At 37.7% G+C, this 144,179-nt stretch overlaps 2 protein-coding genes across 8 annotated transcripts; one reads left to right on the top strand and one right to left on the bottom strand.

The window, feature by feature from the left end:
• Positions 1–55,446: 55,446 nt before the first annotated feature.
• Positions 55,447–108,041, bottom strand: LOC131069144 (uncharacterized). 7 transcript variants are annotated; one of them, XM_058004487.2, is made up of 22 exons: positions 107,792–108,041; positions 104,724–104,853; positions 102,983–104,581; positions 102,843–102,911; positions 102,532–102,736; positions 102,279–102,387; positions 102,110–102,172; positions 101,951–102,019; positions 101,648–101,729; positions 101,483–101,542; positions 101,344–101,396; positions 101,103–101,263; positions 99,283–99,448; positions 58,440–58,497; positions 58,287–58,343; positions 57,866–58,096; positions 57,727–57,791; positions 57,460–57,516; positions 57,249–57,342; positions 56,709–56,849; positions 56,157–56,618; positions 55,447–55,975 (listed from the first exon to the last, which is right to left on the bottom strand). In XM_058004487.2, the coding sequence occupies exons 3-21, from the start codon at positions 104,501–104,503 to the stop codon at positions 56,505–56,507; spliced, it is 3,375 nt and encodes a 1,124-aa protein (XP_057860470.2). In that variant the 5' UTR covers positions 104,504–104,581; positions 104,724–104,853; positions 107,792–108,041; the 3' UTR covers positions 55,447–55,975; positions 56,157–56,504. The 7 variants fall into 7 exon arrangements, with proteins under 7 accessions (XP_057860470.2, XP_057860472.2, XP_057860471.2 ...); XM_058004489.2 differs by having other exon boundaries at positions 102,983–104,573; XM_058004488.2 differs by having other exon boundaries at positions 104,724–104,842.
• Positions 108,042–129,496: 21,455 nt separating this feature from the next.
• Positions 129,497–130,111, top strand: LOC131857430 (uncharacterized). The gene has a single exon (XM_059210003.1). It carries the CDS (start codon positions 129,497–129,499, stop codon positions 130,109–130,111), a length of 615 nt encoding a protein of 204 aa, XP_059065986.1.
• Positions 130,112–144,179: the final 14,068 nt, after the last annotated feature.

Below are 144,179 nucleotides of genomic sequence, written 5' to 3'. Positions count from 1 at the left end.
ATGATGTCTCAATTTGTTCCACTAACTCTTGAGAGTCCTACAAATCATCAGATAATCTTCTTCTCACTTTTAGAGATTTTTGCATTTGCCTTTGCATGTCTACAATCACTTGATTAGCATGATCCATCTCTTCTTGCAGATACACAATCCTCCGAGATTGTTTATATACTTCCATTGATAAGATCTTTCTCTTTAGGTAGTTAAACCATTTTCCAAGATTGAAGCTCTGATACCAATTGTTAGGCCCAATATGCAAAGCTAATGTACTGAGAGGGGAGGGGTGAATCAGTACTCCAAAACCTTTCTTCAATAATAACTTTACTGTTATGCATAAATTGAATAGTGCAGTAACACAAAATAAAGCTAAAACAAATAGATAACAATCATACATGATTCACTCCATAACACATATTTTGGTTACGCAAAAACTCTTGTTTAGAGAGAAAAATTATGGTAGGGATGGCACCCACAACTTCACTACTGCAATAATAAAGAGTGCTCGGTTAGAGCTACATGTTTAGCTATTTCTGATAGCTTACCCTATTAGGAGTAACAAGATTTGTTAGATCTACCTTGCTAAAGGATTTTACAACACTTCATCTAAAATGTTGCACCTGGTTAGAGGCTTTACAATTTATAGACTTGATTAGAGTCTTTTACCCTGTTAAAGGTTTCTCTTACAACTTCAAAATATTACAATAAAATTATTACAAATATCTACAACTTTACATCTGGAATGTTATAGCAGATTCTATGTGCTCAGAATAGATTACCTTGCTTATAGCATACCTCGGTAACCCATATAGTAACTCGGTAAACCCTTCTGTTTAGTCTGTTCTTCGACTATTCTCTGAAAACCTTCTCAGTGACCTCTGTGTCTCTGTAATAGTCTTCTTATACTCATGCACACACACTCCTATTAATTCTTAACTCATGTTGTATAAATAGATATCTTATGTTGGTGATCCTTTCATTGCTTCGATCTTACAAACATGTTTTATAAAATGAATAACCATGCAAATTATTCATTGGTTAGATGACCTCAAAATCATAAACAATCTTTAAGTGCAATTTCCAATGTGATAACAGTTAGATGTTCCTCGATCTTGTCACATTTTCATATGTATGTCCAAGTTCAATGAATCTGGTAACACATTTCACTCAGTGTGTCATCTTTGTTGCTCGGTAGACATGGAATGATACTCGGTAGATAGCTCGGTGTATACTACGTTCTGAGACTACTTTCTTCAATAACCAACTGGACTGTGCATACCGACTAAATATCTCAGTAGAGATAACCGACTAGAGTATATAGAATAACTTTGAACATAAAACTAATGGCAACTTGATAAGTAGTAACAGACCTGCCAAAGGTAGGAAGGAAAGAAGTAAAAGCAACAATGCACAAGTACAACTCTGAAAAAAATCAGGAGGTGAGAAGACTGAAGATATTAAGGTTGTTGCATATGAAAAAATCGAAACCTGTGGTAAGTTGTAAACACATCATTTTTGTGATTGTTTTTGTTTTTTTTTGTTTTTTTTTCCTTTTTTCATTTTTTGGTTATATTTAGTAATTCCATTTGAATTGATATTGGTGAATGACTTCATACTCTACTTCAGAATGACCCTGGTGAATCTAGAGGGGAAGTCAGTTGTGACCATAGAAAACCATATGAGGACCATGTGGGGCAGTCGTGTGATGAGGAGCCCATTTTGGAGCAAAGGAAGAAGAAAAGAGTAAAGGTAAATTGATTTAATTCTATAACATGGATAGATAACATCTATATGAATCCCACAACTGAATTATAATGCTCGTATTCACATGGATTGGTTCTGCAGTAGTCGATAGTTCGTACAAGCATGCCAGCATTGTATTGGGTTGCAATGAGTAGCATAGGGAGGAGGGTAGGAAGAATAAAAAAGAGAAGGTAAATGGTTGCATTACATTCACATCTCGTATGGCTAATCAATCGATAGCTTACATTGTTGCTTGTATTTTGATAGGCTACTCTTGAAACACTATTTGGTTCGCATGAGCATGGTGCTCTTCAATCGAGAGGTGAAAATTGCAATAAGGAGGGGAAAATGATAAAAAAAAATTGAAGGTATATTGTTGCACATCATTCATATTTAGCATGAGTAAACAATGGTTGCTTACATTCATTTTCCCTATTGTCAGGTTTCATCTGAAGCAGTGTATTTCTTGCATGAGCATGGCACTGTTCATACAGAAGGTGATGAGAAACATAAGGAGGAAAAAAGGAAGAAGAAAAAGAAGAAGGTATATTGTTACATTAGATCCATATATTGTGTGTGTAATCAACTAATAGCTTACATTCATCCTCCCATTTTGCAGGCTGCATCTAAAGCGTCTGGCTTGCATGAGGATGGCATTGTTAAATTGGGAGGTCACAAGCACCACAAGGAGGAAGAAAGGAAGAAGAAAAAGGAGAAGGCATATTCTTTCTTTACATCCATATCTAGTGTGCGTAATCAATTGATAGCCAACATTGATTCTGCCACTTGACAAGCTACATTTGAAGCTCCTTTCTTGGATGGGGATGGTGTTATTCAATTGGGAGGTCACAAGAAGCACAAGGAGGAATAAAGGAATAATAAAAAAGGAGAAGGTATATTCTTTCCATCCTCCCCTTTTGCAAGTTGTATCTGAAGCATCTGGCCCACACAAGGATGACATTGTTCAATTGGGAGGTCACAAGAAACACAAGGAGGAAGAAAGAAAGAAGAAAAAGGAGAAAGTATATTATTTCTTTACATCCATATCTAGTGTGTGTAATCAATTGATAGCCAACCTTGATTCACCCACTTGACAGGTTGCATCTGAAGCTCCATGCTTGGATGGGGATGGCGTTGTTCAATTGGGAGGTCATAAGTAGCACAAGGAGGAAGAAAGGAAGAATAAAAAGGAGAAGGTATATTCTTTCATTACATCCATCTCTCATGTGGAAAATCAATTCACAGCTTAAATTCACACTCCCATGTGACAGGCTTCATCTCAAGCAGTACATTTCTTGAATGGGGAAGGTGTTGATCAGTCAGTAGGTGATAAGAAGCAAACGAGGCAAGGCAGGAAGAAGAAAAAGGAGAAGGTATATTCTTGGGTTACACCCATATATCATTTGTCTAATAAATTGATAGCTTATATTCACCCTCCCATGTGACAGGCTTCATTGGGAGCAATACATTTTTCACACTAGGATGGTGCTCATCACTCGGGAGGTGAAAAGAAGCACAAGGTGGAAGAAAGGAAGAATAAAAAGGAGAAGGTATATTCTTGGGTTATACCCATATCTTGTGTGTCTAATCAATTGATATCTTATATTCATGCTCACATGTGACAGGCTTCATCAAAAGTAGTACATTTCTTGCACATGGATGGAGTTGATCAGTCTGGAGGTGACAAGAAACACAAGGTGGAAGAAAGGAAGAAGAAATAGGAGAAGGTATATTCATGGGTTACAACCATATCTTGTGTGTCTAATAAATTTGATAGCTTACATTCACACTCCCATGTGACAGGCTTCATCTAAAGTAGTACATTTCTCGCATGAGGATGGCACTGATCAGTCGTGAAGTGATTGTTAGACAGTTCAAATAACCGAAAGACAACTAAGAAGGGGGTGAATCAGTTGTCATGGATTATTTGAATTGTCTAACAATTGGTATCAAAACTTTGGTCCTCTCTACAAAAAGCTTAACTGCTTAAGGAAGATCCTATGGCGACTAATAGTTCAAGTTCATCCAATTCTTCTAGATCTATCTTTCAGAGGGATATTCTGAGGCTTGATGGAAAAAATCATATAGTATGGAAGATTCGGATGGAGACTCATCTAAGATATCTTGGAAAGGAGATTTTGGAGATCACACATAATGGTGTCACACCCTATAATACAGGATCTAGCAATCCTCCTCCAGCAAACTTGGACAAGGAGCTTGATAATGATTGTAGAGAAAGAGAAGCCCTCTTGTGTGCACTTTCTGATCAGCAAATAATGGGATTAACCGACAAATCATCTGGAAAGGCTATATGGGATAAGTTGGAGACTCTTAATGAATGTGACCCTATAGTGAAGATTACTAAACTTGATGGTTACCAGGTAAGATATGAAAACTTGAAGATGGAAGAATATGAAAGGATTACTGCATTCATAGAAAGGGTAAATGAGATTGTTATGGGAATTCAATGTTGTGGTGGAACTTTGAGCGAAGATGAAATTGTTTCTAAAGTTCTGAGAGCCCTACCACTGGCTTACAAAATGAAGGCTACTACTATCAATTAATTAAGAACAATGGCTAATACATCTATCAACAGAGACACTTTGGTTGGGAAACTATCTTCTTTCAAGCTTGAAGAATTCGGACCTTCTGGAGCTATGAAGACTAAACCTGCTTTTCATGCATCTACATCTACAACTGGTAAGCAAGATTGGAAATCTTTGTATGCAAAGGAAATAGAAGATATGAAGAGAGAAGATGATGAGTTTGAGCAACTTGAAGCACTATTTTCTAGAAGAGTATCTAAAGGACCGATAGGAAGTAACTATGAAGGAAAAACACCTTTTAAATGTTTTGCATGTAATAAGATTCATCGTTTTGCATCTAGATTCCCTGAAAGGAATTCAATATTTGAAGAAATAGTTAGAAGATCATTTAATCCTAACCCTGGATATCAAAACAAGTATAAGTACAAGAAAAACATAGACAAATCATGCTACATAGCGGATGAGGAAGGCATTACTAATTCAAATGATGAACCGGCAGAAGACTCTGCTAGTGGTTCTAGTAATCGGAAGGAATGGGTGTTCCTGGCTATCAAAGAGTATGATCTGGCACTGGAAGAGAATGTACCTGTAGAGAAGGCACTTGCTGCTAAAATTGAAGACAAGGATGAATTGGTAATTGATAGCAGTTGTTCACATCATATGACTAGAGATAAGGAGAAGTTTTTGTCCTTGCAAGAATTTGATGGTGGTCTAGTTAGATTTGCAGATGACAAAGCATGTATGATCAAAGGAAAAGGAACTATATCACTAGATGCTAAGAAAAATACTAACAATGTTTATTATGTTGAAGGTTTGAGGCATAATATTTTGAGTGTAGGACAAATGGTAGATAAGGGACTTCAATTAAAGTTAAAGGATGGAAAATGCAAAATCATTAATAGACCTGGTTTGGAGATTGCAACCGGTACACAGACAAAAGGTAATATATTTCTATAGATAAGGAAATTGAAAATCATCAAAGCAATAGCAATTACGACAACCACAAAACCTAAAGTTGTTATGAAAGCAATCCCAATCCAATCAATGAAGACATAAAGACAAGATATTCAAATCAAATGAAATCGAAGCAAACCGACGCAGATATCTCCTTCATGTGGCTCCATTGTTCTTCTTTCACCTTCAAATTTGATGTGGATCTCACCTAAAAGTGTAAAATGCAAGTAGAAAGCAAGTTGTTGATGAAATTTGCAGTATAAGGTTACTCAAAAATGTGATTGATTGATTCATTGAAGAAAATCATCCAATTTATAGACAAATTGGAGAGAGGACAAGATTAGCATGAAGAGATTTGAAAGGAAATTTAAATCAAGAATGGCAAAATTATGACAAATGTATGACAATTTGCTATGCAAGGTGTATGACAAATTATGACAAATTATGACAAGATTGAAATGCCATTCCCATGAAAAAAGGGAAGAGAGAAAATAGCTTCCATGATTGCAACAAATGGAAGCATAAACATAGGAGAAAATGAGGGAATCAATTTAGAGGAAATATTAGAAAAGTTAAAGAAAATAGGAGAAATAGAAATTAGAAATTAGGAGAAATTAGAAAATTAGAAGATTGAGGAAAAAAAAATGAAATAGAAATTAGGTGAATTAATTAATAGGTTTTCATCCATTAATTAATTTGTGAAAGAGACCTAGGACTAAATAAATAGATTTATTTAACCCATAAAGAAGAAGAAAAGGATTAAATGACCAAATCAAAAAACCCTAGAAATAAGAGGACAAGGAATTAGGTCAAGACAACAAGAAATTAATGTAGGTACGATCATGATTCTGATTGACAAAGGACCAATGTTGATAAATGATTGAGATTAGTTGACAAAAATCAATGACAAATTGACCAATATTGACAAGGAGATCAAATTGATAGGCGCCAATTGACGAGGAACAATGACTAATCGATCCAAATTGACATGATTGAAAAGGACAAGGATTGATGATGAATCAATCGCAAAATGACAAGATTGACAAGGACAAGGATCGATGACGAATCAATCGCAAAATGATGAGATTGACGAGGACAAGGATCAATGACGAATTGATCACAAAATGATGAGATTGACAAGGACAAGGATCGATGACGAATCAATCACAAAATGATGAGATTGAAAAGTTGATAATCGCAAATGATTACTAACAAGCTAAAGATGATTGAAAGATTGACAAGAGGACAAAACCCTAATTCTATCATCGATTGGGATTGACGATGTCCAAAATGATGATAAATGAGCATGCACCATGATGTGAAAGATAAGATCGACCAAAATCATGACTGAAGATTGCTATCAACAAGACCTAATTCGAAAGTGAGAAAAATGAGGAATGCAGAAGAAGGACTCGATGCTCGCAAATGATAAAGACCAAGTGCGCAACATAGAAGAAATGTTAATGCAACGCAAGAACCCTAAAATAAGGCAATGCACAAATGTTAAAGTATGACTCCACAAGTGTTGACCATTTTTATACATCTACAATTTCATTTGAACTCTGGTGAGAAGACATGTTTGATTACACAAATTGATGACAGTTGGCTATGGCATAAAAGGCTATGTCATGTGAATTTTGATTGCATTGTGAAGACCGGTTCAACTAAGGCAGTTAGGGATATACCTAAGATTATGAAGCCCTATAATCCAGTATGTAAAGAATTTCAAATGGGTAAATAGGTCAGAAACTCTTTTAGAAGTATACAAGATAAATCAAATGATATTCTTGATCTTATTCATACTGATTTGTGTGGCCCTACTAGAGTTAATAGTTTTCAAGGTGATAGATATTTCGTGCTAATCATTGATGATTATTCTAGAATGATGTGGGTTACTTTTCTGATTATTCTAGAATGATGATTGGTGCATGAAACAAGGAAATGTAGCCCTTAGGAGAAAACCCTAAAATTGACAAATTGTGCCCCAATTGTGATGCAAAGTTGATAGTATCCATTGATCGCGCGGGAGAACATACCCGACTGTTTCATGTTGTGATACAAACTCAGGAGTACTAATAAAGACACATTAGCAGGACTTGGATTATACTACATTACGTACATGCCTGAGATTAGGGCAAACATAGGACTTCTCACCGCATTGGCCAAGCGATGGCATTCAGAGACTTCCTCTTTCCATCTTCTGACTGGAGAGGTGACTGTGACATTAGAGGACATGTGGTGTATCCTCTACATTCTGATTCATGGGGAGATGGTGGTGTATGACCCAGTGACAGGGAGAGACTCTTTGTGTAGATTATTCGAGTGTGACGCAGATGACCTTGATATCATAGAGAGGGAAATCCACTGGGAGACCATGGCAGCAGAGTATGATCAGCAATATGTGGTGATAGCAGTGGTTATGGCATGCCTATTAGTAGGTGACAGATAAGGACATGGATTCCCTATTGGATGGGGAAGAGTGCTAGAGCGGATGGCAACAGAGGGGACTGTATACGCATGGGGACCATGTGTGCTTGCCATGCTATATTTTTAGTTGCATCAGATAGCATATCAGAGGGTACAGACTTTGAGTTGTGGGGTCACACTTTTACAGGTATGGGCATTTGAGCACATAGCCATATGTCAGCTGATTGCAGAGAGACAAGTAGTACCACATCAACCATATGTGTACTGCTATGGGGGAGCGCTGAAATAGGGTCCATTCGAATACATATTGTATTGGTGACATGAGCTAGACAGGTTGAGAGATTTCACATGGAGGCCATATCATGATTTCCCTGGATGGTCAGATGATGGCGATGAGCTACCGTATTGCAGACAGGAGAGATACCTGATTGGGAGACTAGTGAATTGCCAGAGAGAGTCAGATGACAGTTTGGAGAGAGGCAGGATGTACCGATAGGGACTGCACACTTTGCCCGATCCCACAAAGAAACGAGTTAGTGGGGGAGGATGATTCAGCCACACATAGCATATATCAACTTCACACAACTACAGCGGAGATAGTGGGATTGGAGATCAGATGTTGTAGATGTTGGGATGACAGAGAGGTATGAGCGATGGTTTGCACGACAGCGGCCAGTGCCATTGATAGATCCTGATATTCCAGTACCTAGGAGACAGGAGGACTTCCCACTCACTAGAGAGGAGGAGGGAGATGATGAGGAGGAAGATGATGAGGAGGGAGATGATGATGAGGGAGATGATGAGGATGAGGAGGATGAGGACAAGGGGGATGAGGATGAGGGGGATGAGGATGAGGGGGATGAGGATGAGGAGGCTAAGGAGGAGGATGAAGGAGAGGAGAGTCCTAGGTTCACACAGAGAGATGAGCCAGATCCAGCAGATCATGAGTCATTGCAGGATATACCCATAGGGCAGGAGAGAGCTAGCATAGAGGAGATGCATATATGTAGGGCTGCCATAGCGAGTCAACATGATTACATTGCTACATTGGAGAGACAGAATGCTATCTTGAGGACAAAGCAGGATCAGTGGTCAACTGAGAGGGATAGGTACAGAATAGAGATAGCCAGGCTGACAGTGGCTCGAGATACAGCGATAGCCTAGGCATAGCAAGTAGAGCTGAGAGTGACTGAGTATGTTGGGTTGATTAGGGATGCTAGTGCGCGTCAGATGGCACAAATGTTATTAGAGGCAAGAGATGAGATGCGCCATTTGAGGACTCTATATGAGAGTGTAGTTCCACTAGAGTAGAGAGAAGCATCATATCGGTCACGATCAAGGACAGAGAGCAAGCCACTCTCTCGAAGGTCAGTGAGCAGCATGGGGGTGAGTGGACCTATGAGACCACCACAACCAGGACCAGGGACAGGAGGGGCTTCATCCTCGAGACATGGCAGGGATGAGGAGGACAAAGGGAGCACCCAATGACAGAGGCATGTGCTCCTTATGACAAAGACATATATAGTTTGACATTATGTACTCAGCCTGTGGGCCATACATAGGACAGACAGTCCAATTTCGTACTCCGATATTTTTCTCTTTGTTTTGATATATGATATGATATGCAACGATATGATGGGATGCAATGTGTTATGGCTTATGTGTACTTTCCATGTATGGATGTCTTATGCACCATCTATGTACTATCTTTGTAACATGCATGAATGTTGTTTATGTTTGTTTGGTTTTTTTTATGCATTTATAAGATGAAATGGATAAAATAATTGTATGGGCTGGATATAATGCAAATGTACTAACCAATGAATGCAGGATGCAGATTATTTTTATTATTATTTGTGAGCTCGGAGAACTAGACCGAACTGATTGCCAAGACTGATGGAAGAAATGTTAGTAAGAAGAAATTAGACAGAGGACAGTTAGAGATGAAGGAAAACTTGCTTTCACAAATTCACATAAGTAGGTGAGAACCTTTATTTATTGTAGCAAAGCGGATGCAGAGCATCATGGCATTGAAAGCCAGAGCTGGAACGTAACCCCTTTTGCAAAAGACAGACACAGACACAAGGAAGCATCCGTGACATTCACAAAGCAACCGTACTTATCACAGACACCCAATGATATAGTTGCCCCCAGTTTGTGACAAACATTCCACAAACAACAAACACAACAAAAAGGAAAGGGACCATGAACCATCCCAGTCACTCTAAATCACTCAGTGACATCATCAAGCAACATAGGAACATGATCGAAACGAAAGATAAATCACTAAAAAGATAAGACGCACAAATTCAACCGAGTCAAACAAACAGTCTAATTGTCATTGTCAAAAGTGGAAAACAAGAATGATCATGTTGTATGGTTTCAGGGAATGCAGTACCCTGTTGAAGATAGGACATAATATGGTTTTGAGTATACCACACCCTGTATAAGACCCATGATAATGTTGACAAGGACCAATGGTAATGTTGATGCTATTTTGATTGATGTGACAACTGTGATCAAGTTGAATGCTTGCTTGGTAGAACAGTTCATCTGTTAATGCGTGATTTCATTAAAGCACAATGTTTGATTGATTGTCGTTGGATGTATGCTCAGCAATCTGTCTATGCACAAAGGGGACTATTTATTGACAAAATGCAAAATGCCAAAGAATTTGTTTTTGGATTTTTATGTTTTTCACTTTGTAGGAATTTCAAGTTTTTTACAATTTTTTTGTTCATTTTTCAGGACTTTATTTGACTTTTTAGGGATTTTTTCATGACATTATTTGATTTTTAGGTATTTTTTCAGGACATTATTTGATTTTTAGGGATTTTTTCAGGACATTATTTGATTTTTAGGGATTTTTTCAGGACATTATTTGATTTTTTAGGGATTTTTTTCAGGACATTATTTGATTTTTAGGGATTTTGCCCCCAGTGTCTAGCAAGGCAAGGAATATGACAGGTGAATAAATAGGCTTGTTGAAATGTTGGTGGATAGAGGGAAGACAAAGGCCTTTTATCATGGAGACAATACAGATACAATTTTCAAGGGCTATTGCATGATGGGACAAAAGATTGGATATGACAATGTAAAGCAGGAACATGGCATAAGGGACATGTCAAGAGGTTTTTGAAACCATGTTTAAATTTTGCGTCCTTATGTCAGATCAAGAGCAAGGAATGAAAAAGAGTGTATGGATAGTGATAAGATATGGATAGGATAAGCAAGACCAAGAATGGATAAAGGATATGAATAGGATAAGGATATAATATACTAAGGGACAATGACAAAAGGTTACAATAAGCCAAAGAATATGAACGAAGGGTTGGTGATAAGCCAATGAAATATGGATGAAAAGTTGTAATAATCAAATGGATAAATACAAAAAGCTATGATAGACTAAAAGCTACAAACAAGATGCATGATGCTCATGACGATCCTCAGCCTTGTCAAGATCAAAGGTGGAAAGGGAAACTGGACATGAGGGACAATAGGATATGAAGGGTAATGACAGGGGTTCGATAGGATAATGGAACAATGAAGGACAAAAGGATATGATAGGATAAAACTTGTCCCCAAGTACAGTATGCAAGAAGTTCATAGATTACACATGACACCTGTTTGCCAGGTTTTCATCATAGTACTTGCCCAAGGTGCCTGTTTGCCAGGTTTTCACCAGTGGACGAATTATTTGTGCTTTACTTTTTTTTTTCTTTTTTTTCTCACTTTTTTTTTTTTGTATTTTGACTTTTTCAATAGAAGATGGACACATGATAGGGGATGGAAGACGGACTCAAGCATCCTTTTTTTTTTTTTTGGATAGTAGCCTTAAAAAAAAAAAATGGACCATGACCTTTAAAAGTATGCTCAAAGATGTTGGTAGGATAAGGACATGGAAAAAGAGATGAAATTAAGGCAAGGATTTATGCAAAGGATGGGATCAAAGGGATCGAAGGATGGAAAATATGCACTGGATAATGGATAGGGTATTGGAAGAATTGGGCTTCACTGGATGGAAATGAAGGCAAGATCAACATTGGAACACACCTTGATGGGTGGTGGATTGATGGAGGAAAAATGGATCTCAGATTGTGAGATTTGGATGGAGGAATAGCTTGGGATTTTGGGACATAAGGGCCCAAAATGGATGAAGAAGGTGATGGAGGAACAAATTTGAGAGGGTTGGATGGAGGAATAGCAACTTTGGATGCCAAGTTGGATGTTTCTTTAGGCTTTTGTGCTTCAAGGAGCCGCTTAGGGATCCACATGGTTTTTTATTTTTCATGCTTTTGTGGTTCCTTGGAGTGCATTGCCAACACAAGGGATTTAGGAACCCATATATATTTGGTCTTTTGTTTTTGAGCAATGGGCCTTTGTGACCTTTTGGATTTTTCCTTTTCTTTATAGATCAATTTTTTCTTTGTTTTGACATGTTGATTATATTGGACATGTTGATCCTTGAATACATGTGGATTGCTAGACTTATGACTTTTATACTTGGCATCCAAATTGCTTGGAGGGGGAAATGAATGCATGGATGGATATGAATGCAATGGAGTTCTTTTGGATGGATGAAATTTACTCAAGGATGTGTGCCTTTGCTAACCTTGCATAGAGGAGGAAGGGATATAAGGACCTAAGATGGATGGAAGGTATGATGGGGAAGGTGTATGTTTTGATTTTGATGGAGGGATACCAACGTCTTGAGAGTGAGTTGTGTAGACATGACCCTTAAGATCTTCTTTGATATGGAGGGGTTCTTTCTCATGAATGTCTACCCCTTTGCCTTTATGAATATTTTGACATGTAGGATACTTTGTGCTTTTAGAGGAAGATGCAAGTCCATTATTAGGTGGATATGATATGAGAGAAATAATGAGATCTTGAAGTGGATTGGATTGCACCAAAGTGGAAGAACCCATTATGCATGTCGAGGGTTCATGAACATCTTTCATTGACATGTTAGAATCATGAGGGGGACTAGGATTTTGTAGTGGACATGGTTCAATGACAGGCTCTTCAAGAGATGGAATGGGAAAAATAATGGGATCATCAAAAGAAATACGATCTTGGAGTGTATATGGAGCATTAAGACAAGGAGATTGAGGAACAAAAGGATCTTGTGGAGGATTTAAAGGAATAATTTGATCTTGACAAGGAGGAAGATCATTGGAATCCTCTTTAAAGGTGCTTTGCTCTTGACTTTTAATGGGATCATCATAAATGATGGAAAGGATATCTTGATCTTTCTTAGGAAGTGGAATGTCAATGGGATTTGAAAGGACATTATTTTCATGAAATGGAAGGGGATAGTTTGGGATTGGATGGACTGGGATATCTTGATCTTGCTCAGAGAATGGAGTGTCAATAGGAATTTGGATAGGATGGACAAGAATAGGGGAATCGTCATGAGTTTCTAGGAAGATGGGGTCCTGGTCAACAATTGGATGGGATGATAAGGTTTCAAGATCTTGATCTGTTTTAAGACATGTTTTTTCATGCTCTAAATTATCCTCTTGACAGGAGGTTGGACTTTGGATATGCATGGAAGATTCTGACAAGGAATCAATGTTTTGGCATGAATGAAATGCACTTTGAATATTTGTGATGGATTCTGGCAAGGAATCAATGCTTGAACATGAGGAAGAGGGACTTCGAATGGGGTCCTCTAAAATAGGTAATGGCAATAAAGTGCATGGTGGCATTGGGTCTAGTATTTCTGAAACATGACAAGGATGTGCATCATGAATTGGATTATCTTGGCAATCAATTATGGATAGCCCTTGGATAATTTCATCCTTGGGTGTATTGTTTGATGAGGACAATATGGAAGGTTCTTGTGAAACTTCTAAAGGTGTAGGGATAGATGCCATTGGAGAGTCAATTTGTTTATGGGGGGATGAGGCATTGCTAGACATAAGTGTATTATCTTGATCTTCCTCAAAGAACTCACTTTGTAATTTCCTTAAGATCCTTGCAATAAGGCCACCTTTCTTTTGAGGTTTTCACATAGTTGTATTTGGAATTTGAACTTGTTTTTGGTTTGATGTCATGTTTTGATTTTGAACTAGATGTTGATCAAATTGGTTTGACATGTTCAAAACTTGGCTTGGTGCATATTGCAAGTTTTGTTTTTGAATTTGTGATTGTAGTTGTTGATACTAAGTTTGTTGTCGATAATTAACATTTGGCTAGATATATTGTTGAAATTGGACCAGTAGTTGTGTTGGTTGTATATGTTTGAACTGTTGAACAATTGGTTGTGATGGTTGAAAATCTAATTGATAGTAAACACCTTGTTGTTCTTGTTGTGAAGGCACATAATGTTGTTGTCTCTTTTCTTGAAATTGTTTCATCATCTCTATTTGTGAGAGGAGATCTAGTATGTTTGATTGTTCAATAAGAGATCTTACATCAATTGGCTCAATATTTGGATTTCGACCTGGAAATTTTTGAAACATTTTGGACATTTGTGATCTATTCTTCTCAATGTTTTTCACTTTTTGTTCCAAAATCTCCTTTTCTTGAGCTAGTTTCTCCTCTAGTTTTTGTATTTGGACATTTACATCATCATGATAAGTTTGATCCAAGTTCTGAGACATGTAGAGATTGGATTGACATGATTGATTTCTCAATTGTGATGACATGGCTTCATAAGAAGGTTGAGACCTCATTTCAACAAACATGTCACTATGCAAATGCAATATTTTTGGGATTTTTTTTATTTTAAAAGGATGATGTATGATATGCAACTAAATGCAACTTAAATCGATGAAAATGCAATCTATGGCAAGAATGCAACCTATGTTTTTGTTGTTTTTCAAGATTTGGACAAACTTTTTGGAATGCAAACCTAAAGACTCAACCTTGGGAAGTTGAAATGAAGCCAAGACCTTAAAGGACAAAGGACCAAATGACAATAGGACAAATTGACAATGTCTCACCTATATGCTTGGATACTAAGCTAGGTTTGACAAAAATGATATTAATGAAAGGAAAAATTTTAGACAAGGTCAAGACTCCCTAACAACAACTTAGGGTATCATCCAAAGTTTTGATTTTTTTAAGTTTGACAAACCAAATTTTTGAGACTAAATGCAAGAAGGCAATGATGACTTAGGATATGACATGAAAATGATCTAAGGATATGATATGACAAGATGAAGCCAAGACAAGATGACAATAAAATGATAAGGATATGCAAAGACCAATGACTTGGAATATGCAAAATGCAGCCTAGGCAAGACCTAATTTTAGCATGACAAGGATAATGCATGAATGTCACCTAAATGGAAATCTAGCTTGGATATGACAATGAAATGCAAACTTAAGGAAATAATTTTGAACCTAAGTGCAAAATGAGGACGCTTGCAATGAAAAGGACTAAAATGAAGGGAGATGACAATATGTCCTAGGACCTAACTTGGACTATGCAAAACCTAGCCTAAAGTGACATGAATTTTGAAACAAAGATATTCAATGTTTTGACAAGCCATGTTCAAATGTTGGATGAATACTTGGACAAATTTGGACTTTTGTTTGGATTTTGTTTTGAATTGAAGGTTGTTGATTTTGAAAACCCAAGTTGATTATGAGCACTTTTGAAAGTTTGTTTTTGATTTAACTTTTGACAATCATGGAAGACAAAATGTTTGTTTGACTTTGACTCAAGACAATCAAGCACATTCACAACAAATCATATGGCTAGCAAGGGCAATATCTGTTGAATCCTCTAACCATAAAATACAACACTCAGTCGGATAGCTAAACGCTTGGTAGCACAGGCTCCCCCTTACAGTGCACTCACTTCTCAAGCATACCAAGCTTCGAGTTCAAGGGGCATCACTTCCCAAGAACTTGCTATCTCTAACTGAGGAGTACATGAGAGGTGTCTTCAGCACGTGCGTATCACAACGCCTAGGCCAACAGATAGAAGGATTTTGGCATCTAAAAACAAGAGATTCTAGTAAGGGCATCCGTTCAGGTGGGTATTGATCCGGCGAATAAATCATCACAATACCATTCCAGCACCCGTTGTCTACAACTTTTGTTGCATCCACAATTATTTAGAGTGGTTCAGAAGAGCTTGGCTTTAGCCCGTCACCACTTTGGGTCGTTCCCTTTCACCAATGCCTGTGTGAAGTGCCAGGCCCAGTTCTAAGGGTTAAAACATGCAATCAAATTAAAAACAGACAAAGCATGTGTGGTATTCATTAACCTTTAAGAAATGAAATGTGCAACTACTTTAAAAATCGCAAGCAAGATGTTTTAATGAGAGTCTTTGACCACGTCCTGCATAAGATTCATTAGTAGTTGCATTTTTAGTCTTCATCACATGTAACGCCAAGATGTTGCACAGAGAATTAGTACCAATGAAAAACTAGAATGCAAGAAACAGAATGAAGATGAACAAATTTGCAAGTAAAAACAACTAATTTCACCTCTGTTTCTGGCCTTGTACAGGCGCAGAATGCCTCAACACAGGTGCAGAACCCATCAAGATGCACCTGTGTACCTTACACAGGCGCAGAATATCTCTACATAGGTGCAGAACCAATCAAGATGCGCCTGTGTACCTTACACAGGCGCAAAACATCTCTACATAGGCACAGAAGTGTCCAGAGAGCTCCGAGTCACCCTATTTCTTGAGTTTTTCACCTGAAAACAGCTCAAAAGCACTCAAAACATAGTTAAGGGGTTAGTTCACGTCGGGTTCACCAAAAAATGTAGATCAGGAAATTGAAAATCATCAAAGCAATAGCAATTAGGACAACCATAAAACATAAAGTTGTTATGAAAGAAATCCCAATCCAATCAATGAAGACATAAAGACAAGATATTCAAATCAAATGAAATCGAAGCAAACCGACGCAGATATCTCCTTCATGTGGCTCCATTGTTCTTCTTTCACCTTCAAATTTGATGTGGATCTCACCTACAAGTGTAAAATGCAAGTAGAAAGCAAGTTGTTGATGAAATTTGCAGTATAAGGTTACTCGAAAATGTGATTGATTGATTCATTGAAGAAAATCATCCAATTTATAGACAAATTGGAGAGAGGACAAGATTAGCATGATGAGATTTCAAAGGAAATTCAAATCAAGAATGGCAAAATTATGACAAATGTATGACAATTTGCTATGCAAGGTATATGACAAATTATGACAAGATTGAAACGCCATTCCCATGACAAAAGGGAAGAGAGAAAATAGCTTCCATGATTGCAACAAATGGAAGCATAAACATAGGAGAAAATGAGGGAATGAATTTAGAGGAAATATTAGAAAAGTTAAAGAAAATAGGAGAAATAGAAATTAGAAATTAGGAGAAATTAGCAAATTAGAAGATTGAGGAAAAAAAATGAAATAGAAATTAGGTGAATTAATTAATAGGTTTTCATCCATTAATTAATTCATGAAAGAGACCTAGGACTAAATAAATAGATTTATTTAACCCATAAAGAAGAAGAAAAGGATTAAATGAACAAATCATAAAACCCTAGAAATAAGAGGACAAGGAATTAGGTCAAGACAACAAGAAATTAATTTAGGTTCGATCATGATTCTGATTGACAAAGGACCAATGTTGATAAATGATTGAGATTAGTTGACAAAAATCAATGACAAATTGACCAAGATTAACAAGGAGATCAAATTGATAGGCGCCAATTAACGAGGAACAATGACTAATTGATCTAAATTGACATGATTGAAAAGGACAAGGATCGATGATGAATCGATCGCAAAATGACAAGATTGACAAGGACAAGGATCAATGATGAATTGATCACAAAATGATGAGATTGACAAGGACAAGGATCGATGACGAATCGATCGCAAAATGACGAGATTGACAAGTTGATAATCACAAATGATTACTAACAAGATAAAGATGATTGAAAGATTGACAAGAGGACAAAACCCTAATTCTATCATCGATTAGGATTGACGATGTCCAAAATGATGATAAATGAGCACGCACCATGATGCGATAGGATAAGATCGACCAAAATCATGACTGGAGATTGCTATCGACAAGACCTAATTCGAAAGTGAGAAAAATGAGGAATGCAGAAGAAGGACTCAATGCTCGCAAATGATAAAGACCAAGTGCGCAACATAGATGAAATATTAATGCAATGCAAGAACCCTAAAATAAGGCAATGTGCAAATGTTAAAGTATGACTCCACAAGCGTTGACCATTTTTAGACGTCTACAATTTCATTTGAACTCCGGTGAGAAGACATATTTGATTACATAGATTGATGAGAGTTGGCTATGGCATAAAAGGCTATGTCATGTGAATTTTGATTGCATTGTGAAGACCGGTTCAACTAAGGCAGTTAGGGATATACCTAAGATTATGAAGCCCTATAATCCAGTATGTAAAGAATGTCAAATGGGTAAACAAGTCAGAAACTCTTTTAGAAGTATACAAGATAAATCAAATGATATTCTTGATCTTATTCATACTAATTTGTGTGGCCCTACTAGAGTTAATAGTTTTCAAGGTGATAGATATTTCATGCTAATCATTGATGATTATTCTAGAATGATGTGGGTTACTTTTCTGAAAGAAAAATTTGAAGCATTGAGAAGTTTAAGATCTTTAAGGATAAAGTGGAAAATAAGACAGTATTGAAGATTAAATGTTTGAGGTCGGATCATGGTAGATAATTCACATCCGGTGAGTTTACTAACTTTTGTGAGAACCATGGTATAAGAAGGCAATTTGCGGCTCCCCAGACACCTCGACAGAATGGAGTTGTGGAAAGGAAGAACAGAACTATCTTGGATGTTGCTAGAACAATGATGATGGAAGCTAGTCTACCTTATATCTAATGGACAGAAGCAGTGAGCACAGCGGTTTATAAATTCAACAGGGTAAATATCAAAGGAGAAACCGGTAAGACACCTTATGAATTATGGTTTGGTAATACACCTACAGTTAAGTATTTCAAAAATTTTGGTAGTAAATGTTTTATCAAGAGAGATGATATTATTGGGAAATTTGATCCTATATGTGATGAAGGCATATTTCTTGGCTATTCTAATGAAAGCAAAGCATATAGATGTTATGACAAGAGATTGTAGAGAATTGTGGAGTGCTAATGTCAAAGTAGATGAGCTAAACAGAAGTCAATTTAGAGTTTATGAGAAGGAATCGGCAGTGGAAATGACTAAATCTGAACCGGTAGCACATTTACCGAAATAGAGTGTTGAACTAGTTACTCCAAAAATATCAAAGAATTCTATAGTAACTAAAGAACAGGGAAGAGGAACAAAAAATCAGAAGACTCATAGGTATGTGAGATTGAATCATTCAGAAGATCAGATCATTGGGGATAAGAGCAATGAAGTGATGACAAGAAGAAGACTGGAAACTAATGAGGTATGTTTAATTTCACAAGTTAAATTGTTGTCAGTAATTGAGGCATGTAAAGATGAATATTGGTTGAAAGATATGGAAGAAGAATTAGATTAGATTGAGAAAAATAATACATGGACCTTGGTTCCCCAGCCTAAAAATAAAAATGTTATTGGAACTAAATGGGCTTTAAGGATTAAATTGAATGAGGATGTTCAAGTTATAAGGAATAAGGCTAGATTGCTTTGTAAAGTATATTCTCAGAAGGAAGGAATTGATTATGGAGAAACTTTTGCAATTATAGCTAGGATTGAAGTTGTAAGATTATTTCTTGCCTATGTTACTTATAAAACTACAAGGTTTATCATATGGATGTTAAAAGTACATTTTTGAATGGGGATCTTGATGAGGAAGTTTATATTGAGCAACCTGATGGTTTTTCACTATCAGATGATACAAATATGGTTTGCGGGTTAAGGAAATCTTTATGTGGATTGAAACAAGCACCTAGAGCTTGGTATGCAAGGTTCGATAAATATCACAGTGTTGACAGTAATTTATATTATAAGATCATTGATGATGTTATACTAATTATTGAAGTATTTGTTGATGACATTATTTTTGGAGGTGAAGATTGATGAATAATGATGAACAGTTAGTACCAAACCGGTACTGAGAGCGGTGGGGATGAATCAGTACAGACAAAAACTTTCCTTGAGCTAGTTTGACTGCAAAAGACTGCACTTAACTAAGAAACAATAACACCGGTCTAAATCAAGGCAAAACTGGTAAAACACAGTGAGAGTATGAAAGACATAAATCGGTAAACACTTAGATCTCCACACAATCTAATATCTCATTTCCACTTCACCCGTATGTATAAACAAGTAATATATCATCAGAAATATAATGATTGTCGGTTCAACATGCTTTACCACTTGACAGAAAATATTAAAGCATCACACATGACACAATGATTTTTCACGTGGAAACCCAATTGGAAAAAACCACAGTGGGGATGAATACCCACAAGTTGTTCTTTGAACTCTTTTGAAGTCCACTCTTTTAGGAGCCTAGTCCAGTTAAAGACTTTTTACAATAGGTTCTATTAGGAACCGATCCTGCTAGGGATCACCCGGTTAAGGGATGGCTAAATACTCGGTTAAAGGTTAGAACCCTATTAAAGGTTACCTCGCAAGAGGATTTGAAGAACTCATTGAATTGAGTCACCCTGTTAAAGGATTTACACAAAATCCTGTTAAAGCTACCCGGTTAAGGAATTTTCCAACTGCTGAAATGGTTGGAAGTCAACAGGTAATACACTGATCTGATAACTACACAAAATGCCAAGGCAGATCCACTTTAGCTCCTTTGCTTCTGCAATCACACTCTATGGGTATCAACACACTTCTCCGGTCTAGCAAGAATCAAGTATCTCTTCACTTGGATACACCCATAACATTTGCCAACAACTTCAAAAAGAAAAACATCATCAACCTTATAGAAAATAGATAGGTCGGTAGCATAAACCCTAAACCCTAAACATTTAGGTTTAACAATTCAATCGGTTCAATCCTAACCGTTAATCATACTACATTGAATACAACAGACTTGAATAGATCTCAAGATATTCTCCAATGTTCATTCTTTTCCGCTTCAGGAAGTTGATAACCCATCATGCGCTCTCCACCATTTATAGAGACTTTGCACATTCCCAAGGTAGATAGGATCAATCTTCATGCAAGATCCTCAAGGAAAACCTTCACGCACACAAGGCTGACGTGGCAACACTATTTGATATTCATTTTAATGCTAACTCATCACAAGATGTCATCGGTTGAATCACACAAGCTTAGAATGCATCAACCGGAAACCCTAAAGTTGAGACTACCAACCGGTAGTCATGCCAAATGAAACCCCGATACAAAACTTCCCATATACCGGTTCTCATTCCAACATACCGCTTCACTTTTTCACATATACCTGTTCACAATATCATACCGGTTCTCACATATACCAGTTTTCTTACTTCAATATACCGGTTCATACTTCAGCATATTGACATTAATGACAACATACAATATCATCATGTCATCAAGCTCTACACATATGCCAACAATCTCCCCCTTTGGCATTGATGGCAATATACAAAGATATCTCTTTGCTTCACATCTTCTCCCCAATATTGTAGATATCTTCACCACTTCACATCTTCTCCCCCTTTGACAACAATGCCAAAGTGGAGGCACAAACAGTTATGTTCCACTATGTTGCTCCCCCTAAGGAGTAGCATCCTTCAACACACCAATCCTAAAAAAGATTTATCAATGCAATACCTGACTGGTTGGAGCACACACCTTTATTTCATCTCTTGAAGGGGCACCACCCATAATTCACCTCTTAGATAGGTAAATGTAGCCTTCGATAGAGGCTTGGTGAATATGTTTGCTAACTGCTCCTTACTAGAAACATGTTCCAATACAACTTCTTTGTTCTGAACCTTCTCCCTCAAGAAATGATACTTGAGCTTGAAGTGCTTGGTTCTAGCATGTAGAACCAAATTCTTGGAAATATTAATTGCACTTGTGTTGTCACAAAATATACTTATCGGTTTAGATACAGGAACTTTGAAGCCACTTAATACATGCTTCATCCAAATTGTCTAGGTGCAGTTCATAAATGTTGCAACATATTCCGCTTTTGGTGTAGACTGAGAGATACAACTCTGCTTCTTACTCATCCATGAGACCAGTCTACCACCAAGAAAGAATGCACCACCGGTTGTGCTCTTTCGGTCGTCCACATTACCAGCCCAATTAGCATCTATAAACACTTTGAGGTTGAAATCATTACTGTATGGATACCATAATCCATAGTCAATAGTTCCCTTCAAATATCTAAGAATCCGCTTGACTGCTACCAAGTGGGATTCTCTTGGACTTTTATGGAACTGTGTAGTAATGCCCACTGCATGTGCAATGTCTGGTCTGCTATGTACTACATAGTGCAACTTACCAATCATTGATGAATATTCCTTCTCATTTACCAATGTTGAGTCATCCTCTTTTGACAATTGACAACCGATCTCCACTGGGGTATTAACCAGTTTGTTGTCTTTCATGGAAAAGGTCTTCAATACCTCTTTGACATATTTGGACTGAGTGATAAAGATATCATCTTTCATTTGTTGAATTTGTAGTCCAATGAATAACTTAATCTCCCCTATAAGTGACATCTCAAATTCCTTCTTCATCTCATCTGCAAAATCATGACTCGTCTTGTCATCTCCACCAAAAATTATGTCATCAACAAATACTTCACAAATCAGAATCTGGTCTCCTTTTGACTTCAAATATATATTGCTATCTTCACTTGTTCTTTCAAATCCAATCTTCACAAGATGGGAGTGTAAGTATTCATATCATGCTCTAGGTGCCTGCTTCAATCCATACAAGGCTTTATGTATCCTACACACCATGTCACTATCTTCTGATAGTGCAAACCCATCTGGTTTCTCTATATACACCTCCTCTTCAAGTATTCCATTTAGAAATGCAAATTTTACATCCATTTGATATACTTTGAATCCCTTGAAGGCTGCATATGCAAGAAGCATACGAAATCCTTCTAATCTAGCTACTGGAGCAAAGGTTTCTCCATAGTCTTCTCCTTCTTCTTGTGTATATCCCTTACACACTAGTTTGGCTTTGTTTCTTACCACTATGCCATCTTCTTTTAGCTTATTTCTGAAAACTCGTTTGGTGCCAATGACATTTTTATGCTCAGGTCTGGGTACCAAAGACCATGTACCATTCTTTTCTATCTAGTCAAGTTCCTCTTCCATTTCCTTGATCCAGTCTTCATCTTTATGTGCCTCTTTAAATATTTTACGCTCAAATTCAGAGATCATGCAATAATTTTCTCTGACCTTTCTTCTTGTAAGAATTCCTGCATCCTTATCTCCTATTATCTACTTTGGATCATGATTCAGCTTTACATACCTAGGAATGATCTTAGTTGTTTCCTCTTTCTTTTCTTCTTCATCCTCATCTTCATCAGCATCAGCATCTACCAGTGTAGAAGCATTGTTACTAGTACTAGGTTGTTTTGCAATCGGTTCCCAGAAGGTTACAACTGGTTCATCTACCACCCGCTCACTGCCAGTTTCCTCAGGTTTCTCAGAGGTTTCATCCACTCTGACATTAATACTTTCAACAATTCTTTGAGTCCTATTGTTGAAACACTTGAGAGCTTTGCTCTTGGTGGAATATCCTAAGAATATTCCCTCATCATATTTTGCATCAAACTTTCTCTGATGTTCACTCCTCTTGATATAACATTTTCTACCAAACACTCTAAAGTAGCTTACTACAAGAGTCTTACCAATCCAATACTCATAAGGTATTTTATCCTTACCTTTCTTGATGAGTACATGGTTCATAGTGTAGACTGCAGTGCTCACCGCTTCTCTCCAGAAGGTGTGAGCAACCTTCCCTTGAATCAGCATCATTCTGGCTGCTTCAACTATAGTCTGGTTGTTCCTCTCTGCTAGGCCATTTTGTTGTGGAGTCTGGGGGGCAGATAATTGCCTCTTGATGTCGTTCTCTTCATAGTACTTGTTGAATTCACCGGAAGTGAATTCTCCCCCTTGATCAGTTCTTAGGCACTTAATCCTCTTACCACTTTCCTTTTTGACTGGTGCTCTGAAAGCTTTGAACTTTCCAAAAGCTTCAGACTTATCTTTCAAGAATGTGACCCACATCATTCTTGAGTAGTCATCAGTGAGAATCATAAAGTACCTATCTCCTTGCACACTCCAAGTTTTCATAGGACCACACAAATCAGTAAGCACAAGATCAAGTAAATTGTCTGCAGTGAAAGATTTACCTTTGAAGGTTGAGGAAGACATTTTCCCCAGTTGACACTCTCTGTACAAAGGATTCTCCAGTTTTCTCATCACAAGCAATCCTCTAACTTCCTTGATCTTACTGGCCTTCACAATATTATCAAAGTTTACATGGTAGAGTCTCCTATGTCATATCCAGCTATCATCAAACTTAGCCATTAGAAATGTACTGATATTTGCATTCAGCTGAAATAAGTTACCTCTGGTCTGCATACCAGTGGCCATTAGTTCACCACTCTTTCCTTTTATTTTGCACACTCCATCTTTGAATTCTAGAGTGAGTCCATTATCATTCAACTAGGAAACACTCAAAAGGTTGTGCCTGAGACCTTCTACCCAATACACATTATCAGCACTGCTTTTTCCATTTAAAAAGATGGACCCTCTACCTTTTGCCATACATGGTGCATCGTTACCAAATCAGACCACACCACCATCATACTCTTCCAAAGACAGAAACTTACTCCGATCACCAATCATGTGGTGAGAACAAACACTGTCAATAATCCACTCATTGGAATTATCAAAGTGGGACACAAGAGCCTTCTTGTTTGACACATCTTCCTTAATTGCTACAAACACAATGTCTTCACTTTCTTCATCTTCTGATTCCTCATCAATGACACCTTCATCAACTGCTACAAAACAGTTTCTCCTGTTTCATCCTTTGAACTTCTTGAACTTTTCTGGTTTGACCTTATTATCACCATTAGGATAGTTTACAGCAATGTGTCTTATCCTATTGCAAGAAAAGCATTTCAAAGGGAGCTTACCTCTGTATTTACCAGTTCCCTTAGGAAGTCTCTTGGGGAGGAGAGCCTCAAATTCCATCAAGATCTCCTCATCATCCATTTCTCTGCTTTGTCTTGGTTCACAACTGGTACTAGCTTCTTTTCCCTTTCTAGATGGTGCAATAGATGCTCTAAAACATGATTCATTCTTCTGAATACTGCCATCATAATTATTTAGCTCATATGTGGTCAACTTAGCAATGATGGATTCTAGGGATACCTTTGTCTTGTCTATAGACCTCAACTCCTGAATAGCAACAACCCTTATTGCATAGACTGGTAACAAGGATCTCAAGACTTTTCTAACAACAGTCGAATGATCTATTTTACCTCCTGCACTCTTGATGTCTCCAACAACAGTTTTGATTCTTATTCCATAGTGTTGAATGATCTCTCCTTCAACCATCCACATGTCTTCAAACTCTCCCCTAAGGCTCTCTTCCTTAGCTTGTTTCACATGCTCATCACTGCCATAGATATTCTCCAGAGCAACCCATACTTCTTTGGGATTATCTTTATCTTGAACATCAATAAACTCAATGTCCAATAGACTGGTGATTAAGGCTTCCATGACTTGCCCATTCTCCTGAATCTCTCTTTTTTGATCATCGATGAGAGTACCGATAGGAATAAGATAAGCATTCTCAACATAGCTCCAGTGTTGAGCACCCATGCTTATAATGTAGATCTTCATTTTGTCCTTCCATATCTTAAAGTTATCTCTGTTGAACTTTGGACCTTCCCTCTTCATCATTAGAGTAGGATCTTTTCCTCAAGCGGTTAAGCTTATAACAGAAAGGACCTGGAAGATGCTCTGATACCAATTGATGAATAATGATGAACAGTTAGTACCAAACGGGTACTGAGAGGGGGGGTGAATCAGTACAGACAAAAACTTTCCCTGAGCCAATTTGATTGCAAAAAATTGCACTTAATTGGTAAATAGTAACACCGGTCTAAATCATGGCACTACCGATAAAACACAGTGAGAGTATGAAAGACATAAACCGATAAACACTTAGATCTCCACACAATCTAATATCTCATTTCCACTTCACCCGTATGCATAAACAAGTAATATATCATTGAAATATAATGACTGTCGGTTCAACATGCTTTACCACTTGACAGAAAATACTAAAGCATCACACATGACACACTGATTTTTCACGTGGAAACCCAACTGGGAAAAACCACTGTGGGGATGACTACCCACAAGTTGTTCTTTGAACTCTTTTGAAGCTCGCTCTGTTAGGAGCCTAGTTCGGTTAAAGACTTTTTACAATAGGTTCTGCTAGTAACCGATCTTGCTAGGGATCACCCGGTTAAGGGATGGCTAAATACCCAGTTAAAGATTAGAACCCTGTTAAAGGTTACCTCACAAGAGGATTTGAAGAACTCATTGAATTGAGTCACCCTGTTAAAGGATTTACACAAAATCCTATTAAAGCTACTTGGTTAAGGGATTTTCCAACTGCTGAAATGGTTAGAAGTCAATAGGTAATACACTGATTTGATAACAGTACACAATGTCAAGGCAAATCCACTTTAGCTCCTTTGCTTCTACAATCACACTCTGCAGTATCAACACACTTCTCCGGTCTAGCAAGAATCATGTATCTCTTCACTTGGATACACACATAACATTTACCAACAACTTCAAAAAGAAAAATATCATCGACCTTATAGAAAATAGATAGGTCGGTAGCATAAACCCTAAACCCTAAACATTTAGGTTTAACAATTCAACCCATTCAATCCTGACCGTTAATCATACTGCATTGAATACAACAGTCTTGAATAGATCTCAAGACATTCTCCAACGTTCATTCTTTGTCACTTCAGGAAGTTGATAACCCATCACACGCTATCCATCGTTTACAAAGACTTCACACATTCCCGAGGTAGATAGGATCAATCTTCATGCAAGATCCTCAAGGAAATCCTTCACGCGCATAAGGCTAATGTGGAAACACTATCTGATCTTCATTAAAATGCTAACTCATCACAAGATGTCATCGGTTGAATCACACAGGCTTGGAATGCATCAATCGGAAACCCTGAAGTTGATACTACCAACCGATAGTCATGCCAAATGAAACCCCCATACAAAACTTCCCATATACCGGTTCTCATTCCAACATACCGCTTCACTTTTTCACATATACCAGTAAACAATATCATACCAGTTCTCACATATACCGGTTTGCTTACTTCAATATACCAGTTCATACTTCAGCATATTGACATCAATGACAACATACAATATCATCATGTCATCAAGCTCTACACATATGCCAACAAAGATAAGTTATGCATAGAATTTTCTAAGAATATGGAGATGTATATGATTGATGAGATGAAATTTTTCTTAGGTTTGCAGATTACTCAAACTAACAAAGATATTTTCATCTATCAAACTAAATATGCTAAGGAATTGTTGAAGAAATTTGGTATGGGAGATTCCAAACCGGTAAGTACTCATATGGTTACAACTGAGAAATTGACAAGAAAAGATGTTTCAGTACTGGTAAATCCTACAAGATACAAATCTATGATTGGAGGTCTACTTTATTTGACTCAGACTAGGCCTGACATTATGAATGTTGTTTGTATTGTTTCAAGATTTTAGAGTGATCCTGGAGAAAATCATGAGATGGCAGTGAAAAGGATTTTTAGATACTTGTAAGGTAAATCAGAATATAGCTTGCGGTACCCTAAGGATGATAACTTTACTTTATGTGCATATACAAATGTCGATTGGGCTAGAGATGTTGATAACCGGAAAAGTACTTCCGGTGGAGCTTTCTTTCTTGGAAAGAAGTTGGTTTCATGGATCAGCAAGAAACAGTCATGTACTTCTTTATCTGCTATTGAAGTTGAGTATGTTGTTGTTGCTACTAACTGTACACAAGTTTTAAGAATGAAGCAAATGTTGAAGGATATAAAAGTACATTGTGATGCACCGATAGTTATTCACTGTGATAACTTTTCTGCTATTGATATATCAAAGAATCTGGTATTTCATTCTAAAACAAAGCACATATCTATCAAGTATAACTTTTTGAAGGAGAAGGTAGAAGCAAATGAAGTTAGACTGGTTTATGTGAGTACCTGAGAGACAGATTGGGAGTTTTTGCCCCTCTGGTAGAGACTTTATTGATGTGGTTTGGCATCAGTCCAGCATGCATTATTAGAGATACTATTCATTATGGCACTGATGTGGGATGCTATTGCTCAAGGGGAGTAGTCAGCTTTGTGATTCAGTGATTTATGTTCTTGCTTTGATATTTCGGTCAAATTTTTGGCATTGATGTCAAAGGGCCCGAGTAATATTGATGTGAAAAAGAAAAAGAAAGAGAAAAATTAAAAGAAAGGGGGAGAGGTACTGATATTCAGAGTTGTATGCGGGAGATTTTTGGTTGTCTTTCATTGGGGGAGACTTGTTTGGCATTTCTTGGTACTTAGATGTTTTTCACATCTAGTGTTGCCATCAATTCCAAAGGGGGAGATTGTTGGCCATTTAGTCGAATTAATTATGTGTTGCATTGATGTTTTGTCATTGATAGCAATACTAGCTATTTGGATGCCTTACCCACACCCTTCTGGTCCCAGTAGGTTGAGTGGTTTCTGGTTAACTTGGATCCGGCATGATCCGGTAGGCTCTGGTATAGTTTGGTGATGGAATTGGCTTGTTCACGATACTCATGCTCATATTTGGTCAGTTGGTTTTGGTTTTATTATTGGATGCTATCCTGCTTGTTTAGAAGCTCCGGCAAGGGTTTCACCAGCAGAGCTTTTGGTAAAGATCTTTGATGAATTGCATAAGTGATGTTGGTGCAACTTCTGGTGGAGTTTTAGGATGTTGTTGGTGATCATGTTCAAAAATTGGCGGATGGAGATCATTGTTGAAGTGTGTGGACCTATATTGGGTCCCGATTGATCTAGGTTATGGGCCAGGTTTAATGTAACATGTGGATTGGACCTATCGATGTATTTTTGGAATGTCTTATATGTTGAATATTATTTTATTGGTCTAAGGCTGACATGGTTTGTAATTATGTAATTGGTTTATTGTTTGGTGGCTAACCTGATTGTTTATGGTCGAGGGTTTCTATATATAGATTTAAGATCTCATTGTAGATCATCATGGTTATTATTAGAGGTCATGGTCAAGGAATGTAATGTGCAAATAATGTAATATCATTCAGGTAGAGGAGTTGGTCGATCATTGGAGATCGAATTGGGTTTATGTAGAGGATTTAGTCCTTTGTTATTAAGCTTAACCAGAACTATACTTAGGCATAGGAGATGCTATCTTTTCCAGATCAACACTTCTTCGGATTGTAGTCTGGATTTATATGTAGTCAGTGAGGCTCCTTTTGTTATGAGTAGTGTGCTCTAGGTTGTTGGCCTTCCTGCAAGTGTAGGCTCTTCAATTGTAATTCAGATACTTACTGCAAAAGTATTATCTGACTATGGGTAGGCTTCCCACCATGGTTTTTCCCTTTACTGGGTTTTTCACGTATAAATCTTGGTGTTATGTGGATGGCTTTTATTCTGTGATTATTTTTTACGCTTATTTGGATTAACTACTATTCTGGTATTAATGTTTTGGGTTCTGATATTAAAGTTTAAATTGCTAATGGTTCTGGTAATCTATGACAACTGATTCACCCCCCCCTCTCAATTGCCAACAGTGATAAGCAGCACAAGGTGGAATAAATGAAGAAGATAAAGGAGAAGGTATATTATTGGGTTACATCCATATCTTGTGTGCCTAATCAATTGATAGCTTACATTGATGCTCCCATTTGGCGGGCTGCAACTAAAGCACCTCTCTCATATGACGATGGTGTTGTTGAAGGGGGAAGTGAAAAGCAGCATAAGGCAGAAAAAAAAGAAGAAAAAGCTCAAGGTATATTATAGCTTTTTATTATTCAACATTCATATTGTATGGTGGATCTTTTTAGTTGTTATTGTTGTCAATGAGCTTTAGTGGAATGAGTTAGCTCATAACCAATGTCCATGTCACCTTTTAAAGCCCACAATCCCAACTGAAGTAATTATGTTAATTATGACTCAATTGCAGCTCGATTGTTTAGGTGTCATTTGAAATTCACATGTGCATTTAGTTTTGAGTATGTATAGGCAATGTGTTTACGTAGTCACATTCCAATGTTTTTGGCCAACTTGCTCTATGCCTTGAGTTTTACGTTTGTATGGGCAATGTTCTTATGTATATCACAGCTAGCCTCTATCTTTGCCCAACTTTATGTTATTGTCTTTGATGATTGTGGATCTATCTCTGTTCGATGGATGATTAATTACTTTCATCCTTGCATACAAAAGGATAACCTCTTCAATTACCTTTTCTACATGTAGAACCATTGTTTTCTGTAATCAATCTCAACAACCAAATCCTGGTCGTCTTCGATCATAATATCCCCAACATTATGTTACGCACCATTACTAACAACATTCCTAACTTTGTAACAAAGTGCCTCTGAAGCAGTGCATCTAAGCATTGTGCTCTGGATGAGAATAGTGAACATGATGAAGGTGGGACTTATGTTGTCGGGGATCATGTTGATCTTTTATTAAAGGGAGTGTTGGCTGGAAAAGGCATAGTGGTTGGCATGGGAAGTAGCACACTTTGCCACACTACTGCACTTCCACCAACAATTGTGAAAGTCCATGTTGTTGAGGTGCTTGACCCAGATGTCAAGCTACCTTATGCCCATCCATTCTTTGATGTATTTATCGATTTGAAAGATTCGTTCGAGATATGAAACATCTCAGACTTGGCCCGACCTGCCTCTTCGGCACAAATCAATGATGTTGAAAGTTCCTTTCAAGAGGTAAGTGTCACAATTTCCTTCACATCCCTATTATCAGCATATGCTTTGGCTAGGTTCACATAAAATGACACTGGAAAAAAATTTCAAGATGTGCAAAACATGACAATTTTTTGTCGGATTTTTCGTGTTTTTACAGCAATGGGGATGCGGCTCATGAAGATTTCATTGCTGAAAATTACATCAAAATCCATTGTGTTTTGCATATTTTAGAAATCGTACGGAGTGTCATTTTATGTGGAGATTAGACGATATTGTTCCTATTGTGATGTCGCAACTCATATGTACTATTTGTGGTTTGTTGCAGGATGTGCACCTCACCATTGACGATGTGATGGATGAACCCCTTCCATCCCCTACCACAAAACAACCGCTCGTGGAGTTGTCTGTGGTAGGTCTCATACTTTCCTTTATATCCACTGTACAAGCATATTTACTGTGCACGATGTTATTGTAATGGCGCAACTCATCTATTTTCTCTATGGTTTCATGCAGGATGAACACCTCATGAATACCAACACAATGGAATAGAACATGGAGCATCCTTTGGTATGTCTCACTCTTTTCTTTATATGAATTGTACCAGCATATTTTTTGACCAAGTTCTTCTTATGACGAGAGGCATCTACAATGACATCAAAATGTCTGCAAACAATAATCCATTTTCGAAACAATTTGATATATTTATTGCGCATGTTCCTATTGTATTGGCACCACTCATCTATACTCTATGTGGGTTCATGCAGGAAGTGACATCCACTATGTTGAGATGAAGAGAGTACCCGTGAAGCAGCCTGCCATTGTAAGACAGTCAAGTGCGAGGCTTCGATCCCTTGGTATCATGCCTCCCGAGATACACAATAATAGTAAGAAAAGAAGTAGATTCTACAAAGGCATTTCCTTAGTTGTACAAACTAGACAGCGAAGGAGATGATGAATATATTATTTTATTGTGTACCCCTCAATGCTTCATTTGACATTTCTAGACACCATTCGATTACTTATGTTGAACACTGTGTTTTAGTTCATATGTCTGATAACTTTGGTTTTCTATGTGAACATTTTTTTCACATATTGTTGGTTGGTCATTTCTGGACACCGTCTGCTTAGTTCAATTGAACATTGCATAATTTGTTGCATTGTGAGGAATGCTCTGCTTTATTTGGCCTAACTGGAGAATAATTAAAGACATGGTGTTTCCAGCTTGGGAATAATGTGATTTGTATCTCACTTGCATTCAAGTTGTTTGGTTATATGAGATTTATGTTTGTTGGTGGAGAAGTCAAAATTGCTTTTATACTGATCAAATTGTGCATGTCCATTATATGCTTTGTTTCTTTTCATAACTAGTTTTTCAAGTATTATATGTATATCAATACTGTATATCTAAAATATTTTGCATTGTTCTTGCACACAATAATTTGATGGCATTCAGATGAGAATCCTTTCAGGTGGATGCTGCTTAAGAACATATGAATGGTTGATAACAAAAAGGGAAGGGTGTTTCATCATGAGTAGTATATCACTATATTGACTTGTTGCATTAAATTGGTGTAAACATGTAACACAAGTAGTTATGCATTAAACAACACATCTAGCTTAAGCAAATTGACAATTTAATAGATCTTACACAAGTTTAATGCGGCTATGTCTAAGAATGGCTAAAGTGTATAGAGAAACCAAGATATTTTAAATTTATCATATGTTATGCGACCTTGGAATGGAATGGCAGTAAATGTGAAGGAGAAAACAATTAGAATGAAGATACATCTCATTGTGAAACAATTATTGAAATGGTCAATGATGTGTTGGTTTTATGTTATAAAGCTTATCTTCATGGTTGATAACATGATGATTGGCATCAATATGGTAGAGGATTGTTCGTTGTTACATATTTTTACATTGGAGTTTTGGGTGTTGTTCTTCTCTATTTTTGTTACTATGTTTTCCATATGGAAAGGGTCTTTCACTTCTTTCATTAGGTGGAATGGAAAAAAAAGAAAAAGAAAGTTCATTGTGTTCTTGAAAGAGATTTTTATGAGGGTTTTGTTTCTTTCAATATGTAGTGATTTGGGTATTGTGACAATCCAAGGGCTTTGCTTGTTATTCCTTGAAGAGATATTTTTTAAGTTGCTTTATGTTGAAGAAAGTATACTGGTTTGTTGGTTAATGACTCTGGTTTCTCAAATAAATGCTTGATTTTAAATAGGATATATATATTCTTCAAGGAGTTTTGATGCTTTATAGAGATACCATGTTGAATTCATAAACAAAATTTTGTAATGTTGTTTTGGAAAACAGTATGCCTATCTTGATTCAATAGAATTTGTCATGATATTAAAATATGATGCTTCATCTCAATTCAATATACGTTGTCTTGAAATCCATGTTAGTCTTGTTAAAGGTTTGAGTTTACGATTTGAGTTTATTAGGGAGGAATAAAGGGGTTCACCACAATCATCTAATCAGAGAATATATTTGAAATGTAAGTGGCTTCTCTAACCCCATCGAGCCCTGCAACAATGCCCTGGTAAAAAACACATTTTTTTAACTCTACCTCGTTTTGGTGGTATACACAGTGAATTTACAGTGGAGGTAAAAATGGTGTTTGTAACATGAGTGCAATTACAGTCTGTATTGTCATTGTCAATTGTCTTTGTCAAAGTCGTGTCTCTGCATCATATCTACCCTTATCGGTGCGATATACACAGTGTGTTTACCTTTCCTTAACCCGGTGATAAACACGATATTTTTGAACTCTACCTCCCTTTGGTGATAAACAAGGTGAATTTACAATGGAGGTAAAAACAGTGTCTGTAACCTGAGCATGAGTACACCTCATATTGTTCTTGTCTGTTGTCTTTGTCAAAGTCATGCCTCTGCAACATGTCTACCTTTACCGGTGCGATACACACGGTGTGTTTACCTCTCTTTGCGCTGGTGATAAACATGACATTTTTGAACTCTACCTCATTTTGGTGATAAACACGATGAATTTACATTGGAGGTAAAAATGGTGTCTGTAACCTGAGTGCAATTACACCTCATATTGTCCTTGTCTATTGTCTTTGTCAAAGTTCTGCCTCTGCAGCATGTCTACCTTACCGGTGTGATACAAACAGTGTGTTTACCTCTCTTTATCCCGATGATAAAAATGACATTTTTGAACTCTACCTCCTTTTGGTGATAAACACGGTGAACTTACAGTGGAGGTAAAAATGGTGTTTGTAACCTGAGCACGATTACACCTCATATTGTCCTTGTTTGTTGTCTTTGTCAAAGTCGTGCCTTTGCAACATGTCTACATTTACTAGTGTGATACACATGGTGTTTTTACCTCTCCTTACCCTAGTGATAAACACGATGTTTTTGAACTCTACCTCTTTTTGGTGATAAACACGATGAATTTATAGTGGAGGTAAAAATAGTGTCTGTAACCTGAGTGCGATTACACCTCATATTGTCCTTGTTTATTATCTTTGTCAAAGTTGTGCCTCTGCAGCATGTCTACCTTTACCAATATGCTATACACTGTGTGTTTACCTCTCCTTACCCTGGTGATAAACACGACATTTTTGAACTCTACCTCTTTTTGGTGATAAACACAGTGAATTTATAGTGGAGGTAAAAATGTGTTTGTAACCTGAGCGTGATTACACTGCATATTGTCCTTATATGTTATCTTTGTCAAAGTCATGCCTCTGTAACATGTCTACCTTTACCGATGCAATATACACAATATGTTTACCTCTCCTTGCCCTTGTGATAAAAATGACGTTTTTGAACTCTACCTCCTTTTGGTGATAAACACGGTGAATTTACAGTGGAGGTAAAAATGGTGTCTATAACCTGAGCACGATTACACCTCATATTGTCCTTGTTTGTTGTCTTTGTCAAAGTCATGCCTCTGCATCATGTTTACCTTTACTAGTGCGATATACATGGTGTGTTTACAATGGGGGTAAAAATGGTGTATGTGACCTGAGCACCATTACAGTCTGTATTGTAAGAAACACACAGTCTATTGTTTCCAGTAGGATACACGTCGGTTTTCTTTTGTGAAACATGGGGAGATGAACCACATGCGTATCAAAATTATGGAGAGGTAAGGTTGAACTGACTATAATGTACACTTTTTTCACAAGATTACCATGATATAATAGATCAAAAGCACCAACTTAAACAATATGAAAACACCATAAGAAGACTGAGACACGACCATACACAACTTTCCTTTTGGGATTTTTAAATTCCAATTTTCACTTCTTATACCCGGTTCAATACTTGGCAACTAGGACTGCAGTCAATATTGACCAATGATGAAATACAAAACTTTGAAGATTGTGAACTTGTAGGGATTGTTTTAGGGGACCCTACAGAAGGTGGACACCCTTATCTTTTGTTCAACAACAAATGAAAACCTCTACAAGCCATTGTTTGCAGTATTACAAAACTGACTTTTAAGACTATGACCATGAATAGAGTGGCACAGTCATATGCATATGAGGAACCCCCCTTGCTTAACGTCCTGATGTGGAGGTAAGGGAAAAAGGGTTTAGAAAGTTAAGAAAAACTTGTTTGATCGCACTTCTCAATTAGGAGGTGAGGTGAGGACAAAAATATCAATATGGTCTTCCAACCACTTTTTGGAATGAAAACATTGTTTGAAACTTACAAGGACAAGAAAAATGAAAAGCATCCCTCTAGAAATGACCTCAAAAGAATGCCTCAAACTCAAACTCCTTGACATCTCCAGATTCACTTCAAATCTTGTTCCAATCCGTACAAATGGGGCCCAAAAGGCTTATTTAAGTCAAAAATGATCAAAAGTAACTGATCCATGCCCACTTGTGCCTTTTCACCATCTTTTCTTAATTTTCCCCTCTTTTCTTAATTTTCCCCTCTTTTACCAAATTTTGACAAAACAATGCATAACAACTTTTTAGAATTTTAGAGCAACTTTTGCATCTTTTTTCCCATAGTACTACAAATTGACATAATGAACAAAAATGGTCTAAAACAACCTAACAAGACCTTATTGGACAACTTTGAGATAAAATTAATCAAAAATCCTATTTTGCCTATATGATGCCTAATAGGACCTAGACGTGCCTTGCACCACATCATGACCCCAAGTGGGTCCACATTGAATTGTTAACCCCAATTCTACCCTCACTATTTCTATAAGTATTATACGTGATCATTATAAGACCAACAGTCCCCATGCCACAAAGGGCTTCAAAACGCCTCAAACATTGTCCAAAGTTGATGGATTGAGCCCAAATCAGTTGGAAATGAAATTTGACTCTCTCCCCTTTACACTGATGTTAGATTTAGACCATGGGATCACTGTATATGATCACACAAAAGGACTGTTACTAGAAAACCGTGAGAATTTAGAGAAAAACAAATCAAGTTTATTGATTTCTTCACCAAAACAACATCAACAAACCCCCTTCAAACAGAGGAAGGCAAATTTATATCCCTTACATCCATCCCAATTGGTTGTAATTGTATTTTGAATCAGTTGGCATTGGGAATATTAGTGGACACAATTAACACCAAAAAAATGCAAAAGTTGCACTAGCAACTTTTGACAAAGTTGACAACTTTTGTCCCCTTATACAAAATAACTCTAAATCCCTCTAATACACTGTCCATATGCCACAAAGGGATTCAAAACATGAATTAGATACATCCCACTCCATTTTTACATGTTTGGAGGGTTGGAACATCATTGACCATTATAGGGCTTGATGGCGTACAAAACACAAGAATGGCACCAGGTCCATCTCCAATTACGACTTCTAATTGTCGAAGGACACAACCCTCAATGACAGGTAGGTATGCATCAACCCAAGGTATCACATGAAAACTCTAAGGAGACTCTCTTTCATAGCCAAAATGTCATGCTTCACCCTTCCAACCACCCTACAAGACATAAGGCACCCTACTGTGGTAATATTGGTTTGGACAGTCATACACTTCAACAAGAACAGTCAAGTTTTCATGGACCATACCCTCTTACTAGTACTCCAAATGTTTGGCACAATAATGGTGAACCCCTCTACTCCCATATCAACCATCAGACTGAACAACAATTCACTTCGAAGCCTTACCAAACACAGAAACTTAACTCGTTGTCATACAATGATAGTCATAAGGATTAGAGGACAATCATAGTCATAAGGATTAGAGGACTGTGAAATTCAATGAAACCAAAAACCAAATACATTGGACTCACACCACTTTTATTTCGAGTAGATTTTCAATTGGAACAAGACAATCCTCAAAAGGAAAAATGAGAATTTCCAGACTGTACATTCAAAATTTGCAGTGACAGTTAGGAAAATTTGAAATTTTAATATTTTGATTTCCTTTTCAATACATGTCATCCAACCCCAATACTGAATGAGGACAGGATTATTTAAATGTCCTTTGAACCTCCTCCAATGGTTATAACCAACATTTAAACTTGTATTATCAACTAACACCTAATCACCCATATAATGCAAAAATTGCTTTTGTCAACTTTGGACAATATGGCAATTTTATCCCACAACTGAACATAGACTTAATCTAAGACCCTATTTATTCCCATACAAGTGGGTTACAACATCAAAACCATTCAAAACTAAATTTAAACCATATTTCAAAAGTTGCTTTCAAAGTTGGAAAAATTGGCATGACAATAATGACTACTAGTTTTTTGCAACTTTAACATTTTTATAACATATAGACCCCAAACATTCCATATTGTATCTGAATACATCAAAGTGGCCTCAAATATCCTCATTTGGAGAAAAGAAAACAAAACAAACATGAAATTAAAAATTTTACTTCTTGCACCAAACCCCAAGTCTTCTAGGGTGATGTTCACAATGCATAGTATACAATGCAACCATTAGCAGGAATGATCATTTGAGTGGGATAGTCAATGAAGAAAAGAACAATGGATGTTGTGATCATGATAGTGTCACTCATAGGAATGGAACTCTAAGCATTAGCATCATAGATATGAACAACATCATAAAGCATCAACAATTAAGGGTATTGATCAACCAAATGAATAGAGATAGAGGAAGATGTTGCTAAGTATAGGCTTAAAGATAGAGACTAAGATCTACTCCTACAGTCATATCATAGTGGTCACGTACTAGGATCTCAAAAGGAGGAATCATTATCAAGTACAGTAAGGAGTAGAGCCTTAAGGCAGTCATTGTCTTTTCACAGTGCAACAGACTTAATGAGAGAGTGAGCCATGAAACAGCATAAAGCATATACAGAGACAGAGGTATTGCGCTCATGATTGGTACATATGGTATCAAATACCCCATAACAGCAGAAGGACAGTTTGAGAAGTATTGAATAACCCTCATCTAGGGTTTTGAGAAAATAAATCATAATATTGTCTTAGTGGTAAAATTTTGTTGCATAAAGAATGCAGGTAATAGCATAAGTTTCAAGCCCGAGATTAGGGTTATATATTAGCCCTCTCATGCATAATGAAATTAAAGATATGAGTGATATGAGTTAAGACATGTATTTAAAGGTCTCTCAAATCATAAGGGCATCCAATTAAAGACAAACATAATGTCCAAGCAAGCAACCAGAAAACTATAACAGACTTGAAGCTGATCAAAACCAAGGGGGCAGTCACCCAATACACCAAAAGATAACTATGAACACAATTTGGAACACAATGTAAACATGTAAACTATGAAAAACATAAAACTTATTGCAGCTACGTATTTAAAGTTGAAAAGTTGTTTCATCTAAAGTGTATTGTAAAGATATAATAGAGCTCAAACACGCAAATTTTAAATTGCAGGCATTGAGAAAAAAAATTACATATATGCATCATTATTTAAAATCAATTGCAAAAAGCAAAGTATGTAATTTGTGATAATAATTATGAAGTTCTTACTAGCACAACCATCGAGTAATGTACACACATCTTTGCATTTGGGACATTGAATACCATAGCACAGCATAAGAGGGAAGAGTATATGAAGTTTTGTATTATCTTTAAAGATGCATATTCAAATAGTGAAATGATATTTATGTTCAAGGTCTTGAGCAGTTCGCATAACATTCAGCAGAGTATAGTGACATGAGTCACCAAATTGCATTCCGTCCATAACAGCATCTTACAAAATATCAGGAACCAAAATAAATGATACAAAACAATTAGATTCAAGCAAATCTTGCTTGGATCCTCAAAAATCTATTACGTATACACAGTGTAGGACCCATACGGAACAAGTCACTGTAGTCTAGGACCAAGACCAAGCTTGGAAAATGGTGAGAGACAAACTATCTAGTGATCCGACAACATCTCTTTGACCCATCTTGTTGTGTTCGTGTAAGTCATCGTACAGGCAAGAATGACACTAACCGGTCCCCGCCAAAACTGAGTACACAATCTCATCTCAACAATGTAAAGTTGTGCGTCCCTCGTGATAAACCATTGACACACAACAATGTTAAATTGAAGGCATCATTGTCTCGTGCCAAGATCTACCACATTTATCTACAAAGCTGGAAAATTATGCCCGATAAGGGCACACAACCTGCAGAAGAAGACAACGGCAGTGTGAATTCACTATGTTATCGTAATAAAAAAGCATAACATTTCAGTGTTGTCAACACAAAATTAAATTCAGAACATGCCAAAATATATCTGAAAACTTGTATGTTCGTGCAAATGCTCGGAATTCCATTTGTCACCTCCTCGTGGAAAACAAAAAATGTGCCACATAAACCTACATGGAAAGAAACACAATGTTATAAAATGCATAAGGCATGTGAAAAACACATTGTGTACTGATTTGAAAAACAGGATTGCAAAACACACCATGTTCTAAATTACGTGACAATTGAACATTTACAGATTTGGATATGCAATAAATAATACATGCATAAATGAATGTGACTACCTGCACACATATATTATTGTTATCAGTAATGGCAAAGTAAAGCTAAATAAATAAGGCAAACAAAAAATTGTACGTACTAGCCACTATTCTCCATAAACCATGCAGTGTGAACCCATATTGTTGTCAAAAGTTAGACGCCAATGAGGACTTCTTGGGCTAGAAGTTGACGATGCTTTGTAAACATTGGACAGAAATGGAGGACACATCGAGCAAGTGTAAGTCATATTAAAATTATGCACATGAATTTTCAAAAATTGGAGTGCCTAGCAAACTAGTGTCGTGGAAAAGAGGCAATACCTACAACGTGTGGTCTGCCAGTTTGATGAGATTGGTTGTTGCCCTCCCTCCCCATTTTACCATTGTAAGGGAACATGAAAAACTCTGACTGAGGAACTTAGGGAACCGAAGTGTGTTTCCTGCCACCATGCCTTCAATGCCTACAAAGTCGAATACGATACCTGCTTGCACTAAACCATGGACGTAGTTGAATAGTGCTCATTGCAGCTAGATCCAAATTAGGACTAAAATCAAAAGGTAATGCATTCAATTGTTGTAGATATGTCCTTAACTTCTAGACACAAGAATAGATGGATTGCATTTGTGTTGCTGATTGTGGCCTTGTTTCTGACAGCTTCTTCAAGAAATCAAGTGCTTCATTCCACAACATCATTGGGTGCGTGGGATATGGAGGAGATCATTGAGGAGTAACAACATTACATCTATTGTCTTCAATCACGTCAGGTATGGCAATGTGTACTAGATTTGTTGCAGATTCAAAAGTTTGTGGAACATCGTCACCATTAATAATTTCAGACGCTCATTTAATACCTTTCCAAAAATAAAAATAAAATAAGAAAAAAAAATATTACAATTGAGTAATTCTCCACATACAAGATTCAGTGGGCATGGAAAAAAGAATATAAAAATATACACATACAAGAGCCAAATTCACCACCATCGCCTACATCCTTTTGCATGGCAACAACCTTCAACACGTGCTTCCAAGTATTTCCTTGCAAACTCCAAGGATAGTCACAAATGTATAGGTCATAGCCAAAAATTCTTACGACATTACCAATTTGATGAAGACTGACTTTTCACCCAAAACCATCTAGGTTGACTGTCATCAGCAACAACGTCAACATCGTGGATTTCCCTTGACCTCTTAATACTGCTCTACAAATGGTGCACCCTATAGTTGTTGATAAATCCATTTTGCTGCAAACTCTGCTTGTCTATAGGATGGCTCCATTTTATGGGCAAGGGTATAGTACAGGTGATTCATTCACTTAGTGCATTTGCCTTGATGATCACATATGTAGTGCATCTTCAATTTGCAATGATAAGACTCGATGGTAGCATTTGTGTCTTGGTTGGCATGTGGGAAATACTTGAATTTTTTTCTCCACGTCACTGCAAACCATAAAGATAACAACTATGAATCCAAATGTATGTCGTGCAACATCAGATGGTATACGAGAAAACAAAATGAAGCTATAGCTCACCTATACGTCCATTTCCTTGGCACCAAGTTCTATAGAAGTAGTCAAGGAAACGAGGTTGGTCACTAAACTCATCAAAGAAATTGTCCAAATGGCAGATAGCGCTCTCTTCACTTTCATCCATTGCCATCATGATCATCCCTAGGCGGTGAAATATGTACATCGCCCTATTCTTCAAAGCGTACATATACACATTCTTCAACCATGCGCGGCGCACATGCCAAATACAAATCAATACGTGACACTCAAATACAACCCTTGTAAAAAGACAACAAAATGACATAAGCAAGACATCTAAGCACAATGAAACATGTTATAATAATTAAGATGAAAAAATACAACAAACAAAACACGACATATTATATGGCTTGTATCTCTCCAGTGCAATCCTCGGTCAAAAAAGCGTTGATCCTCCAATCAGGTCTAGCCTACTTTCCTTGTCATTGCAACTCCGCCAACCAAGCCTGAATGTCTTGGCTCTTGTTTCGTGAGCACACTGCCCATCCAACAGGCACCCCAAATTGTTGTTCATCGAAAACTAGTAGCGAATACAATTGGTATTGTTTGGAAATCAACCAAACATAATCGTTAGCTCAAATAAGGGCACTACGCAACTAATCTCCGCACAAAATAGCACTGCATACAATTTCTAAAAATCCTCCAACCACATCGGCTTTTTGCATAATTTTGAGTACCTAAATCTTCATGCTTTGCATCCCTATAACATCACGAAAAGAGCACTGTCTTTTGCAAATCTGGGAGTTTAACTTATTTATTTTCGTGCTATTTTGTGTGGAGATTAGCCACTGCCATCAATGCATCCATGTTTTAAAAAAAACATAAATAAGAATGCATAAAAAGGATTCAGAGGATGTAACCCCATATTTATTGGTTGCAAAGATGGAATCCATGAAAATAACTGAGTTGTGGGACTGTACGACCATCATGTTCAGCATCCATGGAACTTGGATCCCCATGATGAAAGATTGGTCAACGCCTTGAGGCGTTTGGAAATTAAAAAAATAGTCGCATCCTCTAATTGTCATAGCATTATACTATTGGAATCACCGACATGCTTTTGTCAGCACTTGGACTTCACCCTCCTCCATGCATTCAAGATGTCCTTAAGTGTTAGGAATTCGTCTCTCTTCCTCAACAAGGTTCAAAAATGATGATTAGATAGGTGTCTATCCATGATAGCATCAACACTAACCTCCATTAGCAACAAGATCTCAACATAACTTCTACATTTAGTTGAAAGGTTTGGAGCAAATCGGGAATGTGGCTCGTTCATTGTATCATCAACACCGTTACAAAATTGACCATTTGCATCCACGTGAAGCCTTTGATTGAATATCAGTATAGCTACATCCGGTCTACCTTTCATCACCTCAACGATAATGTGGCACTGGCAGCCCCATTTCTTCGTAAAGTTCCTTGCTCGTTCCTTTGTGGGAGGATCATTCCTATGATCATCTGGACCATATGCACACCAATAACTGAAATGCATATTGTCATGTTGTCAACAACCAATCTGAAGACAGAGCAAATATTGCGTACATATTACATGAATGATGCAATGTACTCACCATGAATACATCATCGTCGAGTGCTCTTTTAAGGTTCCATTGTGCTTCTCATTATGATGCGTACGAATAAATGTGGCTTCTGCACTTTCAACGAAGGCTTCTCCTATAAGAAAATAATCCAATCTATGAAGAAGAATTGTTGCACAATGGTCAGTATGACCATCAACTTCAACAACAATTGGACTCCAATGGAGATTGTTGGCTAAAAAACGACCAACTCCATCCCCGACATCGTGAACTTGTAATTCCATTAACAAATGCCATTTGTGTTGTCTCCCCATCCTAATATCATACGCCACAGGACAATCTTCTCATGAAATCCAGACGTTATTGCTTCCCATAGGTGAAAGATAACATATAACAAAAAATAAATAAATTAAAAACTACGTTGGTTCGTTGTCTATAACAATTCATCATTAACACATTCAAATAGTTGTTCAGAGGTATTTCAATAATGTATTATTCTGATCATAAATGTACTCATATCCTCCATCGCTAAAGTGATTCACTCGTTCAGTTAACATTACATAACAATATCAATGTTTATATGTGTTATGAAGATGTTGCCTATGTATGTCGTTCTATTGGTTTCATGAAAATAACAACAGAATAAAAGAGAAATTGTTGCATTCTCTACATAAAATGTTGAATCAGTGATACAGAGAAATAAAGCAAGACTGTCACCGAACGACACCCTAGCAAGTGTGGGTGGAAGGCGTGCAGGTGGAAGAGCACTTACTATTCTACACATTGTATAATGACATTTGCAGTCTGGGGATATTGGCCACCCCACATCGACGTATTACGAAGAATACATTGTCCCTTGGGGTTGACGACCTTGAATTTGGCAAGGACTAAATACCTTAAATACATATATACAATTAATGCAACATCCTATCCCTGTGAACAATTTTCCCACATGAAAGATGCTGGGAAACCATGTGAATCATTTCCAGTAATGTGAAACAAGTAACATTGTTGCAACCAAACTCAAATATCAAAGAAATCATTGACATCTATTCAAAAAAAAAGATATTAACAATTCACCGAAACAAACAAAGCATAAAAAAGAATGACATCCTACAATCTGTGCATAGAATATGGCCAACAACATAAACTAAATGATTATTCTTCTAACGGGGCTGCCAAATACCAGTTTCCCAGCAACTACTAACTTCATGTTTACACATTCCGTCAATCCAACATTGTAATCATGTAGCTAATTGCATAGAGGTAATTTTTGTTTAAGGGGTGTACAAACCTCGTTTACTTGAGGAAATATTTTCACAAATAAAATGAATGGTTTCAAGAAATGTGCATCGTACGCCATCAAGTACACCTCATATCATCCATGAACTTAACTTAGTCATGTTGTAAAAAACAACGTGATATACAACCTGCAAGCCTCTATCATGAATTAGTTCAAGAACCTCCAATATGAGTCAACATACCATGTAGATGGCTAACAAAATCGAAGAGCATATAACAAGAGAATGACATTGTGTTTCGCATTTAAAAATATTACATGGAAAGGATGAAAGGCATGTACCCAAAACCCATGCGGTAACCTCCAAAACCCACATATGTCCATTGCTACCACCAACCTCAATCATAAAGCTCATTGTTTTCATCTATAGATATAAAGCTCAATCAGTAATATAAAGGAGGGAAATCTTAAAAATTTGATGCACCCTACGAACGGTGACTAGAAGTTGTGCATGTAATGAAGAGAATTCAATGATCAAACGTCACTTGTCTCATTGGTTATGTATTTTATTTTGTGTAGTGAATGGAAAGAGGTGATGATGGTATACAAAGAATACAAGAATCAGTTTTCAAAATAATGATCCAATACCGCACTACACAACTAAAGATTCCAACACCACCAGAAACAAATGGTAGTTTAGATAAGAGGTCCAGAAATGAGAATTCAGAGCCTCTCAAGAAATGCAACTACAGAAAATGCATTTTCTTTAACTACCAAATATTGTTTCTATGTTTGGCCTAAATTTAATCAAAAATATCTTAAACCCATCTCTCCTACTGGGCACTGAAATTGTGCTTGCACATCATACAAACCAAATACTTCATTTCCAAGGATTGGAAAACACGAGTGGTTATCCTACGAGAAACATTCAAATCATATTCAACTTAAAACATAACCCAACTATTGAAAAGAAATGATTATGCTGTAAGGGGAGCCAACTGGGGTTTTCAAACAACTAGAAAAAACTTTGGAACTTTTCAAATCTACTCAGTTTGTATCTCTGCTTTGTGTTTCATTTAAAATTTCGCTGCGTTTCTTGTCAAAAACAGAAATGTTGTCCACACTTAAATTAAATCACTTTACTATATTATTACGGACTCAATTAAATAACTACACAGTTTAAAAATGAAGAGAATTGATCTCAATTCAACTATGCAACTGAGACTAACACCGAAACTTAATGAGATGTGCTCCTTAATTGTTCTTGTTTAGCACTTGATTAATGACCAGGAAGATGCCTACAATTGTTGCACCGAATGCAACAATATATAATTGCACATATGCAACATGATCAACTATATGCAATGCATCGAAATGCATGTGATTAGCTATATGTAATGCCTCTATATGTTGCACTGAACCCACATATCTTTTCTTTTATCTAAAGACTATGATCACAATACAAGGTTGTCTATTATCAAATTGGCATCTACTTATGACAAAGGATGTACTAATTGAGCACCCTAAGTTTGCACTTGTCAAAATCTTACATGCAAACTTTTAAAACAGTCCCATTTTTTAATCTAAATTAAACTATCATAAATTCCATGACACACAATGTAAATTCAAAACACAATAAACAAAACTACGGACTTCCACACACAGTAATCTTTGTAGAAAACACGATGGTTTTCGGGTTAATTAGGGGAGCATAGTCAAGGTTAGGGTTTTCTATTCCCTTATCAACTCCACATATATTATGGCTCTTCATTACAAGGGCAAAATCTATTACTCCATTCATTGCATATTTTTCATCTAGATTTATCCCATGAAAATCATGTCATTAGTTAAATTAATTGGCTTAAAATTTATTCCTTGCTAATCTTATGTGAAACATGACCATTCATTTTTTTTTATGAAAACCTTCGGAATCAAAGTCCTTCGTTCACTCAAACTCAACAAACCTCCTTCCTTATCATTTTCATAACCAAGTGTTGTATGCATTAAAAGGGGCAAACAACACCAATGACCTGGGCATTTACAACTACTTCGGGTTATGTAAAAGCAAGCCACTAGGATCACGAGATTTTTTATAATGAATACCCAATTTCAACACCCAAAGGGTATGTATGAGAAACCTGAGAATTAAAAATCTCATGAGACCTTATATGACCCAGAAAAGTTCACTTAGTGTTGAAATCAAGTGTACATTTTTCAACGATGTTTGATTGTTTGTTAAATGTTATGATTTGAGATGTTTGAAAAGTTTAGTATGATATTCTCAATATATATTTTTGCATGGTAGACTTGTCTTTTGATGGTGTTCTTGAAGTGTTTATAATGCTTAAGGAACATTTTCTAGCATACTAAAGGTTGTCCTAAAATAAATTCTTATATACGTTGAAATTTTGCATATGGGAAAAACATGCAAGTTAATTTGAAGGCTTGAATTTTAATGAGATTATGAAGATTCAATGTTGGAGAGTGCAACAATGTTAAGCAATACATTTGAAGTGCATAGTTGTTTCCACAATGTTAAGAGAATACATAAGAAAAACTTAGAAGGTTGCAAACATATATTTAAGGTTGCCACAATGTGGTAAAGTACAAAAAATTGAATCTTACATACTATTTGTGTAATGTTTTATGATGTATAGCCAATGTGACTAAATTTTTTTCACACAATGCCTTTGACGTATTTCAAGGTGAATAATAATGATGTATTGTATGAAAATATCGGTTCATGTTGTAGTGATTTTCAATAAAGGAGTTCAAATCATGTATTCTAGCCAAGAGGGAATGGTCAAGCACCATTCAAATTGGTTTTTATTATAGCAATGGAAGAGTTGTTTCTATTAGATTATTGTTTGCATAAAATCTAATTTAATTTATAACATTTCAAATAATATTTACTAACAATAACAATAACTTATACTAACTACTAACTTATCTACATAATTGATAATATACTAACATAAAATATATCAAAATTCTAACCTTTCACTAAGTGTTAAAAAACAACAAGAATAGGTTAGCGTATAACCAAAGATGCCAACACTATAGAGATGTTGTCCAATGAACAAGAAATCACCTCTATATTCTTATTATGAACAACAAATCATGGTGATATTCCCAAAATAATGAGAGTAAGGATGAACGCAGTCAAAGGGAGTAAAATAAGTTAAAGTAGTGATAAATTCCATGATAAAATGTAAATTCAAAACACAGTAAACAAAACTATGGTTTTCCACACAGTAATATTTGTAGACATCATGAGGGTTTTCTAGTATATTAGGGGAGCATAGTCCGAACGCACGTTTTTGGCCGAAATTAAATATGCATACTTTGTTTCACCGAAAAAAATGCTTCGGAGGTCAAAAACCCAAACAAATTCCACAAATAACTCAAATTCCAACGTTAAAGAGATAGGTTTCTTACTCACTGGTTTTTTTTGTGTCGAATTATTCGCTAACCCTCGTCAAATCCAACCCCCTTTCCTGCGATCACAAAAACCCTGGTTCACGCCAATTTCAAATGCACAAAACCCTGTGTCTTGGGGAAGAAATTAGAAATCCATACTTTGTTTCACCATAAAAATGCCCTTTCAAAGACCTAAAACATTAAAAAAACTCCATGAATAACTGAAAATTGCAATATTAAAAGGATGCGTACCTTACTGGTTTTTTCTCTTGAATTCTTCCTTCACCCTCTCCAACTTCCTTTCGCGCAGTGAAAAAAACCATTGTTATCCCTGGTCTCTTTTTTACGACGTCCAAAAATCGTTTGCAGCCCGCATCTTAAAGAAAAAAGCCATCGTTGTTTTCCTAATCCTGTATCTTACACCGAATATCGTTCCTTGCAAGTATCCTAGTGAAAACGTTGTGTTTACCACACAGTTGTCTGCCATCATAAACCTCTCGTTGATCGTCCTGGTTACAGCCGCCAACTACGGACAAGACATTTAACACCAAAAGGAACCGCCAAAATGGGTCGCGCACCAACTTCATTGTAGGAAAGTTTCCAATCGTCGGAAAGGTCTGACATCGAAGCCCGGCATCCGTTTTTTCCGCCACCGTCTTTGTTGTACACCGTTCCCGACCGTCGCAAATCCCTGATGTCTAAACGTGTTGGCGATGAGTTTTCGGCCACGCTAGAACACGAGCGCTCCACCACAGGGCCCCCGAAAGTCGGCAATGGCTACGCAGCGGACAAAACGGCCTGCCCGTGCCATGCCTTCCCATCCCCATCCCCATCCCCATCTCCCATGCCATCACCGTCCACTCAAACTCACTCGGGAAACAAAATGCTCGTGGTACCTCGACTCCTGTGCTGACTACCCCGTGCTGCCGTGAAAAGGAAGGAGCTATTTTTTAATCTTTATTTTTTATTTATTCATTTTTATATGAAGTATTATCATTTTATTTGTTTTTTTATATGAATTTTTAAATGTCTAATTTTTTTAATAAAAACTATATAAAAGAATTTTATATGTTATTTTTTTATTGCTTTATAAACATGTATAATTTTTTTAATTTAATTATATAAAATTTTTAAAAATTTACTTAAAATTAATTTTATAAACAATTATGAAAAAATTACTATAAAAATTTACTTAAAATTAATTTTATAGATTTACTTAAAATTTAAGCATTATTATTTTAAGTAAATTTTTGTAGTAATATCATAAGTTAAAGTAAATTTTAAAATTATTTCTTTAATATATTACTAAAAAAATTTACTTAAAATTAGTTTTATAATGATACTTAAAATTTAAACATTATAATTTTATAAATTTAGTTAAAATTTAAGCATTATAATTTTAAGTAAATTTTATAGCAATAAAAATTTTATATGGTGGATGTGCATGGTGGTGTATGGCGTGTTATTTTACATGGAGAATAACCGCTTCCATTTTTTTATGGGGCTTTAGACTCATTGGTGAGAGTAAAGATGTGTTATGTCATCTACCAAGTTACAAATCTACAAAGAAACCCAATACATAGAGGAGTGGACTTGATATTAGGATGACTTTAATAGAATGGATCACCCTAGTCATGGCAATTTATTTGAAGAAGCATTCTAATATAGGTGAACTCTTATAGAATCTTCATTAATATTTTTGAAACATCAAACTCATCAAATACATTTTCGATGTGTCCAAGCATGTATCCACACATCCTATCTCATGCTTCACATATGCACTTTTCAAAGAAGACTAAATACAATGTCAATCAAACTCAATACACTAAAAGCCAACTTCAACCACTAAGCATGTGCTTGCTTTTATAGAATAAAGCTCGAACAAATGCAATCAAGTGATAAAGTAAAATCATGTGCCTCAAAACCATTAGTTCACAAAACCATTAACCCCACATTTAGTTTTTGGTACTAAGTTTCTTGAATATTAAATATTTTTCATGTGCAAACCGCATGTAAAATATATATCTCAATGTTGCATACAACTTTACAAGTTGCTCCAAATAAATATTTGATGTGGCCAAACACAACATCTAAGGATGCACACCCAAAAAATATTTTTTTTACATGATCAAAATAATCCATCTTATGCAAGGTGTACATCTATTCCTAACAAACTAACATGTTGTAACTAGATACTTAAGGGAAAAAATGTTGATATCTATATAATTGAATTATACCTTTCCAAAAAAAACTTCTATTATGAAACAAAACTACCATATATGCAACTCTACATAAGAAAGATAAGGGAGATCTAGTTAGAGTTGCACTCAAACCTTACTCTTGGGATATACACCATGTTGACCATGGAAGTGTACGTAGTCACAATTTTCTTGGAGGCATCATCATTGTCATAATTAAAGACAAATATAAACTTTGAGGAGATGGGACCCTCCTAAAAATATTTTAAGGAGATTTATATATATTCCTTTGTCACGAGGTTCCATAACTAAGATTAGTATAAATTTGTGATAATGAAGATTTGTAAGGAAAATCATGAATATGAAAGCAAAATGGAACCATGAATGATCTCTAATGATAAGAGATTAAGACATATCTAGTCTTTATAAGCCATGAGAGCTACAAAAGAAATGGGTATGTGAAGAGACGAAAAAAACATCATGTGATCTCACAATAGGGAGAGCATCTTACTACAAAAAGTTCCTCGATCTTCAACTCCAAGTAACATATATAGCAAATACAACACTCTTGAGGAATAGTTGCATGTCTAAATGTAAAGATGATGGGAGAAAACATTGAATTGTGCAAGAGGAATATTTATGCTGCAAGGTATTTGGATAGTGTACCCCATAGGGGAGATGAGCCCATCACTAAACTAAAGATTCAAATGTAAGAAGCAATAAAGTTTTAAATATAGTGGCTCTCTAGGTACAATCCATGTGTATTATAGGTATGCTCTCTAAATATCAATATTAATATTGTTATTTATCTCCCCCTTAAAGAGATCAAGAGCATTTATTAAAAATCACTGTGTTGGTGGCCTAATAATATCAAGGTCAATGAGGCACAATTGGAAGGAACCTCTCCATACCAACAAGACTCAAGTTCTTGATATGCCAATACAATAGAGGATCTAAGAACAAGACAAGAATACCTAAAATGGTCAATCTAGAAGGTGGACATTGGTCTCAACCTATGAATCATATTCACCAGATGGACTATTACTATACTAATAAGAGGAGCTACACCAAATTTTGTAAAGGTGATGATTGAAGAGACTAGGCCCTTGGCATGAATATGTTTAGATAGCATCATAAGCAATAATCTTTGTTTTCAACTTTAGCCCACAACTTGAAGGTATGGGCCTCAAACCTTGCAACCATACAAGAGGGTGGACATGACTAGTGACTAAAATAGAAGGATCTTCATTTGAATGTCATGAAACTAAAAGTGAAAATGTTGCTTTACAACTATGGTAAGAGTAGCATATCCCTTGCTTACTCAACTCAACAATTAGAGTAAAAACTAAAGTATGAATCAAAGCAAAATAACCCCTAGTAAACATATGATAAAACAAGCTCAATACCCTCATGTCTATAGGCAACAATCACCTTGTACTTTCTTTTTTGAAATTATTGGAAGTAACTTTTATTTTCCTCATATTAGCTTGAAGTTGATGGTTACCAAGAAACAAGGCTAAAATGTCAAGTTATCTTTAGAGACCCCTCACAGAGTGATGTATCAAGATAATGTCATCTACCAATAGGAGAATAGCAATAAAGATTTGGAAGAGTAAACAACCCTTTGTATCACCTAGTTTATTTGATATGATTTCTTCTAGTTTGTTAATGTAGAGCCCAAAAAGTGTAGGAGAGAGTGGACAACTTTGTTTAACACCTATTGTATTCTAAATATCCTTTGTTTCCCTATTTGTTGGCATACCTTGCCAACAAAAACTCGTAGAGTATTTGATAGGGGGTTGAAACTACAATCCCCCACCCACCACCCCAAATTAATTTATTAAGAAGCCTAACCTTTCTCTACAGACAAGCCAACTAGCCTATCAAATAAAGATCAAGGATTGACTTAAGCAAAGACAAGGGAAGAGAAATAAAAAGAACCATAGAGACTAGATAGTTCATCAAGACAAGCCCACAAATTGCAACTATAGCCATGACCAAAACTAGCATAAAGCCCTCTTTCAACAATTGAAAGGAGCTTTTGGTCTCCAAATTTACAAAAATGAAATAGGAGGTCCAAGCAGATGGGTTGTTGTGAGTGCTATGGCACTAGGACTTCTAGTTAAAAAGATTAGCAATATGGACTAGTAGGTTTTTGGGCTATGTTTGAAGAATTCAATTTTGAAGTTTCCATTTTGGATTGGAGCTTAAGGATAACATATGAGTAAGTGATCATAAAACAAATGGTCATAATTGAAATTTGGGTTGACTTGAATGCTTCATTGAAAATTTATATAGATTAGATGTGTAATGGAACCAAGTAGAGAGGTCAAGTATTGTACACATTGAATTTCTATGAAGACTGTCCAAAAGAGTTTAGTGTGAACTCAAGTTGATTACAAGAGTAAGTTCCTCTTTTCCCACCCAAGGAAAGCTTTGATTAAAAAAAAATTCCAATTGCCTTTATTTGGAGGGTCTATTAGCCTATGGATTTTTCACAATTTGCTTCATACAAAGCATTATAATGGGAAAGACCATTTCTAGGAGCAAAAGAAGTAACGATATAATGGGGGAAGGTATGTTGCACAAATGACCAAATGGCTCAAATGAAGCAAACAAAGTGCTCAATTGGTTTGTGTCATTAATTGAAAGAAGTCTTGTTTCAATGAAATGTGTATATTGATCGAGATGATGATCAAAGTGGTTAGATGGTTGATTGATGAGGTCACATAAAATTGGGTTGAACAAGGGAGCAACCAAGTGGAACCTAGAAGGATAAGACAACCATAATCAATTAGAGTTGTGGGCAATACCTTAAGACCATTGATCTCTAACAATAATGATCCATTAACAAGGACACAATTAACAATGAAATTGCTAGAAAAAAGGAAGCATGCAGTGTCACTCAATTGTGAAAAAACACTAACACAATTGAGGATGCACAATTGAGGATGACCAAGCCATGAAAATCATTCTAGCTAACCAAGTGTTTATTATGGAGTGATTGCTCTATTTAATGTACATTGTAAACATCATTCTATGACTTTATTTCTTGAGTTATCTATTTGATTAAGTATAGTGTAAAGAAAGGCCTATTAATGGGCCAAGGCAGGTTAATCCTCCTCCAAATTCAAATGAGCAAATTCAAATGAGAAGGTTGAATGGAAAACTCCAAGCATGGTTGAATAAAGATCAATTTTGACGGAGCCTCGCAAGAGAAACCTGATCCCTCTAGAGAAGTTTGTTTTGCTAAAAATTGGAAGGGTCGAATTTTAGCTTGGAGTAACCAGAGATACGGTTAGTTACAAACAACGTCATGGAAGCTAAGGCAGCCCCCTTCTAGCGGTCAACTTAGCAAACAAAACTTTTGGCCTCATTGGTTCAATTAGAAGGGTATTCGTAGATGATCACAAATGCGATCATAAAGGGAGGCTCAAAAAATTGGAAAATTGACAAGGTGGTGAAGGTTATTAAGGAGCATTTAATTTCATTTGGTGAGTTTAAAATCTCACATGTTCATCAATTGGGCAATATGGAGGCAGACGTACTATTGAAGCAGGCGGTAGAATTAAATACGGAGATTGAAGAGGAGATTCAGGAGGTCTTTCAAGACGGCAGAGAGGATGAAGAGATGGCTTCGCCGGACAATACAGAGGGAGTATCGTTAGCATTTAATGGCTCGTGATGGTTTGCCACCGTTATGTGCTTCGTGTTGTGTGTGAAGTTGGATTGATGGTTGTGTTTATGCACTGCTTTATTTGGGTTGTGGAAAAACTTCGTTTCATATTCCTTCTCTACTGCTAGTGCGCTAGGTGCAGAGCCAAAGGTTGGTGAGCAGCGATGCAAGCAAATTTTTCTTTGCAAACTCTAAAGCCCGTGGTAGCATTTTCGGGCATAATCATGGTAGATTGGCTCAAACGTGTCTTTAAGTTCAAAGATGAGGAATTCATACATTGGGTGACCATGGTGCTTGGGGAATCATTCTTGGATGCAGTTTGCAGATACAGAACTAAGACCAATATTGCCTCCATGTTGATGGCATGGTGCCTAGAGTTGTGTTTAAAGGATGAGGCATTCTGGATTGTCTCACTCTGTGTTAGGGAAGAGTGGTGTTTGGGCCTAGCGTCACTCATGACGCTTGCAAGACCAAACGAAATGTTTCGTGGCGCCTAGTGGTGATTGGCTACATGTTGACGAGACAAATCCCCCTCTGTGCCCCTTCTTTATTCAGGGCACGGATCAAGTTAAGTCTATCAAGCTGCGGCCCAAATTAGGCTAGGGGAAATCAAAAATTACTTGCGAACTCTGGAAAATCGTCTCGTTGTGAAGTGTTGGAGACCACATCACGAAGTGAAGTGAAGATTGCAAAGAGGTCTAAGATGACGAAGGTGTTGGGCGCTTCTTCTAGTGGTGGTGACAAGGTGGTGGTTTGCTCTTCGGCTATGAGGGATGCTTGAAGTTGTCTTGGCATTTTTTGGAGCGTAGTGTGTCTTGCAAGCAAGTCTTGTTAGTCTTCTATTGTGTTTCCCATCTGGTACCTCTCTTAGCTTCATTGTTGTCGGTGTCTAGGGGAAAGAGTTTTTATTTTTGTATTCTGGTTCCGGTGTATGATTCAAGAGTAGTTCTATGTTGTGTCTCTATTTCCCTGCGGGTGATCACTCTATTTTGGGTTGACATTACTGTATGGTTAGGGGCAGTTTTCTTGAAGTTTTGATGAACTTAAATTGTATTTATGATGCTTATTATATTATTAATAAAATAAATTTTACCTTGAAAAAAAGTGTAAAGAACCGATTAGTGCATTGAAATCATCTACAAGAATGATGTCTCCACTAGCCAATTATTTTGATATTTCATGTTGCAAATCTGTTCAAGGAAAACTACCAATATCGTTGATATCATAAGATGATCAATCTAGAGGAAAATACATGTGTCGAGAGCAAATTCTACTCTATGAACTAACAACCAAGAATAGCCTAACAAATAGGAAGTGTGTTTCAAAAGAGAATATTATGTGTAGTTTGTGAATCAAAACCTCTAGAAAACCTAACCAAAGAAGACCCAAACACACAATGAATGGTCAAAAAGAAAAATCTAAATGAACACGATGCCCATGTTTAATTTTATAAACCATGACAATTGATAAAAGAAGCTTGCATGTGGTAAATGCATCATCCAATAGCGAACATGGTATGAAAAAAAGAGACATCAGTTATTGCCATCAAATTCCAATCAAGATGGTCCAATGATACCCAAAAGAACCTAGCATCTACATCTAAGCCAAGTAAAACTTGTCCCGTGAACTGAACCGAGAATAGACTAAAAAATAGGTAGCAGTTCACCTTCAGCCTCGTGCTTGTAAGAAAAGAATATTAAGACTTATTTGTGAATCAAATGCTCTTAAAAACCTATGGGCACCACAATGAATGGTCGAAAAGACAAAACTAAAAGAACACGATGCTCATGCTTACATTGATTAGCCATGACAATGGGAGCATTCAAACAGAAACCATATGATGGGTACTACAAGCTTGTATGTGCTCAAGCACCGTCCAATTACTGCCTACATTGTATGAATTCAGGAAACATCAATTATTGCCCTCATGTTGCAATCAACATCGTCCAACATAAAGCAAAAAGGCTTCTTTCATGTCATTGTTAAAATTTAATATTCAATTAACAAACAATTAGAGGACGAAAACTTCTTTCGAAGCTGCAACAGCTTGCTAAAATGCAGCTATACGATGCATTAAAGAATTATAGCTACCGTTGCCAGCCCTATAGCTTAAAAGTGCATTAACTACATTAAAAAATACTAACAAACTTTCTTCTATTATTATTCCATCAATAAAAAAAGCCCTTGCAAGAGTTGAAACTTTAGTTCCACCCATTTTATAATTATCATAGACAATCGAAGAACTACAAAACTTCCACTCTAAGGAGACTGCAGTCATGAGACAATTCAATTCCCACATAGCCATACGGTTCTTTTCCTTCATTAATGATATCAGTCGATGAATTTATTTCTTGATTTTTGATAAACTCCAAAAAAGAACACATATCATCCTTGAACAGTCCTTAGGCATATGTTCAATCATGAATAGAATAATTGCAGCATAAAATATTTACAAGCAGCTCTTTCAAAAATGACTTCTCAGATTCACAATAAGCAATGACAAGCAAGATGACCAATATCTATGCATCCAGAGCTCCAAAGCTTTTGAATTGTGTTACTCCAAGGGCTATGTCACATATCATCAATATCTAGGTTCCAAAAAATCCTCATACAGGATGATTGAGAGCCAGACTGGCACTTCAACAATATTTCCTTCCCAAAACAATACCAACAACTCAAACTTCTAATCTCTCCAAATTAGGAGTAAACCACGCTGACATAGCCAACATAGAATACTACCTATACAGGGAATATATATAATGCCTAAATATTTCTGTGCAGCTTCTGTATTTCATCAGATAAACAGCATAGTTCCCGGGCTAGGTTGTCCACTGGCAGTTCCTGCAGATACCTGTTTAAACACAACACAGAAAGAGATTATTCAATTAAAACACTTGACAACATAAGTCTTATTTTACCTTTTAAGCATGCATATTATCACAAAAGGACCAAGTTGGCACAACCACAGTAACAACCTTGATCTGCATATCATAGTATCAATGCAATCTCTCTAGGCGTGATTAACCTCTTACCTTAGATCATACCACACAATCTCTTTTGTCAGATCATGGGTTGAATGCTAACTATAGGGCATCAATCAAAAAAATTCCTTCCAAAAATTGAGTTCTCAAAAACGCAGAAAGAGTGGACTGCTTCTCACGCACGCACAACTAGACACCATTCTTCCATTTGATGCTCTTTACTAAGATAATTCCCTGCACAAATCGAAGGTGTTCCCCATACAAATCATGTTTTTCAGGAAATTGGTATCTAGGACAAAACAGCACTCCATATGGTTATCCAAAGTATCCAATGGTAAACCGCACCAATAAGATGATTATGCATATCATTGAGAATGTTATTCAGCTCGATGGACCTCTCTAGAGACCATCGTTTGTACAGGCATGAGCACTGCTTAAGCTTGAAAGTGGCTTCTCTAACATGGAATTTCCTTGGAAAGACATGATCTGTAGGTCCTTTCTATACATTTGGAACTGCAAGTAAAAGCTACAGTTAGATTACAGGACAAAAGCAATTTGTAAACACAACCATGGAACAAGTCAAAATGACTGCCTGACACAAACCTGCTCTTCAGACATATTTGTGAAGCCAAATTTATTTATCCAGAGAGACTCTGCTTCTTCAGCTGCAGGTAAGACAAGGTTCTCAACATTCAAGAAGCCAAGCAGCCTCTCAATGCATGAAAATAAGGTTTGAAAGTAGCCCTGGAAAAAAAGCAATCTTCAGTCTCTGTAACATGCTTCTACTTTCCAGCACAGCACTTTCTAGATTCATATTTCATAACAAGGAAAAATCTGATAAAGAAATGAAGGAACAAGCTTTTACAACTATCATTCAAGTCAGATAACAAATGAGAACATGGATTGCAACTTTTTTATGATTAATAAACAAGTTCCAAAATAATTGGGAAAAAAGATTTACTCCCACTGGAAAGGAGACATTGAAATATATAATCCAATAACAAGATATCATAACCAGATGACAAGTTAAGCACGTGGCTTTTCCCCATTGATCGAAAAACAAAGGAAACGGCTAAAATTTAATAATATTGTTTTAAGGATTAGCACTACATTACTAAATAAACACTCAAATTAAAACATTACCAGTCCTTGACTTTTAGGGCTAGTGGCAACAAGAGGTAACTCTGCAACTTGACGTCCAAAAACTCGAAAAACTCCAGCTGAGACCACCACTGAACTACATTCACGCAAAAATTACAGATGATAAACCGTCAAGACCTAGAGATGAATGATAACCGAGAATGTCAAGAAATGAATTGTTCAATATAGAAGTACAAAACCTTTATATACTTACTCTACAGTCAAAACTGCACAATACATCCCTCCAAATTCTTGATCCCTTATACTTTGACTGAAAGAAACACCAAAACACAGTTTCAACAAATTTGTTCACAAACTTTTGAACTGCAAATCAATTACAAAAGAATACATCAAGATATCATAACCAGATGACAAGTTAAGCACGTGGTTTTTCCCCATTGAATCAGACAAAGACAGAAATTAAGAGATAGCTAATTAGAAGGATGGTAAAAGAAGTAGAGAAAAGGAGATTCTCAATCACCTGTAGACCATTGAAGGGATTAAGTCTCGACCTGTCACTCGATCTATTATAGGATCAAAGCATTCCTGCCACAATAACACCCCATTAAGCATGCAAACTGTTTCAAAACAAACTTGATCCAAAAACAAGATAATCCTACACTAAAGATAGCGGCAGCTTCTGAAAGCAATGCACTCTTGTCATTGTCGCCTGTTTTGCCGTAAAGAAGCTGCCAGCTTATATTAGTTCCCAACTGTTCTTCATCGTTATTGATCTGCTTCTTAATCAGCTCTTTAGGTATAGTTTTGGGTCCATGTTGAACCAATTTTTTTAGTGCACTGTGTATCGATTTACAATCACTGGTACAGAACCACTCTCCCTCTGGTAATTCCTGTTGCAGGATAACCAAGAAACAATTTCACTCTTTGCTGGAAACTTGGCATATTATTTCCTAAGACTTGAACATTGAAATGCAGGCCTTCGCTAAAAAAATTAAAAAATACAACAAAAAAAAACAAAGACATGCCAGAAAAAGGTCAAAATATTGCACATCTGAAATATTTCCAAGGATTAAGAAGTACTTTTAAATCAGCCATTCCATGGTCTCTTAAACAGCCAACATGAAACTCCTTCTCACACTGCACATGATAAAGAAAAATACGTAAGATTTGGACAGTTCTAAAACAAATAAAACTAAAAATACAGAAGAATATGGAATACAGATTGATCTCTACCTGGTCACAAAGCATAACTGTCCGATCCCCAAATCCAGATTTATTAAAATCTTCAATTCTGAAACAACATGGCAATAACAGAGACTGGAAAGGCTTAGTTCATATTATATTGCAAGTATCAGTAAAAAATAAGCAATTTAAAACTGGGATAATATAATAAGCAAAATAAATCTAATTAACTATAAGCTAAGCTTTTAAACTGTGATACTCATCTAATTCAACATATGTTTTTTATTCATTTAAAACTTAAATGAGAAGTCCTGCCGTAAAGTACCATAACTGTAGTAATCAGATATTGAGAAAAAGACTGCATGTTTTAAAGCAGAAGAACAGTATTGACCTGAGGCTACAACTTCCAAGAGATTGGTCATTAATTTATTGCTCTACGGATAGGCACTACCTTTTAGAATTAAAAATAACTTCTACAAATCAATTTTACTTCACAAATATTTGTCATTGTGGAGAGATTGGCAAGATAGTCAAGGGCATTTAAATAAACTTTAAGAATACATTTTAATGATTCAATCCAACACTGTTCATAAACAAAACAAAAAAACTGTTTCCAGTTTAAACAATATTTCTAAAAGCAGAGTAAGGTCAAAAATATAGATAACAAGAAAACCAGTGTTTTTTAAGTTATTTTGGACATGTAAACAACTTAACTAATCAAAGAAGAAAGCACATTTTCACAAACCATGCCTAAGCTGAAATCATGCATATATATGGTAATGAGAATCTAGGTAACAAGAATAACAGTTTTTTGAAGTTATTTTGGACATGCAGTCAACTAAGTAACCAAAGAAGAAGAAAACACATTTTCTCAAACCATGCCTAAGCTGAAATCATGCATATAGTTGTCACTGAATGCTAGAATAGTATCTTGCAACCAATGCCGAATTTGATTGAATTTCAGCTTATGCATCTCATACCTATAGCATCCTGAAAGAAGCTTACCAGGTAATCAATTTCAGTCAGTTGTGGATAGTAGATACAGAAGTTACATGCTAATTTTTCAATAAGTTCATTTATCCTATAAGATTTTAATTATAAAGAATTCCCACTGTGCTTAGAGCATCTAAAAAGATGCTTCTGCTTATTGAAATCCCTCTTAATAAAGATCAAAGGTTGTGTTCCATACCACTTGTTTCCAAAAAAGGCATATCCATAAAGAATTTGAATACAAAATTCCAAAGATATATGTCACAATGTGGTAAATCTGGCTGATCATAATAATAATATTTTATGTAAGAGTAAGATTGAAATGTCTATTCTTACCTCTTCAACCGTAAGCCCTAGATCTATTGGTGATGATACAGAGGAAAAGGAACTCCAATAGTCTGGTCTGAGCATGTGGTCTCTGTTGAGAGGATGCCTCCCTTACCGCTGTGGCGGCAGTGTTAGGTATCAGTCCTCAAGACCCCTCTCACCAGGGCTGCAACTAATGCTGAATTTAATCAAATTTCAGCCTACAAAAAGCATCTTATACCTATAGCGTCCTGAAAGAAGCTTCTTGAAGTGATTTGGAAGACCAGATAATCAATTTCAGTTAGTTCTGGATGGTAGATACAGAAGTTGCATGCTAAATTTTTTATAAGTTCATTAATCCAACAAAATTTTAATTATAAACAATTCCAACTGTGCTTAGAGATTCTAAAAGACGTTTCTGATTATCAAAACCCTTGTTAATAAAGGTCAAAGGTTGCGTTTCCTAGATGTTTCCAAATGAAGCACATCCGTAGAAAATCTGAATACAAAATTTCAAAGATTGTCACCATGCAGTACATCTGGCAAATCATAATAATGATGTTTTATGGAACAGGAAGTTAGAAATGCATATTCCCAACTCTTCAACTGCAAACCCTAGATCTATTGATGATGATGCACAAGAAATGAACTCCAACAGCAGTCAGCTCTGACTAGAGTCTCGTTAAGAGGATGCCTCCCTTCCCACTGTGGAGGCAGTGTTGTTGGTCCTCAAGACCCTTCTCTTCCCAAGGCGGCCTAAGGCACCCATCAACCCCCCTAAAGTGGGCTCTGAATGGAGTTCCAAAGATGTATTGGATTCATAAACTCCTAGTGAGGCTTGTCCTATGAGCACAAAGGTGCTTATCACTCTTTCAGTTGCTCCTAAGTTTCTCCCTCAAAGCACTGTTCAACTGTCTTCAACAGTTTTGGGTTCTCAATCAAATCAGTCGGTGCTTGTCACATTCCCATGCATCTAGCCACTACTTAAGCCTGGTCATGAAGTCGTGCAAGAGGAGGTAAAATTTCAAAACTAGGTCTTATTTGTAAGTTCAGTTCTTTATGGCCAACTCTCTGAGAATTGATGCATGAATTTCAAAAACCTAGCTGTCTAATCTTAAGGATTCAATAAAAATTTACTATGTTACCAAGTGGTTGGAACATATCGCATTTTTTGGTATGAGTCACAAGAATCAGGTTCACATTTAAACCATCTATGGAATAGAGTAAGGTTCAATTTTTTTGGCTTGGAATTATCTGGAAATGGAGTCAAGCATACCTGAAAGATTACAGGTCAGACCTGACGGTTTTCATTATGATTCCAAAGGCAGCAAAATTTACTAAGCTTTTCTTTTTTACTTTTTACCTCTCCCAAACCCTGAAGGATCATTGAAAATGTGTTCAATCACCATTTAAAATTAAAACCCAAGAAGATGTTGAAAATGCCAGGTTGTTTTGTTTTAAACAGCACCATGTTACTTGTTTGCATTCCTTAAGAAGCTAAAATAACCAAAGTTTATAAACTTAGATCCCTAGATTACATTTTATCTTTGCATAATTGGTATTGTTTTAAACAAAAAGGTTTGAAGTTATGAAAATTTCCTTGCCAGATAATATTCTTCACATCAATAATGCTTTTTTGAAAGTCAATCAATCCTTCAATTGCTTTTCCAAATGAGAAATATTGTAGAGATAATTTATATGCATGCCCAACTCTATGTAATGCACTCCAAGCTCTTTGGATTGAATCTGCACCTATCACATGTAATGCCCCTCCAGTTTGCACTTCTGCATTCTTGCTTCTTGATGTGGATTTGACTATGTGCCTTTGGTTGAGCCATTTACATTTTGGGTGTAAACCTTTCCATGATGCTTTGGTCATATGCTGGATGCTTCATTTGTCATGGTGTATGACCTTGAGTGCTTATCTTATGCCTTGTTTGATAGGTGTTCCGTCATTGTTCTAGACCCGTGATGTGTTGGACTGCATTATGGTGATTTGTGATTACACATTTACATTAAGATGCGTAATGATCTACTATACCTTTGATGATTATGATGGACAGATATAGTGATTCAGAACTGCCATATGTGAGATGTTGATATGGATGCTGATTCGATTAATGGATGGAATGTGACAAGTGATGTTAACCTGATCTGGTTGAATTAAAAGTAATCAATTATGTTTATGTTATTTTAATCCATTAAGAAGATTAAATGCTTATTGATATAATTGATGATATTCATGTTAAATTCAATGGATGGTTATGATGAAGATGATGTTATAATGCTGACCGTTCAGCGAATAATTATATGTTTATTGTTGCAATGATATAATATTGATGTTGTTAAGTAATGCAATAAATTAGATGAGATTATTCTCATTGATTTTTAATTGATGAATAGATGTGAAAGGGATGATATTGCATCATTCGAATATATTAGAATGCATGCAATGTTAAAATCCCTTTCCAATGACTTTAATTACTTTGATTATTTTTATATATATGTACATGTATGAGCAGGTCTAAGTGTGCCCACATCCCAAATAGTGGCTATAGGAGATAACACATTGGCCGTTAATGTTACCCAGCCATAGTCATCATTCCTAATTTGGACGATTTTCCTTGATTTCATGCGTTTGCACCTCTAGTTACCTATTTGGTAATGTTCGGTTTCCTAATGCATATTTGTAAATGACCAAAAAAGACTATGCATTGTCCGTCATATGTGAATTGTTGTCAATTATAGTGCATATATTAATGATATTTAATATAATAGTGGCAATTTAATATTTAAATGTGCAATATGCCTTATATGTATTCAATTTAATGTGGATTGTACTCAAAAAGTGAGTTTTAAATTTGTATTTTGGAGTTCATTTTTCAGCACTTAACCTATTTTTCACGATTTTTGCTCCCAAACCCTACATGTTAAAATTGACTTGTTGATTGTGGGAGATTAGATGGATTGAATTTTGTGTGTAGATGTTAATTTGAATCATGTTGGTGAACTCTTTGGCTTGTCCGATTTTCCTGGCCTCTTTCAATGTGTTTGGCTTTCTTTTAATTTTCTATGTTTTCTCCAAAATTGAGGTATTATGGATCTTGATTTCTCCATTGTTTCTCAATTTTAGAGTTTCAACCTTGTTGCAAATGGTTTATAAGAGAATTTAGAGAGTCTTGGCAAGACTCGCAAAGTCCAGAGGCAAGTCGCCCTTGCCGAGGCCCATGGCCTCTGGACTCGGACTCGGCCGAGTCTGGCTGAGTTTTGGTAGACTCGCCGAGTCTGTCAAACTCGACAAACTCGCCGAGTCTCACGGGTCAGACTCTGCCACGCAAGCAGAAAATAATAAGTTATAAAAAAAAATATTAGTTTTAAATGAAAAAAAGGGTCTAGAGCACGAGGAGATCCATTGGAGGACCTCGAGGATGATGTGGATGAGGATATGGATGTCACTAAGCGTGAGCCTGAGCCTCAAACACAAGCAGAGATCATGGCTACAGAACGTTCCAGGACCTATATTAGGCACACACGTAGGAGAGTTGCGAGGTCAACTAATATTGGCTCCTCTAAGCCTTAGACTTCTAGGCTCTAGCTATTATGTTGAAATTGATATATGTTTTGAACTTTTGATGACATAGATTCCATATTCCATGAATTTTGTAGACATTTGACGTTATCTATATATCTAATGTGTTATTTAGTTTAAGCTTATTTCCTTCAGTGCAAGCCTAAAATTTGCATTTATACTTATGTGATCAATGTAAACTTGTGTATGTGCTTCTATTTGATGAGATTATTGTGTCTTTAATGTTTATTTATTAAAAAATGCAAGAAAGAAGTTTAAAATCATTAAAAATCTTTGAATTTCTTGGGTTTTTCAATTTGCTGAGTCTCGACCAAGTATGGGCGTCGAATCCAAGTCCAAGTCAAAAATCAGCTTGTCGAGTCTGAGGCTTGTAACTATGTTTAGAACATCTCTATAACTTGAATTTAGTCCTTTCATTGAGTATTTGAATTTATTGTTGAATTCTAAATTGTATACTTCCATATTTTGAAACCTATGGTTGAAATGGGGAAACTCTGCCCAAATTTTTATGGATGGATGAAATGTGAAATTTATTGCATTTTTGGAGTGTTGTGTAGTTGTAGATCAATGGGTTTTCCCTGATTTTTTATTTGTTAAGTTTGAATTTTGAAGCTTTTTGGAGGTCCATCAATGGTGGGTGGCCTCCATAATTGATTTTTTAGCCAAAATGGACATTTGATAAAAGTGGGAATTTGATGTTTTAAATATGATTTTATTTTGTGGAATCATGATATTATATGAGTAAATTTTATTATTGGATTGATTTGGATCCATTCTCTTGGCATTATAGCCAATTGAGTAATATGACGTATGTAAATATGATTATGTGATGTGTATTGAGAATTGTTGGGCCCAATTGATAAAAGCATTTGACTTTGTATATTGAATTAAATATTACTTGGTTTTATGTTTTGGATTTCACTGAGCCTAGGGTAGGTAGTAGAATCAATGACAAGAGTGGTTCCCAATGTGTCCCTAGCCCAAAGTGGCTTGTTGGCAATCACAATGTGAGAGTTACATGATCAAGTGAAACCATTAATAAAAACTTGAGTTGGGTTAAAACATTTAAGATAATTGGTGCCCCAAACTTTCCTTGAGCACTAGTATGAGGCTAAGGAAGTCTTGGGAAGACATGCCCACACATGTAGGCACTAAATCTTACCCAAAATGGTATGCTCGCATATGTGGCGTTGTATCTTGCATGTTCGTCATTCTTGTCTATATGAGAGAATGCTTGGCTCCACGTGAGCCATCTCTTCAAGCTACGCGATGACACTCCCCTCTCTTGTTCTCTATGTACCTAAACCTATAGATATGAGTAGCACACGGAAGTGATATGCCTTCCATGTTGATAAAGCTCTTTTATGGATTTATGTGGACTTTTCATGTGTTGGCCTTTGGCCTTATTGTCTCTTGATGATTGGACGATGAGTTGGCTCATTCTTGATGCTCTGATGTTGTTCCTCCTTGTTGAGAACATTCGTATTTGTACATGAGATTGATTTCATGATAACTTGGCTTTACCATCTTTTACCTTGACATGGCATTGTGTTCCCATTTGTTGATGTGATCATGTTGAGTGTTGCTCCATGTTTGCTTTGGTGTGAGCCTATTACTCCCCTTGCATGTTTGTACGATTGTTTGGGCCGTGTGACTATCTCCATGAGCACGGTAGGGTGGACCTAAGGGTACCACATGGTCGGGTGGTATTGCCAACCACCGTTGGGGACTGGAAGACTTGGATTGTCAGTAGCTAGAAGAATTCTTCCTCCCTCCTCAACACTTTTATTCTACTTCTTTCATTCTTGCTAAGTTGTAATCTATAAATTGGATATGAGCATTGTAATCATTGATGATATATTTATAGAACACTCCATGAGGAGATTGATGTAATTGGATGTCATTAATTTGTATAAGTGAAATCCTTTATGTGGACCGGTGTTGGAATCGGCCACGAGAATGATCTTGTAGGCTTCTCATTTCTTGATGATATAGTATGTTGTTATCATAGGAATATTTCCAATTGGTGCTTAAAATGAACGTACATGTGTTCTTCGAAGATTGATTTAGTCATCCCTTTTGTGGTCATGAGATATTGGTCAAGCCTTAGTAGGATTGAGTCCATTGGAGCCAATCTAGGTTCGTTCCGAACACTCCAATAGGAACCCTTGAGGTCCAATTATGGTTTCTAAATGCATTGAACTCTGCCTTGTCTTGCACGTGCGATCCAGTGACTCAAAGTTACTCATCTTGTCTCAATTATGCACCTTTTCATCGCATTCTCTCATCTCAAGTGTCCTAGAGATATTTCATCTTCACCAAGGGGTTTAAGGTGTTCACGACTTCATACAATCCGATCGGGAAGCTCTTTGGTTTTGGACGAATGCGTGACTTAGGGACGTCAACGCAAATTACCAATCATCCCTTTTGTGGTCATGAGATATTGGCCAAGCCTTAGTAGGATTGAGTCCTTTGGAGCCAATCCAAGCTCGTTCTGGACACTCCAATAGGCACCCTTGAGGTCCAATTGTGGTTTCTAGATGCATTGAACTCTACCCTGTCTTCCAAGCGCAATCCGATGACTCGAAGTTACTCATCTCGTCTCAATTCTGCACCTTTTCATCACATTCTCTCATCTCGGTGTCTTAGAGATATTTCATCTTCACTAAGAGATTTAAGGTGTTTGGGACTTCATACAATCCAACCGGAAAGCTCTTTGGTTTTGGACGAATGCGCAACTTAGGGACGTCGGCACGGATTACCAAGTTGGAGGACGCCAGTGCATGTAGAGGATGCCAACGTGTCACGCTAGTGTCCTTTTGGTGCACTAGTATCCAGCTATGACACCAATTTTAGGGTTCGAGAGCCCATACTTGGTTGTTCAATCCGGAGGCATTTTCGGGACCTTGTAGTGTCAGTTTGACCCAAGTTTGGATGCGTTGTGAAGGTAGCAACGTCAAGGAACCCTTTGAGGGGTCTTGAGGAGGCTTTAGGTGAAATTAAATGGTGTCGAGAGCATCTGCTTGCAATTAGGATTCATCGAAGCCCATCTATGACACCTAGGACATAGCACTTTGTCCTATTTACTGTTTGGAGCTCGACAACTTTGGTGATGGTCATGTGTGCCCCTAAACACCTCTTAGACCTTGTTCTAGGATTTGGGAAACCTTTCCCCTTGTTTGTTCGGACTTCCAAGTGTTTAGTCTTTTGCTTGTGCATTGTCAATCATCGACAGTTTGATCTTATCCTAAGGTTTGAGCATTATGCAAGATGACACTTTATTACTTTAGAAAAATCTATTTCCATGCATTTTTTTGTGTATTTAGCTCTTATCCTCTAGGGTTCCTTGGCAAGGCGTAACATCACATTTCGAAATTTCCACAACTTCAAGGAATTCCATTTTAAACAGCCCATGTAAACCATTCCCTACAATGTTATGAAAATTTTAAAAAATCTTTCGTAAGTTTCAGTTTTATAAATTATTATTATATTATTATATAAAAGGTAAAATTTTGTTTTTACATTTCTTTTCTGTTTTTTGTGTAATTAAAGTGAAGGGTAAGGGCCTTCTCCCATTATATTATCATATCAAATATGTTTTGCAGAAATTATTTGATAAGAGACCAGAAGACGAATACACCTTAAATGAAGAAATGGGCAATGCCATTGACAGCACAGACTAGACCCTGAACATTGATAACCTTTGCAGGATAAAATAGACTATGACTATAATTGGCTACATATGTACCATTAATAAATAGTTTGATTATAACCCAGCTATACTCGACTTCTTACAAAAAAGCCTTACTAATTCACTATGAAATGCTAACCATCACTAACTGCAAAAAAACATTATATTAATCCAAGGGAAATATTGAATTAACCCGTCTCTAGGGAATTAGAATATAATCCATCCTTTTGCTTCACAAGGGCCTTGCAACAAGCCAAAAAACTTTATTGCTTTTTCTACCTTTGCCACATTGAATCATTCTTGAAGAAGAGAAGACTTCTCAAGTATCTAAAACCTGCCAACTCACTAATAGGTGATATGCCTACAAGCCACAAAAATGGCAAAGGCAATTGAATGGCTGCAAATTCTTTGATTATGGCTTCCATTCAAGCTCTACTGAACCTCACCTATGTCACAAGGTTCAAGATTGTGTTCAAGTTCGGCCACAATAAAATTTGGATGAAGTTCAACAAGAAGAAAAAACTAGAGAAGGGAGAAGAGTTCATTTGAAAAGGGATATGGAGGAAGAAAGAATGAAGAGTGAGATCAAGAAAGGATTAATGGCAGAAGAAAGGAAGGGTTGTACTCTTTGAAAGGGTGGAAATTGTGAAAGGTTGGATTATGGCTTCATTTGAGAAGGACATCCAAGGGAGATCAAGTTGAAAAATAATTTATTATTCTCAAAAGGCGGGAATGGAGAATGGTGACTCATTTCTTGTAAAAGGTGAAAGACCCTTTCACCAATAAAATATAAAGGAGAAATCATTCCAAGCATTCAAGGATCACTTATCAATCACTACCCACCAATACACCAAACCAACACTCACTCAATCGTCAATCCTCACTCTATGAATTCAACATTCATTTAATCATCATTCACCAATATCTCCTTTCAACAAATCAAAAGAAATCATTCAATCACCCATCGATCATCAATTGGGAATAAAGGAATCAACCAAACAAACCAACAATCAATTCTTCCATCAATTCAATCAGTCTAATATCAATCATTCAAAACATCATGTGAGCATCCATGATTCAACATCAGTGATTCAAACATCAACCATTCTATCATTGAATCATTCATGCATCAATTCATTTTAAGTATCATTTAAGCATCCACTCATCAATCCTTCAAGAAATGATGATAAAGAGAACAAACAATCTGTTGGTTCCCAAATCAACAAATCCCCAAACCCTAAAGATTCAGCCAATTTCTTATCAACAGGTTCAAGGTTGGATTTGGCCAACGAACGAGATTCAGTCACAAGACTGAAATCCTCTGCACTTTTGGCTCTACAAGACCAAGGTGGGTAGACCTGGGTAATGCCTAAATAACCTACAACTTTCAACACTCGTGACATTACAAAATAAAGCAGATATCCCAATATGAATATGCCAAGGAAAGTTTACGAACATAAGATTTGGCTACAATCCTAGCTTTTTTAACTCACACTCAGCACTTGAGATGGATTTCTACACTGAGCCTACTCCCAAACAGAAAATAAATGAGATTTTGAGAAATTATATTGATTTTGAAAATTGGGTACAAGCCCCATGACCAGTGCCTTCCTTAGGGCAGCAGAGTCAACTTACAACATGTAACATTAAACCCAAATAGATAAACATCTATCAATGAGCTTACAATACCAATGCATTACATCAATATTCTCCTTTCTCGTTATATTACAGCCATTCTTGTAAATCCTACAATGCACATATCACTTTGTCTTTGTCCTATTGAAAGCAGTTTAATCTCTTCCTTGAAGAGAAGCAAAAAATAAGACAAACACCAGAACTTGCTGGGACAAAACAAAAGATCCTTGATCATTCATTTCATGAAATAATGTTCATACATAAAGGAGACAGCTGCAACAAAACACTTAACCTACTTGCATTCTGATTAAAAACTATTTTAAGAAGCAATAATGACTACCAACTGAAAAATAACTCTAACTTACTCCTAATTGGGACTGTACACGGAAGCCTTGCTTCCAAAAAGTTTTTCAAAATTTTCCTCAGAATCCCCTTGAATGAGGAGAAAAGAAAACTAGGTACACAGAGAAGAAAACCCTAAAGGATCCCAAAAGATAACACATGTCTTCTTTGTCGACTTTCAAATTTCAAAATCTGCACTTTTCTCCTCAAGTCTACCTCTGTTTTGCATTCTTGACCTTGCTGAAGACCAAAGTTCCCAGACTCGGACTCGGCTCTGACTCGGCAAGGCTGACTCGACTCGTGACTCGGCTCGGACTCGGCAATGACTCGGCAACGACTCAACAAAATAAGAAAACCCTTGAAATTTAGAGATTTTTAACGATTTAAAACTTGTTTCATACACCCATTATTGAATTAAGCTTAAAGACACTATAACATCATCAAATAGAAGCTAATTTGATCACATACATAAACATACATCCATCACATGCGTAGAAATGTAAATTGTAGCTGAAGGAATTAGAAAACATAGATATATAGAGTTATAAATGTTGTCCAATGTATATAAAATCCATGACTTCAAATGTTCCCAAACATATATGTAACTGTAAAGTGTAAACAAAAACAAGTCTATGGCTCAGGCTTTGGCTCAGCCTCGTCTATCTGCCTCCTAGAAAGGCGTCTAAGGTAGGTCCTGGATGTGCCAGTCTGAGTAGCCATAGGTGTTGGGGACGAGGGGACGTGTTTCCGAGACAGGGGGACCAAGGGCCTAAGTTTGGGGACGGCAGGGGGACGGGGAAGGGGGACGGCAGGGTGGTGGTGCTGATATAGTTATACATATACATATAGTACTTGAAAAACTAGTTTTGAAAAGATGTATGATAGTATTACAGTATAAGAATTACATTTTCAAATGAGACTATAGGAAATTTGAAATACTAAATCTAAATACCAATTACCAGGATTTCTAAGTTGTGTTGTTATATGGAGCCTAATCAGAGTCAGAGGTTAGATTTTCCCTACTTCTATTGGCGCGGTTTCCCCCTATATTTTTCAACAGGGGTTTGGGGGCAGCGCCCCCAACTTGGGGTCAAGGGGCATCGCCCCTTGCGAGGTCAAGGGGCAGCGCCCCTTGCGCATTCCTTGTCGCGATACAGGGCGGGGTCGAGGGGCAGCGCCCCGTGAGGCCAAAAATACTTTTATTATTTTCTAAAGGCGTCAGGTGTTATAAAAAAGGGAAATGGCGAAAAAAGTCATTAAAAAATGTTATGTTTTTTTTGTTTTTTTTTACTGCACTTTATTAAGTGACTCCAGCCGGGTCACGACCCTCTGACTCGGCAAGTCAGGCGAGTCACGCCCTCTGACCCGTCCGAGCCCGGGTCAGGGTCACCGTGACCCGGCAGGGGTCACCCGGCCCGTTGACTCGCCGCGAGTCACGGAACTCTGGTGAAGACACCTGGAAAATCTGGAAGATACCCCTCCATTCACACATTTCTGCCTTCCCATGTTGACACATAAAGACTGACATGATTGACCTCACACACTTGTGTTCTCCCATGCCTTGTCTAAAATTTCTTCTTTTGGGCGCCTAGTTGCAGCACACATTTTCTCCCTGAGTGAAAATAGGAAATTTTCCCCCTTTATGGTATCCATTTTCTCTATCAACAGCCCACACTTTGTCTCAGACTGAAAATAGAAAACCCCTCTAGTCACTTTCTACACACTTCATTCCTCTAAAGAAAATATTCACCCCTTCGTGGTCAAATATCTCTACATTATATCCTTTCACTTAATCCTTTTGGATGCTCCCCCTCTTGATAGAAATATTCACCTTTGCACAATCTTTTGATTTTCGTTTAGCTCTTCACGTGAAATATATTTCACCTTACTGGAAACAAAATTTCACTACATGCCTGATTGCCTCGTGGCTCTCTTTTTGTGTCCCAATTCTGCTTGCAGGCTGGCGAGTGCTCCTACTTTCTTTTGCACTTTCGCGCCCTTTATTTTCCCCGCAGCGTTCTTCAGGCGTTCAAAATTTGGTTGTGGGGTGGCGGGGAAGCTCCTCTTCCTCTTTCCATCTTACCCCACGGTTGTTTCTTGTGTGCACCGGAGAACATGCAGAGTGGTGGGGAATTTATTTCCCTCGGGCTGCGTTTTACATCGCCTCCTTGTGTGCCTTACTATCCCCGTGGGACCTTTTGTGTGCTCCTCCTCAGGCTGCAGGGTGGCGGGGAAATGTTTTCCCCTTCATCCATCTCGCTTTGCTTCCCCCCACAATGCTCCATCAGTGTTTGTTGCTATCTTGCGAGATGGTGGAGATTCCACAATCCCTTCTTCCCGCCAACCCGCACTATTTCCTCAATTTTCGGTGAGATTGTGGCTTTCATCGAGATCCCCTATGGCTTTGTCAGATCTTTGGTGTCTTACCGATATTCATGTTTCGGTAAGACATGGGAAGTGTCTCATCGATATTTGCATTTCGGCATGACTTTGGCTTTCGGCAAGACATCTTGTGGGCATGGTAGACTTTCGATGTCACACCGAAGTTTGTATTTCGTCGGGATACATGCTGCGTCTCTCCAATAAATGTGTTTTCGTTGTGACATGGCCCTTCGACAAGACATTAATTTCATCATGTTGGTCGTTTTTGTCATGCCGATATGATTTAAGGAGTTCATTTTTGGTGTAAACATTGTGAAGTCATGGCGAAATCCTACTAGGATATAAGATTAACTTTGAAAACTCATCAAACGGATTCGTGGGGCTATGCCAACTGACACGGGACTTCATAAAGATGTAGACAATCATGGAAAAGTATTGACTTGGCCTGATGATCAACTGGGGCAAAAATATAAGCTCTCAAAGCGAGTCACTCAAGCTGATTCTACAAGGGTGATTTTGAGTGCATCAAGCAAAATTTTCAACTTGGGCCCTCTAAATTTGGCAAAATTTTTGAGGTCCCAACACAATCAATGATACTCATCAATCCTTCAATTTAGGAGTGTCTTGCAAATAGGAAAGAAGACCAACCTTTCGAGTTCAGAAGAGCTAAAGTACTCATCATTCGTCATCAAGTATGACACCCCAAGATGGATGGATGGATTGGAGGTCCTCCCATGCTCTTGGGCCAAAAGGCCAAATGGACCATAAAATCCATTCCATGCTCTTAAGCTTGGTTGACAAGGGCAGTCTTCATGCATGTTGTGACGTTTTCACAAATCGCCCCATTGCAAATGGGAACCCCCACATTTTTTGCTTTCTAGGATAGTTGTAGAGTATTTAGCTATTAGCTTTTCACTTGGAAGAAGTTTAGTGTCTTAGGATGTCAAGAGATGATCAAGTCATGTCTCTCTCTTTGAGTTTGAAGTAAGGTCAGTTAGCTCTCAGGGCTTAGGAGATAAGTGATTTGAGATGACCATTTCATTTTATCATCGTCATCATGTGCCTTCAAAATCAACGAGGAACTCATGTTGTGGTACCACTTCCACTTCGCCTTCCTTCACCTTCCACCTCCTTCCACCATGGCACCTCCCTCACCCATCCTTTCCCACGACATCCCACCTTCACCTTCCACTTCACCTTTATCCCTCATCCCTTCATCTTTTATCCTCCTTTCCATCCTTCTTCATCCCACATCTTTCATCACCTTCATTCCCCCAATATCCCTCACTTCACCTTCTCTCCATTTCACCTTACATCCCTTCATCCTTGCACCTTCCATCTTCTCTACCTTCTACTTCCTACCTTCCATTCCCATCTCCTTTCACTACCTTTCTTCACCTTCACCCATCATCACCACCTCACCTACATTTTCTATCCCTTCCTTCCTTTCACCTTTCTACCTTCTCACTTCACCTTCTCCCATTCTCCATCCATCCTACATTTCTACTTCCCCTCACTTCATTCCATTCCAACACATATCCTTTACCTTCCACCCATCCTCCTTCTTTCATCCTATATCTTCCATCCCTTATTCCTCCATCCTCCTCCATCTTTCTTCCTTTATCACCCCTTAACTATTCTATTCACCTTCCCCATTTCCTGACTTCCCCATCCTCTAACCCACATCTCACATCACCTCCCAACATCCTTCATCCCTTATGCCTCCCTCTCCACTTCACCTCCCAACACATCCCTCCTTCACATCCTGTACCCCTCTCTCCCTCAAGGCATATACTTTCTTCACATCTCATACACCCCTCTCACCGTGGCATATCCCTAGCTCACTCCACACCACGGCATGTCTGCATGGACATCTTTCCCCTTCTTAAATCCCCAACAAGCATGAAGATGGACTGCCACTAATAGATAAAGGGAATGCCGACTCATCAAGGAGGTATTTTATTCCTAACAAGATTGTTGAAAATTAAAAAATAATTAAATCAAAACATTGTAAAGCTGGTTGGCCCCGTCCCCTTTGCATTGAAAATTAAAATAAATAAATCACTAAATGAAAATATAAGGATGAGGTCGGCTGGAGGGAGGTCAAGGCAATGTGAATTTGATTAAATAAAAAAATGCCTCACTTATCCAAAATCGGCTACATCAAGGAGATGAAAAGGTGCAGTCATCGTGATATTAAACATATATATGAGAGGAGAGAAGCATTTTAATAAAGCAAATTCAAATTAAATTATAATCTGCTCTCCCAAATTCGTGTTGAGAGAAAGAGGACACAGAAATCACAGCATAAAGAATTGTTTCAGAATCTTAGCAATGAAGGAGTAAACCAAATTCGTGCAACAAGGGGAAGATATTTAAGATTTCCAGTCAGCATATGGATTCATTTCCAGATTTCGCTAAGGATTGAGATTTTGTTTCTAAATTGACAGAGATAAATCAGAATTTCATATAATTGACTTTCCAAATGGAAATAAAGAATTTCAGAGATAGATGATAAATTTTAGAAGACAGAATTCTTTGTAATTAATGGCATTTTGTTTTGTAGGATTAAATGTCTGGAACAAAGGCGGGAGCTAGTGCGATGATCATCAATTTCCAAAAGGACAGGAACTTCATCGCTCAAAAGGAGGACTCGGCCGAAAGAAATGACTTTAGAAGAAAGAATGATATCTTCACCATGTCCAAGAACACCTCAAAAATGTGAAGAAATGGATCGAAGACAATATGAGGGACTTGAATAATGTGACATAGGACACTTCAATGTAAGGGAGGAAAATTTACACAATCTTGAATTTCCTCTGGAAATCCAAGAATCAATGCTGGTACACTAAGAGATTTTGATACATGAAGAAGAAGGGGCTGCAAAGGTAATCAAGGCGGAGGATAGTTCCAGAAGAGCTAATCAAAGTTAAAAGGATCAACTTGAGCAAAGTCATCATCACTGCAGGCACTTGGAAATGTTGAGTATCAAGAGACATGCCTCAATCACCTACAACTTGTGATGAGTGACAAGCAGCTAGCTAAGTTAGCACCTAGTCATCACTTATCCAATCGCATCATTCCAAAGTAAGGCGTCCCGATTCAATGCACTTGACTCATCCAACAAAGAGGATAACTACCATGTGGTGGCAGAAAGTTCGATATACCTACCCTCATCATCTATTGGTCAAAATTCAAAGGACATGTGTCCTATAAAATGTAATTTTATCATTGGTCAAGCATTAAATGCTATGAAATGGGTGTAACAAACCCTAATTAGGATTTTCTATCTCTCAATCTTGACCATTGATAGGAATTTGATCCTGGACACTCGTTGTAAAGAGAGCATTATATAAGGCTCACTCTCCTCATTTGTAAAGGTTAATAGTGAATAATTTGGTAGCAGACAATAGTTGATAGATGTTAGATAGTTAGAATAGAAATTAGATTAGGAGAGGCAAAGATTGTTACCAAAACTTTGTTGTAAAGTGCATATGATTTCTTTGAAGCTATGGTGGATTCGATGTGTTATTTCAAAAACATGCATGGAAGATATTGTTGTTGATGAATGGTGTACCTAATGTTCATACTACCTGTAATTTGTTGATTGCAAATTGCAATGCGTGGTCAACTGAACTTGTGTGAAAGCTTAACTTCTATTACTTCATGCTCATTGTTCATGTGGTTGATGTGCATTGGTCACATGAAAACCATTCGTTTATCTGTAGGAGATTGCACCAGTTTTGTGTAGTTGTTCCTTGTCATGCCCTGTCAAAGTTACACCTTTCACTGTCGTATTAGAAAATTGCCCCAATTTTCTATAGCCCGTATCAGACAAGACAAACTCATAACAGTAGGAGTCTATGTTAATATAATCAGCAATGTCAAAATATGAATGGCAACATATGATCGACCTCACAGCAATAAAGACAATATGAAGCGATCCAAGATAAAGTCTGAAAAAGATGTGACTAATAAAGGAGATTACCAAGTCAACATAAAAGAGACCTGCTGTTTAGTTCACTATTTACAAAGAGATCGATCATATTAAGCAGTGATTTAATTGTGGCATTAACTAACAGACGGTGTGTTTGATATGCATTCCTAACAGGTGCGATTGCATTCCATAAGGGACACGCTTAATTGGTAATAAATGATTATTTGAGGGTCATTCTCTATGACAGCGATTAGGAAAAGTAAAGACACATCTCTTCCGAATAGGTGTCCTTTCCAAACAGTATAACTTTTAGAAGGAGAAGATATAAATGTGGGGATGGAATAGGAGGAAAAAGAGATCATCATCGAAGGATAGGAAAAAAGGAAAGGGTGAGTCAGTAGATGTCAGTGATTTCCATCTGGCTCCCAACAGTATACTTAATATATAGTCTGATAATGTTTTTATGCAGAATTTAATAGTAATATTAATATAGACTGCAATACGTATGAAAGTCGTATTTAATTCCATATATAGTAGCAGACCAGATCTGGCATGCATCAAATCTGTCTGCCTTTACAGCCACAATTATACCAAGGTTTTTAGGCAGCAGTGGTATAATGATTTATACAATAGGTAATTAGCAAATACATTAATAATTGGTAACATAATTAAATTCATTTATATATTTATGTATATAGAGAGAGAGAGAATAATTACATGAATATATACACGAGAATAAATTAGTAATCCATTTTGAAGATTAAAGGTAGACAGTACTTAACCAGATTTTCAGTGATATAAGTCCATAAAAATTAATAAATGAATTCATCACAGAACATGACTACCAATTAGTTTGATACATCAAATAAGAGGAAATCAATTATACTAATCAGAAGTTCATAAATAAATAGATAACAAGATAAATAAACAATTGATAAATAGAATGTTTTAAACTGTCCTAAACCATAATCAGTTATGTATTTCCTGTTTCCCCAAGGGAGATGGGTGCTGCTAGGGAAGGGCAGAGTAAAACCACTCCAATAGAAAGCCCCAACTGTGAAAGACTCCTCCTGAAATCTGGGCTGCAGGCCCCAAGGGTGAATGGACTGAGCTCCGGTAATCTGGGTTACATTAGGCATCCTAGGCAGCCAAGCCCTCTTCTGGGAATAGGGTCAGATTGGTTTAAGCTTAGGCATGGAATTTAATAGGTTATGTTACAGAGAATTAAATAGTTATGCTCAATTAATAATAGAAGGTAGTAACATAGATGTTGCTCTTGGTAATTGACAGTGTATAAATAGGAGACATTACATTCCTTGATGGTGAAACAAAGCTTGGTTTGGTCATACCTAATCAACAACCAGATCCAACATTCTTAGGATTAGACTAACTTTCCAACCCCTAATTCCTTTTAATATTTGTTATCCAAGTTAAGTAAGTCTTCATGTTCCAGCAACATTCATGTTCAACGTAAGTCCCTTTATGATACCAGCAAATCACATCAAACCATTTAGCTATCTACATGTCAAGACCTAACAATAGAAACCTCGAAGTCGTCTCGATTGATCACATAATTTAGCATCCGAGGAGATTTTGATCAAGAGAGGATAGAGTGCCTTTGGTATTTTATTTTGTGTTGCATAGTGCATAAAAACACATCAACAATGCGTCTTATCAAGCATGCCACCCCGAGATGGTTGGATTGGAAATCCTGCCATGCTTGTGGGCCAAGAGGCCGTATGGACTAGAAATCCCTTCCATTCTCTTGGGCTTAGTCGAGGATGGCCAGCCTCCAAGGTGGATTGAGGGATGGGATGGACCAAAAATCCTTCCATGCTCTCACACTACAAGGACGACCATCCTTGAGATTTTTGTTTGCAAGCATTTCCAATGAATTCCTAAACTATAAGGAATGTGCTATGATGTATTGATCCTAATATTAATGATGCTATGAATTATTGATCTTCGACAAGATAGTTTGAAGGAGAGTTTTAGCAGAAAATCAAGATAAGTTACATCTTCTAAACTATTCTTCAAATTTTAAGTTGAATATTATAATAAAATGTCTTCAATTTTGATAAAATTATATTTATAAATATATTGCAATTATCATCTTAAGTTGGAATTTTTGTTTCAGGGCAAAAATCAGGAATATCAAAAGACAGGACATTACAAGTCAATTCTTTATCTCCGACGATAGTGAGGATATTGCTTACCAAAATGGAAGAGATTCAAAATTTACTGATAAAGCCTAGCATCCTCAAAGATATCCCGCCCTAATATTTCTTTGATGGTTGTCATCACATCTTTCTCCTATAAGAAAAAGACTTTCCTGAATCTAGCTTGAGTGATTTCTCCTATGAAATCCATCTAACAAACAGTATCATCTAATACCAAAGACTCCATCATCGCCAAATAGCAAAGCAAAGAACACAAATCAACTACAAAGTTAATGGAGATAAACACTTGTTTGGGAAGTGATGCCTAGCAGCTTGTCGGATATGATGTCTCCAATCCCACCTCCAAACAATCATACAAATAGCATTCAATGTGAAGCAAGGCTTGTCTCGTTCTCGTGAATCACACTTTCAATCCCCCACCAATTCAATAGCCTATCACTTGAAATAATGACTTCTAGCTGCTCTACCCCACGGTTTGATAAGTAGTCTATGAGTGTATTTACCTCCATATAGCAATGGGAAATGGAATATTCTTTTAGCAAACCAAGTAGGCTCCAAGACTTTTGTAGACACCTAAATGTGTCCATACCTAACCACACTTGAGTTACTCTATTCTAGCTATTAATCAAATATATATTTATTATTTATTTAATTAATTTATCCTCCCACATCACCCTTCTCCAATAAATAATTGAATGACTTTATTATTTAATTAATTATGGAGAGTCACGTGACTAACTAAGACCTTATCTAGAGACACTTCTCAAAAATCAAACTAACTTTGCATCTCATCCATTCATTCCATGCTACATGTCCAAATCCTAGCCATTCACATAAGGATTTGCCATAATCAAATCCTAAATCTAGGCCTTATCCTTCATGTGAAACTTGTCACATGACTACTTTAATCCCAAACCCTAATCCCGAATCAATCCTAGCCTTACATCAACCAATGCATCTTGGCCCTTAATTTCACTCTTGGAAATTCTATAAATTAGAGGTCGCTCATCCCATTTGCATATGCCTTATGCTGTTGAATTTTCTATCTAATCTACCTTCATCTTATTCCCATGCTATCCACTTGATCTTTCATCATCTCCATCATACCATCATGCTGTTAGTTTCATAAACAACCACATTTTATAAATCAAGGAGCAAATCAAAACAGTGTTGTGTGCAACTCTTCTTCAGCTCTAAGGAGAAAGAAAGGTTTTAGGTGAAGGTATTGTGTGTGTATTGAATCTATCTTCTATGTTATTTACCTTTAACCTTTTCTTGTCTTCAAGTTCATTTGAAATAATTTGTATTTTCTGATTTAGATATTGTCTTTATCCCAATACAAAGAATTATTACAAGCAAATTGCCCTAGATAATCACCTTATTTGGAGGACATGTTTTAAGCAGCTGCACACCTAGTAGTAAAGCTTTTTGCCTTTGCCTCTCTATTAGTCCTCAGGGAAAGTTTCTTTGAGGTGGCTTTGATCAATTTGCCATTAGAGTCTCAAAAGATGCATCAGCTCTTGAAAGACTGGGATTTCTTGGATACGCACTGTCAAAAGTCATCTTTCATGTCCCTATAAAGGAGGAGCCCATTTGCTTATTGATCTACTATAGAAATCAACATCAACAATAACATCCCATTGAAGTCAATAAATTTCAATAATATTATATCTATTTTAATGTTAGTATTTTAATATTTATGTAAATTTTAATATTTTATTTTTTAAATTTAATATTTTATATTTTATATTTAGTTTTTTATATAAATGTAAAATTGTAGATTCATATTATTTGAATTTAATAATGAATTAGGCTGACAAATGTATTTGAAATATGGTATTTTAAATTTAAGTCTTGCTTTAGTAGCATGGTAAATTGCATCCCTATGCAATTTCTTGCTCAACTAGGCCCTATTTTAGCATGTATGGCCTCCTGCATCCAGTTCCACTCATCACAACCCAATTTGGCATATCATTCCAGCATCTCCTCCTCATTTAGGACCTCAAGTCCCAATTTAGGACCATCTTGGAGGGAGCAAGACACCTAGGGAGCATGGCGCCTAGGGTGCTCCACTCCCCCTAAATTGGCACTAAATTTGGTCCACACAACAGTTCAGTAGCTTGAGCGGGAAATCTTTTCCCGTGTCGACCTGTTCCAAGTTTTGCACCTCGAAATGCTTGAGAGAGGTTTATAAGCAAGGCATCCTTCTCATTTTGGGTAAGTCTACATCAATCAAGAAGGCGAATTTGAGATCAAACATTCAAGCATTCAAGTACTCAGCATTCAAGGCATTCCATCCCCCCACATCCTTCATTGTGGCAACTTTCAACAACCTTCATGCAAGCATGTCTTTTGTGATCTCCTTTTAGGTCTTTTGTGTGGAATCACGCTATTGCATTAGCATTCATGATCATCTTCAAAGAAGCATTTACATCGTCAAGGTATAAGACACTTCCATTTTCAAATCTGGCCTCTGCTCCCTAACAGAACGCTTTCCTTTCAAGTTAATTTCAATTCTAATTCAGATAATTCCATAATTGAGGTTTGACCCCTTTCTCCCCAACAATTTCCTCTCTTTTTTGTGAGTAAGAACAAGTGGCAAAGCTACAAAAAGAGGTGTAGAATCATCAGACATAGATCTACAGTCTACAATTCATCAAAGCCAAAACTGACTGGAGCGGACCAAGCCAGGCGAGTCCTTGCACTTTTGCCTCAAATTTGGACTGTAGGTTAGTCTTAGCCTGTATTACTACATACTTTTCTAGAATCGAGTTATCAATCCGTTACAACCCTGTACACATAGAAAAGGGTAAATTCTTCATCCTAATTCACATTTTTTCAATTTGCATAGTCACTTTCAACTCAACAATGAATGACCATTGCATCCACTTTATCCACTTTGTGCTTGAATCATCTTGAGCCTAGTGGATCATTCTCCTTTTGAATGTAAGAGAGGAATAGGCCTAAGATTCTTTGTTTGCATGAAAAAACTAGTGAACCCTATTTCACCACCTTCCATTTTGGTGAACCTTACGCTTCTTACATTGCATTAATTCTATTTTTTCCTCTTCAGATCTGATTTAAGTGTCTTGCATTGTTCATAATGGAGTTCACTAAATCCAATTGGTTTGCTATTTCACATAAGATTGCATTGCTTCTTAGTTACATTTATCAAAATCATGTGTTAGATAATAGTTTCTTTCACTTCACATTGCTTCTTTTCTTTCATAGTACTCTTGCAAATGGCATCATTAAAATTTCAAAGATATTTCCTACTTGCAATTCTTTTCTCAAAGCTTTTATCCATGTGGCATATTTTTTATGATGATATTCTTAAGAAAATGCATAGCATATGTAGATCACATAAAAGCTTTTGTAGAAAATGATAATCTTAAACATGAAATTGAAAAGGCTAACGCTTGTACATCTCCTAGGGCATCCCATGAGAATGAGGAAAGAGTCAATACTCCTATCAATGATCTCTCCAATGGAGAGCAAGCATTGAAGAGCAAAATGACACCATCTTCTTCTCATAAACATACTCTAGGGCAAGGAGGGCGAGACCAAAATATCGGCATATCAATCCCTCTAGATGCTCCTTATTCTTCTAGAGCTTATCTTGACCATCAACATATTTGTAGGCAATCTAATGTTAATGCATTTAATTCATGATCTATCTCCCCACATAACATTAAGCAAAGTGTAATGTCCCCACTTTGAAATATAACTTAATGGTAAATGATAATAATAAAATTAAAATTAAAATATAAAAGAATATAATTAAATATAATTAAATTTTAATTAAGTTAATGAATGGTCAAAGACATGAAATGAAAAGTTGTGACTCCCTCAAGCATGAGATAAAAAAAGGGAGAAGAGAACCTCATTTGAGCGGGATAATTTGGGGAATCAGAGGTGTAGATCTAAATTAAATACAAGTGCAAATCTGATTGTGGAAAGTTGTGTCCCTTTCAAAGGGGCAGAAATAATTAAGAGTTGCACTCTTTCAAAGGGTGCCGATGGTGAAAGGGTGTGCCTCTTGCCAAAGGGCATACATGATGAAGAGGTGTGACCCCTCCCTCACATTGAGAGATATAAAGGAAAGGAATCCAAGCATCCAGTGAGATCACCATTGATCAGATTAGATCAGAAATGTTATTAAGTTACAGGCAGTAAAATCTTTCTTCTTGGTTGGAGATGTTCTTAATATGTATACTTAATATATGAAGCCTGATAATGTTCTTATGCAGAATTCAGTAGTAATATTAATATAGACTGCAATATGTATGACAGTCATACTTAATTTCATATATATCCATAACACATGAATCAGTTGGAGAGAAATAGACTGCACTCAGAATTACATCAACATCACAGGCGGATCAGACTTAAAGACATAGACCTTCAGAAAGCCACACGGAAACTGACTGATTGCTTATAACAGCATCTGGGTACGATTACGAGTGAATTCCTTATCCAGATAGAAAACACATACAAATAGATTAATATGCAGATATATATAGAAGTTCGATCTACACTCTGATCTGAATGAGAAAAGAATTAAAAGGGAGAATACTTTAGCAGGCCGGAAAACAATAAAGGGACCAGCAAACTGTTTTCCCTTAAAGAAGATAAAGGCACCTATTGTCATTTTATGACACCCTTGGTCCAACAGTGAGAACCGATCAGAGATAAAATCCATGGACCGGCACTGCCCCAGTTGATCAAAGAGAAAAGAAGTGGGATTATGAAGTGTGAAGTGTTGTCTTGTCTGGAGGAAGTTCCTTTGATAGCCTTGTCTCTCTAGTTCCCCGGAACTACGGAACCCTGAGTTTCCGAAGTTCCTTCCTTAGGCTTTTCTCTCTTCCTCGGAACTCCGAAACCCCAAGGTTCCGAAGTTCCTTCCTTTGCTTCCTTTTCTCTCTAGTTCCCCGGAACTCTAGAACCCCGAGGTTCCGAAGTTCCTTCTTTCGCTTCCTTTTCTCTCTAGTTCCCCGGAACTCTAGAACCCCGAGGTTCCGAAGTTCCTTCTTTCGCTTCCTTTTCTCTCTAGTTCCCCGGAACTCCAGAACCCTGAGGTTCCAAAGTTCCTTCCTCTGCTTCTTTTTCTCTCTAGTTCCCCGGAACCCTGAGGTTCCGAAGTTCCTTCCTTAGCCTTTTCTCTCTTCCCCAAAACTCCAGAACCCCGAAGTTCCGAAGTTCCTTTCTTTGCTTCCTTTTCTCTCTAGCTCCCCGGAACTTCGGAACCCCAAGGTTTCGAAGTTCCTTCCTTGCTGCCTTTTCCCTCTTCCCCGGAACCCCGAAGTTCCTTTCCCTTACCCTTTTCTTTTCCCGGAACCCCGAGGTTTCGAAGTTCCTTACTGCCTCTCCTTTCTCCTTCCCAGAACTCTGGAACCCCGAGGTTACGAAGTTCCTTCCTTGTCCCCCCAGCTTCAGCAACCTATGCTTCCGAAGTCTTCCCAACTTCCTTCCGGTTTGCAATACTTCTAGATGGTGTGATCAACACTCAAAGTTTTTAATGCTCCAACAACTCTTGCAGCCAGTTTTCTATATAAGATTGTTAGGCCTCATTGTAAAGGGTTCTCTCCCTGGTGGCTTGAGCTATTCTATGCTATTTCACTTCTCTTAAAGACTTGTATATTTTGCATTTCTACAACTGTAAGTTTGGCCATTGGCCTTTGAATGAATTGAAATTATCATTCTTGCCTTCCTTCAACTTATGCATGTTGTGTATGTATCTTACCTTCATCATAGGTGTATGTTTTGTGGCTCTTCTCTCATATATGATGTGTTAATTTATTTCTGAGTGTGACTAGTGGGAAGCCTTCTCCCCTCTTGACATTCAGCAAGTTCTAACCTCCATACATGCGTTGAGGTCATTCATGCAGCTGAGGTTTGTGCATCTCCTGAGTGTTTCATTTGATTCTTTGTGCCATTTCAGGTGGGGAGAGAAACATCTCTTATCTTGGTGCATCACCTCCTTTCATTTTAAGCATCTCTCTCTTCCCTTTTCCTCTACAAGTTGTTAGGATAGGTTTAGAAGTAAGATTTGAAGTGTTGAGTTGGTTCAAAACCTGCACCTGGATTGAGAAGGAAGTCGGCCTTCTTCGGAGATTTAACCCCCTTGCACAAGATCCCACACTTTGGAGTTGTTTCCATGTTTCACGAGCTTAAGTTGATAGCTCACCAAAGGTGCAAGCTTTTGTGACAACAGTTTGTGGCACACCCAGTGGGACAAACTTTCGATGTACATGCTAAGGATTCAGTGTTGTTCTTAGTGTCTCAACCTTTAGAGGCAGTTATCTTTCAAGCACTTGGCAACTCTACTCACAAGTCCAGTTCTTGTTCATGCCAAGTTCCTAACTCTGGAACCCCGGAACCCCCAAGTTCCCAAGTCATCAACTCCGAAAGTCTGGAACCCCCAGGTTCCGAAGTTCCCAAGTCCAGAATCCCGGAACCCCCAGGTTCCGAAGTTCCCAAGTCCTCAACTCCGGAACCTCGAGGTTCCGTAGTCTCTGCTCACAAGTCCACTACTTGTTCATGACTTGTTGCAACTCCGGATTTCATGCCCAGAATTCATACAAGGGTGTCTTCTAGAGGTAGTTTCCAGTTTGAATTATTCTCATCTTCAAGCTCTAGAAGGCGGAGAGGTAGACCTTCATTTTCACCAGTTAGGGGGGTCAAGGTTGTAAACACTCCATCTCCCAGGTCTCGTTCTACCCCTCCATCTCCCAGGTCTCGCTCTACCCCTCCATTTACAAGACCGTTAATATCAAGGGCTCCCAACACTCATATCAATAGACCATTGTTTCAAATGGCCAGAAATCAAGTATTTGTTACCTTCAATGGGGGGAGTCCTCTTATTTTGACTCAATGGAATGATATAACAGTGGCTGCATTTAAAAGTATACCATACTTCACTGGTGAAACAGCTACTACCCCCATTGAGCACATTCAAGACATTGCGAACATCTGCTCCATCCATAATGTCACTCAGGATGATGTTGTTGTCAGACTCTTAGCCACATCTTTGAAAGGAAAAGCTTTGCAGTGGTATAGAGGGTTGTCGTCCAGCTCCATTTACAATTGGGATGAACTGGGGGAGAGGTTGTGCAACCATTTCGAGGACAAAAGTGATCATCTATCACTTGTGGAGCAATTGACTACAATTAAGAGGGCACCTCATGAGTTCATGGGAGATTTCAATTTCAGATTCCATAAGACATGGAATAGAATTCCTGCTCTAATGAAGCCATCTCCAAATCATGCCTTCTTGTATTATCTTAGAGCTCTCAACAGCTATATAGCTGTCATGATACAATCAATGGGTGGAGCCTCTCTACCGAGTGCATATGACATAGCTAGAAGGGCAGAAAATTGTTTGATTCAAGCTGGGAAGATAGCTCCAAGGCCTCCAATGCCTCTCTTCCCAGAAGCTCCTACTCAACAACCCACCTTGGCCCCTATCCCCATGGCACCCGCAGGTCAACCATCCACATCCTCTACATCCTCTAATGAGCTCCATGAAGTCAAGACCCTATTGCAAAGCTTTAGCAATGAGTTGGTGACACTAAAGAGGCAACAAGCCCAGCATAGCAGACCTTATCAAGCACAAAATGAGAACTATTAGCAAAATAGGCCACCCTTTCAAGGGCAAAACCAATGGAGCAACGCCAGGCCTTTGAATAGTGTGAACCCCACAGCTGCAAGCAACTCAAAAGCAATGGTTCCAATGCAAAACAACCTCACCCAGGAAAAAGATTGGTGTCAACCATGCGATCAGCCACACAACCAAGATGCATGCCAAAATGTAGCATTTGTCCAAGCTTTAGTGGTGCAGGATAAGCCAACCACCTCTGGCCAGCAATATGACCCAAATCAGCCTAGTGTTGGTACTCAGGCTTACTTGCAAGAGGATTCTACCTTTGTCAATTGGCAGGAGGCAGAATTTTGTGTTATAAACCAAACAAATGGTGAGTCTATGCTACAATATACAAGGTCAAGGAAGAGAGTCATGGAGGCTGCCTCACCTTCAAACATCATCCCAAGCTCCAATGCCTAATGTAGTTGTCCAGGATACAAGCCAAAATGCCATGCAAGGGAGCAAGAGGCAGGAGGAGGCCCAAGTCGTCCAAAGAGCAAAGGTAGACCTCGTAGCATCAAAAGGGGCCTCTAAAATCAGCTGGTGTTCCTTTCAATATAGTAGATCAGATGAAGAAGGCCAACCAAAGTTACCATAAGGGCAAAGCCCATTGCGCAAAACCACATTGAGCCCTACACCCCCAACCCTATAAACATGAATTGCACTTTGCACGAAGAGGGGGAGGAGTGTACTGTCTATGAGCATGCTACTCTTTTGCGAGAGGCCCTTGATTGTTTACTGGACGAATGGGCAAATGCTTTTCAGTTTGATCCATTAGATGAGACTGAAGAGACTGGGCTTGGTACCTATTGTATCCATGAAGAGGATACTCCTATCCCTAACCTCATCAAGACACAAGGAGATTCAGAGGGGTTATGGAGCATGTTTTTTGATGGTTCAAGAAACAAGAACGGTGCAGGTATCAGTGTCGGTGTGATGCTTGTTTCTCTTGAGCAAGAGAAATATTTCTTCTTTTTTAGGCTTCAGTTTGGTTGCACCGACAATGTTGTTGAATATGAAGCCTTGATCCAAGGTCTCCAACTTGCACAAAACAGAAAGATCAGATCCTTGCAAGTATTTTGAGATAGCGAATTGGTTGTTAATCACATCCAAGCTCAAATTATAACAAAGAACAACCTACTCAAATCATACAAACACAAGGTTTGGGACTTGATTGAAGGATTCGAGGCCTTCAACATCCAGAGTATTCCTAGAAGTCAAAACAAGCATGTTGATAGGCTTGCAGCGGTTGGTGCTCAGTTCGACATACCAACGCATGTTGCAAGCGAGGAGGAACAACACATCAAGCTTGTTGTGAGGCCTACTGTCCCAAACAATCAAGTAAATTGGCAAGTGTTCAAAAGTGATCAACAGATTGTTAACTTTTTGCAAAATGAAGCAGAGTTCTCTACTAAAAATCGGTCTAAGCTACAAGACCAGTATGGAGATCAAATCATGCAGCTCAACTCCAACAAGTTGCCTAAAGGTCTAGTTACCTTGGAGGGCATTTTCAACTCAGATGATCAATTGAAGAAGAAGATGAACCTGGCTGCAAAGAAGGGTGATTACAAGCTAGTTGTTGTTGCCGAGGGTAGGTCTCTAAACATGGGCAAGGTATGTTCCTCAACTGCACAAGAGGCCTTTGTTGAGCATTGTCAAAAATATGATGACATAGTTGCTTGGACCTATGAAGATTTGAAGGGTTTTGACCCTAGTTTAGCCCAGCGTACTATAGAGCTAAACCCGAATGCAAAGCCAAGTAGACAAAAACAAAGGCCAATAAACCCCAAGATTGAGCCACTAATGAGGAAGGAGTTGACCAAGCTCATAGAAGCCAATATCATCTTCCCTATCAAGCACTCCTCCTGGGTGGCCAACCTTGTCCCTGTAAGGAAGAAGAATGGGGAAATCAAACTATGTGTAGACTTTAGGGACCTCAATAGAGCCTCCCTCAAGGATCATTATCCCCTTCCCTCCATGGAGCAGATCCTCCAAAAGGTCAGTGGCTCAGAAAGATTTTCATTCTTGAATGGGTATTCAGGCTACAATCAAATTTTAGTCCAAGAATCAGACCGATACAAGACTGCATTTACTACTAAGTGGGGTATCTATGCTTATTGTAAGATGCCTTTTGGGCTAACAAATGCAGATGCCACGTTTCAAAGAGCAATGGACATGGCTTTCAGGGGTGTATTAGCAAAGTTTGTGCTTATATACCTTGATGACATTATTGTTTATTCGAAGCATGCAGCTGACCATCTTGGTCATCTTGAGCAGGTGTTCATGAAATGCAGGGAGTATGGTGTCCTTGAACCCTAGCAAGTGTGTATTTGCTACTGATCAAGGAAGATTGCTAGGACACATTGTATCCAAAGAGGGCTTGACCATTGATCCAGAGCGAGTGGAGGCTATTCTTTCTCTTCCACACCCCAATCACAAGAGGGGATTGCAAAGTTTCCTTGGTAGGATCAACTTTGTGAGGAGGTTCATTCCCAACTTTGCCACCATGGTAAAACCCCTCACTTCCATGTTGAAGAAGAATTTGGTTTTTAGTTGGACCAAGGAGGGAAGGGCCAGTTTTGACAAGATTAAACAAGCAATTGTTTAGGCCCCTACTCTTGTCAAATGTAACTATGAAAGGGATTTTATCCTCTATACCTTCGGAGTTGAATCCAACATCTTAGTTGTCCTAACACAACTGAACGATGATAATTTGGAGCAACCTATTGCTTTCTTTAGTGAGGGGTTAAAGGACTATGAGCTTAAGTATAGCTATGCAGAGAAGCAAGTCCTCACTGTTGTAAGGGCATTAAAAAGGTTCAGACACATGTTGTCTAACAACAGGATCCAGCTCTTAGTTCCACATGCAAGTGTCGAGGATTTCCTTCTAAACAAGGACATCAGTGAGAAGAGAGTTGGGTAGATAACCAAGGTCATGGAATACGACATCAACATCAAGATCACCAAGCTTGTAAGAGGCAGGGGCCTATGTGAACAGCTTGTCTCATCTTCTGAGACTACTTCAACCAACTAGCAACGACACTCAATTCAATTGGGTAAGTGACATGACCACCTTCTTAATGGAAGGTAGATACCCCCAAGGTCTGGACAAGACCAAAAGAAGGCATTTCAGGTTGCAGTTCATCCCCTATGGCTTAGTGGATGGCACCTTGTTTCGAAGAGACTCTAATGGAGTCTTGTTAAGATGTATCGAGCAAAATCAAGTCAGCAGATTGTTAGAAGAATTTCATGATGGCTCTTTAGGGGGCCACTTCTCTGCAAGGACTACAGCTATCAAAATAATGAGGGTTGGTTATTACTCGCCATCCTTATTCAATGACTCACATAGATGGGTGAAGAATTGCAAGAAATGTGCTTTCTTCTCTGGAAAGCAAAGACTAGCTGCCCTACTTCTTCACCCCATCCGAGCAGATCAACCATCCGTGCAATGGGGTTTAGACTTCATTGGCATGATAAATCCACCCTCTAGTGCTGGCCACAAGTGGATCTTGGCCACAACAGATTACTTCACTAGGTGAACAGAGGCAGTTGCATTGAGGGATGCCACTGAGGCCTCAGTATTGGAATTCCTTGATGGAAGTGTGACAAGATTCGGTGTCCCCTCCACTATCATTTCAGATAATGCCAAGGCATTTGTTGGGACCCAAATCAGTTCTTGGGCAATGAAACATGGTGTATACTTCAAGATGTCATCCAATTATTACCCTCAGGACAATGGCTTAGCTAAATCTTCCAACAAGAACCTCATCAAGATAATTAAAAGGACAATTGAAGACAACCAAAGGGCATGGCATACTAAGTTGAGGACAGCCTTATGGGCTGACAGAATCACACCCAAGAGGGCGATCAGTAACTCCCCTTTCATGCTGGTATATGGGAAAGAAGCAAGACTCCCAACTTCCCTAGAGTTACCCTCTCTTGAACTAGCACATCAGCTAGAATTGACAGAGAATGATGCCATGACAGTAAGGCTAGCTAAGCTGATGGAGCTGGAGTAGGTTGGAGGTCAGGCTATGCATATGCTTGAGACTAATCAAGAACAGGTCAAGAGAGTTTTTGATAAAAAGGCTACTAATAGGGTCTTCAAGGAGGGAGATCTAGTTCTAAAGTGGGATGCAGATAGAGCCAAAGCTGGGCGACACTCTAAATTTGATGCTATCTGGAGTGGTCCATATGTCATCACTAGTTGCAAGGAGGCCAATGCATTTCATCTCTCCAGGCTTGATGGCAAAGTTCTTCCAATCCCAGTGAATGGGATTCATCTCTAGCCCTGCTTCTAAAGAGGGTGTTGATGACTATGTAAATATTAGACTAGAAGTTGTTTTGCTTTCATAAGTGCTTGTGCACCTGCCACATTCTCCTTAAGAGGGTGTGTGCTCTAGTTTCCAGTTTCCCTCCAAGTGATGGCGCACACATGTTTTGGGTCTTTTTAATGACTCAGTGCCCAATGGATGCTCAAGGCTTCTGGACTTCATGCTTAGCAGGCAAGCGTCCCGCAGAGATCGCCAAAAAAGTTGTCATTTTATGACACCCTTGGTCCATCAGTGAAAACAGATCAGAGATGCGATCCATGGACCAGCACTGCCCCAGTTGATCAAAGAGAAAAGCAGTGGGATTATGAAGTGTGAAGTGTTGTCTTGTCTGGAGGAAGTTCCTTCTTGCCTTTTCTCTCTAGTTCCCCGGAACTCCAAAACCCCGAGGTTCCGAAGTTCCTTCCTTAGCCTTTTCTCTCTTCCCCAGAACCCCGGAACCCCGAGGTTCCGAAGTTCCTTCCTTTGCTTCCTTTTCTCTCTAGCCCCCCAGAACCCCGAGGTTCCAAGGTTACGAAGTTCCTTCCTTGCTGCCTTTTCCCTCTTCCTCGGAACTTCGGAACCCCGAAGTTGCTTTCCCTTTTCTTTTCTCGGCACTCCGAAACACCGAGGTTCTGAGGTTCTGAAGTTCCTTACTGCGTCTCCTTTCTCCTTCCCGGAACTCCGATACCCCGAGATTCTAAAGTTCCTTCCTTGTCCCCCCAACTTTAACAACCTGTGCTTCCAAAGTCTTCCCAACTTCCTTCCGGTTTGCAACACTTCTAGATGGTGTGATCAACACTCCAAGTTTTTAATGCTCCAACAACTCTTGCAACCAGTTTTCTATATAAGGCTATTAGGCCTCATTGTAAAGGGTTCTCTCCCTAGTGGCTTGAGTTATCCTATGCTCTTTCACTTCTCTTAAAGACTTGTATATTTTGCATTTTTGCAACTGTAAGTTTGGCCATTGGCCTTTGAATGAATTGAAATTATCATTCTTGCCTTCCTTCAACTTATGCATGTTGTGTATGTTCCTTACCTTCATCATAGGTGTATGTTTTGTGGCTCTTCTCTCATATATGTTGTGTTAATTTATTTCTGAGTGTGACTAGTGGGAAGCCTTCTCCCCTCTTGACATTCAGCAAGTTCTAACCTCCATACATGCGTTGAGGTCATTCATGCAGCTGAAGTTTGTGCATCTCCTAGGTGTTCCAGTTGATTCTTTGTGCCATTTTGTAATGTCCCAACTTCGCAAATCTAAGAAAACACGTAAACAATGAATTTTAATGTTTGATTAATTCATCTAGGGTGTAATTTAGTCAAATTTACATTTGAGTTCATTTGTTATCAATAAGTCAATTCCATATTTAATTCCTAGTGGGATAAAAAAAGATAAGCTACCTTAGGATGCCCGTAGCGCTTATCAGGCCCAAGGGCGGAACACTCCCCCTTGGCCCTACTGTCAGAAGCCCTTTGTCAACTGCAGTGGGTGGCCTACCTGGCAGAGGCCTAGTTCTTGCTATCCCTGTTGCCTAATTCCTCATCTACCCCACTAGGTTTGGATATGCAATTGCTTTATTCATAATTTTGGTAGCAACGCATATCATACCTATTAGTCCTTAATTGCATAATGTTGTTTATTCCTTAATCATGAGTTGTAGTTTATTAATCAATTTATTTATCAATTTATTTATTAACTTGTTTATTCATGAAAATTTATTCATACTTGCACAACCATATATATATATACATACTTTGATCTTATTATATTAGCCTCTAACATTTTGATACTATTCATATACTATATACTGAATTAATGAAACTATATACATTGGTTTAATATTTAACTTTCTATCTTTCTTGCCTAGGTTTCCTTAATTATTAACTTTTACTGCCAAATGAAAATTATCGGGTCATAGTTCTTACCTGGTCCCTGCGCTATTATCCTGCACTAACTCCTTGTATTCCGTTCGTTCGTCCTCTGTGCGTCTGCGTCCCTCTACCTTCCTTCTCTCTTGTCCACGACTTACCCTTTAATACCTGCGGGGGGGGGTGAGGCGGACCTGTCAAGGGTCGCGACGGCTGAGGAGGGAGTAAACACGGTGACTGACTGTTGGAGTCACCGTTTCCACCCGAGATCCCTTGCGGTGCCTCCACGATTAAACGCACCGTAACACCTACGTTGCTGGGGGTAAATTTTTAATCGCTTAATTTGTGTATTGGTTATCATTAAAAAGGGTCCCCTTCAATTTGTAGCGTGAGATTATAAAGTCTCTCTTTTTTTCTTAACAAAGTTTATAATGTATTAAGTCCCCTTTATTTTATTGTAGATTTATATTTTGATTTATTACATGCATCCATAAATAATAATAATAATAGTAATTATATATTAATTAATAATGCATTATAGTTTTATATTTATTTAGTATACATCATTAATTAATTATATATTCATTTAACATTATGGTAAAGCTAAATCAAGAGTTAAACATGATTATTTCATTAATATAAAACAAGGAGTCATTTCCGATTAATTAAAAAATGTTATCTTTTTATAATTACAAAAATGTGGGGTTATGACACATTTCGGGTGGGGACAGAAACATCTCTTATCTTGGTGCATCACCTCCTTTCATTTTAAGCATCTCTCTCTTCCCTTTTCCTCTGCAAGCTGTTAGGATAGGTTTAGAAGTAAGATTTGAAGTGTTGAGTTGGTTCAACACCTGCACCTGGATTGAGAAGGAAGCCAGCCTTCTCCGAAGATTCAACCCCCTTACGCAATGTCCCACACTTCGAGGTTGTTTCCATGTTTCACGAGGTTGTTGAGTTGATAGCTCAACAAGGGTGCAAGCTTTTGTGACAACAGAACCCTCACTCTAACCCTCCATTATCAATTGAGAATAGTAATCGAGGGCAAGATTTAGGGCAATCCCAAAAGGGACATTACACAAAGATGAAGCCTTAGATGATAAGGATCCTCTTTCCCACCCAACCAAAGAAGACATGAATAATGATGATAGAAAGGAGAATCTCCTTACAAAGGATTTTCTTCCTTCATCTAATCATCCCTTCGGCCCTTCTATGTGTCCTTACACTACAAATTTTAAAGAAGTTCATGATATTAGTCCTCCTTCACAATTGAAAAATTCTTATAGGGTTGGCTAAGATATAATCTCAGAACAAGGTCATAGTGGACAAGGACTTGGAAAACATGAACAAGGAATCAAGGTCCCTATAAACCCTCTCTCACAAGCTAGTACAGAAGGTCTAGGACATCCCCATCACTCACCTATGGATGACTATTGTCCATCTAAACATGCTTCATCAAACAATCCTCCTCCTCCATTACTAATCCTTTTACCACAAGAAAACAATCCTTCATCTTCTACTAATGTCTCTTGTCCTATAGATATTGATAATCAAGACAAACTAGCTACAAGAATCTTTTGGAGATTGAAATATGATAAGAATGTGGTTTTTCCTTTCATAAAATATAACAATAATTGCAAGAACAAAGGTGGTAATATGTATTGTCTCTTTCATCATATTTATTCTCATTCTCTTGGAGATTGTAAAGCTTTTAAAGAATTTGTTCAAGACCAATATGATCAAGCCCATAGTACTCTTACAATTGATCTTACACATTTTCTTGGTATACCAGAAGTGCCTTAGCACTCTTCTCACCCTATTAGGTTGCTCCTCACCCTATGACATTGATAGTTTACCTTCATTGGGGGCTCTTTGTCATTTGTGGTGATGCATTTCAATCCTAATCATATTGGAACAGCAACATAATAGTCCTCCTTCCTTTCAATTTTCTCTCTTTTTCCAAGATTGCCTCTTCCTTGGAGTGGTATTTTTCAAAGCTTGAGGTCCTTTCTTACAGAGTGGTCCTCCACGCGAGTAAATATATGTCCCTTCGTTAGACTTGTTCGTTGTTTGCATTGGTGCCTCTTCTTATGAATGATCAACCAGTAGTGAATGTGTGCAAATATATGTCCCATCGTTAGACTTGTTCCTTGTCTGCATTGGTGCCTCTTCTTATGAATGTTCTACCATTAGTGAATGTGTGCAATCCCATTTTTCACAGTCCCTCATGCTTGGGGGGCAAGGATCCTATCACTTCCTTATTTCTATGGATTCGATTTTTCTTTGTTGAGTTGCATCTTTCATAACTTGATGTCCTTTCTCACATTGAATTGTCCTTCATGAGAGTACATGTGTGTTCCTTGGTTAAGACCAACTCCTTGCTTGAAACAATACATCTTTTATGCATAATCTCTCCTTAAGAAGGTGTGTAATCCTTCTCTTTGTCCCTATGCTTGGGGGCTTCCTTGCTTGAATCAATACATCTTTTATGCATAATCCCTCCTTGAGAAGGTGTGTAATCCTTCTCTTTGTCCATGTGCTTGGGGGGAAAGTATATCTTCTATCACTTATCCTTTCTAAGGATCCACTTTTTCCCTATTTGAGTGGTATTTGCTTATGATAAATATCATTTCTTGAGTGGAATTGTTTGTTTGCTCAAGGATTCTCTCTTATGCAAGAGGTGTGTATCCTTGGGTACAACCTCTTCCTCGCTTGACGATGCTTGTCTATTATAATCAAATCTCTCACTTGGGGTCAAAAGTGTGTCATCCTTCATCAAGAATCCCTTTACCTAGCAATGGAGGAAGGTGTGAATTCTTGTTCTCCTTCCTTTTTTTGGGTCAATAATGTTATTTTTGTTCAAGAACTCTTCTTGAAGGGTAGATGTCTTTGAGCAAAGATCTCATCCTCCTCCTCCTCCAAAGGATCCCCTTTACATGTTGCATGATATCTCACAATTATCCCTTCCTTGGCTCATAAGAGTTATGCCTCTTTCGCTAGGGTTGCCTATATACCATTGTTTAAGGATATCACCTTGGTCATTAAAGGTGTGTATCCTTCTCCTTCTTTTCCTTAAAATGTCACCATAACTTTGCACTACCATCTTAAGGAGGGGGGCATATATGCAGCCTCCTTGTGTATTATATTGTGAATTTCCTTTCATAATGCCTTGCTTGGGTATCCTTATTGCACGTCTTAGACGGGGTGTACATGCTCGAGACCAGACCAAAAGTCTTACACAAGATGTTGCATCCCCAAAACCAAACACATATTTCAAATTGCATGTCTTATACAAGTTGTTGCATGCTTGAAACCAAACCAAAAGTCTTAGACGAAATGCTTAACTCTTGAAACTAGACGACATTTTCAAGATAGGTTGACTACCATAACACAGCTTGCTAGACTATTTGACCTTTTCTTTGCACCGATAATTTTTCGAGATGAGTTGACTAGCATAACACAACTTTCTAGACTATTCAACTCTCTCTTTGGGATGAGTTGACTAACATAACACAACTTGCTAGACTATTCAATTCTCCCTTTGCACCGAGCTTTCTTGAGATGAGTGAAACTAGCATAACACAGCTTGCTAGACTATTTCCTACTCTTCCTCCTCTCTCATGGATCACCTAGCATAACACAGCTTGCTAGCCTGTGGATTCTGTGCTCTCTCTCTCTCTTTCCCTCTCCTCTATGATCCCGCAACATACCCTTTGTTGGTTGTTGGACCATGGAATCTTGTCTTATCTTTCATGCATGTTCTTGCCCTTTCCAAATGATCATTTGTGCTCTTGCAATAGCATTCTAAGGGTGATATTAGTGGTTGAGATATTTTTTATTGTCAAGGTCTCTTCAACTAATTGACATGGAGCCTTTGTTTTTAGTACTAGCCCCTTCTTTTGTGCGTCTTTTGTTGTGCTTGTCTTGGTTTTTGTTTATGTGTCCTTGCACAAGGTTGTATGAGTTGAAATCCTTAGTTTGGGGGCTTGTTCCCTTCAACTTAGTGATGCCTTATCCCTTTCCAGGTTTTCCCAATGCCTCTCCTTTCTCCCCCCCTTTCATCTACTTTACCATGAGTATGTGTGTAGGCTCATATTCCCACTAAAGTGGGAGCTAAATGTAGCGCTGTAAATTGTATCCCTATGTAATTTTTGCGCAACTAGGCCATATTTTAGCATGTACGGCCTCCTGCATCCGGTCCCACTCTGTTGGCATTTGCATGAAGATTGCATTAATGATATGTTGTTGTCATTGATGTCAATTAACCGGTAATGATATTGTTGATATTGTTATAATGATGTTTTGTAACCAGTAGGAAGAATTTGTGGAGTGAATCGGTATTGCTATGTATTGAAGAGTTGAACCGGTAAACCCTACCTGTTGATTTGATAAACCCTAACCGATTAAGTTTGATGAATTGGTTATATTGGTTTATGATCTGATGATGAGCGGTAATGATTATGACACGTATGATTATTGTATGAAGAGAGTTTCAAAGTGATTTTGGCGCGTTGATGAAACGGTTTTTGTCTACGGAATGAGCAAGTATATTGCATGTAATGCAAAACGCGTGATGAGTTACTGAGTTCGATGAAGCGATGACCATGGAGCGGTCGAGGTTTTCTTGATTGATGTGCAGAGATTGCTATGTAATCCAACGGTCATACTTGAACCGACTTGTTTGTAATCTCTATGAGAAAATTAGGTTTTTGTTGTGTTACCAACCTAATTGATTTGTTTATAAGGTCGATGAGTTGTTTAGTTTCAAAGTTGGCAAAGTTTTAGTTGAGGGTGTGGTTGCCGAACCGGATGATGTATCTACAATTTGAGTAAAGGCAGATAGGAGCATGAAAAGGATCTGAAAAAGCAAGTGTAGTGCTATTCAAACAGATCAGCAAACTCCTGTTGTTTTCTAACAATTACAGCAAATTGAAATCCCCTAACTGGGTAAGCTCTAACAAGCTTGGTGTTATTCAAATCCTCTAACCAGGTAATCCATTAGCTTGGATTTCAAATCCTCTACTGAGGTTACTCCTTATAACGTATTGCTTCTAATGAGGCATTATAGTCAATCCCTAAACCAAGTGGTCCCTAACAGGATCTGTTCTTAACAAGACTTTTGTAAAGCTTTAACAGGCTAGGCTGCTAACAGGGCGAACTTCAGAAGAGTTCAAATAGTTATCTTGTGAGTCTCATCTCACCGTGGTTTTTCCCATTTGGGTTTCCACGTCAAAAATATTGTGTCAAGTGGTGAATGTTTTTGTGGTTATGTTCTTATGGTTGATTTGCTTAACTACTTAATCCACTTTGATAGATAATGATAACCGAAAGCATTGTGAAATGAAGTTTTACTTATGTCGGTAAAAGCATTTGGATGTTTATGAGTTTGAAGTTGTTTACTGTTGGTTTGTTGTAACAATCAACCAGTTTATCTTGAGGGTTTTTATCTTGACAATGATATTGCATTGATAGTTCTAAGTTTACTTTGAGAGATTGATTTTGAGACTAGTGAAGCTAGTATCAATTTTTCTATCTACCGATTCTCCCGCCCCCCCTCTCAATAGTTGACCGGATTCTTAGTCTTTCATCATACCATCACACTTATCACAACCCAATTCAGCATATCATTTTGACATCTCCTCCTCATTTAGAACCATCTTGGAGGGAGCAAACGCCTAGGACGCCCTACTCCCCCTAAACTAGACCCAAATTTGGTCCACACAACGGTCAACTAGATTGAGCAGAAAATCTTTTCTGTGTCAACCTGCTCTGAGTTTTGCTCCTTGAAATGCTTGAGAGGTATATAAGCAAGGTATCCTCCTCATAATAGGTAAGTCCACATCAATTAAGAAGGTGAATTTGACATCAAGCATTCAAGTACTCAACGTTCAAGGCATTTCATCCCACCATATCCTTCATTGTGGAAACCTTCATGCAAGCATGTCTTTTGAGATGTCCTTTTAGGTCTTTTGTGTGGAATCATGCTATTGCATCAACATTCATGATCATCTTCAAAGAAGCATTTACATCACCAAAGTATAAAACACTTCCATTTTCAGATCTAGCCTCTGCTACCTAACAGCACACTTTCATTTCAAGTTCATTTCAACTCTATTTCAAAGTTAATTCCAAAACCGGTGTTTGACTTAAGCAAATCCCTTTCTCCCCAACAATTTCCTCTCTTTTCTATGTGCAGGAACAGGTGGCGAAGCTACGAAAAGAGGGGAAGAATCATCAAACAAAAATCTACAGTCTACAATTTGTTGGAGACGCTAACAAGAGCAGGCCAAGCTAGGCAGCTGAGTTCCTGCACTTTTGCCTCAAATTTTGACTGTGGGTTAGTCTCAACCTGTATTACTGCATACTTTTCCGAAATCGGGTTATCAGTCCATTACAGCCCTGTACAAACAGAAAAGGGTCAATTTTCATCCTAATTCACATTTCTTCAATTTGCATAGTCACTTTCAACTCAGCAACAAAGGTCCATTGCATCCACTTTGTGCTTGAATCATCTTGAGCCTGGTGGATCATTCTCCTTCCAAATGTTCGAGTGGAATAGGCCTAAGATTCTTAGTTTGCATGCAAAAATTAGTGAACCCTAATTCACCACCTTACAGTTTTTTAGGCTGCAAATACGTACATATTTATGATTTTAACATTTTTTTCATATAGACATGCCCAAAATGTATCCAACCCCCTTCCCATAAAATTTGCCATACATGCATAACATACCCATGTATCCGCACATGTCCCCAATTCGTCAACTAGGAAATTTATCCCAGTGCTCAAGGGTTTTTTGTTCTTTTATGTCAATCAAGTAAAGATTGGTCTTTATTGTAAAAAGGCCTACGGTTCAGAGATAAACATATTGCTGGTATAGCCATAATTCCCTGCATTTAACCTCTTGATGGAAACCTTTCACACTATGCTGGTTTGGGTGCATTTGCCATACATCCCACTTCAATTCTTGATTGAATCACATTTTCGAAGTATTGAAAACTTGTTGGGCAGATTTTTGCAATGGACCTTGAAACTGGTAGTTCTCTACAGTTCAGGGGGAAATGGATTTTTTGTGGGCAACCATGTGCAGAAGTCTAGGTTCTGGATTATGAAAATGCAAATGATGCTTCAAGGTGGGTCATGTAGCATAATAGCAACATATTGCTTGTTGGTCAAACCAAAAAATCCTAAAAAAGACAACATAGTAGAAGGGTGCATGTTTATTTCATTTACTAGTAAAGAGGATAGAGCCTGAATTTTCTGATGAATTTAATAAATCTGCTTCAGCTACAACTCTCAAGCAACTTCTTGTAAAGCGGAAGGTGAAGAAAACAGTAGTGCAACAAAATGGTGCAAATGAGGCTCCTTCACCCAACACCAGTTACGTTGTCGTAGTTTGTTCCCCTACCTTAGTGGCTGTACAGGCTGTGGTTTGTCCTAAATTTATTTCAATGCAGGAGGATAGAATGATAGAGGCAGACTGTACCAAACCTGCAAATACACAGCTTACTATATCTTCTTTATTTAGAAATGGCCATGCTTCTTGGTCATCAGGATTGGCTTAGGATAAGGTAGGGGGAATAGGATCAAACACTCCAGACTCGCATTTAGATACCATACATTAATCTTTATCAGCATCTCCAAAAGTGTCAGATTATGAGGAGGAGAAAGATACAGTGGACAGGACTCAGGTCAATAATAGAAAAAAGCCCCAGAAAACAGTCCAAGCAAAATGGCTTTACATTCTCATGAGAAAAAGGGAATGCCTGACTATGCAGCCTTGGTGTTTATATTTTGCCTGTTTTGCCCCTACATGGGCTGCTTATTGTAGTTTTTCGTATATTTATGGTACTATTTCATGTCTATGTTTTGGGCTGGGGCTCCCTAATAGAACCCCAATACTTAATCAAAAAAAAGCAGAATATCTGGGCATCATTCAAAAAAATTACATTATGAAATTAATAATTTAATACCAATAAACATGAATGAATTGAACAGACATTAAATATAATAAAAGATACCTGCATAGTACGCAACCACCAATTGTTTTCTCTGGTGCCTTGACAACACGTGTACAGCGATTGGAAGGCTTTTCCAGAGATGACTTTCTTATGGTTCCAGACTGATATCGACAATAAAAGCAATACCAAATATTTCCATCTGGAATGCCAGGTAGTCGTGCACAATCTGTCAAGTATATAAAAATTTAACAATCAGGTTCAGGATCAGATTAGGAAAACAAAGAGATTAGATGCAAGAAGTCAACTAAAACCTAAAAACTAAAGATGATGTTAACTAATCAAAGCTCGTGTATAATAATAAACATGTTTAAACATCCAAAGGTCTAAATTTTCGTTTGCTAGCATAAAAGGACAATACTTGATGCCTGTATATAGTCCATGAAGATGTTAGCAATAAAAATATAGTCCAAAACAAAAACTTAATTAGAAGGAACAAAAATTATCCCATTCAAAAGATTAAAGCATGCCAATTTTTGGTTCATGTGAGTTGATGTAACAACAAATGACTGAGCATCACAACTGTAACAACTTGACCCAGATAAATATTTCTCCAACATTTCAGAATATATAGTATATACGATATAGCGCAAGACATCTGGAAGAGTTGGAACAAACTGGAAGATAAATTAAAAAGACTTGCAGAAGTCTTACATGTATCAAGGCTTTAAAATTTAAAGTGCTGATACCTGCCTGATATATAAATTGTTGTGGGGCTCAAAGATAGTTGGCAGGCAATTCAAGAAAATTGTGATAAATGCAAATCCTAAGAAACATCAAGTTAATAACCAGATAGCATAGAAAAAATTACATCAGTTCCCTTAAAAGGACTGTCTATGAAAGTATATCACAGAACAATGGAGGTCAATAAATAGAATTACAGCCACTTCCTTGGAAAGATCTATTAGTAAATCATATTACTGTAGAGAAAGAATAAGAGGATGAAAGCCTCTTAAATCATTGGCACGAAGTTCTCATATTTTGTATACTTAACAGATCACAAGATATACAATAGAGTGTGTAACAAAAAAGCGCAAGACAACATAGATTATCTCTATAATGCGAACAGCAATTGTTCCTACAAAAAAGAGTAGAAATTACTAAAGAAAAACAAGTACACACTCTCAATATTCTTGTGCATATGTACCATAGAAGCGGAAATCAGAATAGTCTCAAGATTACTTGCAATTATTCATGACCCACAACCATTGCAAACTACAGAGTTGCATGGCAGTCAAACCCAAAGTTTCAACTCCAAAATGCTTTTAAGTTATAAAAAAGAGAATAAATAGCAAGTCCTTTAAAACCTGTGAAACTCACAGGAATAATTCAATACATCATTTTTTTGGAAAATAATATCTGGTTTTTGAATAATATTTTTGTTTTTTCCATTTTGGCACAGAGGCAGAAAAAACAACATAAACTTTGCAAATTGACACCAGCACTCTGTAGTATCAACTGAGGCACATCTCCTTCAATTGCAAACACGTTCCCCCCCCCCCCCGGCCGGCAGGCCCAAGTCCCCCTGTCCCCGAGATTTAGGCCCTTTGTCCCCCTGTCTCCCCGCCCCCAAAAGCCGTGGAACATTGATTTTTATGTATCTTTATCCTACCACATGTGCCATGAAATAACAAAATCAAAGCATTGTTTTGCTATTTTTATAGATATTATATCATTTCATTGTTTAACGAGTTCTAGCCAAGATTTTCCCATTTCAAACCTGATTGATTGAACTCCATTTTAAAATTTTGTGAAACTCTGTAATGCCATGCAAGTCAGTCTTTGTTTAATGGTTCTGAAATAACAATGTCCATAGCATTCACCTGTGTGAAAGGCCCTTGGACAGCCATCACAACAGACCAGGTCCCCTCCATCTCCACATTCTGTACAATTGTCTTCATTATCATCAACACATCTTTGGCTTGTCAGAGAAACTGCCACTTCATGCAGAGAACGCCCATCCGAAAGATAGATACAATTGTACCTGTCAATTCAAGTTTGAACACAGGTTTACTATTTTTTAAATTCAAACACGGGATAATTGAGGAGTGAAGCCCTACTTACGGATTCCGCCTTGAAGCAAATCCAGCATGCGCTTCAAACTGAGAAGAGCTAATCTGCTTGCAAAACAGAATAAAATCTTAGAATTGTCGACAAGAAAAATATGAATCTATCAGTTAAACATACAAGTTCACATACGCACCACAGTATTGCAGCAACTGCAGCATATACCAGGTCCTTGTTTATACCCATCTAATATGTGCTGTTGAAATTTAAAAGCCACACCATGGATTTCAGTATCAAGAAAAATAAACAAATAGAACGGCCATGAAAACGCCAAAATGCAACTGATCCAGACAAGTAATACCTGTCCTTTTACATAATAAGCCAGCTTAGTTCCATCTGCCAAACCATTTGGTTTGAAAATTATCTTATGCAAAGTCATATCTCTGCAAAACAAATTTGAATTAAAAACAAACAAAACTAAATCACTGTACCAAATACTTAGTATGTAGTCTCTACCATTAAACACCTTAATCAACTGGAATCAATATTTCAATACTGTGCTCAACCTAGCAGAAGCACACACAATTTTGTCTAAGTGTTGGTAACCAAAGATAAAGCAAAAACACACAAGACAAAAGATCATCAAATGAAATATGATATTTACTTCTGTAGCATCCTAGCCTTAACACTGGTTTTTTCCCGCACTTTGACATCTGAAACACTAGGAGAGCGCCTGCATTTCAAGTTTCATTTCATTGTTATCTGAGTAAAATAAAAACTACAGAAAGTTAGCGGGGGCACTAATCAAAGAAGCAACAGTTACTTGATGAGCATCCTGGTGTTTGGTTTGTCTTTCACTTTCCGATCCAAAATTCTAGGATTAGACCTGCATGATGAAGTTTTAAGTAGTAATATGTTAACCCATACTTATGAAACTGTGCCAATAGAGAGAGATGTAAGATCAGGACAAAATAGTTGCTTTTATTGCATACCTCACACGAACAGTTAGTGCCTTTTGAAGCTTCAGCTGATTCTCTTGAGCCTCATCACAGATTCGACAGATCGAATTGGTTTTCCCTTTATTTGATTCATCAATAGGTGCTACAGCATTTTAAACAACAAAATCTATCACATACTACTACAAATGTGACGTAAAATAAGAAACCACAGAGCTTAAATGTCAAAGTGCACTGATAAATTTATTTGCACATAAAACCAATTAAACCATAATTATAAGCGCGTTACCTCTACATTTTCGACAAGCATGGAATCCTCTATTTGATGAGCAGTCTATAGCTTTACGAATAACTTCAGGAAAGTTCTCAGGTGCAACACCCTTGGCTTCTTCAAAGACATCACGCAAAGACCTTCCATTCTCAAGAATTATAAAATCACTAGCATGCCTTGCCGTACTGCCAGCATGAACTTCAAACTGGCAAATACTGACAACCTTTAATGCAGGCAACAAATTGAATGAGTAACAAGCACCACCAGACAATAAAAATAGTGCATTAAAGATATATATCCTGAAAACCATCAGAGTGTTAAGAACTCACCTTTTTTCCTTTGCACACCTTGCACTTGCACAATACTCCCGTGCCTTTTAACACGCCACTGAGCAATTCCTGAACAAAAAGAGAGCTTATTAAAATCTTAGTTATATTAATGGTGCAAACAGAGAGCATTTAATGTGTACCTGATCTCCCCGACCTACATATCGAACAACGTGGCCTTCAAGTAAACCTGTTGAAAGCAGCAATTTAACAGTTGATGGGACAGAATCAAACACTGTCTTTTCCGGCATTTTAATCTTAAGCTTGATTTTAGTGGAATTCCATAGTGGCTGATTTTTGGATACAGAAACATCTCTTTGCATACTTTCCAACTGGGTTGCAACATTTGCTGGAGACCCACCCAACTTGCTGATCTTGGAACGTAGCATTCTATTACTTGGAGATAATGTATCATCATTTGGTACTGCAGATTGTAGCTTCAGCTGAGTTTCATGTAATACTGAGCTTTCTTGATTACATTTGGACTCATGGTCTTCATTTCTTTCACATTGCTCCATAGCCCCCAAGGTATTCTTCTCTGTGTTCTCTCCTTCAGATTCCTTATTTTCTTCCTTCTTGTACTCAGAATATTCAGCTGTTGTACCATTTTCACAGGAGAAAGCCTTGCCCATCCTGGTAGACAATGGCCTATCAGAAGATTCACAACCATTTGAAAGGAAAATTTGCTTGTAATCTGATTCCTCATATTCCATAATATCTTGATATTTTGTCAATCTTGCAGGATCTCTTTCCTGAACTTTTTTTTCAGATGCCTGAGACATCAACTTCTCTACACTATCTCCTGATTGATTTTGGGCAAGGTTCGGTGAGTTCACATTAACTGATTCACGGTGTTTTTCAACTTTATATCTTGAATTTCGAAGCCTGCTTGCAATAGAATCAGCTTCCACAAAAGTCATATCACTCTGACAAGGTGATACAGTATAAAGCCCTGTATGAGATGATGGGTTTACAGCACGTACTGAGTCATCACCAAACACTTTTGTTATTGAAATATCATTATCACCATTTTCAGGAAAGCTTCTGGAAAAAGGAACTCTGTTTTGTTTGGTAGTCATAGGCGTCAATGCTTTCTGTGGTGTAGATGAATATGCATGATCACTAGAACTGCGTTCAATGGTAGAAGAGGTAGTATAGAGAGTCACGTCATTATCGGCAATAGGCTCCATCATCTCATCTGGGGCTAACAATCCAACCTTGGGCAAATTCATTTCAGGCTGACCTGAATGCATTCGGATGCAGGAATCATGTGGTGAATCTGGAAGGCACCGTTTACCATGCTTCTGACCACCTCTTCCTCCGATTGGCAATTCCACATAGTTCGTAAGCTTTCCCATACTCCTCAAATATCGAGTTTTCCAATTGTCTCCATTTTTTTCACTTCCAAAGAGGCGGCGCTTAAACTCTCCCTTCCGAGGGCTACAAACCTTATCGATTGAATAGATACAGACTTCTGAATTGCAATTTGCTGGATTGCTGTCCAGACTTCGCCTTTTATTGAATGGAGTTGAAGGATCATTTTTTTCATTCTCCTCATCAAGCCTGCGCTTCAAAAAGGTTCTAGGGCTTTCCTGCATCTTTGAATTTTCCATGATCTGGTTACTACCCTTGCCAGATTTACCATGAATTTTCCCCCTGGCCATTTAACAGGTTGTGTACCGTGAGCATACAGCAATTGCTAAATTCTCTGCCGATAGAGTTGGAGAAAGGAAACTGCCAAACTAAAAAAAAGCAATGATCAGGTTTTCTGGCCAATACACCTAATGGTGACAAATAACATGGAATATATCAAAACAAGATTTCAGCTGATATAAAAGCACAAGAAAAATGAAACAAATTAAAACAATAAAATTTTCAATATACCTAAGAATTACAGTGTCTTGCATGTTTGTAATCCTTGTGCTTGAATTTCAACGATGCTTAATTCTTAGAATTGTGTTTCTGTGGTTCAAGCACTCTAATATTCCCTACATTTATTCTTCCTGCATGCATGCTTAATGATGCAAGTATTGTCATGAAAACCAACGAGACCATGCCAAAATACTTTTGTGCAACAACAGAATAATTTAATAAACCAGCATCCACAAAAAACTTTCAAGACAGATCTCACCTGTAACTTTCCCACAATAAATTTCAAATAAAATTATAAAACCAAGTAAGTCGGCTTAGACAGTTAGATGTCAAACTCATAAATGGAATTCACAAAGTTTTTTAAAATTAGATTACTGAACTTCAAGATTGCCAAAAATAGAAGTTTCCTATTTTTAATCTCCATCCCTGTTTTTATCTCTGTACAAACAGAAGGTTTAAAAGACAACGTAATCTAACCTTCACATCATTCTTCTTCATAATGCTGTGCATCAATTCTTACCTGGATTTCGTTCAGAAGCTATCTTCATCTAGCCTCTAGGGATAGGCATCATAGTATTCCTTAAGTTTTGAATCACTTTGGACTTGATGTTTGGATTTCGTTGTTTCAATGAAGCAGAATATTCTACTCTATACAGTTCAAACATTTTTCATTGTCACTTTGAAAGCACATATTGCTCTCATCATCACAACCCAAAAGAACACCAAACTTCTGTGCACACCCTTCAGCACACTCTCCTGCAGCAAATTTTGCAAAATCTCTAATGGAATGCCATGACTGGTTGAATATATAGGAGAATGACATTACATTCCTTGGATTTCAACATGCTCAAACAACAATTATCACATTTCCCAATTTGTTTTCCTTCCCTTTGATGGTAAGAATAATCGAGGTTGAGAGCAACACTGTAGTAGATATATACTATTGCCATGGGGGAATGATTTCACTCCTAAACAGACAATGCCAATAAATAATATAATCTAATAAGGCTGATTAGTCCTAAAGCCATTCTTTTGTAATCCAATTGTTGAAACTTGAAGCTGCATGCATAGGTTAATCCAATTCTGCTTTAAAATCCTAGTAAAACGGCAATTCCCTTATAAGTTGTAAAGAACATTTAAAGATGAATAGGTCCTTGTGAATCCCCTAATCTATGCAAGTCAGAATTTACTGAACAAGCTTAGCCCATGCAGCTAGTAAAGTTACAGAGAAACCCATCTGTGTATGCAAAAACAAACTTTGTCTAGAGTTAATCATAATTCTAAATTGAAATCTGTGTTCAAAATGCAAAACTTGGACTTATACCCCAGATGAGGACAATAATGAAGAGCAGCATTCTCAACATATAATTCTATATTGCAATGAATGGAAATGTCTTTATAAGTATGTTAAATATCTAAAGAAAAGGAAAAAACCCAATGGATTAGCCTAGGAACAGTTCCCCACAAATCTCACAACTTATGGTCCATGGAAAGCCAAAGTTCAATCAACAAGCATAGTACATTACCAATTAACCTCTCACGCATTTCTTTGGTGTGGATAGCCAATGAATCTCATAACTCATTGAAAGATACATTTCAATCAACAATATGGCACATTGCCAATTTGCCCCTCTCATCATTTGTTAGTGTGGATAACCAATGTCTTGAGCAATATTACAATATTACCATGGGGAGAGTATTTACTATTTCCCACCAAGGCACTCATGAAACTTGTCTGCTAAGGCTGATAAATCTTAATTTAAGTGTTTACTGTTTTAGATTTTCATTCTTGGAATTCACAGATATCACTTACGCCGTCACAAAGTTTCATTACCAAAACAATTGATAAAATGGCAACTCTGACAGTGAAAAACAAATGAATTAAGCTGTTACCAGATCAAATTAATCTTATATGTTATGAAACCTAGAATTCAATGAAGAAACCTAGCACATGCACCTATTATAGTTTGGCATTAGAAAAAACCTACCAGTGAATGCAGACTAAACTTTGCTGAAAAATACATATGAATACAACGCACATAAGGGTTTTCATTGTTGTTGAATACAAAAATCTGATACCTAAAAGGGGCAAGACCAGAAGCAACTCCTGAGTCAATCTAGTGGTTTACCCCTTAGACCCTGATAGGATGAGTCAAAGTTGACCGGCTATTTCATCCGAGCAAAAAAAGGTGTGAGTTTGTTGTTTAAAAGTATAAACCCCAGAAAGAAAAATATCATATATAATTGCTTATTGGATAGACCTGCAAACACGGCCCTTGTGAATCTCGTAAGTTATGGGAGCCAGAATTAAACAAACATGCCTAGCTCATATATATAATATAGTTAAATAGGGAAGTATGATGTACAATTTTCATGGACCAGCTAGGACTCAATCTTAGGTCCCCCAATTAGCTTTTGGAATGCTATACCACTGCACTACATGTTGCCATTGAGTTTCAGAGTACAAATTATTTCCAACACTCTCTTTCCCATCCCTCCCCGTTAAGCCACATTTCCGTCCTCCAGGTTCGTAACCTGGCTCTAATACCATATTGAAGACATAAAGCTGTCTGTAAATGTTGGCCGGACATTGCTTAAGAGTCAAACATAAATCTCAATATTTAATTGCTGCAATTCCAACCTAGATAAGGAGGGCAATATCAGGTACTCATATTTTCTCTCTCTAATCCTCGAATAGACTCTAATGAGGACGTTAAATGGTGAAATTTCTCGAATTTTACACAAGAAGCCTTCAAAACATCAATCGATCCTCCCAAAACAACCCCTAGAACGAGACCTCAGCGAGGCCTTCATTAAATCTCACCCCTGACACCTAACCCTAATCCGCCCCCAAAAGATTGCTTTGTAAGTGCACCAAATCAAACACCAATAACACAAAAATGAAAAACTGAAAAAAATCCATCACTAAAACTCCCTCACTCCTCCCTAATATCAACAAATCTCGGGAAATAGAATACAAAAACTCCCCTTAACACCCCTTAAAAACGATAAATTTCCCCCAAAACAAACCCTAAATTCGCATCCAACGGTAGAAATTAACGGATCGGATCAGGGCATACCTGCAAACGAGACCGCAAATCCTCACAAGGCCATTGCATCTCTCAACATTTTCCCGGTGGCCGTGAAACAATCGCTGGTGCAGACTCCCCTCCAACGCCTCCTTTGTTCTGATCAAACTAATAATTACTCCAGCTGCAGATCATATACAAAGACATCTAAATGAAGTATCTAGTATAACAGCGAGAGATTTAATTAAGAATTAGAATTTATTTGCACAGGTCATGTCTTAGATTAATTACTGGAGGGGCGAAATGATTGGTTGACCTACTCGCATTATATTCTGTAATTAAGGTTTTAATATTTTCTTATGATTCCCGGTTTGGATTTGTTTGAAATTTCTAACACAGCTGGACTTCCTGCGTACTCGTAGTCCGATGTGGCCAACCTTTGAATGATAATTTTTGCCACGTGGACGAATAGATGAGGCGTACTTGAATTTTCCCGTTAGTTTCTACGTTGAGCGTAGCATAAAATTCTGTGGGGAATTGAACGTCGGATATTTACTTTTTTTCTCATTCCGACTTGTTTTACTTCTTGGAGAGAGGAACTCCCAAATTTGGAGGACCAATGATTAGTCGTTTATTTAGTGAATGAATGAATTTAATGGCCTCTAGGAGAATGAACAGTCTTAAGGGATCTAGAATAACGGTTTTAAGTTCCTTTAAGTTTTAATGTCAGATTTTGTTATGAATTTTAAGTAGTGAATGTGAATGAATGAATTTAATGACGTTTACGAGACTAAATAGTTTAAAAGGGATGGAGAATAATAGCTTTAAGTCATCTTCAAACTTCAATGTCAAATCTCTTGTTATGAATTTTGAGTAGTGAATGTTTCTAGAGGGGGGATTGATAAGTAATTTTGGATGATAGTTGTTTTCAAGAAAGTTTTTGGTGAATGTTGTCTTCAAATAGGTTTTTTTATGGTTGTAAAAAACTTTACCTAAGCTTAATCTTTGTCACTCAAATCAAATGTATACATTTTATCACTAGCATGCTTATATTTTAGAAAAACATATGTAAAATTTGAGATATCAAATTTTTAAATAATTTTATTAAATAAGAAAAAATTATTAGATTTATTATTTAGCTTGTCAAATGTTAGCACTATTTTTTTATAATAATATAGAATACCAAATAATTACAAAGATATGTATAAGGAACATGATATATCAATAGTTGATTCTGAGATTTTGAAAATGTCTCTTGCTCGTTGCGTTGAGACCGTTGCTGACCCTTCCCTGTGTGTGACTACAGACCTCTCCCTGCCTGTGTTTGGCTTGGTGGGTGTTCTTCATTATGGGAGCGATGCACCTGTTGTGGGTTGGGTGGCTGCTGCTACTCCTCATTCTATAGATAGTTCCCCCTTCTCCGTTGAAACCCTTTCGGTTCGAGTTGCGGCTACTTCAGCTAGTGATGTTGCTGGTCCGGGGGGTCGTCCTTCTGTTGTTGTTACTGGCAAAGCTCCTTCCTCTGTTGTTGTTGTGGATGTTGAGGTTGGGGCTAGTGTGGTTGGTGCCAGGATCCCTTTTGTTGGTGATCTTGCTCCTCCCAAACCTCAATCCTTTGCTCCTAGGCGTAGCTTTGCCCACATAGCCAAAGTTGTTGGTCATCTCCACAAGGGAATTTGTCCTCTTCCTTGTGCCAAGACTTCCCCTGTTGTGGTTTGTGGCATAGAGGTTATGGAAAATATTGAGTTTTACCAACATTGTGCTTTGGTTTGCAGATTTACTGGGTTCTAGCCTTCTCTTCTGGACCTTCATCATTGGGTGAGTAATTCCCGGGAACCTTTAGTTGCTCATGGCATTGAGATTTTTCCTTATGTTGAAGGCTTTTTCATTGCTTCCTTTACTTCTACTCTTGATCGCGACTTGGTTTTGGGTAAGTTGTGGGCTTAAGGAGATCACTCTCTCTCTCTATTAAGCCATGGACAACTTCCTTCAACCCCCTTATTGGACCTCTTATTGTTCGTCTGGTTTGGGTCTGCCTTCCTAATCTTCCCCTCCATTTTTGGGAGCCTTCTTGTTTTGAGGCCATCGGCAACTCCATTAGCAGCTTCTTGAAGGTGGATGATGCCACAACTTCCATGGGTCATTCAACCTTTTCTCGTCTATTAATTGATATTGAAAGATCTTTGCCCCTCCCTTGGGATGTGGCTCTAATGGTTGGGGATAGGCCATGGTCTCAATCGTTGGATTGAGGGCCTCCCCTTTCGCTATTGAAGATGCTTCTCAACAAGTCACTTGGCTTTAGACTGTTCTCTCTCTCACCGCAGAGGTGCTGCTTCTTGGTGGAAGGATGCTACTAAAGATCACTTGATGTTTAATGCTTCTGAGTCTGCTTATGTTGACTCCTCTCTGGAGGATGATGTCTCCTCTCAAGATGAGGTGCCCCTTACTATTGATGAAGCCTTTGTTGATGTTACTACTATCGTGGGCTCTTCCACCCCCTTGGCTCCTACATATGTTGCTCCTGCTCCACAACTTTGCTCTTCTCCTGGCGATTCTGCTCTTGTTTCTATTCTACAGCAACAATCTGATGTTGTTCTGCAGTAGCAGTCTAGCGGTAACTCTGCGGGGTCTTCCCCGCCTGATTTTTCTTTGAATGTTCCTGATGACAGTGTTGCCTAGACGGTTGTTTGTCACAGGTGGAAGGGAAAATCTACCCCCCTTCCCAACCCCCCCTTTGTCAAGTTTTGGGTATTTCTCCCCTCTTGAGATGGGTTGGGTTGTTGCAAATTTGAAGGTTTGTTTGCCCTGTCTAACTTTGTGTGTTTGGAGTTTGCACCCCTACTTGGCATGTTTGTCGCCTTTGGGTTGTCGTTTAAATTTGATAGCCTTTTGGCAGTGTAAAGGGTCAATGCCCTTGTTAACATTGTTTTATTAATAAATTTGCATGTATTGCTAGCTTTTCCATTTCTTGGTTTTTAAAATGCAAGAGCCAACAGAAAGATAGAAAATTGTTATGTTATGCTTATGGTGATATTAAAGAGGGTTTGAAAAGTTATTATTGAATATTGTTATAGAACAAACTACATGTATCCAATATAAAATTATTAACATTAGTGGTAGGTGTAGACACCTAAAATTAATGTTTAAATAATTTAAGCCTGTCATCATTATTAACCAATTTAATTGTGTTAATTCCCTTCTTCTTAAGGTTAATTAAATCAAATATAATCAATCTTGTCACTATAGTCCAATAATTAATTTATCAAATAAATTCTTCTAAAGTCAACCAAATCATTAATTCTTCTAAATTCCTCATAGTTAGTTAATTCTGGTTAATTAACTTAAGTCATGTGATTCCTACAAATCACTTTTCTTAATCCCCACTTAGCCTAATTAATTCTTCCTTATTCGTACTTATCATTATTCTTCAATTTTATATTCCTCCACCCATGTCACGTCGCCTTTGATTTTTTCAAGGAAATTCAAATTCCTTGAATCTCCCCATGCATCCTCTTCCCACGGAATTTTTAATTCCTTTATCCATTTAGTCTTCCCACACATCCTTTACTTTGGAATTTTTAATTCCTCTCTCCTTTCCCCAACAAATTTTATATTCCTTTTACACCTTGATCCATGTCTTCCATCCCAAATCAATCTCAACCCTTCATATCCAAATCAATCTTGGCCCTCCATTGGCCTCATCCAATCTATAAATTGGAGTCTCATTTCCTCACAAATCACTACATGGAATCTTCCTCTAATCTTATGTTGCCCCTTCTTCCTCTATCTTCTTCTATCATATCCACATAATGTCCTCATAATATCCAAATAATCCCTCATCCAAGACAAATCCCTTTTTCATCCAAATCTATTCATTCCTCATCCATCATAATCCAAATCCAATCCTAATCCACCAATCTTGTTAAGCATTTGGAGAGCATTCCACATCCATCAAGAAGAGCACATCCAAACAAGTGGAGCACAAGGGCGCCTCTACTTCATCAAGCTCAATCATTCTTAGTCGCATGTTTTGGATCAACGCGAGAGTCTACAAACCAACATATGCGCCTTGGCTTCAGCGCGTCTGTTTCAAGTTTAAATTTTACTAACCCGCAATTTTTGCAAGTTTGTCGATCAGCACGAGCGTCATGGCTTCAACACGTTCGTTGTTCATGGTTTACCTCGTTACATGTTTTAGGTTTCCTTCTTTTTATTTTTTGCTCCTAATTAGTTAAAATAAGAATAAATAAAAAATCAACTAAAATAAATAAATAAAAAATTGTAGCTTGTAATTCTGCTTAGATTGATACTTGGATTTTTTGGTTAATTGCACAATTAGCGCGTGCACAAGGGTTTGGCGCTTGCACCCTGGTTCTAGCATGACCGTGGAACCTTGTTAACTAGCTCATTTTGAAATTTGAAATTTTGCTTTTCCCGCTAACTTTTTTTTTATATATTTTCTTGTTTTAACGTGTACGCACGCACATCAGCGCGTCTGCTTCTACCTCAACGCGTTCGATCAGGTATAATTTTTGAATTTAAATTCAGTCTTTTTTCTCTCTTTTTGATTTATTTTGCAGGCGGCGGACTTACTTCAGCGTGTGCGCAAGCGGATCAACGCCTACGCAAGCATTGTGGTGCGTTCGCTTGTGGAACAGAGCCTGCGTTGTATCCCTTAGGGATTTAGTTACTAATCAATTTTTTAGTTTTTCTGGTCTGCACTGTTTGCCCAAGATCAGAAACTAAGACTACTAACTCATTTTTTTCTGTAGCACGTTTGATGAAGACATGTTCTCTCCACTAGTTTAGATGTTTTTCATGTATTTTTAGATTAGAAAACACTTACTTTTGGGCTTTAAATCTTACAAGTGTTTGTCTCTTTTAGAATAGTTGCACAATTTGATTTTCTAAAGGTTAAAGAACATAATGTATTTCATGTCTTATTTTATTTCGATTGCATGTTTTTACCTTTAGAGGGCCTACCTTCCCAATTTTCCTGGCACTTCGCACAGGCATTGGTGAGAGGGGAACGACCCAAGTGAGTACGACTAAACCCAAGCATTCAAAATCACTATAATAAAATCACCTTTTGAAATGAAAATCTCGGAGGACAGAGCTATCTAAGTTTACTCTCATATCGAGTACTTTGTAGGGTCCTTGAGGTCTAAATCATGCTTGTGTGACTACTATTGTGTTTGGCATTTTATTGGGCTATAGGCCTCAATCGTGCTTGCGCAACTACAAAGGATAGTCTTCAAAAAAAAACCCTTACTAAGAACTCTAGGAATAGAAGCTACTTGGTTCACCTCCAAAAGGTGGATAATCTTTTTGCAAGGGATATAGTAACTCCCCCAAGAGACTTGTCGTATCGTGCCCCCATTAGCATTTGGAGTCGGCTAATACGGCGTTGAGGATCCATTGCACGAGACTCAACGACCGTATTCTGATTAGCTATTGGGTGTGTACCTAAGTCAGTAAGCAAAGGTTTTCCTCCTCAGCCAACTTCCTAGGATAGCATGTTGGGCTTAAAGTCTCTATTTGTGTCAATGGCTAATGTGTTTTCTATGTCTTCTTGCCAAGAGTAGAATTAGTATAAAACACTACCCCTTCAAATTCCACTTTGTCGTTATCAAACCCCTATTTCCCTCATCATCATCCATATCAAATCCCTAATCCATTTTCATCTATCTAAACGATCATCAATCCCTAACCAATTTCTCTGTTCTATCGTTAATCCAATCTGGGATAACCTTCCCCTTGCTCTTCATACCATCGATCCATTCTTCCACAGTCATTTTTATTCCATCCTTGAGGACTTAGCACATCAACCTAATCAAATCTCCAGAAATCCCAATCATCAATCATTAATCCTAATCCAAAGTCAACACTTTGTGAAAGTTTGATTTAGACCTTTATCTTTAATCAATCATCAATTGGATTTTTGTGCTTGGGAAAGAATCTCCCCCAAGTACCTTTGCTTAATCATTTGGGTTGATCAAAACCCTAAATCCTTTTGCCCTGCTTTTCTTAGGCACGCAAGTCCACCCTAAGTAGAAGAAGGCTTAATCATTTGGATGCTTTGCCCTATTTTTCTTAGGCACGCAAGTCCACCCTAAGTAGAAGAAGGCTTAATCATTTGGATCCTTTCCCATATTTTTCTTAGGCACACAAGTCCACCCTAAGTAGAAGAAGGCTTAATCATTTGGATCCTTTGCCCTATTTTTCCTAGGTACACAAGTCCACCCTAAGTAGAAGAAGGCTTAATCATTTGGATCATTTGTCATATTTTGCTCAGGCACGCAAATCCACCCTGAGTAGAAGAAGGCTTAATAATTTGGATCCTTTTCCCTACTTTGCTTAGGTACGCAAATCCACCCTAAGTAGAAGAAGGCTTAATCATTTGGATCCTTTTGCCCTATTTTGCTTAGGCACGCAAGTCCACCCTAAGTAGAAGAAGGCTTAATCATTTGGATCCTTTGTCATATTTTGCTTAGGCACGCAAGTCAACCCTAAGTAGAAGTAGGCTTAATCATTTGGATCCTTTTGCCCTATTTTGCTTAGGCACATCAAGTCCACCCTAAGTAGAAGAAGGCTTAACCATTTGGATCCTTTGCCCTATTTTGCTTAGGTATGCAAGTCCACCCTAAGTAGAAGAAGCTTAATCATTTGGATCCTTTTGCCCTATTTTTCTTAGGCACGCAAGTCCACCCTAAGTGGAATAAGGTTTAATCATTTGGATCCTTTCACGCCTCACTTAAGTCCTAATCCAAGGGCTAAGGTTTCATTTTAATCCAAGTCAATCTTGTCCTAACCCAAGGACCCATCCAATCTAATCAAATTCAACTCGATCCAAGAAAATCAAATCAAATCAAATCAATCCATCAATCCAATCTAAAGTTGCTAAGTCCTTGTCCTCATCTTCATCTGACATCATCTCATTACTTTTTTTCAATCAAGTCTATCTAATCCCAACTTATCCCCCATTCTTAGCATTTTGAGGTCACATGGCTACCCAAAATCCACATCCAAACTTCAAAGCTTGGTATGAGAAAATGCTCATGGAAGTTCATGGATCACCCTATCAACCATCCACATCTACCTCATACGTCTCTCAAAATTATCCATCTTTCACATATCCATGTCTCCCATCCCAGCCCATTTACCAAGTCAATCCTAGTTCATCTCGCATCTCTTATCCTTCTCACTCTATTTATAGCATATATATTATCCACGGAACTAGATGTTATCCTACCATCTTGCACTCTACACTTGGGGGAAATCTTCATGCTATCCTACCATCTGCATTATCCATATCCATTATCCTCTATCTGCATCCTATCTAAGTCCATCATACTTTCCTATCTTTGGTCTTGACTATCCTATCCATATCCTTCATCTCATATCCCTCATCTTATCCAAATTCATCCCTCATTCCTACCTTTGGTCTTGATCTTGTCATTGGTCCCCCTCCATGTATCCTATATCCACAAACCAATCCCATCACATCATATCATATTCCCCATCCAATCCAATCCTATTCAATCATTTATCCCCCTCCCATTTTATCCAATCCATTTATGACCCCCATCACACTGAGCTTTTCCCATCTATCTGAGCTTATGCTAACTTGCACGTAATCCAAACACCCATCCACACTGTGTTAATCAAATCCAAGCAACAATCCTCTCACCTAGAGATCATCCACGCCATCTTGTCTCTTGCATCTATCAATCTACCTGTACCTTGTCCATCAGGATGTATCCTTCCCATGTCTGGTAGCCTAACCAAATCCATGTACCACTCTTGGCAAGAGATATCAGTTGGTCATGTGCATGTTGTTTACATGATTGATCTCGTCACTTTGATTTTCATCTTGTGTCCCAAGACTACACCTGTTCAGGGCTACCCTGATCATCCTATATCTCAGCATGTCTTGGTTGGTGTATAATGGGGCATTATTTTTTTATGGTACAACGTGCTTGATGGTTTCTCTTGTATGATCCTACAGTCTCACATTTACATCATCATCGATATTTGCGAACCTATGTACACAGAGATACCTATTGTTTAAGAGTCTAGTCCACGCCTCAGATATTCAAAACATCCCAATTCCTATAATCAGTGGTGTAGATAATCTATGGCAATATCAAAAACTAGGTTTGCTCTGCATATCTGCACAACAAGAAATCCTGTCCAATTCATTTCGTTCATCCATCTCACAGGATCCAATTCATTTATTCCCTCTTTCATCATCTTTATTCTTTCATTATTTAGTCTTCTAATCCATTTCAAGAGCACAACCGTGTTCTTTGAACACACATGTCCTCTTGAGGGGGGCATACCACTACTTCCTCATCATCCTTCCTCCTCGTCATTCTTCCTCATCTCATGACTGGGGCATCAAGCTACTAGTCTTTATCCTCACCATCCACTATGTTTTACTCTTCTTTGATATAACATCACCTCATAACGCTATATCAAAGAGGGGCAAAATGTAGACACCTAAAATTAATGTTTAAATAATTTAAGCCTGTCATCATAATTTACTAATTTAATTGTGTTAATTCCCTTCTTCTTAAGGTTAATTAAATCAAATTTAATCAATCTTGTCACTATAGTCCAATAATTAATTTATCAAATAAATTCTTGTAAAGTCAACCAAATCATTAATTCCTCTAAATTCCTCATAGTTAACTAATTCTAATTAATTAACTTAAGTCATGTGATTCCTACAAATCACTTTTCTTAATCCCCACTCAACCTAATTAATTCTTCCTTAATCATACTTATCATTATTCTTCAATTTTATATTCCTCCGCCCATGTCACGTCACCTTTGATCCTTTCAAGGAAATTCAAATTCCTTTAATCTCCCCATGCATCATCTTCCCAAAGAATTTTTAATTCCTTTATCCATTTAGTCTTCCCACACATCCTTTACTTTGGAATTTTTAATTCCTCTCTCTTTTCCCCAACGAATTTTATATTCCTTTTACACCTTGATCCATGTCTTCCATCCCAAATCAATCTCAACCCTTCATACCCAAATCAATCTTGGCCCTCCATTGCCCCCCCCCAATCTATAAATTGGAGTCTCATTTCCTCACAAATCACTACATGGAATCTTCCTCTAATCTTATGTTGCCCCTTCTTCCTCTATCTTCTTCTATTATATCCACATAATGTCCTCATAATATCCAAATAATCCCTCATCCAAGACAAATCCCTTTTTCATCCAAATCTATTCATTCCCCATCCATCATAATCCAAATCCAATCCTAATCCACCAATCTTTTTATGCATTTGGATAGCATTCCACATCCATCGAGAAGAGCACATCCAAACAAGTGGAGCACAAGGGTGCCTCTACTTCATCAAGCTCAATCAGAGGAACAAGAGAGATCTTTTCTTGCAAGGTATAGATTGGTTACTTTATTGCTTTCATTTAGCTTTTGTGCTTATTTGGATTTAAACTAACCATGCTAACCTTGCATGAAATTTTCCCTTGGTTCAGTAGGTATGTTTCTTTTTTTAAGAAATAAAAGAAAGACGACACTGGAGTTGATTTTTGCCAAAAATTTGGAGGTTTAGTTGTGCTTAATTGTAGTGCCCGCCAAAATATCCTAGAGAAATAATCTAAAATCTACTAGCAAATGGAATTAATCATTTTTTTTTAAACATCCATTACTTCTATGTTATCATTAACATACATTAATGCGACATTATCCATTTACAAGATCACATCCATAGAACTATATTATGCAAGCGGAATAATTCATTTAAACATCAACATATCTCTAAGTAATCTCTTACTAACATAACCATTCCCCGGGGTATCTCAACATCACTACTTGACATCATTCTAACATATCAAATTCATTCATCTAGGACACCATATTCTATTATTATTCAACTAATAATTTTCTTTTCATGCAACTAGAATAGACATTAGCACATATACATAACTCTTTCACGTAGCATTTCCTTAGACTCATCTTGAAATACTATCCAAATGTTCCTAATATTCCTAGTTCCATTTATCACAACACATCATAGATCTATTTAACCAATTCAACTCCTATTTACTCAAATAAGATTCAAGACAACCATTACTATTCTTTCTATCATTCATTCCATAGGATTACACTCACAATTCCATTTCACAAATTCAAATGTAACACAATTACATATAAGCTAGCTCATTTCTTTTTCCACGTAGAACTCATAAATTATATTACAAAATGAATATCCAATTCATCAAAGAATGATCAATTAACAATTCTCCTTGTTTACTATTGTAGCGGCGGGAGTCTCCTTGGCCGACTACATCCAAATATGCAATTAGTCGTTGGCTTTGCATATTTGTTTAAGCCGACCCTAAAATCTCGACCTTGCAAAACTCCTCCACCCTTGTGTAAAGTTCAAAGGAGGCCGACCCATGGTAAAGGGTGTCTTCAATTGGATATAAATTAGGATCAAATCTCTTCCCATAAGCATTTCCATAACATTAAGAACAAATCACATAACCTCAACAACAGTTCACATACCTAGAGTAGATTGTTGACTCTCAAGATCAGATCGAGTTATCTATCTTGCTTCAAGGAGTGAAGCGATTCATCTTGGTACTTGTATTTGACCATTGTATAAGCATCTTGTTGTTCTTATTTGATAATTATAATACAGATACTTGTTGCTGGGTTTTTCTTCCTCATGTTGGAGGGTTTTTCCAGGGTACATGTTGTGCAAATTAGATTAAAATTATCTCGCATCTGCTTACCCTAAAATCTGATCATAAAATAACATGGTATCAGAGCGGGTTTAAGAAGGTCTTGATCAAATTTCTCTAAAGCAGCGAAGTTCTCTAATGGTAAATGGACTCAAGGTTGAGGATAGGCTTGAAGGTGCATCAAACTTCACTTCGTGGAAATATAGAGTCCTTATTGCACTAGAAGAAAATGACCTTCTTGAGTTCGTAGAAAATGATGAAATATTTGAACCAACCGATGAAGCTGAGAAACTTCAAATAAAGAAGAATGACATAAAGGCCAAGAAGATCTTGATTGATTCGATGAAGGATCATTTAGTGCCACTTATTTCCAAAATGACAACTGCTAGAGATTTGCTCAAAACCTTGGAAGGACTTAATGAGATCAACAACACTAGTAGAGTCCTTGCTCTAAGGCAACAAATTCATCAAATCGAAATGGTGAAAGGAGATTCAGTCACATCAAGAAGGTTATCAAGTTGCATTTTCAGAAGAGAAAGTTCTTGCTTGGCCAAAGAACTTTGGCATCAAGACAACACATGTGATTGGCAACCGACATGAGAGTCTGTACAAGTTGTCCATTCATCCAGTTTAAGCACTTCTACATAACTCTTCCAGTTCTAGCGAGCTATGGCATAAAAAACTTGCTCATTTACATTATAGGGCCCTTCCATTATTAGAGAAAATGGTTAAAGTCATACCTAAGCTCAGCCATGAGCATGATGGTACTTGTAAAGGTTGTGCCATGGGTAAAAATAATAAGAGTCCATTTCATAGTAATGAAAGTAGGTCAAAAGAAATATTAGATCTTGTACGTTCTAATTTATGCAGTCCAATGTCAATGGCATTCATAAGTGGATTTTTGTATTATGTAATTTTCATAGACGATTACTCTAGGAATACTTTGATTTATTTTTTGAGGTCTAAAGAGTCTAAAGAAGTCCTATATAGATTTAAAAATTTTAAGGCCCAAGTAGAAAACTTGTCTAGAAGGAGGATCAAAGTCTATGGTCTAATAATGGAGGCGAATACACTTTTGCAAGCTTTCGTAATTTTTGCATCGAGGCAGGAATTAAGAGGGAGTTTTGTGTTCTTTACAACCCACAACAAAATAGAGTTGTAGAAAGAAAAAATAGGTACATAGTTGAAACAAATAAAGCCATGATTCGTGACCAAGACCTACAAACCTTTCTTTGGGCAGAAGTTTCCAGAACAACGGTATATGTTCAAAATAGGTGCCCCCATCGGATATTGCAGATCATGACTCCAAAAGAAGCCTTTATAGGGGTTAAACTTGAAGTCAGCCATTTAAGAATCTTTGTTTGTCCAGTGTACGTTCATGTTCCTAAAGATAAAAGAACCAAGTTAGAACCTTCTGGCAAGAGAGGAATATTTGTGGGCTACAGTGAAACTTCAAAAGCATACAGGATATACATTCCAAATCAGAAACAGGTAGAGGTTAGCAGAGATGTTACATTTGAAGAAGATGTTGCATTTAGAAAATCTAAAGGTTCATGCATGGAGATAGATAACAAAGATCAGGAGACTTCTCAAGATATGGATGTTGATCATACTCTTGAGATTCAAAGGGAGTCTACTGAACCAGTAGAGCCTATTGATCCAATTGAGCCCTTGGAACCTACTGATGGTCCAAGAGATATTGTCATAAGTTGAAAGAGGCCTCTTTAGGCTATGAAAACTATACAGGAGGCAGAAAAGTTTGCAGCTCCTAGAGGCACATTCAAAGAAAGTAAAATACCTCAGAAGTTTTCAAGCTATGTTGCATTAATGAGTGATATCATTGAATCTGAACCTTCCAGTGTTGAGGAAGCTTCAAGTCAGCATGTATGGAGAGATGCTATGGATGGAGAATATCAATCTATTATCAGGAATGATGTCTGGGACATTGTTCCGGGACTTGATGGAAAATCAGTTGTCTTCCAAATGGCTTTTCAAAATCAAGCATCCAGCTGATGGAAGTATTGAAAAGTACAAAGCAAGATTTGTGGCTAGAGGATTCTCTCAAAAAGAGGGAATAGATTATGAGGAGACATTTGCTCTGGTTACTCGCTATACATCCATCAGAACTATCATTGCCATTGCAACAACAAAGGGATGGAAGCTGCATCAAATGGATGTGAAGATAACATTCCTTAATAGTGTGATCGAAGAGGAAGTTTCCATTGAGCAGATTGATGGTTTTGTGATTCATGGGAATGAGTCTCATGTTTGCAGACTAAAGAAGGCTTTGCATGGCCTTAAGCAGGCTCCTCATGCTTGGTATGAGAGGATTTATTGATACTTGATGGGATTGGGGTGTTCTTCAAGAACGATGCAGATCCAAATCTCTACTTCAAGGTAATTCATGGCGAGGCTCTTATTTTGGTTCTTTATATTGATGAATTATTTATTTCTGGAGAAGACCATCTCATTGACAAATGTAAGGAGTTAGCTTCTGAGTTTGAAATGAAGGACCTAGGTCTTATGCATTACTTTCCAGGATTGGAGGTATGGCAAAGACCCAATAAGAGTATTCTAAGTCAAGGGAAATATAGCATAGATATCTTGAAGAGATTTTGAATGACGGACTGTAAGTCCATGTCTACACCTATGGAGACAAATTTGAAGAAGTTGAGTAAGTCTACAGCTAGTTCGGATTTGGTAGATCCTACCATGTATAGATAGTTGATTGGTTCATTGATGTATCTAGTCAATACTAGACCTGGCATTTGCTATGCAGTGAGTGTTCTCAGTCAGTTTATGTATGAACCAAGACATATTCATCTATTTGAAATAAAACATATATTGAGGTACTTATGTGGCACTGTAGGATATGGGTTGAGATATGCTTCCATTGCAAATTTGAATCTATAAGGTTACACTAATTTTGATTGGGTCGGTAGTGTAACTAACAAAAAGAGCACATCTGGTTGTTGCTTCAGTTTGGGCTTTGCTATGATTTCTTGGTGTAGCAGGAAGCAGTCTTTAGTGGCACTGAGCACCACAGAGGCAAAGTATATTGCAGCATGTGTAGCTGCTTGAGAAGCAGTGTGGCTTTGAAAGCTCCTTGCAGGATTGTTTGGACAATTGATAGAGCCTACTGTCATTCATTGTGACAATCAAAGTTGTGCGAAGCTTTCTGTCAATCCTATGTTTCATGATAGAACAAAACATTTGGAGATCAAATATCACTACATTCAAGATATGGTTCAAATGAAGGCCATTCAGCTAAGGTACATTAGCACTGACGATCGGATAGTTGATATTCTCACCAATCCACTTGCCAAAGTGAAGTTTGTTCATTTTCGAGATAAACTTGGAATTGTAGAGAATGAAGCCCTTGTTGAGAGGGAGTCTCAACATTAGTGATTTCTTGAGATGTACTTTATTGCATTCTTCTCTATGAGAGAGAATTTTGAGGCGCAAGCCCTTGTTAATGCATTCTTCTCTGTGAGAGATAATTTTGAGGTGAAAGCCCTTGCTCCACCCTTTGGGAGTAACCATGGTGGATGTCACGTTGAGAGACTCCATGAAAACATCACTTGTGTTTGTTCACCCTCTGGGAGTAGCCATGGTGAACATCATGATGAGATGGCGACATCACGTTGAGTGACTCCGTGATGGGCACCTGTGTACATATTCATTTTTCATACATGGGAATAGCCATGATGAATGTCATCACATCGAGTGCCTCAAACTTACTGACCTGGATCTCCTGGAAGAGCAAAATTGGTGAGACACTTAAGATGTCTTGGTGACGGGTAGTTTATCTCTAAAGGATTGAAGTGATTGGATCGGTGAGACTTGTACTCGCTCTTGCCAATGGGGACTTTCAATGTGACCTGGACTATCAATGTGAGTTTTCTAACTCACAACGATGCTAGAAGTTTAGTCGATAAATTTTGTCAGGGAGACTCTTGTCGATCTAAGGAGTCAGTGTGACATTGGTCTTTAGTAAGACCTAAGAAATGTTGTCCCAATAGTTGAAAACCTGTCGATGGATCTATTCTTATTGAACATCGATGTGTCTCTTGTCGATGAGTTCGTTTAGACTGTTATTGACTTGTTGGTCATTGGGGTGACTTGTGACTTCAATGAGACACTTGTCAATGGTTGTTCTCTTGCTGATAAGGTTGAAAGTGAGATCAATATGTCTCTTGTTGATGCTCATGGTCTCAGTGTTTCTTAAAGGACATCGGTGAAACTTGGACTATCAATTTGAGATCTCAGATGTTCACCGATAAAGTTCCTCTTGCCGATGAACTTGAAGGTGGACCGTAGTTCAATGGGCACTAACTTGGATGGAATGCTGATGTGTACGGTAAATGTTGGAGGACTGTGTTGAGTTGGTAGTGATTGTTTATGACAGGATGATGAACAAGGGTGATTGATAGACTGTATGAACATGGAATATGGTTTGTCCATGAGGAACTTTGTTCTACCCTTTGGGAGTAGCCATGGTGAATGTCATTCCATTACAAACATATCATGAAGGATTCCTCCCTAGATAAGGGGGAATGTTGACAATTGTAGTGGCAGGAGTCTCCTTGGCCGACTACATCCAAATATGCAATTAGTCATTGGCTTTGCATATTTGTGTAAGTCGACCCTAAAATCCCGACCTTGCAAAACTCTACCACCCTTGTGTAAAGTTGCCTTATTTCAAAGGAGGCTGACCCTGGGTGAAAGGGTGTCTTCAATTGGATATAAATGAGGATCGGATCTCTTTCCATAAGAATTTGCATAACATCAAGAACATATCACATAATCTCAACAACAGTTCGCATACCTAGAGCAGATCATGGACTCTTAAGATCAGATCGAGTTATCTATCTTGCTTCGAGGAGTGAAGCTATTCATATTGGTCCTTGTATTTGACCATTATATAAGCATATTTCTATTCTTATTTGATAATTATAATAGAGATACTTGTTGTTGGGTTTTTCTCCCTCATGTTGGAGGATTTTCCCAGGGTACATGTTGTGCAAATTAGATTAAAATTGTCTTACATCTTCTTACCCTAAAATATAATCATAAAATAACATTCCTAATCCACTACATCATGTCCTATCTTAATTTCATCTATAAATACATGAAGATACACAATACAAAGGTACATAATCTCTTTTACTTATACAATTCATCATGATACAATGTTTCTTTTTCCAAAAGTATAGAAATAAGCTCCATGAGTATATATCCACAAATGAAGAATCCAAGAATCCATTCCGTGCACACTAACAACTATGAATAAAATCCCAATGGAAGAAGGCATTCAACCACCTGACCATGTGGAACCAAATAGGAACCACCCCTCATGCTAGGAAATGACATGGTGTTCCAACTCACACTCAAGACTTAGGCTTACACCTAACAACCAAGGGAATCAACATGACAACCAAAAAAATGAATCACATCACAACACAAAGCTAAGGTAAATCCAATCATAAACATAAGACCTCCAAAGGGTTCACCACAAATCAATGCTTAAGGAACTAGGACTTACATATAGGAAAGAGTGTCATCACATGTTATCAAAGGATATCCTAGAACTCAGTCTTGACATTTGTGATACACATGCAGAATCGTCTCAACCTTTGAGGAAATCAAGGGAGTTCGGTCTATCCGGTTACCATATCTGCCACCTCACTTCGGCTGCACTGGCAATCTAGCCATGAGATGGGGAAACACATACATAATTCTTATCTTATTTTAAGATTAGTTACTACTACCCAACCCACCTATGATTAATTTATTATGTTATCACTTGATCATTGTAAATAACCTCCAATGAACTATCTAGACGGCCTAGACCTCGACTCCACAACACAAGGAATCCTAGCAGACCATTCCTCATGACCTCGACAGACTCATGGAAGCCCACTCTCCCTAACCATGCTCCTAGACCTTAGGGTGAAACATACATCCAAAGAACATAATACAACATCACGAAGGCTTACAAATGATGTAGAAACAGTCATAACTTGTTGAGTACAATCCAACCATAATAGAGCATATAAAGCCTTCACCTAATCAACACAAAGGAAAAGCCAATCATGAATACAATCTAAAAGTGAAACCAATTCCATATCAAATCCTCCGCAGTGAGGCAAAACATATCCCACTAGAGTCATATATTCAATCCCTCAACAACGAGGTATTCTCCCTCTCGTCGGAGCAACACATTGCATATGAAACACCTCAATGGTAAGGCATGAATCCTCTTACCAGAGCACAAGAAACATCATGAATGATCAAAATAAATCAAAGACAACTCTGAAAATTTCATCACAATCTGCACATGCCTATGGAGAAATCACAAACCCAAAAAGACATCAAATGAGGCTCAAAATTGGCTTTTTAGGACCTCTGGAGCAATTCAGTGCTCCTGGTTTGCAAAGCAGTGCCCCTGGTATGTAGGGTAGTGTTTTTGGTATGTACCATAGCATTTTTGGACCATTCCATAGCATTTTGGGACCATATGGTAGCATTTTGGGTGCATTTGGCAGAGTTTTGGGTGTTTTACTCAATTTCTCAGTTTCAAGACTTCAACTCTCTTGGCACATTCCCCAACACCCTTGGAATGCATAATGGAATTCCTAGGTCATATGGTAGTTCCCCTAGTCCATATGGTAGTTCTCTTGGTAGTTCCTATAGCATTTTAGGGAAAGAGGCCAAAAATCATGCAAACATAACTCATATGGATAGGACACTTGCCTAGATCCGTAAAGGGGTAAAAAACAACCCTCAAATCAACCCAATAGGTCTGAATACTTAAAAAATCAGAGAGGGAATACAAAATTACAAGGTTTCATACTCATGGAAAGAAATTTTCATAAAGAACCTTCTCCCTCAGTGATTAGAATGGCACTAAGAAGTCACAGAATCAGAGGTAAAATACACCTACAACATCCTCAAGAGACAATCACAAAGATACATAAAGCTCAAAATCATCCTCGGACTCATTTAAATGGTTTGTCCCTTACAATGCATAATCATAGTGACATAAAGAGCTTTCTGTCAAGCTACAGGGAGCCATAAAACACACCATAACAATCTGGAACAAAGGAGACTCAATGGATACAATTATGAGAAGGTAATTAACTCCCAAACAGAATCAATAATACCTTCACAACACAGGGAAGAGGGAATCAATAAATATACATGGATATACCATTTCCAACAAACAATTTTCAATCACATAAAACAATCAAATAAACTTATTTTCTAGATTCCCTTCCCAAATCTCTTTCCAATGCTAAATTAAATCCCATTTTCACCAAAAAAACATTCAACAACAATTGCACAGTCACGGAGAAAACACTTCTTTTCCGAAAATCAAATTCAAAGGTAAAATGAACCAACCTGCAATTGCAATCCAAAAGGGTTGAAAATATGAAGAAGAGAAATCCACAACAAATCCAAATCTTCAATTCAATCTTCAATCCAAATCTAAATCGAAAACCAATTTCCAGAAATTTGCCAAATGATTAACTCGACAACATTTGTAGAATGCAATTTAAATAAAAATTAAACTCAAAACTATAGTGCAAAACCGACCAATTGTAAAATTGCAAAGAACAATATATTTTACATATCTTGCATAATTTCAAGAAATATATTATTCACCAATATTATTCACCTACCAATTTAAAATCAACCAATCACGCACAAGGGTAGGTAAACTTATAATATGTTTAATTACCAATAAACTATTAGTTGTATAAACACATTAAATAATAAACCATAAACATTTGTCTAAAACACCACAAGATAGTCTACACTATATCAAAATAGTCTATCGATGCACAAAAAGGAAAGGTAAATCAGGGAGGGGCACTACATTAATGGTCTAGATTTTGTTTACTTTTTATTTCCCGCAAGACAATTTAATTTTGCAATTTTACACCAAGTTTACTTACATGTTAGTTTCAAATTTTTTACAATATTCTTCCATCTATTTGAAAATTTACAACTATCTATTTAAATTTATTGACCATTCACTATTGTTTGACCTAGGTCATATTTGTTTACCTTTGTGATATAATTAATTTACTTAATATTTAAACAAAGATACTTTTGAATTATTCATTTTAATAAAACTTAAATAAATTCCAAAACGCTATGGAATGGTCTTCTCGTTGCAAGCATCCATAAAGGGAGCCCACCCATCTCCTTGGGCTCGTAGCACAAGAGCTAGGTCTGGACAAATCTGCAGGTCAGTCGGTGGAGGGTCTGGGTCCAGGGAGGACAGGCCCTCCCCAACAGAAACGCCTGGCATTCAAAAAATTACCTCCAGAAGACCATTGCGAAGGGTACTTCCTCTAGGACCACCCATATGGAGGAAGAAGGATGGAGACACAAGTGAAAAGAAATCATGAATCTGGAAGAAATTTACTAGAAGCAAAGATCCAGGATCCAATGGTTAGATGAGGGGGATAGAAATACCTCTTTCTTTCATAGATCGACCTCAAAGCATAAAAGGAGGAACACTATCAGATCCATCCTCAATGACAAAAATGAGGTAGTGGTGGGGGATAATGAAATTGGTCAATGAGCTTCTCTTCACTTTACGAATGCCTGCTCGAATGATAGGATTAGGGAACCTACTGAAATCAGTGATAGACTCCTCAATCTCATTCCTCAAGTCGTGAATGATGTTGATAATGTGCGGTTAATAAGCCGTGTGACTGATGAGGAAGTCAAAGCTGCGGTTTTTGCTATGGCTACCTTTAAAGCCCTCGGACCTGACGACTTCCCCCCGACTTTTTTCCAAACTTTTTGGGAAACTGTGAAGTATGATCTCACTAATGCTACTAGGGACTTCATTCGCATTGGTAAACTACTGAAGAAACCGAATAACACCTTCATTGTTTTGGTGCCCAAAGTTCCTGATTTGAAACTTGTCTTTGACTATCGCCCCATCAGCCTATGTAACTCTGTTTACAAAATCTTCTCTAAAGTTATTGTCAACGAAATCAAACCCCTCCTGGATAAATGCATCAGTCCCTCTCAAAGAGGTTTTGTTCCGGGCAAACAGATCCTTGATGCTGTCATTACTACTCATGAGGTCATTCACTCCATGGAAAAAAGTCGCAACCCAGGTATGGCTCTCGAACTTGACATCTCTAAGACTTATGACAAGGTTAATTGGAAATTCATGTATGTGGTCCTTTCTAAGATGGGGTTCTAGGAAAGATTTATCAACATTATTAGGATGGTAGTGGAAAGTGTTCACTATTCGGTGATTGTCAATGGCACCCCATGGGGCTTCTTCAAGGCTAGGAAGGGGCTTTGTCAGGGAGACCCTCTCTCACCTTATTTGTTCATCATGGTTGTTGAAGTCTTAAGTAAGAATTTCTCCAATCTTTTCAGGACCAATAGAATCTTAGGGGTTAAGGATGCTTCCACTCTCCCCCCTATGGCTATGCAACAATTTGTGGATGACACCTTCCTGTTCGACCTTTCATCGATTATTGAGGCTAAAGCATGGAAGCATCCATTGGAAGAGTACACTCAAGCCTTTGGTCAACTGATTAACTATTACAAGAGCAAGGTTTACTTCTTTAACACAAACAGAGTCCTCCAGGGTAAACTCATCCAAATCCTGGGTTGTAGTGCTACTAATCTCCCTGATTCTTATTTGGGTCTCCCCCTCACTACCAAGGAGGTCACCCCCCTCTTTTGGGAATCTATCCTTGAAAGAATGCAAAAGAAACTCACGGGCTGGTCTGGAAAAACTCTGAGTAGTGCAGGTAAACTCCAGCTCCTAGCGGCCTCCCTTCAAGGTGTCCCTGTCTACTTTCTCTCTCTTTTCAAGATTTCCAATTATATGGCTGAAAAACTCGAGAGAATCCAAAGAAGCTTTCTGTGGACGGGTTTGGAGGAGAAAACTAGAATCACCTTAGTCAACTAGGAAAAGGTTTGCAAACCTAAGAGAATGGGTGGCCTTGGATTAGAAAAATCTCCGATCTAAATAAAGCCTTGTTGACCAAAATCAGATGGATCCTTATGAAGGGAAAAAATGATTGGAGCTTGATTATGAGGGCCAAGTACTTCAACCACACCCCCTTCCCCTCCCTTCTATCTTCCAATGAGCTCCCCCCTGGATCTAAAATCTAGAGCAACTTTGTTAAGAATGAGAAACTTCTCAAGCAGGGTCTAAAATGGCAAGTTGGGAGTGGTCAGAAAATTAGATTTTGGGAGGACAATTGGATTGGGGACAGACCCCTTGCCTCCTCCTGATTTAATTGCCTATTAATCTCTCTGAAGGATTCGATTGGCTCCCTTGTGAGCAACTACATCTCTCCCTCCCACTGCTAGTTAAGGCTTGCTGACAATCTGCGAAATAACCCTCAATGAATTCATCTGGCTAAAGAACTACAATCACTCCTAAAGGGGATCAGGATTCCCTGTTTCACTCACACTGATAAACTTGTTTGGACTGCAAATCCTTTGGGGTCTTTCAACGTTAAATCGACCTACAATCTCTTGGTTGCCTCCGTCAATGACTGCTGCAGTTGGAATGAAGTTTGGAACTCTCAACTCATTCCTAAAATCAACTTCTTCTGGTGGACGACCCTTCATGGGAAGGTTCTCACTATTGACAATCTGAAGAAGAGGGGTTTTATGCTTGCCAACAAATGTGTTATGTGTAGTGGTACAAAGAAAAGCATAAATCACCTCTTTATCCATTGCCCTTTTGCTTCTGGGGTCTGGCACAAAGTGCTTCAGAAATTTAATTTGGCTTGGACTTTCTCGGAAGATTTGTAGCAGTTTGTCAGCAACTGGAAGTGCCCTTCTGCTCACCCACCAGTCACTCTTTTTTGGAGACTCATTCCTCCCCATGTCTGTTGGCATATCTGGAAGGAAAGAAATAATAGGATTTTCCGTGACACCAGCAGCTCGGTTGATACGGTGACTGACTTAGCTGAAAACTACCTTAAGGAAAACACCACCATCAGCAAGTGGAGAACCCTGAATGCCAGCCCTATGGCTCTAGACCGGAGGTGGATTCAAAATTGGAAGTTGCCAGACAGCTTCCTTAGATATGACAATTCAAAAAAGATGGAGAGGCTTAATACCAAATGGCCACCCACCCCCCCCCATTGGCTCAAGCTCAATTTTGATGGTGTTGCTCGTAGTGGTTTTGCGACAGGGGGTGGAATTATTAGAGATAGTCTGGGTAACCTGGTCTTGGCCTATGTTGGGAATTTTGACTCTGTTTCGAGCAACATGGCGAAGGCTCTTGCTCTTTTTGGGGGGTTGAAGCTGGCCCTGAGCACCAAAGCCAGGAAATTGATTATTGAAGGGGATTCTAAAGTGATTATTGAGGCTACTAAAGGCGCCTCAGGGATCTGCTGGAGAATCAAAAATGTTATCAAAGACATCTGGTCAATGATCGTCTGGCTGGAAGATTTTAAAATTCAGCATATCTTCAGAGAGGGGAATGGGGTGGCGAAATCTCTGGCTGAGACAGGGCTAGAGATAAAAGGAATTAGGTGTTGGAAGCACCTAGGCTCTCTTACTGACAAGCAGAAGGACCTTATTGGGACTGATCAAATTGCCTCTATCAACAATGAAGTGTCAACTTCCTTTTTCCAATAGGTTGCTTTGGGCCGACAACTATGCTATGCTGCTGGCGGGAATTTTGAATTCAAATTGGGCGAGCTTCACCTTATTGGCTTCTTGTGGTCCCCACCTTCTTTGCCCGATGCTGACTTGGCTGGCCACCTATTCCTGCATTATCGACGGGTTGGAGTGCCAACTCATGATCATCAACAACTGCAAGGACCCTAATTATTACATTAATTGGAACCTTACTACTCGTCATAATGATGATCTTTGCAAGTTGGCAGAGATCTCTAGAGGTGTCCCTTTGCATGCTTCCCGGAGCTGGTGGACACAGGCCTTGGGAAACAACACCAAAAATCATTATTAAACCTTGCAATTCATTTTAGCTAATTATCGTTTGTTTTTTCTTAACTTCAGCTCTGGTTCTCCTCTCTGCATTTTTCCTATCAGGTCTACGCTGAATCTCAAGATCACTCTAGAGGAAGCCGGTATGGGTGGGGATTTAGTTCGGGTTGAGTCGGACATAATTGACGACTGTTTTCGCAACGACCCATGTGTCTGGACGTATGCTAAGGAAGGAGGAATCATCTCGTTCATGGAAGCCATGAAGGGATTCGACGAAAACCTCTCCATGCAATTTGTCAACAGTTAGAAGGATAGGAGGGTGGTCATGGGGGACATTTCATTTGAAAACAATGAAGAAGTTATTGGCCAGGCTACGGGCCTCTCTACTGAAGGAAGGAAATGGAAGAAAACAAGTAGGGTTGCGGACGAAAACAACATGAACTGCTTCTTCAAAAAAGGTGAGGAACTGACTAGAATGCGCAGAGGCTTCAACAAGGAATGTTTACCCTACCTGTGGGATCAGGTTTGCAAAGTCATAATGAAATACTTCACCCTCGAGGGAAGGTATGGAGTGTTCTACTATTATCACTTTCCGCTACTAAACCATTTCCGTAACCGTGACACCATTTCTTTTCTTCTTCTTTTTTTCTGCTGCATGCTTTGAAGTCTACTGTTAAAGATGTCCGCAATTGTATGAGCCAAGAGGGTAATTTTACCATCCTCCACCAGGGGCTGATGTTTAGGCTTTACAACTTTAATAAGGCCCTCTGCCCTCCTAAACCTATCTCGGTTCAACCCGCCCCCTCCATTATCGGTCCCCCTGAAGGCTCTAAAAAAGGATCCAAGAAATCTTCGAAAAATCCTATGACTCCCTGTCAATCCCTTGACCAAGGCCCCCCTGGTCCCCTTAAAATTGGGGAAAAAAAAAGAAGCAACCATTCTGCTGTGAAACCCACCTCCAAGAAACCTAAAAAGGAGCCCAAAATCCTCCTTGTTGAGTTTGATGCTGAGGAGGGCATCACCCCTCGCAGATCCCACATAAACAAATCCAGGATGAAGGAAATGGTTGTGAGAAAGCATTATGTTGACGATGAGGAGGAGGACTTTGAGAAAGCGGAAAGTGAGAAGGGGGAGGAGGATCTGGAGGCCACGGAGGACATAGATTCCTCTAATTTAGGCACCAACGTCCCCGACTCGGAGACCATCATGGAGGATATCAAGAACACCTCCCATTGTTCCAACTCTCCCCTGCCCCACACCTCGGAGGATGATGGTAGACACTCTGACGGTGGGAGGACTGTTGTGGATGAAGGGGAGAAGAAAGAGGAGCAGTGTTCGGGCTGCAAGGCTATCTTTAAAGATCTTATGGGTGTTAAGAAAAAGATGGAGCACCTGGAGTCCTATGTCAATAAGATTGGGAAATTCGTCATCAAAGTTATGCACTTGTCTGCTACCTCTATGTGCTTGCTTCAATAGGACAAAATGGACCCGAAAGGGATGGGCAGCGACACCACTAAGGAACTATTTTAGTTCCTGGCTGATGACTGGCCTGGGCTCATGCTCTCCAAGCACATGGATGCTAATAATTAAGTTGTATGGTTGTTTTCCTTCCTTTTTGCTTTAGTTTCTATCGCTGGAACGTTGGTTTCCATAGTAATACTGCTACTCTTAACAATTATTATTGTTATGACATTATGATGGGTTACTGCTGGTTATGGCACTTATTGGACAAGATTGGTTTCAATCTTGGGTTATCCAATAGCGACAGGCAGTTTTTGTTTTTGATTATTAGAGTGGGGGTTGGTTGACTGCTGCGTTTTTGCGGTGTGTGTGCTGGTAAAGGTTTGTCTATTTCTCTTGGGTCAGCCCCCGATTTTGGCTGCTTTCTAATAAAAAAGATTTAAAAAATATTAAGATATGTAACTTGAACTATTTTAAAATACATTAATACCAAAACCTTTTTGCCTCTTTACTTGTCACACTAATTAATAATAAATAATAAATAAAACTTAATACATAAGATAGCTTTTAAAACCAGACACTCTAATTAATAATAAATAATAAATAAAAATTAATAGGTAAGATAGCTCTCAAAATAAGTAATCAATAACATTTTTTATGTATAGTTTGTCAAACAATATATATTCATATATTTTATCGGTTAAATCATTTTGTACACATAAAATAATTCAAAAAATCATTTTCTACAAAGCAGTTTGAAAATTAAACTGTTCAAAATATTAATGAAATCTAAAAACTATTTTACCTAATAAAAATGATATTTAAAAGCCATTAAAAAATAATTTACTATGAAATAAAATATATATAATTATCTAAATATTAAAAATAAATTTAAAAAATCATTAATATTTTTCAAACAACTAAAACTCGTTATTTTAGTATTCTTTTGAAAAAATCAATTTTCTTGATTAAAATTGAAAATTATTCAATTTAGCTATTTGAGCCAACATTTTAAGGGAAGAGAGCATAAAATGATTCTGCAATCTTTAAAAAAGATTAAAAATAGAAAGTTTTTCCATATCACCTAAAGTTTAAGAATCAATTAAATTGAAGATAATTAATTTTATTAATATTCTTAATAAAAAAAATTGTATCTATACTTTAATAAACATTAATAGTTTTTTTCGTAGAAAAATATCAATTTTGACTTGTTAATTTGTTTTTTTATTAAAAACTAGTTAAAGAACAACCCTTGCCAATAGTTATATGCCTATGACAAGAACTAAAAAACATCAACGACAAAACTTAACAATTATGAACAATAATCAATATAACCAACTTTCACTTTAAGGAACTTATGCCCTTTAAAGATGCACCATCCTCTAAGATATGGGCTTAGAATTATAAGCAAAACTTTCAACACCACACTATTTATCACGAGTCATTATATTTTTACACTCAATCATAAATGACGTTAGACTACTTTTTAAGAATAAAGAATTCACGCCTGGGAAGGTATATCCTACGGTGGAGGATGTAAATTTGCCTCAGTGGGAGAGACCGGAGAGAGGATGGATGAAGATTAATTTTGATGTTCCTTCACATGGTATTCATGGCATCTCGAGAGCGGGTAGTATTGCCAGAGATGAGGAAGGTATGATTGTTGCAAAAGGAGCTCAAAGGTTACCCGATGGAACAAATAATGAAGCTGAGGCGAGGGCCACATTGTTGGTAGTTGATTTGGCAGGCAATCTCAAAGTTTCCAAACTGCATTTAGAAGGGGACTCCAAGAAAGTGATAGATGCAATTGCTAAAGGGTCCTCATAGTGTTGGCGTATCAATAAATTTATTAATATTATTTGCAAAAAATTAAATTCTTTTGAATATTTTAAAAAATTCCACACTTGAAGAGAAGGTAATGTGGAGGTAGACACTTTGTCCAACATGGGGTGTGAGTTGGACCAGTAGGTAGTTTGATGGCGGGACAACAATGAGGATGACGTGGCTTGAGTGGATTAAGTCTTGACAAGTGGTAGTTTTGTTTTTGCCCTTTGGTGGGAGGTGGTAAACGATTTTAATTTTGATTTTTTTAATTTTTTTTCTCCTTACCGAGTTTACCTGCTCATAATTTAATCAGTGTTGCCACCTTACTTGCCATTACTGCAAACTCCCATTTATTGGAAGGATGTAAGGCGACATGTATTTTTTCATGCAATTGAGCTAGGAATGGATTTCGTATCCAAATTTTCTAGATTTTTTGTGGCTTCCTTAATCAATACATGTCTTTGTTTTTTAGTTAAGGAAAAGCTTATTTTTTGGGTGGTGTGGCATGGTGTAGAAGACCGGTGAACTGTGAGAAACTTCCTTGGTCCGTTGGTTGCAAAGATGGAAGCTAATTTCACTATGCATTCCATCAAACAAAAGTTGGCATTCTTAGGTTGAATCATAAATAAGTGTCTGGGTGGTATTTTCCTCTTTGATGAGGAAGAGTTTCTGGACATTATCAAGAGGTTGTTGGGTAATGAGTTTCTGGTGTCTGAGTTAAGATGCAAAACTAATATGGACATAATTTCGATGTTGGTGGCTTGGGGACTCACCTTTGGGACAAAGTCAGAGGTTGAATGGGTGCCCAAGGCATGTGTTCCCACACATTCCTTGTGTGGGTTGGTTTCTTTGTTGGGGAGAGTGGTTCTTAGGCAAGGTTTGTGATGTCCATTGGTGAGGGTGTCATGTTAGACCGCATCAATGTGGATTATCTCCTGTTTGTGCTATGGAGAGATGGTGCTAACAGAGTTGCAAGGACTGAAGAGGCTCATAAGGCTTGGGAGGACCTAATGGTTTCCATTCGCTCGACTGAGGTTGAAAGGAGAATGACCTGAGAGACAAAAATGAAGCAGGGCGAGGGCAAGAGAACAAAGTATGAAGCTGAAGGCTATTGGGTGAATGACCTCATATTGAAAAAGGAAACCAATTAGGGTTTTGTCTTTAGGGCTCGTTTCTTTTTGGTAGTATTAGCTTTGGTCTAAAGCTTTATGTGTTTAGCTATGGTTGTTTGCATACAAACCTCTTCTTTTGGAGTTTAGTTTCTTAAAACTTTTATACTGTTTCAACATCTGAGGTTAATCCCTACATTTTGATCATGGTGGACAATGTATGTAGTTTAAACCTTAATATTAATATATAATATATATACTTATTGACCAAAAAAAGAATAATGAAGTCGCAAATATTTTTGAATCGATAAACAAGTACCTAATTAATAAAGATCAAGCATGAACTTGTATAAAAGTGCTATCATAGTTAAAACACATTAACATGCGTAAAGGAATCTCTTTGTTTTGTAAGTAATAATAACCTTTCCTCTTGTAAGCAAAAGTGTTTATTGCCCCAAAATATGGGTACCTCGATATAATACTTTGAAAAAATTATTGAGATATTTTTGGAGGTGCATTAGTTTTACTTCATGGTATGCACCATACAAAATTCAATTTGTTTTTTCTCTAAATAATATAAGAGCTTTAAAAATTTGTGTATCAATAGTTTAAAAATATGAAGAATTTTTTTTTATTAAAAATTGATTTAAATTAAAGAGATCCAAATTGAAATTTTTGCAAAGTAAAAAATTGAGAGGTTATTATTCTTTATAATGTCAAGACCTTGCAATTAGAAATTGTTCTCTCATTCAAAACCATTCAGCTTCACCAATAGACCAGTAAGAATCTTTTTCATTCAAAACTATTGCAAATTTCACTTCACCAAATTAAAAATTAAAAGATATTTAATTCAAAAAAGACAAGAAAAATATAATACATCTGCAAGAAGAATATAAAACACAAAATTATAATATAATATATGAAGTTTTTCTATGGTATAATAGTACACATTTCTTTTGTGGCTAAATCATCTTTGTGCAAATATAATACTTACAATAGTTAAAAAAAATGGCATTTGAGAATATGCTCTTTGTTTTGATCACAATTGATGCCATGAAAAGTGTGGCCTTGGAGCAAAGAGGATTAAATTAAATGAGAGACAAAAATCTTCTCCATGAGTGTGGGATAGGATGTGGGCATGCAACATATCCCACAATCAAGAGCTAAAAGCTTTGGAAGTCACCATATTGTACTTTCTATTTATGTTGACTATATTTCAAATATAACGTCAATTGTTTTATGGCTTTACTAAGTAAAAATATTAACAATGATAGAATATGTAATAGCTAACCATATCCATAAACAAAATTTATGCCTATATTTTGATGAATATAGGTTTAATAATCTTGATTTTGTAGATATAACTGATGATAATGTTAATATTGTAAATGTAATTGATAATGATCCTTTTCATCTTCAATCAACAAACATATTAGCATCTAGTCAATAGGGAATACAACTTTTGGCACAAGTAAGACACAAAAATAATACTTTTGTTGTTGGGTAAATTTATGCTAAAATATCCATTCAATAGTATTAAAAAGAATTTTTATTTTTTTGATAAAAGTGAAGAATCCACTAAAACTTATATTATCATAAAAATATTTACATCGGGTTCAAAAAAGGCACACCGACAGGAAAGAACCCGCAAGAAAACCTCCGGTTGTAGCCTTCAAAAAATAAAAACTAGATACTACCCTTACAACATTTGGTACTGTCCAATCAGATCACCCAACCCCCTACCTCTAAAATTTTTACAAGGGTCCCATAGGACATTTACAAAAAACCAGACTGCTGCCAAATGAAGGGCTGAACAAAATGGCATCAAAATTACTTGAAGGACCACCAGGAAGATAATAGTGATGTAGTAGCTCCTGCCAAAACCATATTGAAACACTTGAGCATAATAGTAGCCAGAGAACCTCTGACTCTGCATCAAAAAACCAAACTACCAACTCCAAAAAACAGTCAGATATACAAAAACCAAGAACTAGTGCTCTCCTCCGAAGGATCCTGGGTTGAGATCGGAGGAGGAATAACCCTTAGTGGAATTGCCAAAGAGGCAGGAGTAGAGAACAAAAAGCCCAAAGTGATCAATGAATGCAAGGCCTCAAAAACAACCCAAGCTTTATCCACATACTGATCAGGAGCCAGATACAATAGAAAATCCATAGAAGCCCGTGTATCTTTCATGGTATCACATATCAACCCCATTCTTAATTCATGCAATAATTGACCAGACCAACCATTAACCATGAGCTCATGATGAGGAAGAAACCCACCTTAATAAAAGGACCCCACATCAAAATGATAAACAACCAATGCAGAAGAAACCAAGTCCCAATTACATACTGTCAGAAAAATGAACGTGGAAACCAAGAGGCAGACCAAATCATCATCAAGTAAAACATCATAACAAATTGTAACAAACCGAGACAGAAGGTCAGCATAAGAAATATGAGGGCAAATTTCCAACCATCAACACCCCAGAAGTTTGCGGAATTCAAAATCCACCACAGGAGAAAACAAATTAAAGACCTTACCAAGCTTGACAACATTATCCACATTCTCTTCCTCCAATATCCCAGCTTCTAGAAACACTATGTAAATCCCAGCGGTCAGAGGAGACGACATTTACAGGAGGAAGAGCTCCAGAAGAAACCACAGAACCATAAAACATAAAATGCTTCTTAACTCATAATAAAACAGGATAACACATGAATATATAAATGAAAAAACCGCCCTTAACTTACCATAATGACGAGAACAACAATGCAAAATATCCAATACAAACTTCCATGATTTAAACATTTCACACGGGTTAACATCCCTAAAACTAACAGCCATAAATGAAAATCCAGAAGGAGAGGATGCCACCCCCAAACAATAATCAATGCATAAAACCAAATCTGCCAAGGCTAAAAACTCACACAAGGCAGCCAACAATGCAGTACCAAACTTTGACAAATAATCATAACCGAGGATCGTACTACAAATTTAAAAAGTTACAAGCATGCCACAGACTATGAAGGACCAAAAACAAACGATCAAACACACACATGCCGCCACCCTTGAAAATATCATGAACAGCCACATCCTCACCCTATAAATGGCATTATAAATTACTGATACTTAAAGTAGAAATATGGTTTCTACATCAGATAATAAGCACATACAAAGTCATCCATAAAGTGAAAAAGAGGATGAACCTAACCAATCAAGGAAGGCGAACAACCTTTTAACCAGAGATCAAACATCCCATTACCTTCCACATAACCTTGAGGAATATGCAAGCTTATTCAGTTCTCTATAACAATGAGATATTGAGAATGTATCAAAGAATGACAACTTCTCCATAATGTGATCTAATATGTACTTCAAATGCCAACAATTTCTCTTACTTCTCAAAACACTCTGAATAATGACCATTGAATCCCCTTGAATTAATAGGTTTTTAAATCCCTAAAGAGATAGCCAAATCAATTCCTAGGGACAAAGCTTGACGCTCAGCAAAATTGTTTGACTGAGAGCCAAGGGCATGACACTGAGCTGCTATTAAGATTGCCTTGTGGTAAAAAATAGCCATAATAGCACCAGCCAACCCTATGTTACCCCTAGAAGCTCCATCAAAATGAAGCTTGAAATGGCCTAGAGGAGGAGGATCCCAATGAGCAACAAGTCTCTTATTAATAGTAATAAGACCTTTTGCAACAGACCCGTGAGAAGGGATGGCAGAGAGAGATTTCCAGGTCCTTGTAATTCTACCATCTCAACGAGAGAAGGATGTCAAATTCTCCAAATTATTATAAATGTATGACAGAGCCACCTCCGAGATAGAAGCCTCAATCTTGATTAAAAGGTCAGAGAGCAAAACTGAGGGCTTTCTAAATATCCTATTATTTCTCTCTAACCATATGTTCCAAATGATAATCGAAGGAGAGATGAGTTAGAGACAAGCCTAAAAGGATGAGGAAAACAAGATAGGCCAGGCTCGAAAGTGGGAGAGAAGGTCATTTCCAATAACAAAGGACAGTCCTAGTTTCTCACACAGCCATTGCCAACATCCAAAAGTAAAATCACAGTGAAGAAATAGGTGAGAGGAAGATTCCAAATTCTTATTACACAAAACACAAGGGAAAACATCAGTCAACCCCATCCTATCCAATCTCATCCCTGTAAGAACTCTGTCTTGTACAACAAGCCAAGCAAATGCACCTGCCTTAGGAAGGCAAGCCGAGTGCCAGAACAATTTAAAGGGTCAGGAAGAAAAGTCCTTAGCTGGCATAAGGGAATTATATCCATCTTTCACAGAGTATTTGCCTGATACACTCTTAGTCAAAATAAGCTCATCTTCCCTCTCAGACAAGATGACAACTCTATTCTTAAGGACATTTCAAAATTCTATTTTTAAACTAAGGTCAACATTCAGACAGTCAATTGATTTCCATTTAGCCAACTTCACATGACCACTTTGTACAATATCAAAATAATCAGACAAAAAAATACCCCATTTGACAGAAAGGGTTGACTTCAATGGGGTCCAATCCCTAATGGAGTCCAAAGGACAATAACCATTCCAAGCATCATCCCAAAATCTAGCTTTGCTACCATTATGCACGACCCAAGAAAGATGAGGCAACAAGACACTTCTACATTTAACCAAAAAATTCCAAATAGCCGACCCATGGGGCAAATTTGAAGCACGAAAAACACACTCTCTTGCCCCGTTATTAAAATACTTAGCAAACATAATCTTAGCCCAGAGGGAATCTGGTTTATCATACAACTTCCAAACTAGCTTAGTCCCCAAGGCTAGATTCTGATTCTCCAAGATTCTAATCCCTGACCTACCAAGTTCTTTTGGAAGACAGACTTTATCCCAGGCTAGCAAGGGGATCCTACATTTCCCATCCTTACTATTATTCCAAAGAAAGGATCTTAGAGTATCCTTCAAACTAACAAGAACAAACTTTGGAGCTTTAAGAATTGACATTAAGTAAATTGGCACCGCATTCAACACAGACTTAATCAGAACAATTTTCCCTGCCATGGTAAGCCATTTGTGGTTCCAGGACAAGATTTTCTTTGATATCCCTCAAATTACTTTATCCCAAAAGCCCACCTTATCTTTTTTAACAAAAAAGGGGATCCCAAGGTAGCTACAAGGAAAATCCCCAAGTTGGAAACCCCAAAATTTCTGAAGCCTACCCTGAATCAAGGGGTGCGTATTTAAGAAGAATATCTTAGACTTGTCCTTATTGACCTTCTCTCCAGAAAATGAAGCATAATTCTTAATCACATTATCAATAATTCTAGCCTCCTTCAAGGATGCATTGCCAAACAAAAGGGTGTCATCAGCAAAAAGGCAATGGGAAATCCTCTGATCAAAGTTTTGAATTTGAATCCCCCTCCATAAACCACTCAATCTAACTGCTCTAATTGCCCAACTCAAAGTTTCAGCTAGTAATATAAACAAGAAAGGGGATAAGGGATCCCCTTGCCTCAAGCCCCTAGAAGAATGGAAGAACCCACAAGGAGACCCATTAACAAGAATTGAGAATCTAACCGAGGATATGCATGACATGATCCATTTTATCTAGGCCAACAAGAAACCCAGCCTCGACAAGACAACTTTTAATGCATTCCATTCGACCTTGTCATATGCCTTCATCATATCTAACTTTAGGATCATGGCAAGACAATTCTGAACTGATATTGAATGAAGAACCTCATGAGCAACTATTGCCCCCTCTGTTGTTTCCCTTTTTGGAACAAAACCTCCTTGCTCTAAAGAAATAATTTTCAGTAAAAGTTTAGCCAATCTCACATAAATCGTTTTTGTGAAGATCTTGTAGAGGGTATTACATAAAGCTATAGGGCGAAAATCTGCAAAAGTTTTAGGATCCTCCTTCTTAGGTATAATGACTATCAAGGTAGTATTCAATTCCTTAAGGATCGACCTATTTCATCTAGCTTCCTCAAGGGCCAAAAGAACATCCAGACCCACAAATTCCCAACATTTCTGAAAGAATAATGGGGTGAATCCATCAGGCCCGGGTGCCTTGTCCGAATTCATAGCAAAAATAGCCCCCCTAACCTCCTCTAATGAAAAAGGAGACATTAGCATTCTATTGTCATCAAGAGAAATTAAAGAGGGAATATGAGATGTGATGCTATTAGAGACATCATTACTTTCCGATGAAAGTCAATTCTTAAAAAACTTAACTGCTTCACTAGAAATGTCATCCAGCTCATAATATTCCCATGACAGTCCTGAATACAGGTAATCCTACTCCTAGCCCTTTTCAATTTAGTGGAAGAAAGGAATTTTTTAAATTTTTTATCCCCATCAGATAACCATAACTCTCTATATTTTTGTCTCCAATATACCTCCTCTCTCTCCAAAAATTCTTCTAATTCACTCCTAAGAGACTTAATTTCATCAAACACCCTAGGACCCATACCATGCAGAATTACATGCCTATTCAATACTTCAATCATATCCAAAATCCTTTGTTTTTCTTCAAAGATATTCTTAAAATGCAGAGAATTCCATTCCCTGAATTTTTCTTTAAAAATCCAATCTTCTTAACAATCTGAAACATTCTAGACCCTCTAACAAATGGAGCCTCACCCCACCATTGCCGAAGAAGGGGTAGGAAAGAAGGATCCCTAAACCACATAGGTTAAAACTTAAAAGACAACTTATGAGTAGATCTATCTTTTAAAATAGAGAGGGAGACATGAAAGTGATCTGACCCTGACAAAGGAAGGATAGAAGAGAAAAACTCAATATCTAAATCAAACCAATTGCAGGAAAGTAAAAATCTATCCAATCTCTTCGCAATTTGAGAGAAATTCTTCCTCATGTTTGTCCATGTAAAAAGACCATTATTTGGCTTACAGTAAAAAAGAAACATATCAGAAATAAATGCATTAAAGTCATCCATAGATTTCTTATTAGGGCAAATACCCCCTGCCTTTTCACCTGAATCCAGAATTGCATTGAAATCCCCCCCAAAAATAATAAAAGAGTGATCCCTAAGGGGGGATGACACCCTTATGAGTTCTCGCCAAAGGCTGCATTCAGCCAAAACACCCAAGGGGGCATAAATATTGAAAAGCCATACTTTGAACATAGATTTTTTGTTAGACACTAATGATAGCATCCAATTAGGAGCAGAAGCGACCAGTTTGACATCTACCACAAAATCATTCCATAACAAGGCCAAACCCCCCGACGCCCCAGAAGCCAGACATGACAAAAATTTCCACCTCTTCCAAGAGGAAAAAACAAACTCAGAATTCTCCAAAGAGAGTTTAGTCTCTTGAAGCATACCTATATCCCACTTAACCAAGTCCAATTGAGACTTGATCAAGCGTCTCTTGTTAGGGGCATTTAAGCCCCTAACATTCCATGAAATAATCCTCATTGCCCTTGAGGGGAGGTTGACACTCCCCTCTTTTCATCCTTAGGGGAAGAAGTATTCTCCCCAAAGCTTTTATGTAAGCTCCTCTTAACAACCACAAATCTAGTGACCGAAGGACTAACTAGGCACTTTTTTTCCCTTTTTTTTGATGGAACTCGAGCAATGACCAACGTTTTTCCCCTTGTCCAAAGATAAGTTTGAAACCTTCTTAACCCCAAGAGAAGTAGACAACACTTGCTGAATACCTGCATCAATTTCTAATTGAGTTTTACGGTTTTTTAGAGGTCTGCCCCTACCCGGTGACACAAGAGGGGTAGGGAATTTCATCTCAACTTGAGCAATAGGAGGGCCTAAAGGAGAGGATGTTATTTTAACTGAAGGCACCTGAGGAGAAGACACCAACCCCTGAGGTTCCTTCTTATTTAAAACATACTGAGCAACATCATTATTGAGAGCCTCAAAAGGATTAAAGGAAGGGGAAAGAGGCAAACTCTTATGAATCAAATTTAAATCATTCTCAATAAAGAACACAATCCTATCTGAAACCTCCTCATCTAACTGATCCTTATTACCATTGAATAGATTCTCAACTTGCTGAACAATATGTTCATCTAGAGAGATATCTAGAAGCTCCTAAGTCTTCCCAAACCCCAAATTAGGCATACTATATGCTAGTTCTTTTACCTTCTAAATTAGGAGAGCATCATCATGACTTAAGGGAGTAGACTTAATAGGGGCATTAACCCCTTCAACTCCATTATGCTCTAAAATGTACAACTGAGCACCCAACCCTTCTAAAGAGCCAAAGGCCTTATCTCCTATTTTGCCACTGAGCCCACCCTCTTGAACAAAATTATAATGAATGGGATCTTGAGGGGAGGGAGGTCTTTTATGACCATCCTGAACCTGACAAGCAGGCTTAGAATTATTAACCCCTTATGGCCCTGTCTAATTTAAATTGTTCAAAGCACACTCCACCTTTTCAGAGGAAGCATTATGGATAAACTGATCCACATTGTTCCCTTCTGGACCCTCCTTTGGCTGATAATCAGAATCAAAAGAGACATGGAGAGAAGGAGATTTAGTAGGAACAGGATTCAAAGGGACATCAAAGCCACCCTTAGTAAATGTAACAGATTTGGAATTAATACGAAAGTCCAAGAACAAATGGGCATCCACAACAATCAGATTTTGAAGGAGGTCTTTATCCAACCTATCAATAGATTATTTCCAAATACCCTCATTTGACTTAATATTACATGAGATCGGGCACACGGAAGTAGGGGTAACCAACACACAAATTTTTACCAGAACCTTCCCTTCCAGAAAATCAGATTTAGATGTCCAAAACGTCCCAAAATTATCTCCTATCGATTTCAAAACTTCTGGATCCATGAATTCAAAGGGAAGTTTAGGCAACCCAAACCAGATCAGAATCTTTTTTGGCTTGGCCCATTCTGGGACAAAAAAAGGCGTCCAAGCAAATAACAAAAGCAAATTATTGCCAAACCAATGAAATGGATTTGCAAGAACATCATCCCTAAAATGAGGGGAGTCAAAAACAAATACAAAGGAATTCACCGATAATAACTAAAAATAAACAAATGCAGACCAACGTTTTCTCAATTTAGGATGCAACTTAGACAAATTAGTTTGAGGACCCCAGAATTCCCCCAAGAGTGCAACAGAGTGTAGCCTAGAAGCCTTCTCTGCCACAAAAGAACCTCTATAATCAAAGCACGAAAGAGGAAACCATACCTCTTTTGCTGGGGCTCCATCAACCCTTTTACCTTTTACCAGCCCCGAAACAGAGTAGACCATGTTACCTGCATTCACCTCATCCTTACCAACGATCTCCAGAGTGCCTGCTGGTTTGAAAGACATGGATGCCCTAGATGTCTCCATGCTTCCCGCACCCACCACTTGAGCAAA

This window comes from Cryptomeria japonica, chromosome 1, assembly GCF_030272615.1.
Source record: "Cryptomeria japonica chromosome 1, Sugi_1.0, whole genome shotgun sequence".
NCBI lineage: Eukaryota > Viridiplantae > Streptophyta > Pinopsida > Cupressales > Cupressaceae > Cryptomeria > Cryptomeria japonica.
This window is presented reverse-complemented; position numbering and strand designations above follow the sequence as displayed.

Bases quoted from the DNA above. Each gene is read 5' to 3' on its own strand.
- LOC131069144 (XM_058004487.2), bottom strand. From the start codon at position 104,503: ATGGCCAGGGGGAAAATTCATGGTAAATCTGGCAAGGGTAGTAACCAG. The intron at 58,344-58,439 runs GTAGAGATCAAT...TATCATGTGCAG, and splicing joins CAGTTATGCTTTGTGACCAG to TGTGAGAAGGAGTTTCATGT. The intron at 56,850-57,248 runs GTAATGTTTTAA...CTTTTTTTCCAG, and splicing joins GCCCTAAAAGTCAAGGACTG to GGCTACTTTCAAACCTTATT.
- LOC131857430 (XM_059210003.1), top strand. From the start codon at position 129,497: ATGGCTCTAGACCGGAGGTGGATTCAAAATTGGAAGTTGCCAGACAGC.